At 41.3% G+C, this 102,174-nt stretch overlaps 9 protein-coding genes across 17 annotated transcripts; 5 read left to right on the top strand and 4 right to left on the bottom strand.

Moving 5' to 3' along the window:
• The first annotated feature begins 7,491 nt into the window (after positions 1 to 7,491).
• Positions 7,492 to 16,250, top strand: fbxo10 (F-box protein 10). Its single transcript, XM_006787279.2, has 11 exons — positions 7,492 to 7,736; positions 8,067 to 8,696; positions 8,826 to 9,650; positions 9,830 to 9,979; positions 10,272 to 10,408; positions 10,634 to 10,704; positions 10,818 to 10,970; positions 11,078 to 11,428; positions 11,520 to 11,830; positions 11,947 to 12,134; positions 13,217 to 16,250. The coding sequence occupies exons 2-11, from the start codon at positions 8,112 to 8,114 to the stop codon at positions 13,395 to 13,397; spliced, it is 2,952 nt and encodes a 983-aa protein (XP_006787342.1). The 5' UTR covers positions 7,492 to 7,736; positions 8,067 to 8,111; the 3' UTR covers positions 13,398 to 16,250.
• On the bottom strand, positions 14,559 to 19,139 carry polr1e (RNA polymerase I subunit E). Its single transcript, XM_006787275.3, has 12 exons — positions 18,476 to 19,139; positions 18,141 to 18,244; positions 17,976 to 18,052; positions 17,819 to 17,904; positions 17,647 to 17,702; positions 17,400 to 17,544; positions 17,194 to 17,304; positions 16,924 to 17,020; positions 16,706 to 16,836; positions 16,533 to 16,614; positions 15,033 to 15,164; positions 14,559 to 14,843 (listed from the first exon to the last, which is right to left on the bottom strand). Exons 1-12 carry the CDS (start codon positions 18,549 to 18,551, stop codon positions 14,678 to 14,680), a joined length of 1,263 nt encoding a protein of 420 aa, XP_006787338.2. The 5' UTR covers positions 18,552 to 19,139; the 3' UTR covers positions 14,559 to 14,677.
• On the top strand, positions 18,796 to 24,672 carry zbtb5 (zinc finger and BTB domain containing 5). 5 transcript variants are annotated; one of them, XM_087841785.1, is made up of 5 exons: positions 18,820 to 18,894; positions 20,218 to 20,328; positions 20,962 to 21,175; positions 21,262 to 22,122; positions 23,417 to 24,672. In XM_087841785.1, the coding sequence occupies exons 3-5, from the start codon at positions 20,966 to 20,968 to the stop codon at positions 24,581 to 24,583; spliced, it is 2,238 nt and encodes a 745-aa protein (XP_087697911.1). In that variant the 5' UTR covers positions 18,820 to 18,894; positions 20,218 to 20,328; positions 20,962 to 20,965; the 3' UTR covers positions 24,584 to 24,672. The 5 variants fall into 5 exon arrangements, with proteins under 5 accessions (XP_006787339.2, XP_087697908.1, XP_087697911.1 ...); XM_087841784.1 differs by lacking the exon at positions 18,820 to 18,894 and adding an exon at positions 18,906 to 19,367; XM_006787276.3 differs by lacking the exon at positions 20,218 to 20,328 and having other exon boundaries at positions 18,796 to 18,894; positions 21,262 to 22,110.
• A 4,730-nt stretch (positions 24,673 to 29,402) lies between these two features.
• Positions 29,403 to 32,312, bottom strand: grhprb (glyoxylate reductase/hydroxypyruvate reductase b). The gene is made up of 9 exons (XM_006787274.3): positions 32,061 to 32,312; positions 31,505 to 31,638; positions 31,351 to 31,423; positions 31,073 to 31,189; positions 30,872 to 30,960; positions 30,667 to 30,771; positions 30,236 to 30,371; positions 29,722 to 29,852; positions 29,403 to 29,632 (listed from the first exon to the last, which is right to left on the bottom strand). The coding sequence occupies exons 1-9, from the start codon at positions 32,231 to 32,233 to the stop codon at positions 29,511 to 29,513; spliced, it is 1,080 nt and encodes a 359-aa protein (XP_006787337.1). The 5' UTR covers positions 32,234 to 32,312; the 3' UTR covers positions 29,403 to 29,510.
• Positions 32,313 to 33,455: 1,143 nt separating this feature from the next.
• Positions 33,456 to 45,515, top strand: uba6 (ubiquitin like modifier activating enzyme 6). 2 transcript variants are annotated; one of them, XM_087841781.1, is made up of 32 exons: positions 33,456 to 33,490; positions 34,923 to 35,014; positions 35,152 to 35,246; positions 35,338 to 35,366; positions 35,484 to 35,575; positions 36,280 to 36,391; positions 36,911 to 36,991; positions 37,094 to 37,216; positions 37,392 to 37,515; positions 37,741 to 37,844; positions 37,966 to 38,028; positions 38,417 to 38,493; positions 38,615 to 38,681; positions 38,813 to 38,956; positions 39,073 to 39,219; positions 39,299 to 39,379; positions 39,468 to 39,545; positions 39,625 to 39,806; positions 40,022 to 40,127; positions 40,223 to 40,312; positions 40,428 to 40,508; positions 40,608 to 40,736; positions 40,836 to 40,887; positions 41,010 to 41,073; positions 41,152 to 41,221; positions 41,306 to 41,377; positions 41,503 to 41,626; positions 41,779 to 41,972; positions 42,142 to 42,269; positions 42,926 to 43,013; positions 43,136 to 43,230; positions 43,560 to 45,515. In XM_087841781.1, exons 1-32 carry the CDS (start codon positions 33,461 to 33,463, stop codon positions 43,699 to 43,701), a joined length of 3,156 nt encoding a protein of 1,051 aa, XP_087697907.1. In that variant the 5' UTR covers positions 33,456 to 33,460; the 3' UTR covers positions 43,702 to 45,515. The 2 variants fall into 2 exon arrangements, with proteins under 2 accessions (XP_087697907.1, XP_006787336.2); XM_006787273.3 differs by lacking the exon at positions 33,456 to 33,490 and adding an exon at positions 34,412 to 34,451.
• On the bottom strand, positions 45,202 to 62,453 carry polq (polymerase (DNA directed), theta). 3 transcript variants are annotated; one of them, XM_006787272.2, is made up of 35 exons: positions 62,158 to 62,453; positions 61,924 to 62,023; positions 61,373 to 61,845; positions 61,051 to 61,280; positions 60,239 to 60,415; positions 59,595 to 59,725; positions 59,336 to 59,492; positions 58,897 to 59,008; positions 58,591 to 58,792; positions 58,373 to 58,514; positions 58,060 to 58,206; positions 57,591 to 57,803; positions 57,344 to 57,486; positions 56,950 to 57,139; positions 56,533 to 56,675; positions 56,140 to 56,333; positions 55,665 to 55,789; positions 54,919 to 55,162; positions 52,674 to 54,219; positions 50,988 to 52,590; positions 50,683 to 50,823; positions 50,391 to 50,593; positions 49,649 to 49,856; positions 49,378 to 49,571; positions 49,138 to 49,266; positions 48,828 to 49,002; positions 48,591 to 48,714; positions 47,770 to 47,870; positions 47,561 to 47,643; positions 47,382 to 47,483; positions 47,186 to 47,297; positions 46,422 to 46,546; positions 46,178 to 46,313; positions 45,953 to 46,059; positions 45,203 to 45,876 (listed from the first exon to the last, which is right to left on the bottom strand). In XM_006787272.2, exons 1-35 carry the CDS (start codon positions 62,223 to 62,225, stop codon positions 45,763 to 45,765), a joined length of 8,394 nt encoding a protein of 2,797 aa, XP_006787335.2. In that variant the 5' UTR covers positions 62,226 to 62,453; the 3' UTR covers positions 45,203 to 45,762. The 3 variants fall into 3 exon arrangements, 2 of the variants coding, with proteins under 2 accessions (XP_087697905.1, XP_006787335.2); XM_087841779.1 differs by having other exon boundaries at positions 45,202 to 46,059; XR_004843520.2 differs by lacking the exons at positions 45,203 to 45,876; positions 45,953 to 46,059; positions 47,186 to 47,297 and having other exon boundaries at positions 46,180 to 46,313.
• A 1,573-nt stretch (positions 62,454 to 64,026) lies between these two features.
• Positions 64,027 to 77,395, top strand: ptpn9b (protein tyrosine phosphatase non-receptor type 9b). The gene is made up of 13 exons (XM_006787271.3): positions 64,027 to 64,130; positions 66,313 to 66,456; positions 67,258 to 67,347; positions 67,613 to 67,737; positions 68,176 to 68,281; positions 68,685 to 68,795; positions 68,890 to 69,752; positions 69,866 to 69,962; positions 70,387 to 70,456; positions 72,503 to 72,581; positions 72,697 to 72,847; positions 73,101 to 73,308; positions 74,644 to 77,395. The coding sequence occupies exons 1-13, from the start codon at positions 64,098 to 64,100 to the stop codon at positions 74,865 to 74,867; spliced, it is 2,301 nt and encodes a 766-aa protein (XP_006787334.1). The 5' UTR covers positions 64,027 to 64,097; the 3' UTR covers positions 74,868 to 77,395.
• A 1,486-nt stretch (positions 77,396 to 78,881) lies between these two features.
• On the bottom strand, positions 78,882 to 86,112 carry adamtsl7 (ADAMTS-like 7). Its single transcript, XM_087842535.1, has 12 exons — positions 85,944 to 86,112; positions 85,133 to 85,262; positions 84,853 to 85,028; positions 84,494 to 84,599; positions 83,342 to 83,518; positions 82,819 to 82,948; positions 81,701 to 81,923; positions 80,767 to 80,940; positions 80,467 to 80,640; positions 80,182 to 80,361; positions 79,364 to 79,508; positions 78,882 to 79,036 (listed from the first exon to the last, which is right to left on the bottom strand). The coding sequence occupies exons 1-12, from the start codon at positions 86,076 to 86,078 to the stop codon at positions 78,882 to 78,884; spliced, it is 1,905 nt and encodes a 634-aa protein (XP_087698661.1). The 5' UTR covers positions 86,079 to 86,112.
• Positions 86,113 to 90,690: 4,578 nt separating this feature from the next.
• melk (maternal embryonic leucine zipper kinase) lies at positions 90,691 to 100,505 on the top strand. Of its 2 annotated transcripts, none has more exons than XM_035906202.2 (18): positions 90,691 to 90,786; positions 91,003 to 91,114; positions 91,219 to 91,304; positions 93,033 to 93,149; positions 93,488 to 93,631; positions 93,724 to 93,792; positions 94,335 to 94,427; positions 94,681 to 94,779; positions 94,934 to 95,002; positions 95,319 to 95,417; positions 96,063 to 96,149; positions 96,272 to 96,403; positions 96,536 to 96,697; positions 97,230 to 97,515; positions 99,245 to 99,332; positions 99,520 to 99,676; positions 99,800 to 99,903; positions 99,992 to 100,505. In XM_035906202.2, exons 2-18 carry the CDS (start codon positions 91,036 to 91,038, stop codon positions 100,167 to 100,169), a joined length of 2,049 nt encoding a protein of 682 aa, XP_035762095.1. In that variant the 5' UTR covers positions 90,691 to 90,786; positions 91,003 to 91,035; the 3' UTR covers positions 100,170 to 100,505. The 2 variants fall into 2 exon arrangements, with proteins under 2 accessions (XP_035762095.1, XP_006787333.1); XM_006787270.3 differs by having other exon boundaries at positions 99,239 to 99,332.
• The last annotated feature ends 1,669 nt before the right edge of the window (positions 100,506 to 102,174 follow it).

Genomic DNA, 102,174 nt, shown 5'->3' with positions numbered 1-102,174 from the left:
CTTCACAACTTGTGTTCAAATGCGAGACAGTTGTGAGGTGATGACTGCAAGGAAGCTATGTCAGTGATGAGGCACTCAACTGACATGAAACTTGTCAAAGAGAAAATGAAGGTGACATTTCAACATAGGTAAAAAGTGATTCAAGATCCAGCCACAGCTTCTTGGACCTTTTCCCAAGATTTCTGGATACTTGGTAAGGCATAAAATGGTTTACTGACAGCTTTGTGGTTCATTTGTTTGTTTGCCCTGGGAACAGTGAGTGCCAAACTGTCTCAAGACATCAGTGCAGCAAAGCAAGTACACGGCAGAAGAATCCATGGCCACTTCCTAGACAGTCGCATGTAGCAGGGCATCAAGGCCATCAGCAACTACAAGAAGAAGACACCTGGCGTTGATGGTGACGCCTTGCTACCAGATGCACTGAACAACTTCTATGCACGGTTTGATGCTCAGAATGACGTATTGGTGAGGAAGCCCAGAGGAGCAAATTTTTGCAGAATGCTCAGTCTTTTGCACAACCCACTGGCATTGTCACACTTTCTGTGTCTGCACTGTCATGTGTCTGTATCATTTTGTTTTTCTGGTGTTACACTGTCTTTGTCTTGTTTTGTTTTTTGTTTTTTTCAATTTTTGCACACTTGCCCTCTATGTAGCCCCGTGTTGATTGTCTGTTACATGTTATATGTAGCACCACAGTCTTGGAGGAATGTTGTACATACTGCGTATTGTACTTCTGCACATAGTTGAAATGACAATAAAGCCACTTGACTTGACTTGACTTCCAGTTTGGATGCAGTAGACAAACACTAGCTCTACTTTTAAGATTAGGCTTAAAACTGGGGGATTCCCGTGATGCATTAATTTCTTCTTCAGTCATCTTTCTCAATCACTATGTGTTAATAGAGATCTCTACATTAAATCATACTTGTTATTAATCTCTGTCTCTCTTCCACAGCATGTCTTTTATCCTGTCTTCCTTCTCTCACCCCAACCGGTCACAGCAGATGGCTGACCCTTCCTGAGCCTGGTTCTGCTGGAGGTTTCTTCCTGTTAAAAGAGAGTTTTCCCTTCCCACTGTCGCCAAAGTGCTTGCTCATAGGGAGTCATATGCTTGTTGGGTTTTTCTCTATATAATAATAATGGATTACATTTATATAGCGCTTTTCAAGACCCTCAAAGCGCTTTACAATTCCACTATTCATTCACTCTCACATTCACACACTGGTGGAGGCAAGCTACAGTTGTAGCCACACCTGGGGCAGACTGGCAGCAGCAAGGCTGCCATATTGCGCCATCGGCCCCTCTGGCCAACACCAGTAGGCGGTAAGTGAAGTGTCTTGCCCAAGGACACAACAACCAAGACAGACAGAGGAGGGGATCAAACCGGTGTTGTGCCAAAAAGTGATTGTCTGCCAAAAAGTGATTTCCGGTATTTGCCAAAAACTGATTGCTCGTATTTAAACTGCTATAAGTAACTTGTTGGGCTATAATATGTGAAACATATGTTAAATGCATCCCTCATGGATGACATAAAGTCATATTGAGCCACAAACAATATTCGTGTAACAAGGTAGAAGCCGCAATCAGTTTTTGGCAGTGACTTTTATATAACCTTTATTTATGCAGTTAAAAAAAATCTCATTAACATTAAAAATGTCTTTTGTAAGAGTAAGTTGGCCAAGAGAACAGCAGAAATGGCAGCAAATATGACAATAGTTCTGTAAAAATATTTTAAACGAGGATAAAGGACCGGATTGGTTATAATGTAAGTACAATAACACAGAGCTGTAAAGATACTTGAAAAAACAAATAATTTTTTAATTCTATATATAACCCCTTTGTAAACGCTGTTCATCGAAGTCTATTTACCAACATACATAAAGATATTACACATAAAAAAAATACACGGAAACATTGGAAATCGGTTTTTGGCAGGCAATCACTTTTTGGCACAACACCGGCAACCTTCCAGTTACAAGATGACCTTCCCAATCCCCTGAACCACGGTCGCAATACTACAATAATATGTGTATTATTGTAGGGTCTACGTTACAATATAAAGCGCCTTGAGGGAACTGTTGTTGTGATTTGGCGCTGTATAAATAAAACTGTGAAAAATTCATATTTTGTAGTAGGAAAGTTGCTGCCACTCAGGCTGAAACTATTTTTTAATAAGACTTGTACTTTTCACTTGATAATCTTTTCTTTGAAACCTTCACGTCTGCCTTCCTAACACTCCTCTCAGTGGCTTTAGTCGTCATAGCAACCGGTCCCCGCAGGTGCACGGTGAAGTCATGTTTTCTCTTTCAGGTTTTATGTTATGATACCGCAGTTTTGTCCGTTTCCATATGTATGTAGAGCCTATGGAGACGGGTATTCAGCTTACACAAGCGTGCTCCCGTGCCATTCTTTTGAAATCCAACAACGCATAGTTTGGCATAGGCTGAACGCTGATTGGTTGATAAGTGGGCCAAAGCAGACCCGAGAAACACGATCCGTTCTGCCATGTGCTCATGTCCTTATCTTTCACAATAAAAGCCCCAGAGTCCCGAATGCTTTACAGCAGGGGTGTCAAACTCAAATACACAGTGGGCCAAAATTCAAAACTGGAACAAAGTCGCGGGCTAACGTTAATAGGGGAGAGCGGGGTAAGTTGTCACACTTTTCACACTGACTAACTTTTACTGAGCACCATACATCACAACGTAATAAATGTTTCACCAAATGAAAGAAGGAAGTCTCGGGCAGATATGATGTATTCATTACATTTTCATATCTTATCTCATTACGGAGTTGTAGACTGTTGAATGGAGAATGTGCACTTGTGACAATTTGCCCCATCGGCAGGTAAGTTGTCACACTAGATTATCTTAAAATAAGAACACAAATACTTAATTGTGATTATTGATTTTAATTGTTAAATTCAAACCAAAACTGGAAGTTTGAACAATTATGCCAAGAGAATTTGGAAAAAAACAATTATTTCAATCCAATACACATTTTAATCAAAACATTAAGTAGAAAGAAAACTTTAGTTTGAACTTTAAACTCAAATGTTCTCTGGCTTGCACATAAATCCATCATAACTGAATGGAATGCTGCAAATAACTTGCTTTACTTAACATGTTTATCCTCTGAACAAAACAGATGCCCTATTTCTGATTAATCAGACTCAACTTCAGAGTCACAATTCTGGCACACATAAATTGCCTGGCCTGAGGTGCAAGCATCATGGGCCCATTTGTTGCATTTTACGCATTTTACCCAGGTCTCTTTTGGACGACTGTTTGAAAATGGCTCCACACAGACAAGGCAGAAGCACTCTTCATCATCTGATGATGACTCTTGAATTATTTTTCTTCTTTTAGCTGCGTTGTACTTCATAGGTCCAGATGTTTTCCCCCCTCGCGTCCCTCTCTTTTGAAACAGCTTTTTGCTAGATTCAGCCTTATTCTTTTCTTTTTCTAGTTGCTGCTTCACTGGCTTCACTGGCCCCAGCACTGGTAGTGCTGGGGCCTGGCAGTGCAGAGTTGGTGCTGGGGCCTGGCAGTGCAGAGTTGGTGCTGGGGCCTGGCAGGGCAGGGTCCGGAATAGGGCGATCTGTGACGTAGGATGGTGCAAACTCGGCTTCCAGAAATACATTTCTGTTGTAAGGTTGAATCCCAGCCACCCTAAAACCAGCCTGAATGTTCAATGGGGTTGCAGCCAGAGGATATGCAATTGCCACAATCCCAGGAATGTCATAAATAGACATTGTCTTCCCAGGGTTGTTCCTCATCCAGGCATCACACGTGCTGTTGATGTGCCTCTTTAGTGGCCTGTAGACAGACCTGTCTAATGGTTGGAGCCGATGTGAGCAGTGGGGTGGGAATGACAGCATGATTATGCCATTTTCTTTGGCATAATTGAGTCCATCAATGGACAGATGAGACTCGTGGTTGTCCAAAAGGAGTAAACAGGGCTTCTCCTTTGAACACTTTGTATGTTCATTGAAATGTTGCAGGAAGTCAACAAAGTGTGTGTCTTTCATCCATCCAGAGGAATTTGCCCCTCCTTTGCTGCCGGGTGGCCCGTTGATCAGGAAATGGTCACGGAAGTGGACACGCAGGAAAATAAAGTATGGAGGTAAACTATTCCCTATGGCTGAGACAGCACAGGCCAGTGTGACAAGGGTTCCCCTTTCAGCAGAGGTCAATGACCCTACTTGTTTGAATCCACGTCTGGCCAACACTTTGTCTGGTTTATGTACAGTGGTGACCCCAGTTTCATCAACATTCTAAATGTCTCCTGGTCCAAACTCATATTTGCATAACACTTTCTCTAAGTTGTCAAAGAAAGCATTGACATTCTCTCTGTTGAAGCTACTTGCCCTGGCAAGGCTAGTTGCTTCTGGCTTTCTCAGTGACAATGTTGTATGCCGCTTTAAAAAGCCTGTAAACCACTCTTTGCTGGCCTTTTCTTTTTCTGCCCACAAAGGCACAAACTTCAGTTCGTGTGCCACAGCAAACTGGTAGGCAAGCTTTCTGACCTCACTTGGTGACAGACCAAAATAAATGTCAGCTGACCTAGTAATATACTCAACAAGCTGCTTTTCCAAATCAGGGGAAAAAATCTTCCTTGGCGTTGTATAACCAACCATTGTTGTTGGCATGGCTGTCTGACTTTCAATTTCTTCTCTGCTAATCTTTTGACAATACCGAGTTAGAGTACGGTAATTTATGTCAAAATCCTTTGCTGTACTTCTGATTGATTTGTTCTGCATCTTTATCTGCCTGACTGCCTTTAACATAATGTCAGGTGGTGTTCTGCCACGCTCTGTCTTTCGTTGATAATTTCGAACCATCTTACTTTCTTCCTTCCTTCCTTAATTCCTGCCTCTCCTTCCTTTCTTCAAAAACCTTATTACAAATACAAATGAATTACAATATCACAATTTTTTGGAGCATTTATTTGTACTGGGGCAAGTTGTCACATGTGACGACTTGCCCCAAAGTTAATGAGACAACTTGCCCCAAACTGACATTTATGCTAATTTTGGCTAAATGTCAGGGTTAGCTCAACATAGCACATCAGCTGAAGTATCAAAAGACACGTTAATGTCTCCTCTATTTTGTGTAAAATAATAATTTGTAACATCTATACCTAACAAAGTTGTACTGAAGAAAATTTAAAGTGATTTATTTTTCCTTTTAGGTCAAAAAAATAAAAAAGATGTGCTCACCTCAGATTAGAGCAGTCTTGACCACATGTGAACAGGAGGTTGACTATAGAAGAAGAAGTCACACAAAGTGGCTATTTCATTTTTAAGATAGAGCCTCTAGTGTTGGAGTTATGAACAGTGTGACAACTTACCCGTGTGACAACTTACCCCGCTCTCCCCTATTTATTGAAATATATTTATTCCTCCAGATATAAGAATGAATCTTTTCTTATGGACTCAAACACGTTTTGCTGAAAAACTGAATATGGAACAAGCAAAGCTTAATGCTAAACAATATATATATTAGCTGTATAATACCAGCAGGCCAGCTCTGATAGTAATTTGGTATGGCTTCACGGGCCAAATGTAATTAGGCTGCGGGCCAAATTTGGCCCACGGGCCAGAGTTTGACACCTATGCTTTACAGTTTGACTAGAGCCATCACCTTGATAAGAAGCTGAATTTAATAGCTTAAAAAGGTGAAGAGATTTGCAAGAGATTCTGGGGTATACATAAGAACCACATTATTGATTTAGAGTTATGAAATTAAAGACAGTAAATGATGTAACAGATTGGTGGCAGATGGAAGGGCATTAAAAGTGGTCATCTTTCCAAAGACAAGAGCAATATTAAATGTCAACAGGGTAACTGACTGAAATTAATATTTACCACATATCAGAATAATTTATTAAATAAAATGTATATTTGTGGTTGAGGTTCTGATCAAAATGTTTCAACAGTGACATCTGCAGGCTAGATGAGGTAGGGCAAGCCATGTGATTGTGCAGACAAGACTGGACTCTCACCTCTTCGGGATGTAATCTCTTACATGAATATAATGGACTTCCGTTTTTTCCATGATAATACTTATTCTATAAGCTGTGAAGGACTGTTAAATTAGGAGAGAATGGATTTTGAAGGGTGCATTCACCAGCAACAAAGCACTGCTGTGGGAAGGAAAGTGCTGCTTTTGTGGCAGAGCTGCAGGCCTCTCTGCCATAGCATTGGCACTGGATTTTGATATTGACAATGGACTGTTTCACTGTTATTTTGGCTGTGTATTGTGATGTAAACACCAGTCCAAACTGTAACTTATCAAATAAAAAAGCATCTAACACATGAGAGAGAAAGAGACTGGTGGATGAGCTACAATGGCTTACAATCAAGAGAGAGCACTTTACTTTCATTAACCTATATTAATAGAAACTGCCTATACATTCAGAAAGAAAAAAAATGAAAGGTTTTTCTACTTTTGAGTGGAAATAAATAATGTACTTACTGTATTAAGTCCTTTCATCCTCATGCTAACCCTTTACTCACATTCTGTACAGCCAGAAGCTACCAGAAAAACATCCATTAATTAGAGAGGACCTATTTGTTAACAGTTCATGGCCTGCATTTGTATAGCGCTTTTCTAGTCCTTAAGGACCCCAAAGCGCTTTACACTACATTCAGTCATTCACCCATTCACACTCACATTCACACACTGGCGATGGCAAGCTACATTGTAGCCACAGCTGCCCTGGGGCGCACTGACAGAGGCGAGGCTGCCGGACACAGGCGCCACCGGGCCCTCTGACCACCACCAGTAGGCCAACATGGGGTTAGTATCTTGCCCAAGGATATTTGGCATCGAACCACCGACCTTCTGATTAGTGGCTGACCTGCTCTGCCACCTGAGCTACAGCCACCCCCAGTTCAGGTTCTGTCCGCTCAGTGTGCAAATATCTCATAAACAGAGAAGCCATGCAAGTTCAGAGTGACCAAAACTCCAGACTCCAGACTCAAACAAAGTAAAACATCATGCCCGTGTCACATAAAATGCCATTCACACCAGTATACAATGCAAAAAAAAAAAAAAGAAAGAAAGAAAAAAGAAAATTTCTTCATCCTCTTCTCAATAACTGCTGATTTTATATATATTAGCCAGTATGTAACTGGTTAGGTAACAAATGATAACTTAATAAATGCTGTCTTTTACTGTTTTAGAAAAGAAAAACGCATTTAGTCTCACATTTGCTTCACTATTTATTTTGATAACTGATAATAAAACCTAAAGCAATATTTCTCACAGACAGCCAGAATAGGCCTATTGTCAAAGAGAAAGTCATGATAATAGTTTTGGTAAATGTAGAATGCACATAGGATTTTTTTAATTGATAATATATAGTTAATATTGGGGTGCTGAGGTGGGATTTAAGGCACCATAAAACCTTGGCCCGGCTCTGAATTTGGGGTCTAACTAGTTAACAACGTTCTTCCCTATACTTCAGCTTCCCCTTGGATGCACCGAGGGGAAACTGAAGTAAACGCCCACTTTTGGGAAGCGGAAGATGGGGATCTTGGGTTTCTTGCTGTAAACTGTAAGCAATCGTCTGAACTCCATTTATTTCGATGGTACATCTGTAGTAATTATGATAGCTGTGAACTCCGGAGGATGCGAGGACAAAGTCAGTGTCGCAGGCATGCAACGCCGGATGGATGGCTCGTCTAAACGTCGAGCCGACATGTGTTGACTATGGCAAACTGGTAAAAGGTAAGGACGTTTAGGCTAGCGTTAGTTACGCCGCTAGCTAACCGCGTTTAACTGTAGCAAACTTTCAGGGCAATATTGCAGGCCCTTAGTGGAGATATCGTTTACCGCTACGCAAAATGAACAGTGAGGTTACATAATTCATATCTAATTTTCGCTGTATTTTGTTTTACGGCTAAAATTAACGCTGGTCCTGGCGCCATTTGGTGTTGATGTGCGAATATTAAAAACGAAACGCAGCTGAATATCCTGTTGTGTAATATTGTTGTGTAACGGTTTGCGCTTCCTGTTGCCTTGAAATGCGCGTGCGTGTGCATGTGTGTCTGTCTCCAGGTATCCCTCCCATCGCGGTGCTAACCAGCCGGCGTCTCTGCTGCCATGGAGGTGGGCAGCCTCCCCGTGGAGCTGTGGAGGGTTATCTTAGCCTATCTCCCTCTCCCTGACCTGGGCCGCTGCTGCCAGGTGTGCCGTGCCTGGCGGGAGCTCATCCTCTCTCTGGATAACACCCGCTGGAGACAGCTCTGCCTGGGCTGCCCTGAGTGCCGACATCCCAACTGGCCTAGTCAACCTCATCTGGAGCCCCCTTCGTGGAGAGAGGCCCTGAAACAGCATGCCCTTGCCACCCGCACCTGGACTCAAAATGGTCCAGAGCTCCAGTCCTCCGCCTGCCTTCTCTTCTTCCGTCGTCGGAAAGATCGCAGGGTTTGGCACGTGGGGCCGGGATGTGAGTTTGAGACCCTGCGCGGAGCCCTTGGGGTGGTGGGGCCTTACGACCGAGTGGTGCTCCATCCAGGGGTGTATGAGGAGCAGGCTGAGGTAGCGCTGAAAGTACCGGTGGAGCTGGTTGGGTTAGGCCGACTGGGCGAGGTGGCCCTCCTAGTATGTATGGAACAGCAGTGCCCTACTGCCAGGCTGTGTAATCTGGTGTTCATGCCACCCTGGTTCTCCACGGTTGTCTACAAGGTGCAGCTTGTTTCCTAAGAGTCTCAGAGTGAGATTGGCCTAGTCTATACACTCCTATAAACACAAATTTCTTGAGAAAATAGAATCTAATTATATTTCTTTGTTTCTTTCTGTCTTGCACTCCTCTAGACATCCTGGGGACATGTCCAACTAGATAACTGCAACTTTGAGGGGGCTCAGCTGCAAATCCGCGGGCCAGGAACCTGTCAGGCTCGGTTTTGCTCCTTCTCCCAGGGCAGCTCTGCACACTTGCTGGGAGTTGTCCTGAGTTTATTTGACAGCTGTGACTTCTCAGGAAGTGACACAGCTTCAGTGACTGTGGAAGGTCCCCCAGTCTCAGAAAGGAACTGGGCTTGTAAACATTTGGCAGCTCTGGCTAGGACGTTCCCATCATGTGGCCTATCTGAGCATAATAGTTCTCCCAAAGGACATCCGGCTGCCTCCACTGGTGGACATCAACCTCCAGGTGGTAATGTTAAAAAGGAGAGCATAACCATAGGTGACTGGAAGAGGAGAACAGGGGTAGATGCGGTATGTCAGAGGACAGTGATTGAAGATGGTTGGAGTGATGGTGAGCGCAGTGAGGGAGAGGAGAACAGAGACGAGTGGGGGGCCAACAACACCAAAAAGCATTTTACACTGGAGTACAAAATCCCATGTGACCATCATGGCCTATCACATTTGCTCAACCCCCGGCCAGATGGCTCTCTTCCACTTTCCTCTTCCCCAGATCCCCCTTCTATGATCCCTGACCCTCTCACCCTACAGCAGGAGTTAAACAGAGACCCGGAGGCTCACATGTTGGCAGCATCGACACTTGGCTCCATCCTCAGACGATGCCTCTTCAGGGACGGGAAGGGCGGTGTGCATTTGTCCAATTATGGACAAGCTCGACTGGAGGAGAATGTTTTTCGTAGCCTGAACTACGCCGTGCGCTGCATCCAAAACTCCACAGTTAATAATGTTCCTAGTAACTTTGCTTCATACAAATGGCATGCATCTGTGATTGTGTATTGTGTGTATTTGGGAAACATATCAAGTTAAAGTAGCTCATATCATTAGTAATTTAGCATCAGTGTCCTATTCAAGCTGCTACTTGATCACCTTCCTTTTCTATCTCTCTCCTGCTTCAGATCGTAATGCTGAGAAACGAGGTCTGCGAATGTCGTGCGTCAGGCGTGTTTCTGCGCCTCTCTGCTCAGGGCCTCATAGCAGAAAACAACATTCACTCGAACGGGGAGGCAGGGCTGGATATCCGAAAGGGGGCTAACCCAACCATTGTGGTAAATGCCACACAATTGCTGATTGGATTCCAACTTTTTAAAGATGCAAGCAAACAAAACATTTCCTGTGATAGTATGTCCCAGACCCTTTCAGCAGCATGCCCAGATATCATGGATAAGGAGATTTGTGTTCATTACTTTTCTAACTTACTCAACACAAGAGCTTAAGATGCATAAAACAGACAGACCCAGAGTATGAATATTTATGATTTCCAGAAATGATCTATTCAGGCTTTCCAGATGAATCTAATTTCCTCAGTCTCTTTATCCATTATCAACTATTAATCCACAGTGCAACAAAATACACAGTGGTTTGCGCTCTGGGGTTGTTGTCCTTGGCAATGGAAAAGGTTCAATTCGAAGCAATCAGATTTACAACAACAAAGAAGCTGGGGTATATATTCTCTTCAGTGGAAATCCCGTGGTAAGGTAGGTTGGAGTCTGCAAGCAATTAATTTGGATATTATTCACTGTGTTCATGTTTATCTTGATACTGGATTTGTTTAAAAAGATAGAAATCTGGATTTCTGTAGAAAGCCTACAGCAGAGCTAGCTTCTTTTTTTTTCTTTTGACACCACTTTTCTGTTCTCCTATTTATTATTTGCTCCATGGGAACTTTTATCCCCCCCCCCTTTTTTTTCTTTCTTTCTCAGTGGGAATCACATCTTCCAGGGCCAGGCTGCAGGGATTGCTATAAATGAGAACGGCAGAGGAATGATAACAGGTGTGTCAGTGGATCTGCTCCATTGTCTTATCCAGATGAACACACAAAATGACAAATGGCTTCTTTGTGTTTCCCCACTAATGTACACAGATAATAACTAATTTTAATTCCAGAGAATGTTATTCGAGAGAACCAATGGGGCGGTGTGGATATCCGCAGAGGAGGCGACCCTATCTTACGGAACAACTACATTTGTTACGGCTACTCAGATGGTGTTGTGGTGGGAGAGAGAGGACGTGGACTTATTGAGGGAAACCAGGTTTTTTGTATGTATTATTTATCTCTTAGAGACTTCATTGTGCTTAATAGCTCATTTTCAACACCCCTGACTCAGTTTAAACAGTTTGTTTCCCTCTTTCTCTGACTCCTTCAGGTAACAAAGGCTGCGGTGTGTGGGTTATGTCGTCCAGCCTCCCACAGCTCCTAAGCAACTACATCATCCATAACTGTATGTATGGGCTGGCAGTATTCTGCAGGAAGGACCCAGAGAACATTGAGGTCAGGGAGGGAAACTGGCCTGGGCAGGAAGGAATCGCTGGAGAAGGAGGCGGTGCAGACAGGAGGGGTGTAGAAGGAGAGGGACGTGAAGGGCAGGAGAACTTTAATGAAGAAGGTGAACTGTTTGCCTGGGACAGTGACCTGGACAGTGAAGATGAGCGCCACTCTGCTCGCCGCTCTATTAGCGTGGCCCTTGTGGAGAGCAACTGCATGAGCTACAATGGAGGTACTAAATTGATCTGTTTAATCAAATGCCGATAGAGCAAAGGAATGAAAGACTGTTTGTCATTTCTCCATCTGTTTGTCCCTTTCTATAGCAGTTGGTCTGTATGTGAAGAGCACTGAGGCCCTGAATGTTTTTGCTAACCTGATAAACTGTAACCGTGGCCTTGGCATTGCCGTGCTGCAAAGCAGTCAGCTGACCCGACTTGCTACAAACTGCATTCTGGAAAATGGTCGAGGTGGTGTTGCGGTGGAGAAAGACTGCAGAGTGGAGCTTCGTGGTAATGGCATCTACGAAAACAGTGGCTATGGTGTCAGTTTCAGTGGTAATGGGCAGATTGTGGAGAATGATGTTGTTGGGAACCGTGGATGTGGAATCCAGGTCTGTGGAACTGCCGATATCAAGGTGGGATGACTGAAGATCTCCAAACCTACTATTAGACCTGCATATTGTAGCTGTTTACTTTTATATTAACCATAACTTCATTACATTTGAGTTTTTAATAATTTTTTTGTCTTTAGGTAATGCGCAATCGTGTCCAACCCTCACAAGGCTGTGGGATCGCTGTGCTAGGGCCAGTTAAAGGTGTTGTCCATGACAACATCTTGTTCCAGGGTCACCGTGACAACAGAAAAGCGTTGCTACATATGGATCCTGGCAATGAGAGCTGTGTGCTGCGGAACAATAGCATTCTAAGGCATGATGACAGGTAATCAGTAGGCCCATTAAAAACTGGCAGACATTCAGTAGACCAGGGGTCTCTAACTCCAGGCCTCGAGGGCCAGTGTCCTGCAGGTTTTAGATCTCACCCTGGGTCAACACACCTGAATCAAATGATTAGTTCATTACCAGCCTCTGGAGAACTTCAACAAAGTTGAGGAGGTAATTTAGCCATTTGAATCAGCTGTGTTGGATCAAGGACACATCTAAAACCTGCAGGACACCAGCCCTCGAGGCCTGGAGTTGGAGACCCCTGCAGTGGACCATCAGTGGAATTAGTGTCGTCACTTTCTGTCGCTTCTGCTGTCTGCGCAGTGTCTAATAAATTACTAATAAATAGTAAGTGATCTGAGTAAAAAATTACTCAGATCTGCAGGTTAACTTAAATAACTTTTTGAGGTCATTGCTTTTAGTAGGAAAGCAGTGGCTCCGTGGTGTAGTGATCACATTTTCCTTACATGTGAAATGATCCCCCAGTTCAAGACCTAGGGCCCAACCTCAGAGGTTAGAAGATGGTGTACTTGGAGAAGTACTAAGGAAGGCCATCTAAATATCAGGATACCGCTTGAATCAGTTGCTGCTGCCTCATCTTATTAACTTGAGTTCTTTGTTTGTGGTTTGGCTCCTTAGAGGCTTTAGTCCTTGGTTCTTTACCGTGTTGGTAGTGCGTCCCACCACACTGCAGTTCTTTTACTGGTTTTATTACTTCAGTGGAGAGCAGTGGTTGTTTTTCTTAATCACATTCCCTCTCTATTTATTAGCTTTGCTGGGCTGGACCCATACGTGTACTGCTACAGTTTACTCTAATAGCAACGTTTTTGAATGAAGCAGGTTTTTATAAGAAGAAAAAGCTCTAAAAATTCACTGTGTGCCCTTTGCTCAGAATCGTATAACAGTCCGTGACAGCTAGATAGTGACATAAAAAAATGGTGTGCAGCTTAAAAGTTATTTCCCTCAGGAACTGGTGAAGATGAAAATGGTTAAAAAAACAAATAGGGGTGGGGTGAAAAATAATCTTAAAGGGCACCTCCCAATTGCTGTTTACCCTTTTTTTCTCTCTTCATTTCATAGCTGTACATCTGTTCCCCCCTGGGTTATGGAAAACCCTCCTCCTCGCCCACTGGCCAGCTCCCCTGCTGGTCTCTCTTCATCCCAGTATCCCTCTGGACTTGGAATTTCCGTGACCACCAGGATCGGCGCAACTGTGGAAAGTGGTTGCCACAGCGGCAGCATGTTTTGCAGCATCCTGTGAATACTGGCAAGAACTTACCGGCCAATATGATAGCCAGGGTCAGGAGGTCAGCATCGGGTTGCTCCTTAACTGCTGTAAACCATACACGTGGGGCACTGACTGTCAAAGTAAGGGTTCGGTTAATTGTCCAAGTAGCTGGAGACGGCAACTGAAACATTAAAGGAGGCATCCACCCTCATTTCTATTAAGGTGGAAGAAGATTTTGAAAATCTGAAATTAGACTTTTGTACTTCTACGATTAAAATGCTACTGTACTCATAAAACGTGGGCTATTGAAAACCGAAGCTGGAGTACAAGACATTCATACTTCTTTGGAATCTGTTTGAGACTAGAGCTTTGTCTAGTTTATCATTAGCTCATTTACTGCAGACTTGTTTGGTAGTCTTATTTTTGCTTATAGGGACTCGCTGGTTAGGAAGTGCACATTTCTAAATCCTAGCAGGAGTCAAAGGCTTCAGAAATGCTGGCTTTGACAGTGGGTCAAAGTAAAGCTGTGCCTTGGTTGACTATTTAAGGGATGCTGTAGCGAGGGGAGGTGTGTTCATAGCGTGAGGGATTTTATGCAACTAAGCCAAAATTAAGATTCTGTCTCTTTCTGTCCTGTTTGTTGGCGGGTCTCTTCTTGCGTAATGTCCTCTATGGTTTTTAAAACTTAATGCACTTCAGCTTTTGAGACATCTCATTATTTCAGATCCTGTCAACATGCTGCACAGAAAACTAAACAGATGTCTGCATATGATTATGCAAAAAAAACTGTTGGTAGTCTAAGCTTTATAGTTCCATTTGTAGTCCACCTGCACTTAAGTTCGACCAACCAATCACATTTCAGTAGGTTTCGGTTTCAGAAGAGGGTTTGCATTAGCTGAAATATAATCTCACAACCATCCACTATTGTCTGATGACAGTTTAGCTTTTGTAACAGCTTATTTAATTTGTCTGCATTTGTAAAAAAATAAATCAAAAGCAAAAAAAAAGACCAGCAGACAGAAGAGAAAGGTAGTTATCCAGATATCCTGTCCACACACTCAGAGAAGGGGAAGATATGTAGTGTGCAACATGTTATGTCTACAAACGTGCCTATACGTTCCTGCTAGATGTTCTGTCATCTAGAATTTGTTTACAGTCTTTTTTTTTTCTATCTTTAAATGTAAGCGTGTCACATACGACTTGAAGTTCACTTTATTTGTCTACAAAAGCATTAACAAACAAGCCTTGTTTAATGCAGCCATTTGTTTGATATTAATTTCTTTCTGTCCAGTTCTCGGTTCTCCTTCGCGTCCTCAGTGCATCTTTTTTCGTTTCCGTCTCTCAGTGAAGTGATCGTATTTGATCAGAGGCAGAACAAGGGCGGCCAGTCTGCTGTCATCTTGCAGTTCAATGTTATCACCCTTGCCTCGGGCTGGTTTCACCAAGGTCAGTCTCATTGACTTTGCGACTTCAGTCATCCTATAGGAGAGCACAAGAATCACAATAGTTTACAGTTTAAACAAAAACTACAGAGTAAAGAAGGAGGACAGTAGTATCTGTGGTTAAGTCCACATTATTGACTTCATTAATGATTTTACTCTTTATTTAAACAATGTATGAAATGTAAGAAACGATTTTTAAAGGCTTCCTTTTTATTCCCCTGCTTACCTTGCCTCAGTGATTCCCAGGTCACGATGCAGTAATGTGAGGTCAGCTGTCATGTTACCCATATGCAGCAGCAGAGCTAAGCAGTATGCTGCTAGTTTGACCCGCATTGACGACGACACCATGTTCTGGATTCTAAACAGAAAAGTAAAGAAAGTGTGTCTTTTGAAAAGAATCAGTGCAGCAACAACTATACTTTTGTGGTCAGATGTTTACATAAACTCATCATGGCGATGAATGTCTGCCATAAATAATTTGGCGATTTTTAAAAATAAATTATTTATTTGAACTGCTTTCCAGAGTGAAATGATAGTAAAGCACGCACCTTTAATAACTTATAGTTAAACAAAAATTAGGTGCACAAGTTCAAATATATACACACACATCCCCACTAATATTTGGCTAATGTCCCTTAGCAAGTTGTACTAATGAGATTTTTTTGGCAGCCCTCAAGAAGCTTCTGGCATAATTCTGGCTGAATATTTGACCACTCTTTTTGGTAGAATTGGTAAAGTTTCCTTAAATTTGTTAGTTTCCTGGCATAGACCCGGCTTTAAAGCACACTGAATAAATTTAAACAGGATTGAGTTGGGTTTTTGTTTTTTTGTTTTTTGAAAGGCAATTTCAGAGGCTTAATGTTAGCCTGCTTTATTCATTATAAAACCAGTTTTAATGTGTGTTTGGGGCTTCTTTGTTGGTTGCCACCCTCTCAGTTCATGGCAATGAAAAAGGTGCTTCACTGTGGACAGTAATGCTGGTGTTCCAGCAGTTTCCAGTTCATGGCAGGCTTCAGCCATGGTGGTTTCTGGGTTGTTCCTGACTGTCCTAGCTCACCTTCTCTCATATGAGGGTGACATTTTTGGCAAAGTGATGACATATCAGCTGTTTAAACTGATGATGTTGGAATCTGTAGTTCTTTCGAGGGTCTCCAAGAAACTACAGATCTCCTTAGATCTTCAATTAGTTTTTTGGACTTTTGCATTATTCTGAGTATTATTCAATCCAGTTGGTGCTATCGAACAATCCCTTCTTATGCTGCAAAGAGAAACTAAAAGATGTAGTCAATCACGATCACTATCGAGAAGCTAATAGGCCTTAACTTTGTTAAAATACATTGTAGAACCTTTAACACTTACTAAATTATTTAAGTGAGTGTATCTATATATTTGACCCCGTGTGGATTAGAGAAAATCCTAAATAAATTGAAACTTGTGCACCTAATTCTTGGTTTTTAAAATCATTAAAGGTGTATGCTGTACAATCATTCCACGCTGAGAAAAGAACAGGTCAAAGAAGTCATTAAAAACCCAAAATTACCATGACATTCATGCTCATGATTCGTGTATGTAAACTTCTTACAACTGTATATATTATTTAGCTTCCCTGTCTCGGTTTAGCATTTGGTAAATTTTTGAATTACTAATGAAATTATTAATTTAGTGAAACAAAATCAAATTCCGGATACATTTTTCTTCATTAGCTACATGTGTTTAACCACCATACCTGCCATTGTTGAAGGTCTCCACGGTGAACGTTTTAAACAGTTTGCCCTGGATGATGCGAGGGCAGCCTTCCTCTTGCCCAACTGTACATGCAAACATGAATTACTACAACCCTCTAATGGTGAAAGTTTGTATACCACTTTCCACATCATAACACTAACAAAATTCACTCACACTTGCGGGTGACATTCCTCTCCCGAGCCAGTTTGAGGAGCAGAGAGAGGTAGAAAGCACAGCGTGCTGTTTTGTCTCGGCTTTCACTTTCAGTTGGCAGATTCTCTAGATGCTTCACAATACTCAGGCACCTTTAGGTTAAAAATAAAAACCACAAGATCAACCTCAAGTGCAAGAACACATTAATAAAATGTCTCTGAAGGTTTGGTTGCCTCTACCTTCCATCATCTTTCATCTTTTTCAGCTCTTCGGGGGTGAGTGCTGCTATTTTGGCACCACCCTGCTCCAAAGCACCAAACTCCACTGGGCTCAAGACTGCACATATTCGGTTAAGGGTCACCTGAACAAAGTCTGGTACGGCTCTAGATAAAAACCTGCAAACACATGCATACGCTAGTACCCCATCTTGTAATCTGGGATTCAAATGGATTCCTTGCCTTCCTATTTCCATAAACACATTCCTCCTCCAGCACAGGAATAAAAGATACGCTCATCAAATGGATAGACGTCCTCTCGTTTGTCTGCGTTTGCATTGCAGGGGGGAAGGTGCAGAGCCAGGTCTCCTTGCGACTCTGCGTCAGCCACTTCTTGCTGCAAAGCTGTGCAGAGAGGGAAGGTTAAGAAAAAAAACCTGGGGAGAGAAACATTCAACTTCCAGATTTCTCCAAGAAGAGGCATCCACTGTGCAGCTCACCTTCCAGACCCTTCTCGCCAATCACAGTGTTGGCAGCCTTTGCCACTGCTTGCTGAAGGGTTTCACTGCCCACCTGATTCAGCCTGCGAGAGCTCAGAGCTCTCTTCTGCTTGTTGGTACCAAAGGCCTCAATCAGTAAATCAACCTGAAAAGGAAACATTAAAGGTAATAACAAGAAATTCACATCACATTAAACATAATTAAGCACAGATGTCTTGTAATGGACAGACAGTAGCAGCAAATGCACCTTTTCTCTGTAGGTCTGAGTAGTGTCCTGGGGTTTTGCACTGTCTGTTGTCTCTCCTGGTGACAAAAGTCAGAAAAAGTGACTCTCAGAAGGCACACAAAGCACTCCTTCCACAGCTTCTGGTCTTTATGGGCAGTTAATAATAGCAACAGATACGTTATAGGTCTCTTACCTGGTATAACTGGTTGCATGTTGAAGAGCTGAGCTTCATGCACCTCCATCGTCATGGTCTGCTTGTTCAACACGCCCACATAATACCTAAAAAGATGCCAAACATCAATCTCCTCCTCGGTGACCATAACATGCCAAAATGTGCAGCAAAGACCTACTTGCAAAGATTATTGCACTTCATGGACCCCACTCCAAAGTTCTGCCCCACATAGGACAGTCTGTCTGACTCTGCAACCTAAATAAAAGAAACCAGGAAGAACACTGAGAGTATAGCAACACAGCCCGGAGAGTGCAGACACACGATAGATCCTCATCTTCCTCACCAGTATCCGCCTGGTCTTTTTCCTGGGGTTACTTTCCTCCGTGTTTTTAAACATGCTGAAATCCAGCTTGTCTGCATTTTGAACGCTGCCGTTGGAAAAGCGGACTGTGGGATTGAGACAGAAACACCGGGAATTATACGTGATCAAACCTCAATGACCGATGTGACTGTAGAGTGACACACGTGAGAGCCTCGGACACAACAACACAGTAGTGCCCACGTGTGCACCTAAATGCTTTAGAAATATAAACTCTACAAAGCCCAACCCAGAGTCATGTGTCATCATCATCATCCTCGTGAAAAATTCTACATAATAAACAAATGAGGACGACTCACCGACGACAGCTTTATCGGCTTCTTTCTCCTCTCCGCAGCACACAAACGAGCAGGAGGCGGCCATGACTTTTGTCATGATAAGTTTTCATGCAGGGCAAGAGTTACTCCTCTGTACTTCCGTGTTCGCTTCGCCAAGCCGCTGCTCTAATTTCCCCAGTTTTCATGTGGATTCTTTACCTGGTGCCTTTCTTTATTTTTGCCCGAACTGTTCCTTCTGCTATGTCTTTGTTCATTGGATTATAGGATTATCATTTATACGGGCTTTAAAAAAATAAAAATGCCAAAGCATTTACCATCTCGATGCTGTTTATAATCTTTGGCTAACTGGCTGTGTGTGGGGGTGCAGCAGCGACGCCTTGTGGTGAAATCGTAAAGCTGCAGCTTTTCACCTCGGGTGAGGTCATGGACGCGAAAAAGAGGTACAGCGCCGCCCCGTGAGTCTGGTTGGAAAAACCGTCTGTCGGCGGGGGAAATATTAGAAAACACAACACAGCATGACGCTACCACTCACCAATTGATAGGAGGCATTAATATTATTCTAACGGTTATTCTGGCGCCGTGGCTGTGTGCTCAGCCTGGCAGCCGCTGGAGATCAACGGACACCGCGGCACCGTGCATCGCGGCCAGCTTTACGTTCCCACGGCCAAAACCAAACAAGCCGCTTCGGGGTCAAACCGTCAGGAAGTCGACCGCAGGGGGACGCGGGAGGTAGCAGCGGAAATGTTAGCTATCCACAGCTCGGCTTGAGGGGACATTTTGTCCAGTCTCGGTGAACGCATGCCGCTGCTTTTACTCTAGCTAACGGGCTATTTGCTGGGCTGAAGCCAGCTAACTTTAGCTAATTGGGGCCCTGTTTTTCCTCTCGATACCTGCATTTCCCGGATCTTTCAAGGTAACCTAAAGTACTGCTGGCTCTCTGCTCTGACTTACAGCACCAGCAGAGTGCTTCTTTTGTGCCATTTTACCCAGTCGCATCCCATGCTATTGTGTTCCATTGCAGTTGTGACGTTAACTGTGTGTAAAGACCTGTTCGTCAATATATGACTTTATAGCAAGAAGGCAAAGGCAGTGAAAAACGCAACATTTGATGCACAGTAATCAGTAACCAAAATCAAATGACAGCACCACGGCATCCTGGCTGTTAGCTAGTAAATACAAAAACTGATCCAACTTCACCCCCATCATCATTCATCATCATTGAGTACCTGCATCCACAGGTACTCAAAAATGCACAATTTCATCACTCAAGTAGAAGTACACATACTTGTTTCAAAAAATACCGAAGTGCTGGATTCAGACTCTGAAATGCAGTGAAAATGAGCTATTTTGAGGACATTTCTATCAGCTGTTTTGTGCAAAGCTAACTTAACTTCATTAATAATATAAGAATAAAATAATATTATGGGAGTACAAACATTATGTCAGCCCAAATTCAGATGCAAACTCGCTCTATGTGCTGATGTAGCTACACCTAAGCAGAAAAATGAGCATAATCGTGGGTTTAAGTTTGATTTGAGTAGGTGTGAGAGCTCTAGTTTTGTACTGCAGCATCACTTGGAAGTAATTTTTATTGTAAGCACAATGAAATTTTCTTTGTTTTCCGGCTGTGATCAGCTGACCTGAGTTTCTGCTCTTGTTGGCTGTCAGGGCAGATTTGTGACACCCCTACACATTATAAAGGTGGAATTCAGTGAATTAATCTCCTTTCCATAACTTTAAATTTACGTGTTTCCTTGTTACAGTGACCATAAACGCCACATCTGTTCTGCACTGTAAACATCCCCACAGTACCGCAGATTAACCGGTTTACCCTGCCATACACTGCCTTTTCATGCAACCTTGGAATAGCAAAAGTTAGTATACACTTCACATAAGCAACACATCAGGTATAGATCTGGTATCAGTTCAAAAGTGTCTAAAATGAATGAGGATGTTGTGTTTCAGCTTTAACTTCCCAGTCTGTTAAATGTCACGGAGCAGTCCTTACCTTTTAAAATCTAACCTCTCTCCATCCTTTCCTGTCTTACTTTGATAAATAAGCATTTTTTTAACATTTTGAAGTGTGATGAGTGTTGTAGTAACACATGTTGTGATTTATCACTTTGTCCACAATTGTTTTATCCATTAAGATAACTTGATCTTATTTAATTTTTGTTTTGTTTTTTTCTCATGCATAATGGATTGTCAAAAAAGCAAGCTGCAATCAGTGTGCTACTCAATAATGTCAAGTTGGCAACTACATACAGTCTGTTTCTTGTAATACAGCAATTAACTTAGAACTATTGGTTTGGGCATTATGATGATAAGGGTAAGAGTACGTAGGGGCCGTAAACTGAATTTCCCAATTTGTTGAAGAACACTGAAGCTTGAAAACCTCCAGGTCGCTGCTGATTGGTCAGATGCAGTGACATCAGTAGATCACCTGAGCTTTGCTAACTGACTGTGGTTCTGCATAACTAACCTACCCTCTGCTCCTCTGTCTGCAGGGCCATGGATTTCCCAGGCCATTTTGAGCAGATCTTTCAGCAGCTGAACTATCAGCGTGTCCATGGTCAGCTTTGCGACTGTGTCATCGTGGTAGGAAGCCGACACTTTAAAGCTCACCGCTCTGTGCTGGCGGCCTGCAGCACCCACTTCAGAGCGCTGTTCACTGTCGCAGAGGGAGATGCTAGCATGAACATGATCCAGCTGGACAGCGAGGTTAGAAAGAAAATGCTGTCAAAAAAGCGAAAAAAGTGTTTTTAGTCGTTCTAATGGTGATTGAAACCACTGTGTGCGTTCTGCAGGTGGTGACGGCCGAGGCCTTTGCTGCTCTCGTGGACATGATGTACACGTCAACACTGATGCTCGGCGAGAGCAATGTCATGGATGTTCTCCTCGCAGCTTCGCATCTGCACCTCAACAATGTGGTCAAGGCTTGCAAACACTACCTGACGACGCGTACGCTGCCCATGTCCCCCTCATCCGACAGAGCTGCCCATCACCACCCACAGCAGGAGCAGCAGAGGCACAGACAGCAGCAGCATCAGCAAGTAGCTGATTTAGCAGTGAACCCGATGTTAGCAGCTAATGCTAACCTTGCAGCAAATGCTGCCACTTCAAAGCTGCAGCGCTCCTTCTTACTGCAGCAGCTGGGGCTCAGCTTGGTGAGCTCTGCTTTGGGTGGGATGGAAGACGACCGGGTGGGAAATGTTGTTGGCAGTAGGGTGGTTGACCAGAGGGCCTCCTTCCCAATCCGACGCTTCCACAAACGGAAGCCCTCTCTGGCGCTGGGGCTTTCAGAGGAGAGACCCAGACAGAGACAGCGTCCTTTGGCGCCTAACCTCGGGTTGTTAGGAGAAGAAGGGGTGAACGCAGAGCGGGAGGAGGGAGCACTTCTCTCCCCGGATTCCCACAAGATGGGGGACGAATCTAAACTTGACCCTGCGATCACTGGGTTAGCAGCTGCGTCCCAAGATGACCCTCAGATGCCGAGTCAGTCAGATAGTGGACGCTGCGAGGAGGACAACTTGGGGAGAATTCAAGGAGTAAACAAAGTAGAGGACATGGATGAGCAGGATCAGCAGGACAGCAGAGCAGGGGTGAAAATAAAATCAGGAACAGAGGAGGAGGAGAACGAAGAAGAGGAGCAGAAGGTAAAGCTACAGGTTTGTCTCTTCAGTGGGCAGGAATATTTTCATAGTTAAAACTCTCCAGACCTCTCAGGCTTGTCTGTATGAAGTAAACAAACTTAACAGAAATCGTTGGTTTGATTGTCATTAATGCAAACAGGGGTTAAGGAATTGGACAGAAGAGGGAAGTCATAAGATCGGGTGTAGCAGTGCAGCAGGGGAAAATGACTCACTTAGAAATAAGTCACATAATTTCTGTTCTGAGGATTTGATTTCCTTGCGGACGGACTGTGACAGCTGACCTGTGCTGACTGAGGTTCACTGCTCTTTGTGGGTTTTGCTTGCTGCAATTTACGAGATATTAGCAGATGTTACATGAGCTGTCGTGGCCACTCTCCAACCTTTGGGCGGTGTAATGTCTAAAGGTGGAGATTGGCAGGTGAAGGGTAGTAAAGAATGTCATCAACTTACATTCCAACCAAAAACTGTTACCCTGAAGCCTTGATTACATTTTCCTCATCGACTTGGATCCAAGAGACATAAATTTGACCAGTGTTATTGTGGCCTCGTTAACTAATGTGCAGATAATTGACATTACAGTTCATGAACTACACACACACACACCAGGCAGAAGAGTTCAAGCAGACTTCAAAGGGGTATAACAGGAGGGACAACTCGGCCATCGAGTTTCAGCTGTCATAACCAGTCCTAACAGTGGTCGTGAACACCCATCCTGCACTTCATTACTGTAAACTGTACCACAGTACTGCAGAGTACCTACTTTAGCCTGAAAAGACTGTCCAGTATAGTATAGACCCCCCCACTCTGCAGCAGCAGCAGTAATGGCGAGGAAGCCATTTCTTGCAAAAGTTAACATGTTAATTTTCCACTAAATGTTTCTTTAGAGGGTTTATTTGTTTTACAACTTATATAGAGGAATTTATCACCATGGCTTAATCCACCCTGAACCTGCAAATTACTGTTACAGCTGCTAAGACGACACAGGTCAACAAAGTAGCAACGCACCGTGACAGAAGAATGGGGAAATGGTTGGATGTTAACTCTTTATTTTGAAATGACATGCTAGAAAAAATAAAACGTCTTAGTAAGGCAAAGCAGGCTTGTTCAAGAGATTATTTTAGAGCATCTGGTGTTACCCATTCGGGAGCTGGCTCTGAGGTTTCTGTGAGAAGTCTCTCCACAATAAAATTCTGTCCAACTGTGAGACCTTTAGGCAGTGTTGTGAATATTAATTCTTACATTAAAATTTGAGGTCTTATCTCCCTTGGCCTTAGATGAAACATTTCTTTCCTTTTCTTGCTCTTCTTAGGTGGTTGTTAAACGTGAGCCGCTAAGTTCCCCCGAGCCAGCTGATGAAATTAGCGACGTCACATCGCAGGCTGAAGGCAGTGATCCCCCCGAGCCTGGGTGCCAGGAGGACGAAGAGAAGGTGGAGCTGAGCCCAGAAAGCAGCGACCGCAGCTTCACTTCTGAACCCCAGCCCAGCTCCGACTCTCTTCTCCAGCCCAGCTCCCAGCTCATCCTCAAGAGCAGTATAGGAGGAGGTGCGAACGGAGGAGGTTTTGGGTGTAATAATGGACTGAGTGGCAAACCTGGTTTCAGCATTTCCAGCTTCCTCAGCCAAAAGGATTTTGCGACTGGCAGCTCGGGGATGGTTGCCAGAGAGGACGACCTTCCGAACACAACAACTGGGGATGCAGTAGCACATCGCTTTCTGCTGAGGCAGGAAGCTGCTGGCACTTCGAGCTCTGCTTCTTCCTCTCTTTTGCAATCAGGCCCACTCAGTGGTGAGAGTAGAAGCAGTTTTGGAGATAATCTGCAAGCCGATTCTCTGTTCCTCCGCCCCCTGCATGATGGTTTAGGAAACCCCAGAGGAAATGGGGGAAATTCAAGAGGAGGACGTGGAGGAGTGGATCCTTTTGATTTGGAATTCCAGCGCTCAAGTTTGGGGCTTCATTCACTGGGACGGCCCTCAAGAGAGACAGGAGGAGCCAGCGGCACAGGTCTGAGTTATCCAGGCTACAGACGCATTGCTCCAAAAATGACCACTGGCATGGGAGGAGAAGAGGCAGTAGGGGGGATTCTTCAGGATGCTGCCTCTTCTTCCTCAAGTCTAGCGGGTCCCCTGCTCCTCAATGAGAACGGGGGGTATGAGATGAGTGGCAACAGGCCCACCTCCCTCCCCCCTCAGCTCACCCGGGCCTCAGCAGACGTTCTGTCCAAGTGCAAAAAGGCTCTCTCAGAGCACAATGTCCTAGTGGTTGAAGGGGCACGAAAATACGCCTGCAAAATCTGCTGCAAAACCTTCCTCACCCTGACTGACTGCAAGAAACACATCCGTGTCCACACGGGAGAGAAACCCTACGCATGTCTGAAGTGTGGAAAACGCTTCAGCCAGTCGTCACACCTATACAAGCATTCCAAGACCACCTGTCTGCGCTGGCAGAACAGTAACATGTCCAATGGCCTGCTGTAGGAGCAGAGTGTGGAGATTAAAACACTAGGAATCAGTGTAGCTGCCTTTAAAGTCACAAAGCTGTTATAAAAATGTTTCTGAAGCTCTGACTGAACGGCCAGTTTTGTTATCCGCTCTGTCTAAACTAACTGATCCTGATCACAGACCAAAGATGGGGATGAAAATGTAACTTAATATAAATATGTAACATGATCTTCTCCAGGACCAGTTGATAAAGTTTCCGTTAAAAAATTAACCCCATAGAAAGATTATAGGGATGTAGGACATGCAAAATTAGCATATTTATTTATGTTAATTAATTGCAAAATGTCAAAGTGCACCCTTTAAACTTTACTGTATTAGAGCCTGACTGATTTGTCTGCAGGCTGATATATCAGCCAATTCTGGCTATTTACCATTTGGCATTGATAATGGCCAATAAATGAAAATTTAAAAAGGAAAAAACATCTTTTAACAATTTTGTGAGCATAACACAGCATAAAAGATGGACGTAGCTGCTGTGACATCACCCTTTGGTTTGTGAACTCCCATTATGAAACTTCAAGATGAGCATGAGGTGATCCTTTAGTGCCGATTCATTGTTAGTGGTACACTTGGAATTAAATTCGATTCAGTCATTGCAACACTCAGAGGCAGCTGTGCAACATCAGCACTAGAGACTGACATCATGTAAAATATTGTATTTAAATTCATATTCAGTGCATAATTGTAAAAACATGTAGCAGCTGACATTATTGACTGTGCCTTGTTCTGTTCACAGGCAGTCACATCCATTCACATTCATCCACGTTGGCTGCCATTATGCGTGTAAGTGCTAAAATCTAATGGTTTATTAGATGCAAGCAAAAAAAGGTAGAGATAATCCAGTGTGTGGGAGAGACCTGGGTAATGCTGAAATCTGTAGCATTTTAACAGTTTAACCAGCTGAGAAGGCGACAGAGTATGTAGTGTTGTAACAGTGTTTTTATTCTGTCATGCGGTGAAATGTCATCAGTAGGGATGGGTACCGGTATCCGGTGCCATGATGGCACCGGTTCAGACATAAACGGTAGTAACCAGACCGAAAAGCTGCGCACATTTCGGTGCTTTATTTCGGTGCTTTTTTTTCCTGAGATGTCGTACACTTTGAATTCTAGCCAATCATTTTACGTTTCCGAGGATAGTAGGCGGGTCCAGGTACGTACGTTCTTTTAGAGCAGAGCTACAGATTAAAAATGCCCAAGGCGAAGCGGTCAAAAGTCTGGCTGTACTTCACAGCAAAATATGCAAACTCAGCAGCCTTCAACAAGTGCTTTAAGGTGATACTGTCAAAGGAGGTAACACCTCAAATCCGATGAAACACCTGGCGACGCATAGCGTTTTTTTTAAAAGCCGAAAAATGCGCCGTATTTGATAGCTTGCTGCCAGACCTCACACCGAGCGCATCTACTGCGGGTGGGTTGCCTGTTATCGGACCCGGAGTTAGCAACATCCCCCAAAAACCCGAAGAGGACAGTCCTGGCCCCTAGCCCTGCCAGTGTAGCAGAAATGATGACGGATGATGATGGCAGCAGCAGCCGTTCTTCTCTGCGTGAGTAGCTTAATGTTGTTCGTGTGTAATTTACGTTGAGTAGGCTAACCACGTTATTACATTAATGCAGTAAGGTGAACTAGCAAACATTGTCATAGTTACATGCGGCTGTCTTCTTGTTTGGTGGCAGATACTCCCTTCACCCTGGCCAAAAAGGCTAAAATGACCAAAGAAAAAGTGGAAAACAGCTAAACATGAGAGGTTTTTGGACAAAATTTGTGTTTTTTCCATTGTTTAAGCACTGCTTCCAGCCCAGAGTGATACCATATATGCCCCATAGCTGCAGAAAAGGCTAACATTGTTATCTTTTTACAAAAAAAAAAACAGCTGAACATGAGAGGTTTTTGGACCAATTTTGTGTTCTCCATTCTTTAAGCACCGGTTTGAGCACCGGCACCGTTTCAAAAGTACCGGTTTGGCACCGGTATCGGATAAAACCTAAAGGATACCCATCCCTAGTCATCAGTACTTTGTTAATTAATAGTCATCATGAGGAATCGAGCAGTGGACTAATTCAAGTCAAATTAACGTGACATGATCGTCTGTGGTTGATTTTCAGTCTGTCGCTGAAGTTGTTGCTGAGCTCATTTTAATGTTGAAAATATTTTTGGTTAAAGGCCAAATAATTCAAAATGTACTCATGGAGGCCTTCATGTGGCATATGTCTGCAAGAGTAACAGCCTCACTTTAAAACATTTATACTTGTAGGGGGAAAATTATGAATTACCCTGATTACCTTTCCACCACAGCTGTTTACCTTAGAGTGAAGTTTCATTGTTTACTGACGTAAAACTATTACGGCAATCAGGAGAAATGTTTTAAAAAGAAAAACAAATGCATTTTTTCTGTCTAAATTCATAAAACAGTTTATTGTGATTGTAAAAGATATGGCACTACGTGACTTTAAGCCGTAGCTCCTCTGTGTTGTGCGTTTATTGAAAGGACGGCGAAGTTTCAGTGACAAGTTCAGCATGTGTTGGAGGGAAAAAAAATATTTAGACCTGTAAATACTGTATTGCACATTTCTGGTAAGTCTTTTGGAGAGGAGACAAAACAACTCCTAAAGATGTAAACACTGCGTGTATGTTTGCTACTGTACTTGATATGAGTGCTTTATACGTGTCTCTTTACATATAATGTTGCGCCTGATACAAAAACACTGAGACAAATCAGTCTTTTTTTTTTTTTTTTACAGCTAATAATGTTTACTGGAATGTTGAACTATGTGACGACATCTTCATTGTAATCCAACCATCCGGCTCACCCAGCTCTTACGATCTTCCTTTGTTATTCTGTTGTGCTGGAAATGAAAACAAAGTTCCACTAGACTAGAAAAATGTAACATCACTAAAGGAATATTTCACATGGAGAAAATAATTTAAAAAAAAAAGATTTTAATGTTTTCATTTTTTGTTAATTACAAGAAATTTTGTGTTTTATGTAGCTGTATTTTAATGTAACTTGATAAATGTTGGGGAATGCTGTAAGTTACAAGACAACTATGTTACAACTGAGGATGTGTACGCTTAAAAAAAAAAAAGTATAGACAGGATTTACAAAAATAATATCACATGAAGGTTTTCTGTAAAAACAGCCTCTCTGGATGGCAGTATGTTTTTTGAAACAGTGCTGTGTTGTAGAGTTCTGTTTTAGTGAACTGGAATGGAAAAAAATAACACATTAATTAACATGTTTGCTTTTTGTATACTTTAATGATTGGTGTATTGTGACACTTGCTGTCAGTGAGACAGGATCATTGCTTTCAATCCTAGTTGGCACCTTATTGTACTGTAGAGTCATCACACTGTTTTAGCCCTTTACAAAATGACACTTTTTAAAAAGGAAAAAAAAAAGTTATTTAAAGTTATTTTCCCTGTAAATTTAATTCAGAACTCTATTAAAGTCATTTAAAATGACCAGTGACGGTTTAGTCTTTAATCTGACTAAAATTTAGTCTGTTGCTCTGACTCTCACTCACATTCAGCTGCTTCTCTCGTCATGAAGCGAGGTAGCTGTAGCAGGCTTTTGAAAAATACAAAGGTAGATATGGGATCAGGCAAAGGTTTGACTGTTTACATGTCACACAAGCAGGTTAGGTGCTGTCTTCTACAGCTGTTGTATTAATTATTAAATTATTATTAAAACTGCACTGACTGAACTACCCTCTGTATGAAGATGTTTGATTTCTTAGAAAGAAATGTGTATAAAAGTCTGAATTGATTATTAAAGTCACTGCCTTATGCCCTCTAGCTTGTAAAGCCGGGCTTTTATTGATATGCCAAAATTGAAAGGTTTGGGGGGGTGTTAGTTTGTTTTTTGTTTGTTTTTTTCTGTATACCGTCCGTAGTGTAACAATGAGGTGGCTAAATGTTTGTCTCTTTACTGTTGAGGACTTTGAAGATTGTATAGTATGTTCAGGTGTTGTATAGGCTGAATAAAAATGCTATGAAATTCAGTTTGCATGCAACTTTCTTATCATATACAGTGCTGTGAAAAAGCCTTGGCCCCCTTCCTGATTTCGTATTTTTAAATATTTATCACATGTGTGTTAGATCATCAAACTAATTCTAACATAAGACAAAATAACCTGAGTAAATACAAAATTGTTTTTTGTTTGTTAAATTAAGAGATAACTGTGATTAACCACACTTTTGGGGAAAGCTGAGTTCAATTTCCGTATCCACACTCAGGCCTGATTACTGCGAGACCGTTGATTCAAGAAATTGCTAACATAGAAGCTGTCTGACAAAGCTAACTAAGCTAAAAGTTCTCAAAAAGCAACGCAACATGCAATGAGCAGCTGAGAAGCAATGTCACTGACACCTATCAGAGTGGAAAGAGTTACAGAGCCATTTCTCATGCTTGATCCCGAATCCTGAAGGAGAATGTCCGGCCATCAGCTTTTCCCCACGCTTGAGTTGTGCAGCAGTACAATGATCTGAACCAGGTTGTTCATGCACCAACCGTCCATTGTGGCTGAAATAAAACAATTCTGCAAAGAGGAATGAGCCGAAATTCCTCCACAGAGATGCGTAAAAATCTTTTTGCAGTTCTTGCTGCCAAGGGTGGGAAACCAGTTCCTAGGTTTATCGGAGCAATCACTTTTTCCACCCAGGGCCTGCTAGGTTTGAATCACTTATTTTTTTCCATATAATTTCAAAATCAGAAAGGGGGCAAAAACTTTTTCACAGCACTCTAGAATCCCAACCTAAAAAATGTGAAACTGAAGACTAAAGAAAAAGGAGACAGTTGCAACACTGCATGGATTTACTTCAGTCAGCAAAATATATTTTGAACAGTAAGTAGAACTAATCATCCACTATTTGATAATTTTTTCAGAGTGGAAGCTGTTTCTTCTTAAAGCTTGAGCTCTTTGATCATCGGCTGCCCTCGCAGGCCCAGGAGGAGGTTGTTTGCCGCCAGGGAAGACATAGCATCACGGGTAGTATAGGAGGCACTCGCAATATGGGGTAGAATCACTGCAGGAAGAGAAAATATTAAAACCTAATGATAGGCAGAGAGGACCAAGTGTGATTTAAAAACCTGTTCAAAGTAGCAGAATGCTCACCACAGTTTTTGAGCGTAAACAGTGGGTGGTTGGTTGGCAGTGGCTCAGGAACAGTGACATCTAATCCAGCTCCTGCGATTTGCCCTGTGGACAGAGCTTCATACAGGTCTTCCTGGTTCACCACTCCGCCTCTGTACAACAGCAAAGTCACAGTTATAGACTCAAAGGGCAGAATCCTCGCTGCTGATTGCCTACAGTACATATCCATTTCTCCAGATGCAAGTCACCGAGAAGTTAAATGATTAGTCATTCTAATTTTCTGTGAGTGAACTAGTCAACTGTGGAGGTCATCTTGTGAAACTGCGAGCAATTCTAATATCTCAAATATGAATATTTGGATTTGAGGAAACACAATGGTCATTTCTTAAAACCGTTACCTTGCATTTTGTGTATTAAATGGTGATCAGTGAAGGAAAATAACCTGTTAAACATCAGGTTAATCAGTAATTAATGAGCACAACACTCACAGACCACTCTTGGGGTCTTTGGTCATGCATGTATCAGGTAGGGGTACCTGCTCGTGTTGATGAAGATGGAAGTCTTTTTCATCTTGGAGAAGAGGTTCTTATTGCAGATCTCCTTTGTCTCTGGTGTTAGAGCACAGCACACAGCCAGGAAATCTGACTGCTTTGCCAGCTCATCAAAAGAGACTAGAACAAGATACAGTGCAAGGTTATTAAAAATAAACTGACAACTAAAATAAAACAAACCTTTTTAGCTGGTAGGAATCAGATGAAAACTAAACTAGATGCACTAATATCACTTTTATCATATTAGGTTTGTGGATGGTTCTTAGGACTTCAAGAAAGATTTATGAAAAGTCAAAAGGTTTTAAGTAGCCTTATCTTTTGACTAGCCCCTTAAACCTGCCTCTCATCTGCCCTGTTGACAGGGGATCTTTTGTCCACATATCATAGAGTAACGTCCTTGCTGGGTCTTCCTTACCATATTCTGCATTGATGGCACTTGCCAACTCAGGCCTGGGGGCCACATCTGTGTAGATAAACTTCTTTACTTTGAAAGGTGCCAGACGCTCAGCAATGGCCACACCTTTGAGTACAATCACACACTGTAAAGAGCTCATAACTGACAGAAATGGCAGTTTGACGATACGCTGATGTAAAGGTTGTCTTAGTGACGTGCTGCTTACCGATCCTGCCTAGTCCGAGAATACCGACAGTGCTGTTGGCCAGCTCATAACCACACAGCCACAGCGTTCTCCACGTGCCCCAGCCGCCACTGGCATCAGTGAGAGAAAGAGAGAATTTATTTTTGCACAGTTTGCATTTGTGCATGTATGTTTTAGTAAATTTTCCACATATGTGTGATCTTATTTTGTATATGACAGTACGTCTTGGCCTCATGTGTGGCCTCTATGAGCCTCCTGGAGGTCGCAAGCAGCAGAGCTACTGTCAACTCAGCAACAGCATCTGTCAGGACTTCAGGGGTATAACCTATACGGATTCCTCTGTAGGGGAACAGAAACATTGCATACAACGTTACATGAATATTTCACTGCCTGTTTGCATGTTAAGAACCTTTTTTCTTAAAGGGAAGATCACTCTCAGTAGAGCCATGAACGGCATTCACATGTGTTACAATAAAATAAAACAGAAAGAGGGAACTCACCGTTTCTTCAGCTCATCCAAAGACAGATGATCGAATCCCACTGACATTGTACTGAGGACCTTCAGGTTTGGACCTGCAGGAATACATCACACATATAAAGACATGCAAGGCTGTTTGTTGCATTGAGGTTATTTGTCAAAGGCAAAGGGCAGACCTGCAGCGTCCAACAGTTCCGCATCAATTGTTTCTGTCAGCGTGCAAAGCAGACCATCTACACCTTTGACCTTCTGAAGGAGCTCCTTCCTGGGCACCGGTATGTCATCTGAGTCCCACAGCTCAAACTGCACCCTAGGGAAACAGAAATCACATGACTGAAGATTTAAATCAAATCCAGTTCTGAAAAAAACAAAAAAATCCCAAATACATGAGCACAGGTTTCACATTTATATACAGACAATGGTTCTTCTTAGAGATACATAATCTCAAAGTGCTTTTCATAGAAATCCTGGAATTTTAAGGTGCAGTGAAACATTTGTGCAGTTCTCTTTCTCCGGGAATACCCTTTAGACTATGTGCTTTATTTGACGAGACCTTAAGGCAAACATTAGCAGTCATGTTTGTTCAAAGTAAATGATGAACCTCTCAGACCAGACATTCAAACTGCTTAAAGTGATCACTGTCAAATCTCCTGCGGCACACGCGTAGTTACATAAAAACACTAAAATATGTTATTTTAAGTGACATAACAGGTTACTAAAAAAAATACTCACTGTCCGGATTTGCGGAGGATCTTCAGGCCCTCAGGTGGGATCTGTCGTGTGACGTAGACACGTGGCAGGGTTGACATCTCCCTCTGGATGTTGCTTGTTAGACCCCCGGTAATGTTCAAAGGAGTAACGGCGATCTTCTGGAGCCGACGGAGTGCCATGCGACTGCACCACATTGCAGCGTAAGTGCGTGGGCAGAGTGTCCACAGTGTAGGATGAGTAGACTCTGGAGACTGTTGTGGGATTTGTGTGTGATTCTGGCTGCAGGTCAAGGGGGAGGCTCCTTTGTGAACTAACCAATATGATAAAAGGGTGGAAGTCTGAAGGTTTGAAAGGGGAAAAGTCTGAAGGTCTGAAAGTTAGAGATACTTATCCCTAGTTTCACACACCCCCCCCCCCCCACACCCCCAAAAAAAGAAGCAAAAATCGGTCCAATTTTGTCTCTGATTATGGAACTAGAGGCTCTTTATATTCAAAACAAAGAGACACAAGCATAACTGCCTGCTGTGACAAAGACAGTACCAGAATTGTGTTTTCCATCGAGTTGTGGTGTAAATGTTTCACTTAGCTGGTGAACTTTGTTTCATTAAATGGGGGGGGGGGGGACCTGAACATTGTCTTTTATCTTCTGCTTTCACTGGTTGCAACCAGTTTTGATGTCTGGCTTTTTCCAACACGAGTCTGCCTGCATTGTCATGAAAATAGAAAAGTTGTTGCTTGGTTGATTGCTTATTTTTTCTCAAACTGAAAAATAAAATACCCTTAACCCGTAATGGCTGGAGGAGGTATTGTCACACCTCAAATCCAAAGCGATAAAGCAGACTCATCATCGACAAGGTTGATTTAAGATAAGGCAATCTTTTCTGACATGTTTCTGCTGTTTCTGTCCTGCTTTCAGTTGGATGGACCTTAAAATCATTATTGTGTTACAGGTATTACTTTTGTGCTATTTTTTTCTTTTATGAATAGAATGCATTGTTGTCACCATATTCACATATACAATATACATCTATACGGTAAAAAAGTCTTAAGACACGCTTAATCACTTTATATTTTTGTAGGAAAACGTGAAATAGACTCAGCAACTTATTGAAACATGTGCAAACACACATAGAAATACAGTATATAAGGGGAAAAATAGAGTTTGTACAATTCTAATGAGCTCGGAAGTCAGTCCTTAGTATTATTGGTAGAACAGTGTGTTATTTATTATTTAACACAGCCTGGACACTCTTAACCTTTCTTTCTTTAATTGTGTAGTCTTCAGGAATAGTTCTCCAGGCTTCTTGTAGGACATTTAAAGCTCTTCTTTGAATGTTGACTTCCTTTTCTTCCCTTCTCTGTCAACATGATCCCACACTGCTTCGGTAATGTTGTGGTCCGGACTTTGAGGAGGCCAGTCCATGACTGATAGTGTGTGTTTTTCTAACCAGGTATGCTTTTACTGCATTAGCCATTGCCAATCATGAGCTTTTCTGATGGTAGTTGTTCAAAATGTGTGTTGATAATTCAATTTGTTTTGACAAAATCCCCAACACAACTGTCTGATATGCAGATTGAAACCATGACAGAGCCTCCACTGTGTTTTACAGACCATCACTTATAATTTGTAAACACTGACTTAGACACTAACTGTTCTACCTCTCTTCCGACCTCCTCTGCACATACTTATGAGCTTTCTCCCTGCTTCCCCTTCTTACGACTGGCTTCTTAACAACCACTGAAACAGTGAACAGTAGATGGATTAAATCAAGAGTCAGAAGCATCTCTCAGGACCTGTGTCAGATATTTGTTGGATGCTTTACCTGTTTTATTTGAATTTTTTTTTGTTAATTTAATTTACTTATTTTGTTTTTCCCCACTTCTCGGTTTCTTCAATATTATTAAAGACACACTGCACAACATGTTCAGATATGCCAAGTTTTCAGCAAATAAATCCTGTGTTTTTGTGGGGGAGAAGGGGGAGTTCTGCTTGTAACAAAGTGTCTAAAGATTCTATCTAAAACTGGTATTTTTCTAAGTTGTCTGTTACGTTTAGATTCTTGAATTTGGTGCCTTTTTAACTATTGAATGAGTCATAGATCAGTGTTAGGTTTTTTTAAAAAGCAAGCAAAAAGAAATGGGTGGTAACTCAAGATTACACCTTTGAAAACAAAATGGTGAAATTTTATTCTTTAGAAAAATGTCACCCGAAATCTAGTAAATCATCATAAATGTGTGTTATTTTATTAACAACACAAAATAAGTAACGTTTATTCACAAATATAGTCCTAGAAGTTTCCGTGAAATGATTGGTTGACGTTGGCCACGTGAGTGCGTTAACCCGGAAACACTCCAAGTTTTTTAACCAGTCACAGCCATTCATTCGCTGCAGCTCGCTGGGCTTACTGACAGGTACCTGCGTGTGATATTCTGACTAATTTTAAGTACATTTATAGCAGTGTTTACATATTGCTTGATAGAAACAACTGTTCCTTAAACATTTGTCTACTCCCTGGAGTTATTTGTAGCCTCGTGTTTCTGTCACCACTTTTAATGAGTTTATGAGAAGTGTCTCCGCAACCGGCACCGGGCAGCAGCATTAGCTAGATGTAGCCGCTAGCGTTGAGCTTCAGCAACTTCATAAGTCATCTAGCTTTACTAAGGCACATGTATTAACCCCTTTAATGTCGGGCTTTTTTTAAGCCGCTTGGTTATTTCAGTTCAGTTCAGGTCAGCTCAGCTCGGTGGGGTCAACCACGTTGCTGACAGCTAACTGGCATCAACAGTTAGTTAGCTGTGCGGCTCATTAACAGCAGGGCGTTGGTTTTAAATCTATATCGCTCAATCAGACAAGGTTAATTACTTTATTTATATTTTTAACAGGAAGCATCTCTATCTGTGAGGCACTTGCTCTCCCCCCCTTCCCCTCCCGCCATGGCTACAGACTCGATGGAGATTGACGACTCTCTTTACAGGCAAGACTCACCATCCTTATAATTTGCCTTTTTAATGGTTTATATTACAGCCAGCGCAGTTATTGTTCATGGTGTTTCCATTCGTCCTTCTAGCACATTCCTTCACAGTGACTCTTCATCTCTCTCTCACTCTTTAGCCGCCAGCGATATGTGCTTGGAGACAGTGCCATGCACCAGATGGCCCAGTCCTCAGTCTTTCTCAGTGGAATGGGAGGACTGGGAGTAGAGATAGGTAGGCAGGCAATATTTAATGGTTTGGTGTTTGTATGAGCCACGCAAGGAACTCTAACATGACTCTAAATCTTTTGGGTTTGGTTTCGCAGCAAAAAATATTGTCCTGGCTGGTGTAAAGGTAGGCGCGCTCTCTTAATATTGCAGCAATGTGTCATTCTCAGCATCTTGCAAGTCCAAAGGTCTTGTAGTCATAATTGTTCGAACCTATTGTCCTGTTTGTCCTTTGTGTGTACAGGCAGTCACGCTTCATGACACAAAACAGTGTGAGACCTGGGATCTTGGCTCCAACTTCTTTATCCGCAAAGAGGATGTTTTGAGCCGGAGGAGGTAATGAACCCCACGACTCTCCTTACGCTCTTAAATAGGCATGCACCAGTGTAGCTTATTCATTCCTCATGAAGATGCCTTAAAGGAGCGGGCTGATAATATTGCTGAATAAATACATTGCAAACCATTCTCTTTTTATGTGAAACAGTTATTATTAAAATGACAAAATAACAAGATCAAAACCTAATTAATTTGAACTTGTTTCCTTTCATCTTGGTCTGTGCTTAAATTGAATTGATACATTTAAGCTATTGCTGCTCCCCTTTGTTACTGTGTATGTCTGTTTAACCATACCCTCCTTGCTTGCACAAGATAATTAAGGACTGCACTAATCAAGTTGTGCAGTTGTAAAGTTTACACAACAATACAGAAATAGTGCCACTGACAGGGACAGCACCATTGTCTGCTGTTGTCATCAGCTCAGCTGACCACTGTTTGGTTTCTGTTAAATCACAATTAGGTCACAAACAGTGAAAGCCACCAAAGTGACAATCCTTTCTTGTTAGTTTCATGTTGTGCTAATGTGCCAAATAAAGAATAACATTTTAGTTCAGTTTAACTGAATATAATTGTGATTGACCAGTGCGTACCTGATACAGCTCTGAGTAGGTATCAGAGTGATATGTGGTATAAACATTAAGACTGGTGCATCCTTACTCAGATACTTTCTCATGTTTACCCACTCCCTTGTGTTTCTCCCACAGGGTGGAGGCAGTGTGCCCTCACGTTGCAGAGTTGAACCCTTATGTCCACGTTGACATGTCTTCCTCTGCTCTTGACGACAACACTGATCTCAGTTTTCTCAGAAGGTACCAGGTAAGTCATTACCTTTCAGACTCCGGGTTGTAAGCTAACCCATGGTTAGTAGGACAGACATTTTTTTTAATAGGTTGCTCCCACGCCCTCAGAAACCCCCTAGTGATTAAAAATATGAGGTGTAGGGAAGTATGAAGACACCCGCCCCTTCCCTGAAGACCAATGTGGCTTAACAAGAGTTTCCAATAGAAAGATTTCATCATAGAGAAACATTTCTGAATGTCAATAAAAACTCATGAAGCTACCCCAGCAGTGTGATTCACTTCACAGCTGCCTCTTACAGATGTTCTAGTTATGTTTCTCCCCTGGTCTGAAGGAATGTTGAACCTAAAGGTCGGCATTTCATAACAGCACAGCAAGTCGTGAAGGGTTGATCTCGTTTTTATATCGATCATGTATTTGGCCACCAACTGGCATTCAATTTAAAATAAAATTGTACGTAACTGCTTTTCTTCTCTACCGCATAGTCTGCTATGGACTCCAGGTAATGTTTAGTGTCTGCTCTGCTTCCTCCTCTAGTGTGTGATTTTGACTGAGGCCAGATTGAGCCTACAGAAGAGAGTAAATGAGTTCTGCCACTCACAACAACCCCCTATCAGAGTAAGTCTGCTCTCCTTGTTGTGCTTAGGCATTACAGTTGCACTGCGAGAGCTCACAGATGGGTAAATATTAACCAAACCTGTTGCGTGTGTATTGCTTCAGTTCATCAGCTGTGACGTGTACGGTATCTGTGCACGAGTGTTTTGTGATTTTGGAGAAGAGTTTGAGGTGTTCGACCCCACAGGAGAGGAGCCCAAGGAGGTTTTCATTCAAAGTATCACTCAGGTGACCCCGACCACACCCCACAAAAAATAAAAAATTACAAATAAATAAATTGTTCCAGCTTTTCTTCAAAAAATTCAACACATACAATTTGCAGTAAAGTTTGCCTGTTAATCTTCTGTCTGCTTAATCAGTAAATGAGCGAACTTTGGGTGAACTTTTCTGCAAACTGTTTTAGGATAATCCTGGGGTGGTAACCTGCATGGACAACCAACCCCACGGCCTACAGACAGGGCAGAGTGTTGTTTTCAGAGAGGTCGGCGGCATGGTGGAGCTCAACGGCACGTCTCGGCAGGTTTCAGGTACTATGGTTACAATTTTATTACTGTAATGCGTAACAGCGGCGTCTCCAAGATTATTGTTATTATTTGTACAAACTCAAACTGGTGTTTTTATTTATTTTGCTGGACGCAAATGCAAAAATGTATCTGGCAATGTCATGTTTGGTGACTTGTTTTCTATATGTATGTTCATATAAATTTATATAATGTGTGTGTGTCTGTGTGTGTGTTTGTGTGTGGTTATAGTCCTTTCTTCTCACAGCTTTGCAGTAGGAGACACATCTCAGCTACAACTATACACACATGGAGGTTTCTTTGTCATGGTGAAAACCCCTAAAATGTACAGATTCGTAAGTAGACTAGTTTTCATATTTAACAGTGTCGTCCAGTTATGATTTAAAAACATGCAGATATGTTTAAATGACCATCACTTGTGTGTATGCTAACAATAACTCACAATATTTATTTCAGGAAACATTAGAGCGACAGCTGTGTGAACCTCGGGTCCTGACTCCGGACTTCAGTAAACCAGAGGTAAGAGGAAACTAGGTAGAAGCTTATATTCTACAGAGAGGGGAATAGTGTGACATTTAAACATCGTTTTATTGCAGCTTCGTGACTTACATGGCTAAGAACAGTGTGAGTTAGAAACTGATCAAAACTTTCCCATGGCTCTCTTGCTACACAGTTGGTTCTCCTGACAGTATCCCACATGCTTAAACATACTGCCTTCACGTTTAAACAATAGAAACATGTACAGAGCAGAGATACCCTTTCTGTCACATTGATGTTTAACTAGATTTACAAAACAGGTTAAACTAATGTAGACCCAGTGTTTCTTAGCCAAGTTCACAAATGCCTGTTTTTCTTTGAGTTTAAGAAGCCGATTTCTTCACAGTCCTGTTTTAAATCTGCTTCTCAGGCCCCACTTCAAATCCATGCTGGCATGTTGGCACTGGACACCTTCCAGGAGCAGCACAGTAGACTTCCTAACACTGGGTAAGTAAAATTTCCATATCAGATCAGTACTTTTTACTCTCCAGTCTAATGTTCTGCTCTGCTTTCTCTGTGCGATATGATTGCTAAGCACTAAAGAGCGCCTTTTCTTTGATGTCATCAGGTGTTTACAGGATGCTGAGGTTTTACTAAAGCTGACTGAGGAAGTGAATGCAGCTCTCAAGAGCAAAGTGAGCTTTACTGTTTTCCTCATTTCATCACTGCAAAGGCAGGTACTCATTGTCTGACAGATGACTGCATGCACACTGGTGTGATAACATTATACTGTCTTTTCCTCTCCTCTGTGACTCCTTCCTCCCAGGCTTCTGTGAATACTGAGCTAGTACGCTGCCTTTCAAGGACAGCAAGGGGTACTCTCCCTCCATTAGCAGCAGCTGTTGGAGGTTTAGCCAGTCAGGAAGTTCTTAAGGCCATCACAGGGAAGTTTGCACCCCTGCAGCAATGGGTAGGTCACTAAATTTGAAGCTGTGGTTTTATAGCTCACTGTAAGCCGTTTTCCAACCCTGAAAGAAAATGTTTTATTATCCAGTTTTGTTTTCTTTTGTTTTATCACATTTTTAGTTTTATCTTGACGCTATTGAGGTAGTCAAGCCACTTCAGCCTCTTTCTGCTGAGGAGTTTTCCCCTAGGGGTGATCGATATGATGGATTACGAGCTTGCATTGGTGACTCACTGTGTTTACAACTACACAAGCTAAGGGTCTTTATGGTAAGATTTCGAAGTTCTCAATGTGTTTAAGGTTTTTATTGAATTATTCTAGTTTACCCCAAAGTAAATTATTTTATAGGTTGGCTGTGGAGCAATAGGCTGTGAGATGCTGAAAAACTTTGCCCTGCTTGGAATTGGATTGGCCAAGAGCTCAGGGGAGGTGGGTATTTATTCTTTATGCATTTATCTAAGTTTTACCTTACTGTGAAAAGTTTACTGGAATTTCATTTGCATATTTAACTTCTCAGGTGTGCATCACAGACCCAGACCTCATAGAAAAGTCTAACCTCAACAGGCAGTTTCTCTTCAGGCCACATCATATACAGGTGAATAGACGTGCATTTCTGCACTGGTCAGGCTCGGCGCATTGCTGCATTTAAGCCATCTGTTTCCTCTCTGCTTTAGAAACCCAAAAGTACCACAGCAGCAGAGGCTACTCGTGATATAAACCCAGACCTACAGGTGGAAGCTCACCTCAACAAGGTGTGTCCGGCTACTGAGAACATCTACAATGACTCATTCTACTCTTCATTAAACATAGTGGTCACTGCGCTGGACAACGTAGAGGCACGGAGATATGTGGACAGGTTGGTGAAGACATTGTAACGATCACAGCTTCACTTCATTCACTTCAGCATTCGATGTTCAATGAACCAAAGTGAAGCAGAATCCATGTGAGATTATTGTGACCCCTGACCTCATGATTACCATTGTTATGACATGAATCTAGAAGTTGCAGTTTAATAAAGTATTTGTTGTCATTTAAAAAGAGTTTTTCTTTTTGTAATTTATATATTTTCAGCCGCTGTGTATCCAATCAGAGGCCTCTCCTAGACTCTGGCACCATGGGAACTAAAGGGCACACCGAAATCATTGTGCCAAACTTGACAGAGTCTTACAATAGCCATGTGAGTCTGTGGAAGAGGCTCAAGTTATTGGTTTTCTGTGCTGGACATGTGCAGTCCCATCACCAACCTAAAATCGCTTTTCTTTTGCCTCCCAGAGGGACCCCCCAGAAGAGGAGATCCCATTCTGCACTCTCAAGTCTTTCCCTTCTGTTATAGAGCACACCATCCAGTGGGCCAGAGATAAGGTCAGGCAGCTGAAAGACCCAACAGTATTCTTTTTCCACACTGCAAATTATTGTTTTGAAAGTCTGAGTGTACTTCCAAATTTTTATTTTATTTTTAAAATGTTTGTCTTTCTAGTTTGAGAGTGCCTTTGTCCACAAGCCCTCCATGTACAACTCGTTCTGGCAGACCCATTCCTCGGCTGAGGTGGTGCTGCAGGTAAGGCACAAGTGCAGTTTTCACTGACGAAAATTACCCCAGCAGTGCAGCTGTTTAATCAATAAAAACAACTTTGATTGTGTGTGTTTGTCTGTGTAGAGGATGCAGGCAGGGGAAAGTCTGGAAGGGTCATTCCAGGTCATAAAGCTGCTGAGCAGACAGCCCACTCAGTGGGAACAATGCGTCGCTGTTGCTCGTCTGAAATTTGAGAAATATTTCAAGAGAAAGGTAATGAAAATACACATTCCTATCAAAGGGGCTGTGTGGTTTACGATTATGTTTTGTTTTTGTTTTCAGTTTTTTCACTTTACTGCTGTTTTCATGTAGGCCCTACAGCTGCTGCACTCCTTCCCCCTGGACACAAGGTTAAAAGATGGAAGTAAGTGTTAAATAATCAGATGGAAACCAGAATCAAGTTATCAAGCAAATTAACGGGTATAGCTAATTTATAAATGGCATGTAAAATTAAAGTATTTAGTGAAAAATCTCCCAATTCCTCAGGTTTGTTTTGGCAGTCTCCAAAAAGACCACCAACACCTCTTGAATTTGACTTGAAAGACTCTTTGTGAGTATGCACTTCTGCTAACCGATAAGCCAAATATACTCAGATATTGGCTTTTAAACTCTCCTCTGTTCCCATCAGGCACTTTGCTTTCATTGTGAGCACTGCCCGGCTCTTCGCAGGGATTTATAACATCCCTTATTCTGAAAGGGTAGGTGGCAAGCATTTAAATCTAATCTCTCTAAAAAACCACACACAGGTAATGACTTACTGACTGTGTGATTGTGTTTTTCAGGATCTTTCTGAAGAGGCTATTACCAGGACTCTTGCAGATGTCAAGATTCCAGAGTACAGGCCCTCAGAAAAAGTAAGCCGTTCTGTTGATCTGAACTTTACACTTTCAAACAAGTGCCCCCCCCCCCAAAAAAAACCCAAAACAAAACCAAAAAACAAACCACCCTAATCTTTTTGATGTGACTCTGTCCCTGCCAGTGCATAGAAACAGATGAGACGGCAAAGAAGCCTGATCAGATAAAGATGCCTCTAAGCAGTGAAGAGGAAAGGGACGCCATCGCTCATTTGGAGCAGGCTATTGCTACTGACAGGGTCACACCAGGTATGCAAATACTCAACATATCCTTTTTCTTTTCTTTTTTTTTTTTTTAACATCTGAAAGAGACACAAGCTGACTGACAAATTGAATACGTGAAAGCTGGAGTGCTACATTTGTGATTAACGATTGGAGTGTGTGTCCTGTAAATTGTGCAGAACGGTTACGGATGAGTCCACTTCAGTTTGAAAAGGATGATGACAGCAACGGTCACATGGACTTTGTCGCATCAGCATCCTCTCTTAGAGCCATCATGTACTCCATTGAGCCAGCTGACAGACTTAAGACCAAACGCATTGCTGGGAAGATAATCCCCGCCATTGCCACGGCAACAGCTGCAGTGGCTGGTTTGGTGAGCACAGACCTTGAGATATTCATGTGGTTTTTAAGGATTGCATCCAGCAGATAGTGCTCATCATCCATTAGGTTATATTTTGATTGAAGAATAAGGTGTACAGATATGTTTTTAAAATGTTGATTTAATGGTATGGTAACCTTGTGTATTAATGTGATGCACTCAGGTGGCGCTGGAGTTGATCAAGGTGGTTGGAGGCTTCGGGTTTGAATCACACAAAAACTGCTTCTTTAACTTGGCCATTCCTGTAGTCGTTCTTACTGAGCCTGCTGCAGTCAAACAGACACTCATAAGGTATACTCATCATATTCACGCTTTATCACACCTCCACAGAATAATGGGACTTTCTACAAATTACAATTTCATCCAGGCATTGTGATGCAGCACAAGAGGTCGCCACAGTGCGTTGCTCTACACGTTTCATGTCACTTTTTTTTTTTTTTTTTTTTTTTAAATTTTAATATGCCGGATGCGCTTCCCGAAACTCCTCCTAAGGGATTTGTGTCTCCTGAGTCGATGATGAGCTCAGTTGTGGCTCCATGGTTTAGTTGTTAACATGTTCGCCTCACACGTGAAAGATCCCAGTGGGAAACGCAAATCCAGCCTCACGGAGTCATGAGACAGTGCGGTGCTAATGCCTGGAAGAAGGGTTCGGAGAGTTGCATCCAGAGTAAATGTCTGTGCCAAATATGCAGATCCATCCACAGCAGTGACCTCTTGTGAAATAAGGGGATCTCAGATTTTTAACTGATGCTATGAAGCTCCGACTTCCAGTGGACTGTTCTGTAAGAAGATGTTGCTGTTTTTGGATTCTGTGTACTGAAACTTTCAAGTCCCGCACTCTTAGTGACCACTTACTGTTGCACTATCACAGCATCCATGGGGAAATTACATTTACCATGTTATTATTATAATGTCATGTAGTAACAGCTCCATTGCATCTCTTCCAGGAACAACATCTACTACACCATCTGGGACTGCTGGACTGTCTTTGGCCACGAGGACTTCACTCTCTCTGACTTCATGAATGCTGTCAGGGTATGAAGCATTTACTCCCATTATCCAGTGATTTGCAGCTGTTAGATTATTGTATTCTTCCTCAGATTCTTGTTATTGCAGAGAATATTTTCTTTGTTAATGAGCTGTTTTGTTATTTACAGGAAAAGTATGGAATTGAACCCACTATGGTCGTCCACGGTGTAAAAATGCTCTATGTGCCTGTGATGCCTGGACACTCCAAGAGGCTCAAATTGACGTATGTGTTTTCCTCCAAACTTTTCCTTATTTTTTTCTTTCTTTTTATAATAATAGTGTTTTTGAAGGGAGTAGTCAATGAATGTGTTGCTTAAGGGCACATCAGAATTGGGAGGGTGGATACTCTTAAACAAGAGATTAAAGCAGAGACACTCACACTTCCCTCACACTGCCTACATAGTGTTTTCCTGGTCTAAACTTAAGCATAACTTCCAAGTGTGTGCCTGTACATGTGCTCATTACAAAGTTGTTTTTTTGTTTTGTTTTTTCAATTTGCTGAAATGTTCACAATGCATTTATTCGTCTATCTTTGCCTCTGATTTTTCACAGGATGCATAAACTAATCAAGCCATCAGTGGACCGCCGCTACGTAGACCTTACTGTGTCATTTGCTCCAGAGGCAGATGGAGATGAGGACCTCCCTGGTCCTCCGGTCAGGTACTACTTCAGCCCCGATGGCGAGACTCCCTGACACCTCCCTCAATGTCATCCTCAAGCCTCTTGTGTCCTTATTTCCCTTCTTTTATGTAAATTGTTACACCCCAATTGCTTAGGCATGGGCCAAGAGTTTTCCCTCAGGATGTTACCTGACAAAGTCAAAACTCCTTGCCTTAGCACAAACCCCTCTTGTACTTCATGGAGCAAGAAAAGCCAGTCGTGGTCCCAGTTCTGTTTTTTTTTTTTTTGTTGTTTTTTCCCCCGTTGCCTAAGATCTAGCCAGTGGAACACAAGGAGTAGCACTTATAATTATACCTGTGTACATATACTTTCTTTTTTCTTTTTCTTTTTTTTTACTCTGGTGAAATGCACAGCTCTGGTTGTGTCGATGCCTTAATTGATTATTAACCTTTTTTTCTGTTTGTGGCAGCGAGTCTGACTAAAATCTGTGTTTACAGGAATCTTTAAACTCCCAACACACAGACCCATTTAGTTGTTGTGTTCAACTTTTTTTTTTTTGTGAGTTAAACATTTGGCACAATAAAAACAAGTAGTTGGTAGGCCTCACAACATCTTCATCCTCTGAGTTCTTTGAGAATATTGCCAACCACACATTTGCCAATTATTTTCTGTCTCCCTCTATAGAAATAAAATTTAAAAAATCAAGATTTGTTGTATAATTTTAAGGTGCGACAAGTTAAGTGGACAATGGCAAAACCACCAAAGATAGCGATTATCATTTTGTCTGCAGATTGTTTTTTTTTTTTTTTTTCCCCCCCCCCCCATCACTTTGACTGCCTCATTATAAAACATGTTTCAAACACGGGGCATGGATATCACCCAGCATTTGAGAGCAACACACAAGCTGTGTTTTACTTAAAGGTTAAGCTGAAGTTGTTCTGCAGTCAGTCGGGTGTAAAATGACACAGTCAGTGTGCGGTGCACTTAAAAACAAAAAATGGGTTAAAAAAAAAAAGTTAATTGTAGCTGTTAGTCTTACCTACCTTAATAAATACTTGGGTAATGACTGCACTGACATTAGTTTGAGCAAACAAGATGTTCTTCATTAACAATACAAAAACTGACGTGAGTTTACTGTTTCACACATAGAAAAGCCTTATTTTGACAGACATCAAACATCTGGGGTCACACTCCTGTGTTATAACACATTTGTTTTAAAAGAAAATCTTTGCTGTTCATGATTTGTTGTATTTGTTCATGAATGTCTGTGACATGTATTTATTTACTTGTTATGCTTTTTTTTTTTGTTTTTGTTTTTTGGGTCAGACTGAGCCTGTATTGATGAGCTCTGAGTAATGGTGCACTGGTTAAATAATCAATAATGAATAGTAGTCATCCAGAAAGTCTTTCTCCAGGTTTATAATTCTCCCTTTCATTAAGTTCCAGGTTAAAAAGAAGGCTTTCGATGAGTCTGTAGTGCCTACAGTGGCAATAACGTCAGTGTAGTTTTGAATGGAATCAGTTAAATTGAACTTTGTCTTGAAGATTAAGTTGCATCTTATCTGTCTTGGACCTTCTGGCTGAACACCACAACGAGATGCTTCCTCAGTGTTCCTTTGTTTCTCTGCTCAAAACCAGAGGTGGTGAAATTTCCTTTCTACAGCAGATGTCTACCCATATTGACAACACTTCTTGTGCAGTGAATTCATCATTTTAAAACAAAGCAGTGTTAATTACAGATACTGATGTATGTTCTTGTGACAGACGAGCTCAACCAGTGGTCCAATAAAATGTGAGATTTCAGGATGTCTTCAAAATTGAAGCTGCTGACTCGTTCTTCGAAGTCAAACTTTACAACAAATACAGACACTATGATTTGAATTTATTACGTCAGATATTTATAGAGAGAAAATATTACATGTAACTGAGGTTTGTGGGGTTTTTTTTTTTAAACTAAAAATATAATTGATACAGTACCTTGGGAAATTAAATTATAAATACATTCAGATCTCATAGTGGGACTGCTACATTTCATCATTGCCACTGTAGTGATTAAAAACATAACACAGTATCTACATATTAATAACTGAGGAAAAGTGCATTGTGTCTGGGGTAAATATCAAACGGTAACATTTCATATATCGAGATCCTGCAGGTTCCCCCAGCTGGGTCCCACTTTGACTTTGGCCTTCAACTTCACATAGAGTTTCACTGCTGACTCCATCTCTCTCTTGACTATCTGTGCAACCTGACAGAAGCAGAGGTTCGTGTGAGAGACACTTCATACAGCTGTGTGCAACCCAAACGGTAATTCCTTTATGTACCTGTATGAGGTCTTCTTCTGTGGCTTCGTAGATGAGTTCATCATGCAGCTGCAGGATGAAGTAAGCTCCTCTGAGTTGAGATCTTCCAGCTCTGCGATGATTACGGACTGATGAGATTACAGATGTGATTAATTTACAGACTTAAACATGATGCAGGGGTTATCGCTCCCTGCATGTTGCATTAATGCAAAAAAAACCCAAAAAGATAATTTGTGTTCAGGTCACCTGAATTTGTGTGCTGGTGAGACGGAGGAGCTGCAGGATATGTATTTCGTAGCCGTTTCTGGATGTTGACAGTGGCAAGTTTAACAATATCAGCTGCAGAGCCCTGCACGGTTGTGTTCACTGCCTGCCGCTCTGCCTAAAAAAAGTTGTGTTTTAAGGAAAAGGTGAAAAAGTGGAAGAAGCACTGCATGAGTTTTAAATGACATGCTTCACATCTAAATTCTGTCAAAGAACTCGTGCTCACATGAGCTTTGATGTGTCCATTGTTGCTGGTTATTCCAGGTAGATATCTTCTGCGACCCATCAGCGTCTGGACATAGCCGTCCTTTATACAGTTCCTCACAGTCTGTTTAAGAAAAGCATTGATCCCTGAAATGTCAGAAAGAAAATGTTTTAAAATGAGAATGTAGAAGTAAGTTTAACCAGTTTAAAGCAAACCTGTCGGTGGTTCAAGCCCCCTCTACAATTGACCACGGTCTGCTATACTGGATTATCAATCCAACTCTTGGTCTTGTTATGCTCCTCAGCTTGTTTTAGTACTGATAATAACTGAACGACATTAAGAAGTTTACACTTACATAAGTCTAATCTTCAAAAAAACCAACCAAACAAACACTCAAGATCTTGCTGTGTCTCTTTTTTCAAGTACAGGCACATAATTTCCATTTAATGTTTTTAATTTTTTTTCCTGTTATCTCATTGTAGCTATAAACCCATCAATATTCCAACCTATATACTGCAGCACATCCCGTGAACTGGATTGTCCCATATGCAGAATTTGTGTTTTTTAGTATTGTGTGATGCATAACAGTGCAGAGAATATGCATGCGTCTTTCAGATGGATTCAAATTGGATGAAGAAAAAGTCACATGGGAACTGCTACATTATGCGTGTGTGCAGCAGTCTGCGTGGGTGTAAGAGACACTGTGGCAACAACCGGAAATACACGGCTAATATTAGTGATATTACTAATATTGAGACGTGTAGTGGGGAAGCCCCGGTGTATACCTTTGTATCTGGCTTTGAAACTCTCAATGTAGCATGCTGCATCATTCTCATCCACTCCCATTTGCTCCCCCAAAGACTTTGCTCCCATTCCGTAGATGATGCCATAGCAAATCTGCAAACACAGAAGCATGTACTCCCCTGGTGACCTTGCATGTGTGCATGTCCTTGCCGTCTACCCTTTCCAGCCTAGTTGTACCTGTTTTGCCTGTTGTCTGAGGCTGTCATTCACTGACTCTGGCTCGACACTCTTCCACTCAGCTGCAATGCAGCGAAACACATCTGCTCCACCATTCAGCACCTGGTGAACATGCAAAGTTCACAATTTGAGTTTACATATTGTTTTCTTTCCATTAACCAGATTTAAATTTCACTGACCTGCAGGAGACGCTGATCCTTTGAGAGATGAGCTAGCACTCTCAACTCCAGCTGGGAGTAATCAGCTGCTAATATCATTCCACCTACACAACAGTACAAAGCTTATAGAAGCGCCTGAGGCAAAGCTACAGGAAGGACAGGTAACCACTCATCTATATGAACTATATGTGGATGTACCAGTATTATTATTAGAGAATTATTATATTAACCTGAAAAAGGAATGAAAGCATGTCTCATGCTAACAGAGAAGGCAGGGCCTTGTTCTGAAGTTCCAGCTGCGACTGAAGATACCACAGAGCGTCTCTTCTTTCTGTAACAACAGTGTAAAAAAAATCCTTATAGCAATTCCACCCTGCTACATCACTCCTAGCTATTTAACTTTTAAAGCAGTTAGTTTTGGAAAAACCCCTCACCCACATTAATCCAATGTAAATATGGAAGTCTTGCATTATTTTAGGGATGTAATACTATTACTCTGTTTTTGGCCTATTTCTACTTCTACTTCATAGACAGACCTATGAATATGAACAGAACATTCGGCATAATAAAAGAGATGAGCACAGCGCAAATTAACTTTTCATTTAATTTATTAACTTTTTCCACTGAAAAATACTTTACAGGTTATTATTAAGCAATATGCCACATTTAATGGGAGGCATATAAAACAAACTACATATTTTAACACATATTTTAAACACAGTTACATGTACTGTAAAATAAATTAAAAACTGCAGTCAGGCCTATAGTAACAGCTGCCAACTTCATTTCTAAAGAAAATCTGAAACTGAATTTATTTAGTGAGAAACGTGTTTCCTCATTTACATATACAGTTGTCTTTTTTTTTTTTATTTTATTTTCTTTTTATTGACTGTCTTTGCATCTCATGACCTCTTGTTCGTTTCTTTCGCTTTCCTGTTTGTTTCTTTGTAACATAGAAAATGCTAAATTTAAAAAAAAACATATTTACATAATTAAAACTTGATGAATTCCCCTTTTAAAAACAAAACACTTTGATCAAGTTTAACCTTACCCTGCTTTGGTCATCCTGTAACAGCCATCTTGTGAAGGTGGGCTCTCACCCACCATGGTGGGCATGTGAATCTGAAAGTCTTTGGGGACGTTCTGTATGTTTGGCTCGGTGAAACTCACTCTACCTGAGGACAGAATGAGCCGAGTCACTACAGGCTTCATATTTAACCTAAAGGGAAAATGTATTTGACAGCAGTGAAATCTCAGAAGTCTTCGTGTGCTGGTGTTTGTGTTTTACCTGTGGCTGTGTGTGTTTGAGCGATGGGGTATATCCTGTCCATCTCCAGTGTGGGGTGGTATTGTTTTTCCCTCTGCAGAGGGTAGACCACTTTAGTCAAGGCGTTAGTGATACGTCTCCACTCCAGAATTACACCTGGCAACGTGTGCAGCGGGCGAAGTTTCTCCAGAACATCCTGCTTCGAGAAATAAATGTTAGAGTTACGAAGCCAAAATAATGATTTACAGTTTTATAATATAATAAATATGTTTCTTGACAGCAATTAGGTGCAGGAGCAACATTAATTTGGTGAAATGTGAAATTGCTTCACCTTTGTGGTGCTGAACTGCTTCCCAAGTCGCACTCTGCCACCTGCTCTCCTCGTGTATCCCAGAGTTTTCTTACTTTTTGATCCACCTACGTCACCATTTGGAGGTAGGTGGAGTTCTAAGAACAACACCTGCGTCATACATGTGAGCACACACAAGTTCAGAAGTCTTACTACGCTTTGCGCAAACTAATTGGTAATTTTACTCAAAATCGTAGCTGGGATGGAGAAGAAGTGTCTGACCTGTGCAATGTCATCGACGCAGGTGAGGGAGAAGCTGTGTCCAGCCAGAGCGTAAGCTTCAGATTCCAGCACAGACAGTTTGGCTTGCATGACGTGTTTTTGTCGTTCACACTCTTCAACACTGAAGCCGACTCCGTTCAGTTCCAGCAGGGCCAAACAAACCTGGGAAGGCATCTCTATGCTCCTGAAGAAATCTGACATATATGTACAATATTGTTAAACAAATGTCTAAACGCATATTTCTGAACACATGGAGTGTGAGTTTCTATACCCAGTGTGCCCTCTTTCTCTAGCATGCCGGTCAGATGGTTCATGACAGCGTGTATGAGCACGCTTGTGGTTGCCGCCCTAACACGGGGACAGTGTGAATGTGCATTTCCAAGTCCGTCCAGCAGTTGTAACTCTTCTGGACAGTAGACAGTGACCATGTTGGGTAAAGTCCTCTCCTCACTGCCAGGGTCCAGCAGCCAACACGCAACCTGTGATAGATATTCACAACTTCAGCATGACATTTATTTTCTTTATCAATTTTTTCCCTCCAAGCATGGCAGCTGTATTTATTGACATAAACCCGTAATGTTATTAGTGTATCTGAGACAAAATGGACATTTATTCTTATATATTGCTGAGAAAATATGTTGATAATTATAAGCAGATCATCTCTTATTGCTCGTGGGAAAGATTGTATCTCTCGGCTGACTTGGAAAAGACTTGATATCCCCCTGGATGAGCTGGAAGATGTGTCCGAAATGAGAGAGAAGTCTGGGCTTTTCTGCTCAGACTGCTGCCCCCACGAGCCGACCCCGGATAAGCAGTAAGAGGTGGATGGATGGATGATCTCTTATCGTTTATAATAAATACAAAAAGTCTCTAAGTGTCAGCCTTACATATTACTAAGGTGCAATCACAAAACCTCACAGGTTGAGATAAAAATGATAGCTTAATATGAACTGCACTTGAATGGAGAAGTTTCAGGTTGCACACGTGACTTCAGTGTTTTTCTGTTTTCTCACCTTTGGGTCTTCACAATTTCCTTCCAAACTGACTCCACAGCTCAGTACAAGTGTCTTGTACACCTGTATGATGTCATATACAACTACCGCACGCACTTCATGACCAGCTGATTGGCTGCTCAGACAAGCTTTCACCTGCTCCAGCCTCTCATTTACTGGCAAGTCATTATCCAGTGGAGGAGGGGCCAGACTGGAGCTCAGGCCTAAGGGAAACACAAACAAGGTCAACTGAGAAAACACTGTTAAAGAGCGAGCTGGTAACGTCAACCTGTATGTATTTTTCGGTCGCTACCTTTGCTCTGCTCTTCCTGCAGAGATACATAGTATGCGTCTCTTCCTCCCCAGCATACAGACAATCCAATCAGAACAAGCCCTTCGCTGTTCCTTAATGGAAATCCAACAGGCGTGTTGAGCCTGTGCTGAGCTGCTGACTCTGCACAGAAAATAAATGGATGAAGTCACTAATCTCATCACAGGCTAATTTAGTGGTCCTTATGCTGACGAGAAAAAAATACAGGTGCTAAAGAAATTTTGTCAAATGATGCAAATATATTGAGTGCCTTGGAACTGCTTCACCCTAAATGACTTTTCAGTTACCTCTCTTGTGTTTCCCTCCTATTTCCCCCTCAGGCTGCTCTGTCCTTTCACAGGCCAAAGCCAGAGAGTAGCGCTGTTTTGTTTTCCACTCTTTAATGAACATTTCAAAGAGGCGCCTGTCGCTTGCCACGTCTATGATGGAGAAAGTCCCGGAGTTGCTGGAACAGACAGACGCATCCTGGGACAGCTGAAGCGTGAAGCTTTCGTGAAACACAGGTGACTCTGTATCAGAGAGAGGCTGTGGCTGTGGGGAGGATGGAGGAACAAAGTGTCGGGGAGGGCTGAGGGTCTCGCTGGTGGATGTGGTTTTCAAATTTGACTGCAGAACAGTTGTTAGTTCAGGATTAGGTAGCGTCTGTGGTTCCTGTCCACGTTTTTGGTGGTGATCAGTTGTTGATTCTAGACTCTTATTGTCAGAAGCAGAAACTACTGATCGAAGATTATGGTTTCCTGTGGGAGTTTTAGGACATTTTGCAATTGCCAATTTTTCTTGAAAGCGGCTTGACGGAATCGACTGGTTCAGTGGCGACTGGATGGATGAGGTGGTCAGCTTTACTCTCGGTGTAACAGGTGGTGTTTCCTGAGTTGGGGGAATGAGGTCACCAGCAGAGCCTGGTCTTTCTAGTAAATTTTTACTGTCACTTCTTAAAGGTCGTCCTTTTTTAGAGTTACTTGTAGCAGCAGAATACTGTAACTTCTCCCTCTTTTTGCCTGCTTGCTTCGAGGACTCTGGTATCAGTGGAGCACCAGCTGTGTTTGCAGCAGCAGCAGCATGCGTTTGAATGACTGTGAGGCCTTCTGTTGTGTTTTGCAAAGGCTGGTCAGACATGCTAGGCCAGCGGTCAAAGATCTCTTGTAAACCAGGGCTACAATCAAATGCACTTTCTGGAGCATTTTGCAGAAAGGGTTGTTTAAAAACTGTATTATGTGACAATATGGCATCCATTTTCTTTTTATTTTCCTTCTCTTCTCCTTCAGTCTCTACATGTTTTGCATTTTCAACATCTTCAATACCCATTTCCTGTCTCCCTCCTGGTTTAACACTTTCTTGTGTGCTACGCTGTTTAATGTTTTTTAGACGACCTTGATTTTTCTCATCATGTTCATTTTGAGGTGTAGTAGTGAGTTGTGGCTGCATCTGTCCTTCACACAGAACATTCTGTTCTGGGTTCACTTGCTCATGCTCTTGTTCAGTACAGTCTGCTTGTCTGAACAAACTCTGCCTTTCCAGATAGTGTTCACCGATCAGCAGCGAGTCACCCCACTCTGACAGGTTAAAGAAAGACTCGCCCCATTGGATTGCCTCCTGTTTCTCTGCTTCCTGGTTGGCAAGAAGCTCACTGCGTCGTCTCTCCTGGGTCGATGAAGCACACTTTTCTTTCACCTCCTGGTTTATAGATTCCTCCTCATCTAATTGGTCAGGGATCTGGTGTGGGCTCAGATCCGCCAGCAGAGGGCTTTGATATAAGCTGTCAAAAAGGAAGCTACTGCTTCTGTTAAGACTCACAGAAGAGGTCTGATTAGGATCTGGGGCCTCATCATTAAATGCACCTTCATTTTCATCTTTATCCATGTTATCACAATCTCCTGGCTCAGGTGAAATCTTTGAGAAAGGAACAAACAAGTATTTATAAAGATGATCATATTCACACAATTCTAGCATAATATATGTTTCCAGTCTCTTACCTGATGGCTGGTATTGAGGATGAGCTCCATCTGGCTATCTGTGAGAGAAATATTGAAGCTGGGGTGTGCTTTGTCTGGCCGTTTAAGTCCATTTGTTCTTTCGTGTCCATTTTCCTCCAGACCTGCAGCTACTTCCAACAATTGATCTTCTCTTCTCTTTTTTGTTTCAACTGCCTGATCCGTACACCTGACGACCTCATCTGTCTGTTGAACAATGATTCTCTCTGTCTGAGTGTCCAGTTCAAAGCTGTCACCAAAACTCTCTTCTCCCATTTTAACATCCCCCTCAATTTCATCATCTGTCTTATCGCCTCCGTAGAGCTCAGGAGATGAAAACTTCTCTCTACCATCCATCCGTCTTCGCTTGGCCTCAGGAACAGTGGCAGAGGAGTCCGAGAGGGGAGAGTTTAATGTGTCTGGATTTGTAGGTGCAGAAGTACGAGGAGGAGTTTCGTGCATACGGTGAGGGGCAGGAATAGTTACTAGCAGCTGACCCAAATGAGCTGAATTTTTGACTGAAGAAACTATTGCAGGTTTCGAGTGTGACATTTCTGCGGTCTCAATGTTATCTTGCAGATTTTTGTCAGTCTGTATGGAGTGCAGGACTTTTCTTAAGGCTCTCTTCAGTATACCAGGCTGCACAGGTGAAACAGTAATTCCTGTGGTGCAGTCTCCTTTCACTGTCCTTGTGGAAACAGTTTGCTGTTGTTCTGCTCGTGATATTGGCGCTCTAAAACGTGGAAGCAGTATTGGAGAAGGTGAGGCCTGAGGCTGTGGTCCCGGTGCAGGCACAGTTAGGGGGCTAGATATAATCTCAGCCAACTCCTGTGTTAGGCTCTGTTCAGGAACAGGCTGATTTACTTGATAATTCTTTGGCCTGATTGAGACGGTGACTCCATCTGTGTCTCTTTCTTTTCGCTTTGCTTTGTGGCACCCCTTCTCTTCCTGCTCTGACCCTATGTTCTCTGCGTTTACACCTTGATTTTCTGCAGCATTTGTTATTGATTTCTTTGTCACTACTTTTGATGTTTCATTTTTTCTTTCCATTTTAACTTCTCTGTTTGCTTCCCCGATTTCTGGGTCAGATCTGCCTTCCTTTCTGGGATCTTCCAATATTTTCTTTGATTCCATCACTCCTAACTTCCCCTGCTCTTTTCCTGCTTCCCCTTTTTGCCTGCTGTTCCTTCTCTCCATTTTCACTTCAGACATCTTTTCATCACTTTTACAGCCTTCCCTAATCTCTTCTCCATGATCATTGTTTGTCTCTGGTTCTTGTACACTGAGACACGAGGAGGACAAGGTGTCCGAATCCCCAGAGTGATGGTCATCAGGGCTGTTTACAGCAGGAGCCCCAGGAGGAAGACTTGTAGGATCCCAGTGAATTCCTAACTGGGCCAGGTCTTCTTGAAGAAGGACCCTTGCCTCAGACACTATCTCAACAGCTGCCTCCTGTTCTGTGAGAGCTCGTCCACCGGTCACCCAGACACATCGGAGGCTTCGTCTCTCAGCTGCCTCCACTTCACTCTCATCCACTGCACGCTTGGAGCTGATGAAGGCAGACAGTACAAGACTGGTTATAGGTTATAAAGTTCTCAGGAGATTATAACTTGAGTGCATACCTTTTGGAATTGAGTTTGAGTTTAGATGGTTTACCACACCAGCTGCATTACGGGGGTAACTAAAAATTTTGATCTGTGAGAGATTGACTTGGAACTAAAGGTTGGTAGTTTAAATTGTTTTTTAGTTTGATTCACAGTGCAGTTGTTCAATTGTTATTCCTTTTTTTTTTTTTTACTGATGTGCATATAATTATGTTCCTCCTGTAAGCACATCAGGATTATTCAGTTGCATTAACTTTAAAAGTTATTAATAAAAAAATTAATCAAGTTCAGATTACACTGATTAATTTCTTGGCAATATTATTTTTCTCTGTTTTTCCAGCAGCGTTCTGCAACATTTACCAGGTCACAGTTCTTGAGAAATGGAGCACAGGCAAAGGAAAAACCCAATAAATATTTCTTATCTTATGTGCCTTATGCACCACTAAGATGCTCCGCCCACCCATTTTTTCCCTATTTAATCCTTAAATCCCTTTTATGCAGTACGTAGCACATTTGAAAAAATGTATCAGATTCGCTGATTAAAAATTTAAAAAGCACTGCCATTATTTGCCTAGACAGCAGAACCAAATAAGTGCCATTCTTCTATCAGGGACTTCATATCTTTAACACAAATACACACCTACCTCTTAAATGGGATGGCATTCCGCAGGGCTTTCTCAACATCAGCTACGGTGGCCCTGGCCAGCACTGCGACAGTGCAGAGGTCTTGGGTGTAGAGCGCTCTGGCTCGAGTTGCATTCAGAAGCGAAACTCTGACCAGGTCGACCAGCTCCCTCTGGACTCCAAAGCTCAACCTGGTCTGGTACTGGGATAAAAGCAGTTCCATGTTGTGCCAGCCAAGACGCTTGCAGAACACAGTTACCATACCTGAGGGAACACATTTACATGCTTAGTTACCAACATGTTGCTTTTTGTTCTGTTTTTCTTTCGTTTCTTGTTGTGATTACACTGATCACTGATTCAACAGCATTTAGATCCATTCTGATCCAGCGAAACGTCTGAGGCACACTTGAACGAAATATGTTAACATGAATTACCTTAGAAAATCTCATACTAACCTGACTGAAAAACATGGACATCTATGAATGATGGATACATGTCTGTAAGTTAAGTATATAGGTGCAGAAACACATTTAAGTTGTAGTGGAGATAAGTCTCTCCTGCATATCTACCACTCTGAAGTGTTCCTGCCTCTTGCATTGAGTTAATGTTCTTGTTAATGTTCTGTTTAAAGGTAAAGTTTTGTCACAAATTCAAAGGGTGCGTATTCTAAAGTGTAACGTGTTCTCTGCTGCAAGCCTCAGAAAAGCTTTACGCTCAAGCCTCCAGAGGCGCTGGAACAACTTGTCTTAATCTCTTAAGTATCTACCTGCATACGTGGAAGCAGACTGCTGCAGAGATTGTAACTGCCCACGACTGCAGTTGTATTTGTTTGCAACAGTTCCCAAAGGCACCTCATTCACCAGATCCTGCAGTACAAGAGTTGTGAAAAACCTGAGAGCAAGTGAAAGAAAAGAAGATGGGAATTACAAAGGATTCAGTCAAACAAAAGAATATACTTTTTCCAGTAATGAAATATATCCCTTATTTGTTTTGGGGTTGGGTTTTTTCCCTGTGCTTCTCATATGAGTCAGCTTTTAAACAAGGGCCGCAATGTTAGGAATCACTATGCACACAATGAACAATATAATGTAATCCAGTACTAAACCCTGATTCATCAATAACATTTCAAGGTTTGCAGCAGTTTGAGGTTCTGAAAACGTGAACTGAAAACTAAATGTAAAGGATATTCAGTAAGTATATGTTATACACATGACTTTCAAATTATAATAAATGTGTTTTACCGTTTATGAATAGCCATTTGTCTGTGCTGCTTTTCTGTCTTGGCAACAAGTTTCCCGCCGACAGATCGTGCCAAAAAGCCTTCCTGGACGCCAACCAGTTCTGCTACTCTCTTCATCGATGATGACAGCTGCTCCCACAGACAGAAGAACTGATACCAATCTATGGTGGTCCACTCTGCGTACAGTGGAGTGATCTGAGGAGAATTTGGACACAGTATTTCAAATATTTAGATTTGGAGCAGCAGTGTGGAATTTTAAGAGATGTGTCCTCTCAAAATATTTTTGTTACCTATAAGAAAGTTAGGATTTAAGCACCATTAGGCATGTATCAACAACCTTAAGAGGTATTATATAGCCAACAGAAAATGTTCCAGCAAGTTTTAATATATGTACCAGGTACAAAATGTGCAAATCATTTTCCAGGACAAAGCCCTTCATGGCCCGCTGCAGGTCTGCAAATATTCCTAGAGCCTCAGGAGGAGATAGGGAGGAAGAAAGGGTGGCAGCGCCAAGTTGAGTTGGACAGTACCGCTCGTCTGGGTATGCAAAGACATGGACAGAGAGCATATAATTAACTGAAAATCTGATAAAAAAATGATACTAGGATCAAAGAAAGTAAAGGAATCACAGTGAAATTAGTCTTTTATCAATTAACTGTGAAAACATTTTTTTTTAATGTTGAAAATAACTATTTGAAATATACATTTCTACCAGAACATAATATTATTGAAGGCCTATTCATCATGTACCAGTTTAGCAGTGATATGAAAGGATGAATACTGCAAGATATTATCAAAACTGTGGGATTACCTTGTCCATCTTTTTGAATGTTAATAAATTCATTCTCCATCAACCACTCAACACAGGTCTCAATAGAGCCTTTACTGGTCTCTTCTTTGGAGACTTTTTTGCCATGACATTTCATGCTGGCAGCCAGAAGTGAGCACGAAGCATACAATCTCACATCTTGCGGAGTGCTGGCTACACCTCCAACGATTATCTGTGTGTCAGAATGAGGGGAATAAGGAAGACAAAACAATTACAGACATCTTGACGCAGCTGCTTGTTTAGTCACTGTGAGGTTAGGTAAAGTACCTTGACCGTACATCAGTTAAACTAGTGCAATAGCTGTTATAAAAGAAGGAAATAATCTACTTTAAGCATAACTTGTTACTATTCCTACTAGTTTGAATAATAATCATACCTCCAGGATGGCTCGTAGCATGCTAGTGGTAACACCTTCACCCTCTCTTCTCACCAGGCAGCTGCTGATTGGCTGAAGAGCACCTTTAAGCAGAGTGATACCTTTCTGACGCTCTGCCTCCTTACACACCAGCACACTTTCACCTTGAAGGAAAGGACAAAATGATAAAACACAAAATAAAACTCTAATTTTAATTCAATTTTGCAAACAAAATAAACTTCATTCATTCATGAAAGACTTCACACACCTGTAGTGTCAATTCCTTTTCTCCCTGCTCGTCCTGCCATCTGTTTGTATGTGAGCGGATCCAGCAAGTGACCGTTGAATGTGGGAGTTCGAATGATGACCCTGCGTGCTGGGAGATTAACCCCTGATGACAGGGTCGAGGTGGCAGCCAGGACTCTGATCAGGCCCTGGCGAAAAGCTCCCTCCAACACGTCACGTTCATCGAATGTTAATCCTGCAGAGTCAAACGTTAACTCATATAAACATACTCAAAAAAATATTGCATTTAGTCTAGAACAATGGTTCTCAAACTGCGTGGCAGGCCCCAACCAGGTGACCAATAAGAAATTAAACTAAGTTGATTTAATATAACAATATAGTTATATTATTCAACAACTATTGACAATAGTTGTTGAATGTGGGGGCATCAAATTAGGCTTAATATCCAGTAGTCTAGACTCTGGTTAAAAGGATTGCATAAATGTGTTCACCAGCATGGTGGAAGGCCACGCCCCATGGCACAGTGCGCTGCAGGATGGGGTCCAAACCAGCTGGAGTTCGTCTTAATTGAGCTATTACATCCACTAGTCCCTCCTGATCCAGACGCACTGGCTGAGGCTCAGCTTCGCTGTGACGCTCTGAGAAAAAACATACCAAACATACCACACCATAAGATTTGAGATAAAATTCTGTGACTCAAATAGAATAAATTCATGAAAAAACTGAATGTGCATATCATAACATGCTGCAAAAACAGGCTATTGTTCTACCTCATTCTGAAATAAGTATTTAAACTTCACAAACCAGCATGTCTGAGGTTGTAAAACTCTCTCGCGATAGTATCTGCCAGTTTCTCACACCAGTTCTTTGAAGGGCAGAATAGCAGCACGCAGTGGCCCTCTCTCGCTGTCTCATAGCACAAGCTCACTACGTGGTCATCATCACCCTATGACGTAAAGAATCTGTTAATATACTACTATTCATGACAAACTATGTCTCATCTCTGGACTTTACTCAGTTACCTTAACGTGGAGTGCAGGGGTAAAATGTCGGACCACAGAGAGACTCTGGTCATAGATGTTGCAGCCCACCTTGAGGTGCTCCTGCAGGGGTACAGGTCTATAGTCTGTCTGGTACAGCTCTGCACCTAACCAGCTAGCCAGGAGCGAGAGGTTTGGCAAAGTGGCACTCATACCAATTATTTGAATGCCCTCAGAAAGAGACCTGCGGAAAGACTAATTAACGCTTTTGGCAGAGGAGCATGATTTTTAAAGACTGCAAATTCAGAAAAGGTCAGGCCAAAAAAAATTTTAATAAATGGCACAGACCCCATGCTGTTCTGCTTCTGTGCAATGTAGCGGATTTTAGTTAAGAGCAATTCCAGCAGGTATCCTCTTCCAGAATCTCCAACCATATGCAGCTCATCTACTACTACCATACCTTGAAGCACAAAAATAACAAACTCATTCTCTATAAATTATATCAATGAATGCAAACAATTAGGACTGCAAAGCAATAATATATTTTAGAATTTAGTATTTCTGTATTTAGTAATTTACTGTAGTGTACTGACTTACTTCTTTTATTTCAGTTTATTAAATACCTGCAAATAACCCAAATGCGTTCAGTTTACACTGATAAAAGTGAGAAAAGAAGGAACTTCTTAAACTTGAAAAGCTGCAGTTAAGCAAAAGTTTGACATGACCGTCAACTGACGACTCAATTGTTCAACTGTTTCAGTACTAGCAACTATAACAAATATATTACCTAGAAGAGTCATACTATTCTCTTCAATGAGTCTGTTAATAAGAGAGTTGGCTTTTTCTATGGTGCAAACAGCTACATCCAGAGCTGTGAACCCTCCAGCAGCAGAGGTGCTGCCCATGTACCCCTCCACCCGAACTCCTGCCTCTTCAAATATGCTCTACAAGATAAGATACACAAGTGTGTTAGACTGAGACATATACACAGAAAACACTTTGTCCATAACCATATGCATGAATTTCTCTGTTCACTGCTCACGCACCTGAAGGTAATGCATCTTCTCTTTTGCAACAGAGACAAATGGCAGGATGAAGAGAGCTTTTCTTTTTGTCTCCAACACACGCTTTAACATCAAGAGCTCTGACACCAGAGTTTTTCCAGCACTAGTAGGGGCTGAAATAAAAAAAACGAAAAACAAAACAATAATAATAATAACAACAGCAATACTATAATAATAATAATAATAATAATAATGGATTGGATTTATATAGCGCTTTTCAAGGCATTCAAAGCGCTTTACAATGCCACTATTCATTCACTCTCGCATTCACACACTGGTGGAGGCAAGCTACAGTTGTAGCCACAGCTGCCCTGGGGCAGACTGACAGAAGCGAGGCTGCCATATTGCGCCATCGGCCCCTCTGGCCAACACCAGTAGGCGGTAGGGTAAAGTGTCTTACCCAAGGACACAACGACCAGGACAGAGAGCCCGGGGATCGAACCGGCGACCTTCCGGTTACAGATACGCTCCCCAACCCCTGAACCACGGTCGCCTAATACTAATAATAATTGTAAAGATTTTCCCAACTGATATGCCTGTTGCTCCTCTCTCCCCAAGACCCACTTTAGAAACCTTGAGATCATAGAGGAGAGAATAAAGAAAACATAAAACGTTGAGATTCTTACCAGAATACACCAGGTTACCTCCCCGCAGCACCTGTCCAACAGCAAGGCACTGAGCCTGCCACTCAAACATCCAAGTCACTCCATGTTTCTGGTATCGGTCCAGCACAGGTTTTGGTAAGCCCCAGTTGGAAAGCAACAGCTTTTCAGCTTGGTCAGGAGGACCACACAAGGCAGGACCTACAGTAGGACACAGGTTATTACACGTAGTATTGAATCAAAATCTTCAAAGCTTTGTTTAAAACAGATATGTGATCATGTCACACACATGTCAAATATAAATGCAGTTTATTGAAACAGTCCAAATCTGGGCACACATGAACAAGAAAGCCATTCATACAAGCTGCAAAAGTGGTTTACTAAAAGGATAAAATAGCCACCTGCTGCAGGGCCTCAAAACTGTGTTCAGTGGTCGCACCACTGCCTTTGATTATATTCAATATGAGGCAACTTTATTTTATTTGGGCCTTTTTTCTTCTCGTCTTCATGCCTTTCCTTGTCTTATGTAAAACAGTTTTAACTGCTTTGTTGGCGATTGGTGCTAAACAAACAAAATCCCCTACCTCATTTCTCATCTAAGGGGAAGCAGCGTGGAAATGTTGCTATTGATATGTATGCTATGAACGTTGATATTGAAACCATGTTCTGAAGAGGGTTTACTTATCATATCAAATTTTACAACCTTGGTTATTTCTGTGCACATTCCTGAGCTGTATGCAGTAACACACACAATAGTTCATCTGTGTTTCGTCCAGCAGCCAGCTGAATGGTTAATCTAGCTCGACGGTTTTATGTCAGTGCCTGGTGTACTTTACCTGGATGAAGCAACGTGTCACTGAGAGTGCTGAGCTCTAAGCCACTGGGGACTGTGAGCACAGAAGCAGACTGACTCTGTAACGATCGCTGGAGTTTGGCCCTCTTCATAGCTGCTGCGAGACGGGTGGGGCTGAACAAGATGTAGTCCCTGGATAGATGGCCATTCTTACTTGACCCATTTTTGTCTTCGCTAAAAGGAGAACTCTTTCTTTTAGACACAAGCTTCTGGCTGTGGAACAGAGCAAGAGAGAATATGTTGACAGAAGCAGTTCAGGAGGACATTAAAGAAATAATACAAAAGCTAGACAAGTTAAAACACACATGCTGGAAGTGCCTGCTTGCTGACTGTTTTGTGTGTTCTGGCAAGCTACAATGTTGACAACGGCAGAAGCAAGCTTTGAAGTAGTGCTCTGTGGATGTTTCACTTCCTCCGAGTCCTCACTGAAGAGAAGCTTTTGAGCAAGCTCTTTGCAGTCAGCTCTCCATCTCGCTCGCATGCTATCCCCTCTAGGCTCACAGACTCCATCAATAGGGCAAGGGTGTCTGCGGGATCTTTTGTCTGAGGGGTGAAAAGATGCTCCATCTCTGATCTGTGCCAAATCTCTCTCCTTTTCATTTTGTGCAACTAGTGCAAGGGGGTGTAAAGGGGCAAAGGGAGTTGATGCTGATGATGGTCTTTCCAGGGCATGTCTGTTTACTGCGGGCTTCACAGGGTCCACAACGTCTAGCGCCTGCAGGACCTCTTCACTGAGAGCTAAAGTGGACTCCCCCAGCAGAAACACAGCTCCTCCGTTCTAAGACAAAAAAACAATGCTTATGATTTATTTGAATTAAAGAAGTAAAGAGAGAGTAAAATAAGCTGTTCCACTCACCTTGCAGTTGTCTTTGTTGCTGTTCTGTGATCCGTTTGTTTTGTCTGACAGGCTTGTTTTCTGTCTGTCTCCGTTTGGTGGCTCATCATGAGCTTGGAAGCTGTGCGCAGAAATAAGTGCATTCATTACTTCAACACGTACGACTGGCGATTATATTAATATTGGTGTCTCCAAGCAACAGCTGACTGTTCATAAATGTCATTACAGATAAATGAAGTGAAACAGGTTACTCACCTTGTTTTCTTTTTGACCTGGTGCTGTCCCATGTAGCTCCTTTTTTTCTGAGGACCCGAGGTGTTCATGCTGAACAAACTGCAGAGGTTTTAGTGAACGCCCGAGTAAGTGGATGTGAATTAACATGACATAAATTTACCCTCGACACCGGCTTATAAACTCAATTTGATGTTTACAAAACAAAAGAAAGCAATAGTCAACTCTTAAGTAATTATTTTAGTAGCGAAAAAACAACAACAACAAAAACTTTTAGTTTGATAAACAAATCTCAAATCAAAAAGACCGCCGGACCGCCACCCCGGTGTTTCGCTAAAACAGTCCGACGGAATACAAGCTGTTCCTAAGCAAAGTTCCATTTAGCATCACTATTGCTACTACTATCTATTCTACATTGACTATTAATAATGATTGATGTGGATAATGATTGTGTAGTGAATAATGATTGTGTATTTACAGTGGTACTTTTACGTTCTACTTTACCACTTACGTAAACGTAAAAGTAATACATTCTAAAGCTTACTGAACCTTACAATATAAAAGTAAAACTATCCATTACACACAAAATGGGTTCCATAGCTGTTCTTATGTGTTATAGTCTATTATCAAATTATTATAAATGAACAAGCAAGTATTTCATATTTGTAGATGCCCAGGGCAGAGGTGATTGAAGTAATTGTATATACTGTTGCGTGGTTTCATTTACTGTACAGCAGTTTATTTTTCTTTTTTCCCTTTTTTCACAATTTAGCTATTCTTCCTTGACCGTATACATGCTGATGACGCAAAGAACACACATTAGTATAATATACCATGTATGTGTAGTGTAAATAAAATTAATACTGATAATTGACAAATTAAATAAAATGTTGTTTAATACATGTTTTATGATGTTTTATGTTTTGGCAAAAATAATTATGCTCCAGGGTATTTACTGAAAAACACATAATGCCTTAAATTCAGAAAAATTACTACATTGTAAAATTTTCAAAATTAACCCAGAAGGTATTGCGTCTCTTATGAAGTGCTACTTCTTTCCATTTCTTTTCTGGAAATAATGTGTAGAACAATATCATCCTCTTCTTTTACTATAAGTTGGATATTTTATATCTATTTAGTCTGGTCCTGTTACAGTGAAAGTAAGTCTGCCTATTCGGTGGGGAGGAATAAAATATAGACCAAAATATGACAGTAAGCATTTATAATGTTTATAGCTGAATATTCAATTCCGAACTTAAGATGAGTATGATCTACTTTGTTTGCCACGAAAGTGAAATCTGTCAGTCAGAGCATAGGCCTTTACTCAAGTCTTCTTTCTTTCCCGTAAGTGCATATGAAATTCTGGGAGGAGCTATTTCCGTGGTTCAGAGAAATACTTAGGAAGTAGTGCCGAGATCCTCTGAACTGTTTACAACTCATATATAGAGTCACGGTTATGTTTGTCATGGTTATGAAGAAAAAGACGTATTTTCTTCTGTGCAAAAATTGCTCAATGTGAATATTTGCTTTGTGAAAAATTGCAGGAGATATTATATGATTTAGGGACCATTTGTGGCTGATCGGCGATCCTGTGTATGACTGTATCATAGAAACAATAATTACCCATACTTGCTAAAATTACTTGCACTTGGATTTTGTTTTACATCTCTGTTCATATTTTCTCCCTCTAGGCTCATAAAAAGTTCCCTGTATGTTAACTATTCCGCTTTAATATAGTCTATAGTTATTTTTACTGACTGTGTTTGGAACACTGTGCTCTAGAGTTACTGGACAGCAAAAGGAAGATGCAGCATGGGAAAAACACTACCATGTTATTCAGTTAATGAAACGCCAGCGGTTTGAGCTGGGGAGATGTGGGCGGGGCTTAGAAGTCTATCTCTGGCTGCATGGCGTGAGCGAGGGGCTAGTGGGCGCGCCCGCTGCGACGTTGCGGAGGCTTCAACATGGCGGAAGCCCTGACAACTCAGGAGCAGCTGGTAAGAGTCTCTTCGTGATTTTTTTTCCTTTTTCGTTTTCTTGTAGTAGTCATTGTGTACAGTCGCCACCCTCAGTTTCTTCTCTAAAGGAAGGTTTTAAAAAAATCAGATTCTGTCGTGCGGTTATTTCTGGGAACGGGGCGGTGTAGTAAACAGCCCCGGCCCGTTCACAAGCCTCCTGTCGACCGACTCCGGTGTGACTGACAGTAGTTAGCATGTGTCTTAGCGCGATGGCGTTTGCTAGTAGTGGAAGGTATCATTTTACCGGCAGTCTGCCTTGAATGCTCACTTCCTGATAACTAGGCATTATGCGGACCACATCGATATGTTCATGAGTCTAAAGTCAATTAACCAGCGACCCACAATTCTTTACAGTTGGCCCTACTCATAGAGCTTATAGTCACTTAACGGCTATCGTTAGCCGTCCAGCTACCACATGCAACCTAGCCGCTAGCTAATGGCAGTGGCTATTGTTGACTTGCAGGGAATTTCCTAGACTGCAGTCTTACCAGTCTTTATAAGTGATTTTGGGCTGAGCATTAAGGTTAAAAAAGATAAATCGATTGTTGTCTTTATTATTTATTGTCATTTTATTCCATGACACGGTTAAAAATGACCAAAACCGCGACTTTGGACGAGTGTTTTGCTACGAGCCAACGAACTAGCAATATCCCGTCTAACGGATTTACTGTGGACAATTCATAGAAATGATCCTCCGGTTCTTAGCATTGTTGTTGCAATCACTTTCTAGTAAAAGGGGTGGGCCTGAGATAAATGACAAACATGAAATGTCATTCTGCGTTTCTGATTACAGCATTATATTACAGCTTCTGGCCTGATCTTCATCTACTTATGACAAGGTTAACGGATCATTGAGCAAAGTTAAAGGGCATACTTTGGATGCTCCCCAGATTTGCAGATCTTATCTGTTGATAGCTATAATCACTCTCGCGCACACAGTAACGTCTGTCAACTAACTGCCCGCACCACTAACGTTTGTAGATTTTGGCTGCTCGTGTTTGTCGTCTTGGATTACATCTCAACCAAGGGAAAGCGATCATCCTGGTGTTGATGTACCGTTATTGGGTACTAGGTTAATCATGTGGTCATGTAATTTAAATATGCCCCCTAAATCATATGGGTTTTTCAATAGTTTTTGTCCCACTTAAACATTTAGGCCCATAGTGATAGTTCTCTTGATGTGTTAATACTTTGTATATATGTATATTTTTTTTGCCAATCAAGACCTTGCATCTTTTTGGCATATAATTAAGACTGTGCCAGGAAACTGCACACATTTTTCCAAATATTAGTCCTGGATTAGAAAAAAAATAAAGTCTGCATTCTGGTTAATTTCCAGTATGCATCAATTATATAGTTATTTGTTATAGTTCATCTATTTTCTGCATAGGAAAAAGATATATACAGAGGCAGTAAAAACACCAGCTAAACCAGTTTTGTTACTTATGGTTTCATAAAAAAAGTATAATAAAGACATTTTTTATCAAATTATTTTCTTTGTAAAAAGGGAAAATGCATACATTTCTATTAAATAATGTAACAGACTCATGTGTTTAGTCACTCTCCAAAATCCCACGAGCCATTTAAACAAAACAAAGAAAACCCTGCACTGACATTTTCACATGGATAGTGCCACATATTGGATGAGCATCTCTTTTGTTTAGGGCTACAATTAATAACAAATTTCATTATGAGACAAGGTGCTTAAGCATTTGGATGGGTTACGTTTACCAAAAAACCCGGTGGAGAAACACAGTATTTTGAATCATGTTTACAATGGATGTACATTTCTTTGTCCTTATTTGTGCGCATATATAAAGCTTCTTTGTGTATAGCTGAAAAGTTAATTGTTGTCCCCATTTTTATACTTTTCTCCTGGTGCATTCAAATTTGGAGGATGGATGCAGAGTACTCGGAGCAAACAAGCTGACTGTTGTCTCTTGGCACATGAGTGCTATTGTTGATAGTATCTTCCAGTGGCGCACACTTCACAATATTTAATCTTTGACAGAATTGTGTACTGTTCTTGTCATGTCAGCAATCATTCCCATATTATCTTTTGTTTTTTATGGATATCTTTCAAAGCCATAAAAAAGTTTTACACATAATTTCTCTTTTTTATTTTCTTAACGTGTGCCCATCTTTTCCCGTGTCTTTTCAGGCTGTAGAGGAGTTCCTGAGTGAGGTGCGGAGCAGGGAGCAGCCTCACAGCGCTGGGCTCGTCTCTCAACCTACAGCTGTTAAGTTTCTTATGGCCCGCAAGTTTGACGTCTCCAGAGCCATCGATCTTTTCCAAGCATACAAGGTATGGCATTGTTTCAACTAGTGACAGCAACATCTGTTTACCTTCTGTCGTCACGCGAACCCCATTGGGCGTAATTTGTGCAAAATAGTTCCAATTTTTCAGATAAATATCACACATTGAATTTGTAATGATTTCTTAAGTGGTGTTTAGATTTAAAATATAATAATCCTTAAAAATAATCATAGGCTTGTTTGTAAATGCAGGAAATCTTTAAAATGCATAGTGTTAATGCCCTATAAGTATATCTAATGACAGGGTTTCTGTTGGGGGGGAAAAAACACAAGTTAGTTCACAGGTTATTACATCTCTCAATGTTAAACATTAAAATATAATTATAGTTATAACATGTAATTATTGACGCTTAAATAGTTATCTATTATCTGTTAAAGTTAAAAAAATGAACTGGAGTGGTACTTGTATCGCACTCAAGCAGAGCACTAAGAGCTTTCACACCACAACCAGCATTCACTAATTAACACATTCATACTGCACTTTTTTGTATGTCTTTAAATGCTTTTTACTTCTTACACACCTATGAATCACAATGCCCTGAACATACTTGTATAATACAGTGTATATAAAAATGTATGTTAATATAATACATGCTAGCACTTTAGTGGAATAATTGAGTTTTGTTTAAAAACCAAAAACAACCCTTGAGTTGCAAGTTAATAAACTGGCTTTTGTAATACACAGACTAACAACTGAATACTGTTAAGTGTTTGTTAACATACTAAGTCATCTATAAGCTTATGACTTTCCCCTGTCTCTCCTGTGTCTATCTTCATGTATGAAAATTAGAACACAAGAATCAAAGAGGGCATAATCAATATCAACCCTGACGAGGAGCCCCTACGCTCTGAGCTGCTGAGTGGCAAATTTACAGTCCTGGTGAGTGATAAAGCAATAATAAATCACTTAACATAAAAGGAACTGCAGCTTATCATTTTGAATTAACACCCAAGAATACACAGAAATTATGCAAGGTGGTGCTGGTCGTTAAAAAAAGAGTTTTGTGTGTTTCTGTATGTGCATGTCACGGGGCTCATGTAAGCTTATTTTTGTATTTCTATGAATAGAAATGAAGTAAAGTTTTCATTTTCGATAAATTGATTTGCAGTGGTGTAACATGGTGATCTGTTAATATTTTTCCCAGCCTGGCCGAGACGCAAAAGGTGCTGCTGTAGCACTCTTCACCGCTCGACTTCATCGACCAGACCTCACCACCCATAAAGCTGTTCTCCAGGCCATCATCTACCAGCTAGACAAAGCCATAGAGAGGTAAAGCGTGAACCATACATAAACTGTTTCCTATGACACATTATCGTGTTATTTTGATGTGGTACAACAGTTCGTCCCCTGTGCTCTGATGTCAATTCATAAAGATAGAAATATCGATAAATGGGTTAGTCATTAGCGTAACATGAAAAGTCCCTGGTTGAAGACCAGGAGGAGGCATAAACACAGTCTCATGCGGTCACAAGCTAGTCTATTTCATATGCCGATCTTAAGCCCACATAAATGGGAGGGTTGTGTCAGGAAGAGCATCCAACATAAAAATCTCTTGCTTTAGGGATTGATTTGAATCAAGGATCAGTTGAAAGTACCTTTAGAAATATAAAATAACTAAGTGAAACACAGGAATTGTAATAGATAAAAGTGTATTTTTAAGCACATTTATTTTGCTCTTTAACTTTAAAGATCTTCATTTCTTTATAGTGTTCAAACTCAAAGGGATGGGCTCATATTTATTTACGACATGACCAACTCCAGTTATGGAAATTTTGACTATGAGCTCTGTGTCAAGATTCTCAATTTGCTCAAGGTAAATATAAGGAGCTTTTTTTTTTCACGTTGTGTTTGATGATTTTGGAATTCAAAAATGCTTTTCACCCTGGTTTTTTTGTTGTTGTTGTTGTTTTTTTTAAATGTTTCATTAAATTTATATAATGAAAAATAATTATATATTATATAATATATAACTTGTGGGGATAGGTAATTGGATAATCCAAATTGTCACTACGTGTGAATGTGTGAATGAATGTGAGTGCGAATGGTTGTCTGTCCCTGTGTGTTAGCCCTGCGACAGACTGGCGACCTGTCCAGGGTGTACCCTGCCTCTCGCCCTATGACAGCTGGGATAGGCTCCAGCACCCCCCGCGACCCTGAAAAGGATAAGCGGAAGTGAATGGATGGATGGATGGAATAAAAATATTTTCATTTTGCAGGGGGCCTTTCCAGCTCGTCTAAAATGTGTCTTCATTGTGTCCTCACCTCTTTGGTTTCGAGCACCTTTCGCAGTTCTTCGCCTCTTTGTACGCGAGAAGCTGAGAGAAAGGGTGTGTCTCTTCTCACTTCATCAAGAATTTGCATCATGTATAAGATGTTTGTTGTTCATTGTTTAATACTTACTTTCATTTTTCTCCTCACCAGGTCTGCACAGTGAAAGCTCATGAGTTGGCAAGTCATATCCCAGTTTCCTCCCTCCCTGAACACCTGGGTGGGACATCCCAGTATAACCACGTGGCTTGGATTCAATCCTGTGTTAATGTAAACACAAACATTGTTCAGGGTGACACAAAAGAACATGACTGCGTGGGAAGCCTGTTGCGCTCTTATAGCTTAGAGAATAGCAACACAAGTGTAGATGCAACACTGTCCCACGCCCATATAAATACACAAATAGGTCCTGAGATAGCTGTGGCTAACTCTAACTGCTATGATGACAGCAACGCAAACCCACACAACCACTGTGTTGTGGAGAGCAGGACTCGAGGCCAAGGCCAGCACCAACATAGTCCAAATTCTGCTCTGGACAAATCGCAAGTGAACCACCAACACTGGAATGGCTCAGCAGTGAGCGGAGCCAACATGGCTGTCATTGGCTCCAGCGCCAATGCTAACATTAATGGTAGTGGCTGCCAAGCTCCTCCCCAATCAGACACTCCCCCTGATACACCCCTCTCAAAGAAAACTGATGGGGCTGTGGTGAGTGGCAGTGAGGGTATAGAGGAGGAGTATGAGGAGGGTGAGGAGGAAGGAGTGCCTCCGTTGCCTCAGAAATCTCAGCCTCGTCCACCCAACCAGCCTTCCTCAAAATCCCCACCGCTGTCCTCATCTTGGGGTCCTGATGATGAGAACCACTGCATGGAGGTGTCTGTTCACATGCCAGAGCAGGGAGCCATGACGGTGCATGACCTGGTGGAGTATGTGAAGAGGAAGAAGAAGAGGGGGATCTATCAAGAGTATGAGGAGATCCGCAAGGAGCCTCCTGCAGGCACCTTTGACTACTCTAAGTAAGACTTGTCAAGCTCTTATAATTTGTGTGTCTGTCAGTCTGAATTAAATGTATAATATCAGCCAGAACTTCAGTTTGTTATGTAGCCTCACATTAGATTCATCTTTGCAGGAAATTGTCCAATCAGGTCAAGAACAGGTACAGTGATGTTCTCTGCCTCGACCAGTCACGAGTGCGACTGTGCCCACTCTCTAATGATGAGGATGAGGTAATAATTTATCTGTAGATACATTTCAATCAATAAATTCTAAGTAGTTACAGTGTGTGTTGTTAATACAATATTATTGTTTATCTCTGGGAATTAGTGAAGATTGCATTAGCATTTAGCTGAGATGAAATACATGTTTATCATCGGCAACTGAAAGTATCTTATTAATTTAAGACATTGAATGTTGGCCCAGTCTGTGTATTCAAAATGTTTTGAATACAGGTGTATCTGTGTTTTGGGTTTTTATTTCAGTTTTTGTTGTTGTTGTTGTTTGTTTTGTTCTTTTTTTAGACAGTGGTCTAAGTGTAGAATTATTTACTACAATTAAGGTTATGCAGACTTTTTTTTTTTAACTGTAATGTGTAGCATCTTCTTATCCAAGGCAAAATAACTGAACGGTGAATCGCTCTGCTGTGTTTTGCAGACATCAGATTACATTAATGCTAGTTTCATGGATGGGTACAAGAGGAGCAACGCCTACATCGCTACTCAGGGTGAGAAGCTGTTCACATAAGTTCCTGCTTTACTCTTTATTGCTTGTAGTTTTGCATATTTTTATGATGTAATGAGATGATTCCTTGAACAGCTCTTATCTTTCAATGAATGTAATTCTAAGTGCTTTAACTGGAAAACTGCATGACTCCTTCAGATATTTGTTTATTATGCTCTGGTTGTGATGTACGTCAGATGCCTCTAATGGGATTGTGAGATTGAATGGAGTGTGAAGATCCAAAGTGCCTCAACCCCTTTGAGCAATACTGTAGTTCTCCATACTGTGTGAAGAACTACAGAATGGATAATACTATAAATAGTACATGAGCTATTAGCGCTGTTGCTCTCTTTATTCTTTTATTGTTTTGTCTGATCTCTACTGACTGCAACTGATCAGTCTTTCACTTTACTGACTTTCGTTATTTTGGAATCTCAGCTGGCCACATTGTCAGATTTATCTTTTATATATGCCAGCTTTGCTCCCACTCCTCACCTCTTTTAGTCTAGAGCCGTACTCTGTTTCATCACCAGCAATAATGTGACTTGCCAAGCTGTTTGTATGGTTTGTGCTTGCTTGGACTTCCCGGTCCTTCATACTTAATCCATCAACAGCAGTTCTTTAGTACATAGCCGCTTAGCTCCTACAGCTGTGGTTTTATCTTTCCGACTCTCTGTCGCTATTACATTTCTACCTGGAAGTATCTCTGTCTGTCAGAGATGTATTCATCCTAGATTCCAGTGGAAATTTCACGTTGACTGCTGGGAGATTTTAGTTTGGATATTATCTATATGTATATTAAAATACAGCAGTCTCTATCAGTAGTCAGTGTAAAATTTCCATATGGATAATATCATACAATATCAATGAGGATAAGCAGAAGAGGATGGATAATGTTCTCATGCTGGACTTTACATTTTACTAAGATAGCTTTTGACTGATTATCTTTTAATGGCTATTTAACTCTATCCAACACAAATGTACAACATGTCACTTCATTTTAAGGGCATTAAATAGTCTTTCGGGTGTCATTGACAGCCTTCCCACCATAAACTCTTAACCTACCCCCGATGGTCTTTTAGGACTTTTAGATGCTCTTGCTTTAAAAACATCGGTTGTTTTTCTCCCCGTCATGGTTTACTTCTGAATTATGCAAAGTGGTAGCAAAAAAACTATCTCTTGGAACACCACTACAAAAGAGTTGGATTTTGTTGTTCACAAAGAAATGTACAATAACCACGTTCTTCATTAGAAGGGTGCGCTCTATCTACAGAAAAATCTACTTGGTACACAGATCTAATCAGCTCAAGACAAGGGAGCAAAGTACCCTCTTCTGAATGGGCAGGAACATACTAACCTAGCTCTGCTGCCTCATCCTTACCCACCCTCTTACTGTAATTTTTAAAATATCAAAATAGACTAGATTTACCAGCAGCTGATCACTAACACTTCCTGTAATTTTCCTCCTCCCGTTTCCCTCACTTTTGTTCCCTTTTTAGTTTGAATCTTCCCTCTGCTCACAACCAGTATTATTCCTTGGTTATGTTCCTCATTGATTACTGTAACGTCTTTCTTTTTTGTCTTCTATCAAGTCCATCCACAAACGTCAGCTGGTCCCAATCGCTACTGCTCGTATCATAACCAGAACTCCCTCCATAAGTCATTTAGTCCAACTTCATTGACAAAATCACATTTAAATTTGTCTTTGTCTTTGTCTGCTCCTCACCTTTTAAGCTATTCCATAAACTTGCTTTGCAGTACCTCTCTTCTACTCTCAGATCCTGCCCCGTGCCTCTGGAACTCCCTCTCAGACATCTGTAATCCACCTAAAATTTCCCCTCAAAACTCTCTTCTTTAAACTGGCATATTCACCTTTAACTGTCACATGAACCCTCTGTTCTTAATTAGCTTATATATTATAAAATAGTTTTATTGTCATTGATACTTCCTTGGTTACCATTTTTTAAACTCTTCTGTGTAAGTTGAGCTTTAGTGTTTTGAAAGACGCCTAAAATAAAATGTGTCGTTATTATCATCTTGTGTCCCTCAGGTCCTTTGCCAAAAACTTTTGCTGACTTCTGGAGGATGGTTTGGGAACAGATGGTACTTATCATTGTAATGACCACCAGGTGAGACTCCAGTTTGGATTGCTGATGTAAACTTTAATGTAAGGATTTTTACAAATGATGGCACATTATTGATGTGTTGTGAATGAGATGAAAATGGATTTACTGTCTCTCTCAGGGTGGTGGAGCGTGGACGTGTCAAATGTGGACAATACTGGCCTCTTGAGGAGGGCAGGACTGAACAGCATGGATACTTCTTGGTCAGGAATACACATATCCAAGTGTTTCAGGACTTCAAACTTTCCCATCTTGAACTGTACAACACACAGGTAGAGCACACGTGTAGTTTACATTTCTTTAAGTCTTTAAGTCTTTTGAGATGAAAAACTGAGATAGGAGTTTCATTTGTTAAATAAGAGTTTCTAAAGAGTTTCTTTAAATTGTGAGAATGCTTTGTCATTAGAAACTGTAGAAATCACCATTTCTTATTTTCCAACACGGCCAACACATGCCAACTCACAAGAAAGAAGTGACTATCTTCTCTCTTTATCTGCTCTCCTGTGAAACCGTCTGACCTTTTAGTCTGGAGAGAGGCGGGAAGTGTGCCACTACCTCTATGTCAGCTGGCCGGACTTCGGAGTGCCCAAGAGTGCTTCTGCTATGTTGGACTTCCGTGAACATGTTCTGCAAAGGAGGGAAGCTGCAGTCCAGACCTTGGGATCCACCTGGAGAGGGCCTCCAGGAGGCCCCCCTGTGGTTGTGCATTGCAGTGCTGGCATTGGTCGTACAGGTAAAGACTATGGATGCTCTTGGCAGCTAATTTCTTAATCGACTAATTAAGGGGGGAAAATTGACTAATCTAAAACTAAGAAACACTCAGATATCAAGTTAAATCTGAGAACCCTTCAATGGATAATCATTAAAACATTGACATCATTAATCCCGTTCTTCAATAATGTATCTTGCTTAACTGTGCAGCACCTAACATTATCAACATTGAACATTGTATTCCAAATAGACAAGGAAGAGGGAAAAAGACTGAAAATAAACCTTTCAAGTTAGAGTTGCGGCTCTAATTTGAGCCCCTCCTGAATGACTGAACTCATCACCCTATCGCTAAGGGACAGCCCATCCACCCTTAAAGATCATTTTTGGTGCTTTTATCTACAATCTCATTCTTTTGCTTTTAAAAGAATAAGAGTGTTAACAAAAGATCAGACCTAGAGCAACATATTTATGGTCTTTCTCAATATTGATGCTCCATCTGGTGGCAGATGGCTGCATAACATTTAGTACATAGCAATTTACCAGCACTGGGCATCAATTCAAATGTTTACAATTAGATTACACTACTAGCACGTCTGGTACCGACTAGTAACACTAGGGATGATTAGTTGTGTAGTTGAATAGTTGCACACATCCTAGTAAAGACGTCGTTATCTGATTTAAATACTTTAAATATAGATTTATAGGGCTCTTATGCATCTTAAAGTAATCTCCTCTGAGAGTTTTACTTTACTGTTTGAACCTGGAGCCGGTGCCACTTTAAATAAATGGTAGCTAACCTTTAAATAGCCCAAGAAATTGGTTATTAAGTTTAAAGCACAGAAGACAGTAAAACAATCTGCATCTGTTCCATAACACTTAAGTGTTTTTTTTACAGTGCCTGTTTAGCTCAGAGGGCTGATACTGTGTAAAAGGCTTCTCTTTAAGTTAAAGAAAATCTCTGCAGCCAGCTGAAGTGGGAGGACATGTTGGTCAATCTTCAGCCTGTTATTTTAAAAGTACCTCACCAGGGTGTGAGCCACCTTTGTGTCTTTATATATCAGTGCCACTGCCTTGCCTTCCTAATTGTAATTCATGCAGTTGATATACAAAATTAAAATCCCACCAAATGTGAATCTGGTAAACAAATGTAAGGTTATTGTGTATGCAGGTCGTATTGCCTTGTATTATTTAGACAATGACTTTTACTTGAATGACCTCTTTCCTTCTGCTGAGCTGTAGTCTTAACTTTTGCATTCATTTTTAGGTTTTAATCTGTTGTCTTGTGTCCAACCAAAACTTTTTTAATTGAGTTCTTTTAAGTGTAACTTCTCGATATTCATCCCTCATGGCTGTTTAGGCACATTCTGCACACTGGACATCTGCCTGTCCCAGCTGGAGGATGTTGGCACAGTAGATGTCTGTCAGACGGTGCGGCGGATGCGTACACAGAGGGCTTTCAGCATCCAGACCTGGGATCAGTACTATTTCTGCTACACAGCAATCATTGAGTATGCCCAGCGGAATGGGAAGCTGAGCCCAGTGCAGTGGTCTGACTCAGAGCTAGAGACTGACAGCGAGTGAGAGACATACGGAGGGTAATTAGATGAACAGAACAGTCAATCTAAGCAGAAGTCATAGGAATGAGAGTGAGGAGTGGCGATTCTGAGTACATAAAGGAGATGACTCTTCAGCCATAACAGAGAAGAGGCACAAGATGGCAGACTCCCACAGTTGCTCTTCCTTCTTCCCATGAGTTGATAAACTGAGAAGGCAAAGAGCTGGAGAAGAAAATTCAGTGCAGTGGAAACTCTGCATTGACGAGCAAGCTGGCCTGCCAATTTCCAAGCCCCTTTTTAAAAAATTTAGCAAACTACAGGGGGTTTGGCCTGCCCCGAACCTGTGTTGTTGACAAAAGCAGTGTACGAGTAGCATTTTTATATTGACTTGCACATGAGGAATGACAAACTTGAACCTTACCCCTAAAAGCCCTCCAAACCCGAATCTTTGGTCCTTTTTGTATTTCTTGTTTCTTCTCAACTCTGAACAAATCTGTGACTGCAGATAAAATGTGTGGGGTATGAAAAGGTGAAACTTGAAAACATTTCTTTTTGTTTTTTCTTGGTTCTCTTTGAGAGAGTGTTGGTGACAGATCAGTGTGTGAGCCATTTAGTCCATTTCCATGGTTTTTTTGTGTTTTTTTTTTTGGGGGGGGGGGTTCCCATGTTAATTTTTTCTATGGTGCATTTTCTATGTGAGTTTCATATTTGTGCATATGTAGACTAACTTTTAAAAGCCAAAGTCCGCAATCTGAATGCTTGGATGTACTCCTTACTGAGATATTATAGACTGAAGCCCATGTATATTCTTGTAACATACATTTATACATTATTGTGCATAATAACAATTTCTGAAATAACAGCAAAAAAAGCCTTGTTTAATATAATTGACTTAACCTTGAGGAAAGAATTCCTGTGTAGCGAGCCAGGCTATGACAAAATATAGAAGAGTTCTGGTTTTAAACTAATGTTGTATTTCAAATCTCTGATTTGTCAGGTCTAACATCGTCTTTACTGTTGGAGCGTTCTGATTGGACGATCTTAAGTAATTTGGCCTTAACTTGATTCACTGCCTCGTCCTTCTAAGACCCTGAACCATACCTTTAAACTGTACACTTTTATTTCCTCCCTTGGTTCTCCTCTTTTTCAATCTGACTCTTGACACCACAACTGTTGTTTGATTCCTGAGGTATGCTCTCCCTCAGATAATTGTGCCTTCACGTTTTCCTTAGCTTAATGTCTCGCTAGTAAGTAAAACCCAAACTAGTGCACTTGCATAAAACATGTTAACTTTGTGCCACACAGGACCCCCACATTTTGCCTATAAGTCCTGTACATAGCACACTATGTATAAATGACAAAGTAGTGAGTTATCTGGGAGTTAGCTTTGAGACGTGGTTATTATTTTATCATTTGACCTCAGGGGGTGTTTTTGCCTAGTGTCAAAGATCCATTTCTGGGTTTGCCTCTGGTAAATTATCATTTAAGGAAAAAAATCTATATCAACTTTATTTTGTATTTTTTACTGTATTGTATCCTACTGTATTTATGTCTTTGTACAACTTCTACATTATTGAAAATCCGTGAATGTTGGTACGATGCAACAAAGAATAACAGACCAGTTATTGCATTTGATAAGCTGAACAAATCGAACGAGGAGTGAACTATATATATTTTTCTTTGTTGTTCACAATGACATTGAGGTGGAAACTGTCACTTGCCATAGTATTTTCAGAACTGACTTGTATAAATGGTGATTGTTCAAGTTTAGGACAATAAGGGGTTGGGATGGGGGTGAGGTAGGGTAGGGATCAGGTAAGCTAACTTGTGTTTGTAGAGAGTTTATCATAGAAACGGTAACGTTACCATCCAACTGTATGGTCCCCTTATGCCAAGGACAAAGCAAAAACAAACACCTATTAAGAGCAGAAAATGGCAAAAAAAAAAAAAAAAAAGGACATGTGGCTGCATTTCTGTTCATATAAATATATATCTATATATTATTATGGGATAAAGTTTATCAGCATGGAAAGAGCCTTGAATGTTTTTGGGGTACTGGTGTCCGAGCAATTTAGTAAAGACTTTTTTTTTTTTTTTGGTGAATGTGGACCTTGCATCCTTCAATGCCAAAGGCCTAGGCTCAATCTGAAAGTGTTTTCCTGTCACACATCCTCAACAGCCTGCAAGCATGGACTTACTGGTGCAGTCTTGCATCCACGGACACCGAAAGACCCTGGAGCACCTTGGGAACATTGCTAATAAATATGTATAGCTACAAAATGGGAGAGTGGGTATGCAAGAGTTTTGATCCCTGTGCTACATTTAATTTGTTTTGTAAGAAACTGAGAATGCAATGTGCATTTGTCACTGGTGTTCATTTAATGTCTCTTTTTGTGCTTGAAGTTCATGCGATTGAATTACAGCCTTTTACATGCTGTCAGCCCAGCTGTCCCGTTAAAGAAATGGTCTTACTATCTTAAATGGATACAAAGCTAATGTGATCTCTTGGCTGAAAAAGAGTATTGCAAAGATTAAATGTGTAGTAAGAACATGTCCACCGTTTTTCTCTTTCATTGAAATTGGAGTTATAAAATTGCTTTCACATACAGAAATGGGTTGATGGGATCTTTGAAGTATTAAGCATTCAGCTAACAGTCTGTAGACTGTGGTCTGCTCTTTGCACTAGTGCAGAAATGTAACAGTTTAAGTATTAGTTACTCTAGTGCAAATGTAATGTACTCGAGTTCCCTCGTAGTTCTACTTCACACCTCCATTACTTTTCACTCCACATTATTTATCGGTTATGGTGTGGCACAGATATTTTAATTAAGGTATGTAACTGAGACTGAGATTCTAAAATATGAGGCATAACTTTATATTAAAAGTCCACCTCAACCTACTTATCTTCCACATTAATGCATCGTGGTAAAAACCTTAGGCATTACTCCATCTAAAAAAACAGTTTCCAGTTAAACTGAGGTCTTGCAAAGTTATCTGAGATCCTGTGTTACAGTTTAAATATTTTCACAGTGTTAGGCTTTGGAATCACAATTAGGTTTTAAGAATTCTGTTTAGATCCCTTCACACTGCCAGTTCAAAACAGTATGACATAAATAAAGAATAGGTGATGATGTGACAACTAAGATAAGGTAAATTAGATACCTAAGCATGTGGATAAAACGGGGGGGAACTATATAAGAACTACAACATGCTGCAAAAATAAAGTACAACTACCAAAACCTTTTGCACAGAGAGCGTCACCATTAAGAACCCCATCTTTATGAAAATGAAAACAGTTACCACCACTAATTTAGCATGTGTTTCGATGTAGCCATTATTATGTAGTATTACTAACAGACGTTAAGGACATTTTAGTTGAAAGAAAATCATGTTGAGCAAAATCTGCCAGTTGTAGATTAATTTCTTGCTATCGACCCTTCAATGGCTAAACTCGTCAGTGGTTCCAGAATTGGGCACAGACATTTTGCTGTGCTGCTGCATTAGATCAGTAAAAAAAAAAAAAAAGGTAACGATGGCCTGCCCGGTCCTTTCATGCTGGCGCTTCATTTCACACCTGATCATGTCACAGCTGGCTTCTTATTTATCGAGACAACTTAACTCTAATGATATCAACCAGTCCCAGCTATTACAAAGTGAATACATTTGATAGAAAGCAGGTATATTTGATCAGGTTTTTTTTAATAATGTTTCTTTAAATTTTTATATATTCTTTAATATATTCTTTAATTTTGTAATATTTATTTAATAAAAAGTGAAACAAAGCAGTAGAATACCAGAAGTTACAGAAACTTTATTAAGAATAAATATACAAGTAAACATTGAATGTGTCCACTTTAATGTTACACTTGGACTGCGGATTTAAAAATTGTGAACGTCCTATGAAAGAGCATGTGTGTTTGTCTGTGTGTTGTTGTGAGGACAAAAAAGTTTCAGGCATCCCAATATTAAAGCTTCATTGTCTTCAACAGTAAGTTGATGTCATCACAGAGCTGTTTGTTCCTTGAGTTTCACTGCAGCATCACCTGTGTATGTGATTGTTTTGAAAAGAGTTGGGGTGTGTTTCCTGGGCACGAGAGCAGGACGCACAGCAGACACTTCTGTAATATGAGTAAACACACAGTCTGGCTTGAACCACCACCATGCAGTTATGATACTTATCACTGCATAATGGATCTGTGAAGGAAAAAAGGGGAAAGATATTTTAGATAATTGTATTTTCTGTCTGTTGTTTAGTGCAGTCATCTGCTTGGAGCAACTACTAAACTGGCTAACCTTGATAGAAGAGGTGGGACTAATTTAATCATCCTACAAGACACCAAGACAAAAGAATCAAATTTACTGTATATGGACCACATTAAGCTCTGAGTTCTTTTTGTTTAAGGCAGTTGGATCTGGATCAGCATCTTCATCGTCTGAGCTCTCTGTGATGTAAGGGGTCTAACACTGACCGTGCAGTATGCAGCTGAACTGCTGTCGTACAACACTGCTTGCCATGCTTACCTATTTCAGCTACACAAGGCTGTTCGTTGCATTCTTCTCGACTCTCCGGGATTAAGCTGGGATCACAGCGATCGCTTGGGACGATGTTGTCAGCAAGACAACGGACCTCGCGCACGCGGAAGCCAGCATTACAGGTCCGTGAACACTGAGGTCATAGGACGAAGACAGATTACACACAAACTAACCAGTTTGTCACAAATTGGTTCAGTTTTTAAAAACAACAAAAACAACAACATGTTTTTAGATACTGAAAAATGCATTTTAATGGTCTCCTGTTGCGCTAAAAAAAGAGAAATCTTGTCCTTGGGATAACTGCAGATCTTTAATGAGGAAAAGTCTCAGTAAAAATGTAGAGTGGTCTATGACTTAAAGACATTAAAGGGGACACAGTGAAGCTGCAAGGAGTAGAGTTAGTGAACGTAAATGAGATTAACTGCTTTGGGCCAAACATCCAATGCAAAGGAAAGAGTATAAGAGAGGTGAAGAAAAGAGGGCAGGCAGGGTGGAGTGGGTAAAGATGAATGTCAGGGATGATTTGTGACAAGGATAGCTGCAATGACAGGAAGACAGAAGGCCGAGGTTTAGGTAATATAACTGAGGATGGTGAGATTTTAATTGGGAGTGACCAGAATTGATAGAATTAGAAAGTATTATATAATAAGGGCAGGTCATGTTGACCAGTTTGGAGACAAAGTCAGAGAGACAAGGCTGAGATGGTTTGGATGTGTGCAGAGGAGGAATAGTGGATATATTGGATAAAAGATGCTGAATCTGCATCATCTGCTGCCAGAACTGATTTAGACGTTGGGTACACTTACCGCACTCCACTCCGTAACATACCACTGGACACCACATGGCTTCAGTCTGCAGGGCTGAGATGTGATTGGCTTCGAAAGACTGGAACATTTTAACTGGTCCACAACTTCCATTTGACCATCGCTGTTGAAAATGCAAGCCACACTTCGGGTCTGCGTGCCATTCCCACACTCTGCAGAACACTTAAATTACCCACACACATAAGTGAGTCTTCAAATGGATGTTGTTTGCACAGTTTGCAGATATGGTTATGTGTGTGTGTGCGTGTGTGTGTGTGTGTGAATTACCTGACTCCAAGGTCCTGTGTACCATTCCAGACGATTTTGGCATGGCCCTGAATCACATGATGTCACTTCTGGCGGGCGTTCCCCTTCACAGCTATCCAAAGGCAGATTTGTCACAAGATCCATCAGGCATACTACAGACCTGGTTCGACTGCCTCTACCACACTCTGCAGAGCACTAAGGAGCATCACGCACACATTTCATTTTATTTGGTCCCATTTTGAAATGTAACATTATTTCATTTGCAAGTCCTGTCACAGTCTCCTCAAACACAACATCTAACACACACAGTTTCAATATTACCCGCTGGCTCCAGATAGAGGTGAACCAGCTGCGTGCACAAAGTCCCATGTCACAGTTCTGTATAGTGTCTGGCTTCAGGTTCATGTTACACTCCTGATCATCATCCACATCGCCCTGGTTGCTCACGCACACCACCTCCCTGGTGCGCTGGCCAACTCCACATGGTACTGAACACTGGAGGAGAAGATGAGAGATCTAGATTTGTTTCTCATGAAAATCACTGAGTTCCTTTTATTCAGTGACATGTAAATTCCTTTGCTGCAGCTATAGAATGTGTGTTATGCATGTTTGTCTTCCTAAATGCCCATTCATGGCTGTATTGCTGAAATGAATGGCACAAGATACACATTACACACAACGTTGTCAGCTAGTTATACTTTGCTGGTTAGTGGTAGTGCTTTTATTTTTACTCCTTTGGGTCTTCCACTCTTTACAACTTGTATGATTTAATTGTTTCACATGCTCTACTTCTCCTGATTGGTCCCTGCACCTGCTCTTCAGCCTGCCTACCACCACTGCTGATTGATTCAAAGCTTCAGTCCTGTGCTCTAGTCAGGCTCTGTTATATGTTGGCTGGTATGTGTGTTAAAATTAAACGTATCTTAAGAAGTCCTGTTTTTTGTTTTTTTGTTTGTTTGGGTTTTTTTTTTTTTTTGGGGGGGGGGTGTCTGTAAGTTGTTATATTACCATTTTGGATGGTTTTCCTACTCTAGAGACTGGGCTAGCTATAGCCTAGAGTAAAACGGACATCTCATGTACCACACTTGGTTGGTTCTGTCTTTTTTTCTGTTCCTTTCCATTTTTTATGGTGTTTTGTCCAGCGGAGACTTGTCTGGATTACTTAAATACCTAAAGACTTCCCCCACGACTGATAAAATTAAACTCCTCATACTACAGCTGTTCATAAGTATTCATGAAATGTGTGTTTTCTCACAGGGCTCCACTCTGATCGTATATCCCACTGACTGCAGATTTTCAGCTGGCACGTAGACTGGGTCACTGGCATGTCAGATGAACCGCACAGCTCTGACGTCACAGTAACTGAAGTTTCTGTCCCACTGGCGTGAACGTCGGTGACTTGGCGGCAGATGACCTGGCGATGCTGGGTCCCAGGTCCACACCTTCTACTGCACTCTGACCACTCGCCTACGTCCCAGCTGTTAGCCAAGAGAATAGAGAAGTGATGTGCTTTAATGTTGATGCATAAGTTTACTAAAGACCTTCACCAAATTGTCTTTGTCCTAGCTCTGTCTTCTTGGTGACCACAACTACTAAGTTCCTCTTTTCCACAGCGTATCTTCCTCCCCTTTACCCCCAACCAGCCACTCCATGAGCCTGGTTCTGCTGGAGGTTTCTTCCTGTTAAAAGGGAGTTTTTCCTTACCACTGTTGCCAAGTGCTTGCTCATAGGGAGTTGATTGCTGGGGTTTTCTCTCATATCACTATAAAGTTTTTACCTTACAATATATAAAGTGCCTTGAGGGGACTGTTATTGCAATTCAGCGCTGTATAAATTAAAATTTTGTGTGACCACTTCCCCACCATCTTAAAGGTTACTCGTTAGTTTTTTGTTTTTAGAGAAAAACAGATCATACAAAAGGCTATCACTGGAGCCCAAAAAGTGCTGCACAAATTCAGAAGTCTTTACTTTTCTTACTACTCATGTCTTGGTTTTATAGCCCTCTGTTTCTGCCACATTCCAAGTAAAAACATAAACATATATTTCACGATGACAGCAATCATGGATCACTGACACTGTGGGCAAAATATCTGACAGACCCACAACCAAACATAAAGTTAATGTCCTAACATCTTGGCAGCAGTAATGCAGAGTGGTATTTACCGCACGACATGAAAAATGAAGCCACACCAAAGAGATTTAGTGGCTGACTTACGGCTAGGACGTGTGCAAGTGATCAGGGTTCACCCCGAGAGTCACAGCACCATGTGGAAGTAATACTGTGTGCGTCATGTGTAGTTTATATGTAGCTCAGTCTGTGCATTAGCCACATCTAACAGAATAGGACATCAGGTGTCTGTGGGTGTCGCTCACTATGCAGGACAGGGCTGTATGTTGCAGTCTTCTTCCCACTTTGTTGTTTCAATGGCAGGGTGACAAAAGTCAGCGGGAACAGCCGTCTGGGAATCCTTCTCAACACACTCCAGGACCACCTGACGCTTGCCTGGCAAAAACACAGACAAACACCCAGGGGAAAAAATTAAATAGGAGAGTGAAATATATGTGTGCTTATGCACAGTAATGTAGAAGCCCATTGTCCTAGAGACTGTTTCCGCTAGTGACTTGATTTCTTTATTTTAGTGGCTCTATGGTGTAGTAGTTTACACATTTACCAAACAAGTGAGAGACCCCTGGTTTCATCCCGGAGAACATAATATCTGAGATAATATCTGCCAAATCAGACATGCAGAGCTGCCCACTGTGCCCATCTTTGATTGTGTAAGCTATTATTATATGCTTTTCTTGTCTTTACAACTTGCCAATCCCGATGGCCCCAGGCGTAGATACTGTTAGCACTATCAGATTAAGATTTGGGAACTATGAACTAACTTCTTACCAGTGCCGCAGGTTGTGCTGCACTCTGTGTGCCCGTTTTTCATCCAGGTGTAGGTGACGTGAGACTCAGAGTTCACAGTATGGTAAGAGGGAAGCTGGTTAGGATGCCATGCCTCCCTGATGATACTTTGTTTGGTCTTGCCATCATCATCTGGATAGGAGAAATCTACTGTCTCAGCTACAAGAAAGTTAGAGTTTAGAGGTTCCATGTGCCAGAGAAGAAGTGGGCTAGCTTAAAATATAATATAACTTAAAATGTAACAAGTACAACCATAAGGCTGCCACACTGGTGGTTTTATTTAATATGGCTACTAAGATCTGTTTTAAGGACTGTGTGAATTTGTATGTAGGCTATTACAGTGGACAAACACTAGACTAAAACTAAAGCTAGGTGTGAACGAAACACTTTAGTTCACTGAAATAAAAATAAAAACTGGACGCTAGAAAAAGATGTAAAAAGACTGTAGTTGCAAAACTAACTAAAACCAAATTTTGAAAAATATACAGAAAATTACCTTATTCTTAGTTTTAATCTGGTTACGACTGTCAAACCAAGAAGTGCAAGGGGGCTTTACTACATACAGTTAGGTCCATAAATATTTATAAAATGAAACAATGCTCATAATTTTGCCCCTGTACATCACCACAGTGGGTTTTAAACCAAACAAGATATTAATAAAGTGCAGGCTTTCAGCTTTGGTTCACGGGGTTTAAGAAAATATTGCATCAACTGTTCAGGAATTACAGACATTTTGATACCCTGTCACATTCTCAGGGGATCCAAAAAATATTACACATTTGACTGAGAAGTGGTTTCATGGCCAGGTGAGGCCTGAGGCCAAATCTGGCATAAGTGACAGCTTATCTTGTCTCAGTGTGTGGCAAAGGGCTCTTTGCCAAGAGAAATTTTGACCTGTATCAAAAATGTCAATTAAACCCTAATCAAATGATCAAATGAACAGTTTTGCTGAAAACGATACGAAACGGTGTCACCCTGCAGTGCGATCTTAACCAAACACAAAGAGAAGCCAAAAAAGGGCACATGCTGTCTGAGGGTAAACCGTAGTCCTGATAATGAGATACTGACACTGTGGCCATACTGAGTAACTCAAATACAGCTTGTGTGCTTATGCATGTTAGTGAGTTTACTCACCCAGGGGAAGAACAGCAGAAGGTGTACCTGGCTCAGGAGCTAGGTATTGGTTTAAAGGCATGCTGTATTCATATTGCACAGTAGGAAATGGTTGTTGGTAAATCAGCTGTGAAAAAGAAAGAAAAAAAGATGAATGGCATCCGATAAGTAGTATTTTTTATACTATTTGTCTTTGCAAATCTTAATAGGACTCCTTGGAAGGTATATTTATTCGCTACTTTTAATTCTGATAATTTGTCAGACATATAAAGAAACTAAATTTGCACTTTTATAACCTCGTATCTCATAATGAAGCTCAAATAGTTTTTAATTTTCATGGGCAACTTTGTCAGATCAGTGTTTTTCATTTTCCATCTCACATAGACATGCAGGTCCTCAGTCAGCGGCCCCGGTGCAGTGATGGACTCTCCATTACGAGACCGGATCTCATTGGGTCGTCGATATGTCAGATATGTTCCCAGAGCAGCGTAGATCCCGGGTCTATTGATTAGCCAGTTTCCGTTGATGATGGAGACACCACGTTGGCTGAGCAGAGCTGGAAAATCCCCATGATTGTTTACTGCATCGGTGCTTGTCATTCTGGAAATACTTGTGCTATTAGATATGGTTATGTGTGTGTGTGTGTGTGTGTCTGTGTACCCAGATAATTTTGGCTCTTTTTGGTCTCCTGGATGCTGATGTTGCATGCTCCTGCAGGAATCTCTGCAATCTTATGGTAGCCAACGTGAAGGAAAGTCCGAGAAAAATTCCCCTTCACCACCTCAAACTGCTGCCAACACATACACTGGCACATGTTTTATGCAAACAAAGCCACAACACTGCACTTTTGTACATGTTCAGACACTTTCTGCTTACTCTCTTTACCATAGTTTCAGCATCACCCGTATTATTTTCAACAGTATAATCACAGATTCCGCTGGATCACATTGCTGTTCTTTTTCTCTCATTTTCACTCGTGAATCTTGCTCTCCCTCCTCTTGCTGTAAATCCCATAGCTCACTCGGTCCAACAGTTGGTTTGAATTGGGGAACCTTTCTGGTCTTCCTCTCCAATCCTCCACAATGCAGATCTCTATTTTGCAAATGAGTTTGGCTCATCTGCTCCGTTCCTGTCATCTCTCTTTTAACGTTTTCTCTGGTTCTTCGCATTTGAAATTTTATTTACAGTCTGATATTACTCAGTCTGTTAGTGATTACTCTCAGCCTGAGTGGCACAAACAGAGATGATCTAAAACACACAGGACACCCGCCACCCCACCCCCACCCCCCCTCCCCGAGGGCAAACTCAGTCCCACTCCTGCCTCCCCAATCTTAAAAGATTGTTACTTGCATTCTGCATCAGAACAAACACGATCTATATTACAAAGTAAGGATATAACTTAGCATGCCATGCCTTCCCCTTGAAGCTCATACTCTATAGCCCCCCCCCAATAAAAGTGTGGGCGTCTTACCTCCAGAGGGGACGAGCCACCTGTGTTATCCCAAGGAAGAGCACCTGTGGCTGGGGAAAGAAGACAGATCAAGTGCAGCAGAGCCAGAACTCGACCCTGCCCCAGATAGCAGGGCTGCTGCCACAATCCAGCCATGAAGAGACTGAGAGAGGAGGACAATCTCACACACTCACATAGACACACATCTGTAATGAGGGGAGTGTGTGTTTGAGAGTTGGGGTTGGCTTAAGGGGTGGGAGGGAAAAAGGACAGTTTGGGAAGGATGTAAGGAGAAGTTCTGAGAGAACATTATAAATGTAGGTGTCCTTTTAAGTTAATTTCACCTCCTTTACTCCTTGGTATGAATTCTGTGACAGCTCACGGAGAGCGTGCGTTTGTGAGAAAGATAAATGGACAGACTCCTGTAGCGTATCCTAATGCTTGTCCAAAGACAATATTGCTCCCTTTGAATCATCATGCAAGATTGTGGGGCTTTGGAGAGGCATTCTTCTTGCTTCTCCACCCACTTTTTGGTTTTTGCTGTATAAGGCTTGTTATGTTTTGAGTTATTGTTTTTATTATATTTTAGTGATGATGGGAAACACCTTTAGAAATTCTTTGGGGGAAAAAAAACAAAAGCCCACTGCAAACTGCTAGAGGATGGACTGAAAATCAAACACACACACGCACTGAGTGGCATTGTTCCCTGGTGATTTAAATTCCCCGAATAAATGATTCACATGCATTATTTTTCCATCTTATCATGACTCAGTTTACTACCATGTTGCTCTGTCCTTTACTGATCAGATCGCTTTTAACATTACTGTAAATTCACTGGCCTGCATTCAAAACCCCACTGTCACACACTCCCAAGGTCTTCAGTTTGAGAGTTTTGGCTAATATTTTGGATGGACATGAATGATTTGAAGGAGTGCAAACACATATGGGTGTAATATATTACCTTGGCTGAATGTTTTAGTTCTGGGAAGAGGACTGTTTTTGCCCTGTAAACACACAATGTAGTGAGGCTTGCCTAGTTCCATCGTTTCATGTTGCGTAGAGAGGAGCAATGAGAGTCAGATCTATCAAAACTTATGACACAGAGCCACTTCGGAAGGTAGGGGGCAGATAAAAACATGTCTTACCTGTGTTGCTGAATGGAGTGACAACATTTCAGACCTGAAAAACCTTTTTTTTCCCCCCACAGACTGTCCTTCAATTGACCCTGCAGCTGTTCACAACATGGGTGTGAAATTGCCAGGATCAAAACTTTCCCAACTTCTCTGAGAGCCCCCTTCTTTGTGATTGTGTATGCGCTCATGTTTATGTGTGGACTCTAAAAAGATATATGAGACACATATGTGTGGATAAAGTGCAGTGATGCAATGTCTGTTGTACACGGCCAATCTGGCCACTGTTTAAAGAGGTTGAGTGAGAACGAAAATCTGACTGTTATTCTGCAAAGCTTTACATCTCTCCTTTTGAGTGTTTAGCATGAGCCCTCTGACTGGAGACAGTTAGGCAAAGTGCAGCACAACCTTTATGATAGCATGCACCTACATACACATGTTGTACATCTAAACACGGACATACATGCCCCTCTTTTTCTTTACTTCAACCCTCTCTGGCAACCATCCAGGTCTAAGACGCCAGTCCCCTGCAGTGAACACCCAGCAGACATGGACTAATGACACAGGCATTCTGGGAACCTCCAAGAATCTGTCAGAGGATACTAGATGTACAAGACAAAAACTGTTAGGACCACAATGTCTGTTTTTGGTTGTGACACCTTTATAGCTGCTACAGGATGTCTCATTATACACTCACTGGAGGTGGTACAGCAGTATGGAGCTAAATATGTATGAAGGTAAATATCTTGCAAAATGTGAGAGCTTGTAGAATCTCACATTTTACAAGCTCTTACATTTTGCAACATGTTTACCTTCACACAGCAGCTCCTTAACGCAGAGATCTGCTTGAATGACACTACACAACAGCATATATCCCAAAACAAATGCAGGACATGGATGCACAACCTGCATATTACACACATCTGCTAACATGATGTTTGTTATTGTTTTTAAAAGTTTCCGTGCGATTACACCAGGATTTTGTTCATGACATTTAGTTGCCTGACTGTTATGATTATGTACTGATGCTTATATGTGAAACTTTGCTGGCTGGACATGGCCTTGGCAGTCCAGGGCTGTCTGTTAAAACCATTTGCAGTAACAAAATTTGCTCTCAACAGCATTATAACAATTTTTTTTTAATTCTTTGAGTTGTAGCTTATAAAAGGACCCAGAGGGGGGAACACCCTATGCCTTGCAGTATGTTACAATACATTCAAAATATGTTTAAATCTGCAGTAAAACTATGAGCTCATGCAGATTTTAGACTAGCTGAGATCTGTTAAAAAAAAAAACACGGCTATTGCTTTCCAGACAATCAACCGTATGTAACTATTTAAAATATGTTTTCGTCGGTGTGTAAGTGATTGTGTATGTGTGTGTGTCTATGCTGACCACAATGACCACAAAGTACAAATGATACAAAGACAAAATGGTGAAAGACGTTTGCGATTTCGTTCTTTTAAAACCTCATACTGGTCTCCATTTTCCTCTGTTTTCCACTTTCCACCGCTGCTCTCTCCACTCTCTTTTCTTCTTTTCACTCTCCCGTCTCCTCACACTCACTTTCTCCTCTGTTTGCTTCCAGCTGTGGTTGTTTGATGTGCCTCTGTCCCATCCCGTCCAGCTGCCGCACAGACCAAATGAGTGGTTCTGTCATCCTGCTGACACCTGGACATCCTCTAACCACAGATTACTTCCCTAACAACCGACTCATTTCCTAACAACCACGAGACATACAGGATGGTCACTGATTAATCACTGAATTGCTCTGTAGCTTTGTGGTTGTCCCTTTACAATTAAACTAATCAGGGAAAATAATCAGGGGCAAAATACCATTTATACATCATCTGCAGTGAAAGAGCTTGCATTACAAGTGGTAGACAGAAGATGGGGTTCTGCTAAAATGCATTTATAGTTCACCTCTCACCTGTTCCTAATTACAGACTTCAGACAGGCACAGCTGAAGACACCTCTTCTGACACCTTAAATACACCTCTTCGGTCAGCCACTGCAATCACATACCTATAGGGTCAAAACAGAACACTTTCCACATTACAAAAAACACATAAGGCTTTCCTACCTGCAGGTCGTAATATACCTGTATATGAAAGCATGATTACCAGTATCATCATTCGTCCACAGTATATTGGTTTGAGTGTAAATACTTATACATAAAATATAAATATTTACTATTGGAGGTAATGGGAAACTCAGAAGGTTTTTTTTCTATTTCTTTTTCCATATGGGAATAATAGATGAACAAATCTGGCAGCATAGTGATGCAGTAGTTAAAACGTTGGCCTTGCAGCAATTAGTCTTTGGGTCTGAATCTGTTCGTTGGCTGGGGCTGGGAAATGGTGGACCCTGTGTCTTACCCAGTGTAGGCTTGTATACGGTTGACCACTGGGAATAATTTGCTTGGTGTGATAGTTTATATTATACTACATTATGTGGACAACCAGGTGTAACTTTTACCAGAATCCACTGGCAAATGAAGGCAAACTGGCAGAAGTACAGTGCCATACGCTGGACAGTGTTCTGGTCCTGGCATTTATGTGGACTCTACTTAAACATTGTGGTAGACCCTTCCATTGTTGCAGAAGCCTTCCACACTATTGTCTACCTCTCTGGAAAAAAAAAAAAAAAACTACTTTAGGAATGGTTTGAGCAACCTAACAAATTCAAGTTGTTGACTTGTCCTCAATTCCCTAAAATCCAGTCTGAGTACCATCCGTGGAGACACTATCTTGCAGTTTTTTAACTAACATCTTGTTCCTGACAACACAGGATGCTTTCAGAGGACTTGCGGAGTGCATGCCTCAATAGGTCAGGCCTGTTTTGGCAGCAAAAGCGGGACCTACACAGTAGTAGGAAAAAGAGATTTCAGTGTTAAAGGGATGAGTGTATGCATACCAAAGCAAATAAATGATTTCTGACTGGCTGGGAGGTGTGTATTAACTTGTGGCTTGTTGGACTACTGAACCGTGTAAAGCCCAACAGAAATGCATTAACCCACATTGTACATATCTGACCAGACTAGTGCCATTAGTCCTTCCTATATGTACTCCAATATTTAACCATATTTAACCAGTATTTGTAGTTTTTGTATGCATTTAGAATATATTACTTTAACTGTGCTACTTTAGCTGTATTTAGCTATATGCCAAACTACTAATCTGGGTTTTAGGGGCAAATATGTTTGTTTTGTACCTTCTTATATCCTATTTGGAAGTTAAAATAGAAATGCATACGCATTTAGCAAATAGATCATACACACACATAAATAATAAAGCACAGGTTTCTGAGCAGAACATGTATTGTAACAAGATGATCAATGATATTCATTTAACCCGTCAGTGGTTTTAATGTTGTGTCTGACTGTTAAAGTGAACCAAATATAACACATACACATATAAATACCATGTTCGATTTTTTTTATTTATTTTTTTTACCCCTGGCTCGTTTGTATAAAAAACAACTTGATAATTAACGTAATTCTGATTGTGAACCAGCCTGCAAAATGAAAACAAAGTTGCACCAACTGTGCTTTTTGTTTTGCAGCTGCAGTACTCTTTTTCACCGCAGGGGGGAAGCACGAAGCGCAAACCGGAAGCAGGAAATGTAGTCACGTCAACGTGCGAAATTCAAACTTCTGTAACAAAACATCGGTCTGCCGGAGAGTTTTACCGTGTGGTTAACTGACGCTGCCGTCTTCCTCTGTTTTCGTTCAGGTAAATGCAGAATATCGAGTACTGTTTTGGTTCAGTTAGAGTTTATTGTAGTTACTTTTACCAAGTGCAAGCGGTATTAATGATTTATGTTGGCTACAGTTATGCAGTACTTGACGTTAAGCTAGCTAAACGGTCACAAACTGATAACCAGTGAGTGCCAAACTTAGAATAGTTTTTTTCGTGTCTGTTGCCAATATTAAGCATTTTTCTCTCCAGGAAAGTTTACCATCGTTCGCCGGAGCAGGGAAGATGCCAATAGAAAGGACGGAGCATCGCGGAGCGGACGACCTCCAAAGATATTATGAGGTTTATGAGACTATCGGCTCAGGTAATGCAAGGGTTAATTAATGCATTTAAGAAAACAATTACTATCTGTATCGTATCCTCTCTGAACCCTGTGTGTGTTTTTTCTTTCTTTCTGTTTTTCCCCAGGAGGTTTCGCTAAAGTCAAGCTGGGTCGACACATCTTGACAGGAGAGAAGGTTGCCATTAAAATCATGAATAAAAAGGATCTTGGGGTAAGAAATGAAACCGGCAATAGAAAAATAGGGCAGTCAAACACAAAAATATAGCTCAGAGTATAAAATGTTAGAAACAATTATCACAAGTTGTTGCATTCAAAAGTGAGGCAGCCTAGTTGTATGTTGGTGCCATTAGTCTATACTTGTAAGAGTTTAGTTCAGTCTTTATTTAGATCTGATAGTGAAACAGAGTGACAAGCAGTGAAATAAAAGATTAAATATTTACAAATATGTACCAGTTAAACTGCTATTAAAACTGCTATGAACTACAAAGGGAATCATTCCTGCCTGTAAAACTCCTCCATCTAATGCACAGTACACACTGCCATAGTTACACCCTTTTCCACATCCTCTACAAAAATAGTTTTAGAGTAAAATGTCAATCATATGTAATTTCTGTAATGTTCTGGAGATTGAGCTATTTGTATATATTGGAGCTCTTGGCTTTATTTTGTAACTTTGATAATATAGCAGATATTTAATTTAGTTCAGTATGTTACTCTTCTTGTTGTCTTGGAGCAACACTAACCACATAATGTCCTTAGCATTAATAAAGTATTCTGATTATCTTAAATTCAGAGTTTACACTAATGCAATTTCAGCCACTAGAACACAGATCAGAAAGTTATTGGCTGCATTTGTTGTCCATTTATCAGCAATAACAGCTGTTCAGCCAATAAAATTTGTTTCATGTTTGTCTGACAACAAACTGGTGATTTCCAAACGCACCAAGCAGTAAAATAAATTTGTGTTCCTAACAGAATTCAATTTGTTATTAAATTTTGTTCCTAAATGTCTGTAACTGTTAACTCAGTTTCACTGGTCTTTTGGTTTAGGTGCATGCAGGTCAATTAATCATGACATCCATCCATCCATTCGCTTCCGCTTATCCTTTTCAGGGTCGCGGGGGGCGCTGGAGCCTATCCCAGCTGTCATAGAGCGAGAGGCAGGGTACATCCTGGACAGGTCGCCAGTCTGTCGCAGGGCTAACACACAGGGACAGATAACCATTCACACTCACATTCATTCGCACATTCACACCTAGTGACAATTTGGATTATCCAATTAACCTATCCCCACAAGCTGCATGTCTTTGGACGGTGGGAGGAAGCCGGAGTACCTGGAGGGAACCCACGCAAACACGGGAAGAACATGCAAACTCCACACAGAAAGACCCCAGCCTGATGTTGGAATTGAACTCAGGACCTTCTTGCTGCCTAATCATGACATATCATTTATAAAAATCAACAACTGACATTTGGCACCTTTCAATACCTATATGCTGGAACTGCAATTGAAATCTTTTTGGCCGACTAATGATGGCGGCCTTCAACTGTTATGTTTGCTCAAGCGTTCATTTGTTTACAATAAGAGTAAGATGACCTCGCCCTGAGTTGAGCCTTTAATCTGGGGGAGGAAAAGTCACGCCCTGGCATTTGTCCTGTTACCTTCCAAGTAATGCTGAAGCTTTTCTAACACCCCATTTTCCTCTGCAAACTGGACCTTGTCTAGAACAAGAGGTTTCAGAAAACATTAGTATGGGAGTGGTTCTTCTGAAATAACTCAGTCTTTTGCTTCAGCACAATTCGCGGCTCTTGCTCGTCTTCAAATAGGCAGAACAAACAAAGGATAATGTTTTTTAAAAAAGAAAGAAAGTGTACAGTGCAGTAAACACAGTATTTGTATGTATAAATAATTTACAAGAAATCCCCGTGTCTCACCTAGGATGACCTACCCCGTGTGAAGGTGGAGATCGAAGCCATGAAGAACCTGAGTCACCAACATATCTGTCGACTGTATCAGGTCATAGAGACCTCCACCCAGATATTTATGGTGTTGGAGGTAAGGGCATAAGCAATGCGTTATGTGAGAGTGAATATAAGCTTAAGATTAATTTCTGGGGTTCTCCTCTCCCCCAGGATTTAATTTTAATAATAATAATGATAAATAAAACTATGTTATCATTATCAACTTATTTTAAGTGATATTGACTTGTATGCTTATCAAATGGCCTAAAATAACATGAAAAGCCACAAATTTTTTTTCGGTAAGGCAACACAGTTTTTTTGATGCAACTATATGTGGGCTAGTTGAGATAATTATCCCCAAAACCTGTTTTGAACCAGAAAAATCCTGAATTCTTTTTTCTTCTTTCCCTCAATCTTTCATTTTACTTTCAGTACTGCCCTGGTGGGGAGCTCTTTGACTACATCATAGCTAAGGACCGCCTGTCTGAGGAGGAAACCCGGGTCTTTTTTAGGCAAATTGTGTCTGCAATGGCGTATGTCCACAGCCAAGGATACGCACACAGAGACCTAAAACCGGTAAAAAACCAAACAAAAACAGCCACCAAAGAGTGTCATAGATCAGTTGTGGCTGTAATATGAATCTAAAAGTTTTTCTCTTTGAACTCTAGGAAAACTTATTGATTGATGGAGACCACAACTTGAAGCTTATAGACTTTGGCTTGTGTGCCAAACCTAAGGTATATTACCAAATTCCTTTTCCCTCTTTGTGTGTATTATAAATATTTAGCATCAGGGCGAGGGAAAAACTTTCTTAAGGCATTTGCATTAGTTCTGCTGTTTTACCAAGGTACTCCTCAGTCTATTGTACAAACTAGTTCCATGCATAACACACTACACTGGTGCACGACATGAGACAAAGCAGCACTTATGTAAAATTTGATTACCAGGCATATCTTTTTTTTCCATCATATTGAACACAGAAAAACCACCCAGGGTCCTAAATATCTTTCTGAAAGGTTGTTTCTGAGTTTGGATTTTTTTTAGCTACTTTGGAAAGTGTAGTAGTTAGATATGGGTAAGGCTTTAGTGTATCCTGATAGATATGGATGTTGCAATGAGGAAAAAAATCTCAGACAAACATCCATTTTATTTTTCAGAAGCATGGGGAGTAAAATAACCATAAAAGCACATCATAACTAAAACTTAGACATGTGTATGCATGCTGTACTCGATGCTGTGTATAATCATGACCTAAATATCATGTGGTGGCCTCTTGTAGGGAGGGTTGGGCTATGAGCTGATGACCTGCTGTGGGAGCCCTGCTTACGCTGCTCCTGAACTTATCCAGGGAAAAGCGTATATTGGATCAGAGGTATGACATGTTCTTTGGTAAATACAACTTTTAGAAACGCTGGGGTTTTAATTCAAAAATTTCTGAAGTCGCAGAATTTGCATTTGGCTTTTACCAAGATTTATGAATACCTGCCTGTTCCACGGTTCAGGTTTTTCATGGTGTCGTGATCACATTCGCTGGCGTGCAATTCAGTGCAACTGAGCTGTGAAATGTTATCTGTAACGCATGAAGCTGAAATGCCGCTGTGTGGTGTGTAACCCCCTCCTCCCAGGCTGATGTATGGAGTATGGGAGTGCTGCTGTTCGCTCTACTCTGTGGACACCTGCCCTTTGATGATGACAACTGCATGATCCTCTACAGGAAGATTACAGTAAGAGCACTCTTATTTTTAAAACCTTTCCCTTAAGTTCCGGGTGCTGCTCCTCAATTTTTGTGGGCATTCAAGGAAACTCACAGCAAGCTGTTGTCTTATCATTATTATTATTATTTTTTAATCGGTTTCTTGATGTCTTCTTTATTATCAGAGGGGTACATATGATAACCCAAAGTGGCTCTCTCCAGGTAGTATCCTCCTCCTCAACCAAATGTTACAGGTCAGTCAGTTTACTTGCACTTGTCTTTGTATACCTGTCACCCTCTCAACCTGTGATATGTATCATTTGTTTACTGTTCTCTAGAAAACTTGATTCTTTTTAATTAAAACTGAGGAGCAAATCTTCTTTTTTGGTTGAATTACAGTAAGATGCAGTTATGCATTTGCCACATAAATTTATTATAACAGAACACCTCTTACTCTCAGTAAACCTAAAAGCATTCTCCAAGATTTGAAAGCAAATCTGTTTCTGCTACAGATTGTGGATTATGTAGTTTTGTGCAGGTTGAGTTGTAGTTTCTGCATGTGTCCTGCAGGTGGACCCAAAGCGGCGTCTGACTGTCAGACAGCTGCTGGACCATCCCTGGGTGATGAAAGACTACAACAGCCCTGTGGAGTGGTACAGCAGGCAGCCGGTATGGACAGACACACGAAAAAAACTACATAAGAAAACTCATAATTGCAAATGGTAGCGTTTGCTGTGACATCGCTTTTACAGCCTTTTTCAGGCTTTTCCCCTTCTTTTAGATTGTCCAGTCAGCATACAAGTCATTGTTCTGTGACATTACCATAGTCCTTAACATCATTTTCTTTTTTCATCGGGATTAGTGTATTAAACAAGAACAGTCTGCAAATGCACATCTCCACCAAGGCTGAAAATTCCACACTGTACATGATGTGGAACCAGATTAGTGTGTGATACATTCTTGAGATTTTGTCTTCCAAGTTTTGTTATTTTTATGTGATATGCATGTGTGAAGATAGGACTGTGATATGGATGTGTGAGGAAATGACCAGTTTTGCCCTCTGCTGCAATCCTGAAGAATCCTTCAAAACAAAAGTCTCGGATCCAGATAAACTCCAAAAGTTAATTGGTACTAAATTAGGCCAAGCCTGAACCTCTGTGAACACATTTTTGATGCAAAACCTTCTTCAGCTGTTTTGAATAATCCTTCAAACAAACAAACCGAATCAATGAAAAACCTCCTTGGTGATGACAATAAAATTTGTCTGTTTGGGGCTTCGTGTGTTCAGTTTTATCTTTGTTTTGGCTTTTGTAGCTTGGCTACATAGATGAAGACTGTATCACTGAGATGGCAGTAAACATGAAGCGATCAAGACAGAGCACCACAGCGCTGGTGAAGGAGGTGTGTGTCTGTGTATATGCATATTTCAGCATCATTATGTTGTATTTATCATATTATACTAGAACTTGTACTTAATTTCTGTTAGACATCTACTTAAGTACATCTTAAATTATCTCCCGCAGTGGCGATATGACCACATCACAGCCACCTACCTGCTGCTGCTGTCTAAGAAGCAGAGGGGAAAGCCTGTCCGCCTGCGCCCTGAGCCAGCTGTCTGTGAGGACTCCTGCTCGCCTCTGCATCAGGGACTACAGGTCAGATTTAGGACCAGACCTTCCATGATGCTCTGCTCTTTTAAAGCTGCTTACAGCTGGATTTACTAGCACTGATACATTGTGCAGTTATGGATTTTATTTTATTTTATTTTTTTATTCTATCTCTGTTAGACCAGAAAAGCTCTGCACTTCAGTGAGGATGAAGACGCTTTGATTGTGGATTCCTTGGACATTTGCTCAGACTACATCGATGATTGCCCCTGGGTTTCAGTTCCACAGCACACACCCCAGAGGGTCAGAGGTCAGCCAGATGGAATCACAAAAAAAGACACGGTATGTGGAAGTTGCTATAAGTATAGATATCTCTTTTCTTTCATGTGTCCAAATGAGTAGACTGAAGAAAAAGGTAAACTCGGATTGAAAGCCTTCTCTTTAGACACGCTGTCCAACCACGTCAGAAGCTGGATGCGTTTAGTCGTTCCAAATGGCCACGCTTTAAGGCAGAGTGACAAACCAGCCATTGTGGGGAAGGGGAGGCAGATGTTTAAATGTTTAGAAATTGAAAGGACACCCACTTTTCTCGCCAGGGTGGTAAACATAGAAAAGTATTCCAAATAACCACCTAATAAATCCAAAGCAGAGAGCGACCAATCCCTGATTTCTCTCTTACTGCCATATGTCTGAAAGTACAGTCTGAACGGGAAGTTACAGATACTGAATGAATAAGAAATTCTCCAGCTGATACCTAAAAGAAGCAGGAGGGTGAGGTTTTGGGTGCTTTCTGGCTATCTGAAATGCAGTTCAGATAAATCCCAAATGCAGCTTTTTTCTGAGACACCACATTTGTCTTTTGGTATTTTTAAAGAGGTTGGTATCGCCATCGGTGGAAAAAGGACATCCTTCAAGCCCGACCCCAGAGAGGGCGCGAAAAGCGACACCTCGCTGCCATAGAGAGAGGAACCGAGAACAGGCCAGCGAGAACAAGGAGAATAATGATGTCCAAGACAGAGACGTTGACATTTTTGCCTTGCCTCCACCTCGAACGCCTGTATCCAGTAAGAAGAATGCACGCTTCAATAAGAATGTGTTGACCACACCCAATCAAAATGCTAATATCAACAGCCCCAAACCCAGTGTGGCCACACCTAAAGGTAAGAATCATTTCTTAATAGATTCTTGGTCACTCAACCAAAGACAGAAAATTGAGTACAGACAGTACAGAGCTCTGGGCATCTTACAGTTTATTTGTACTGTAATTGTTGTTCTCAACAAGGGTTTGAAGTGCAGTGCCTATTAGATCAGATTCGCATTAACCAGCTGCCCCTCTCCTCCACTCACCCCCTGCCCCCCCTTCATTTATCCGTCCCTCGCTTGGTCTTATACAGCTCTCATAATCACAAGTGCCACAACCACATGCCAAACATTTGCAAGTAAATTGTATTCTGGTAATAAACTCATTTATTGGGTCTGTTTTTATCCCAAAGCCACTCATATTTCTGTGATTTAGCTGTCATTTTGCCACTGAAAATGGACACACACACACACACACTTATCACTGTCAACTCAAAGGTGAGGTTATTATCAAGAAGCAGCTAATTCTATTCACTTATCTGTGAATGAAGGACACTAATATGAACGGAGAATCATTAAAGTCTTAATTATTTGTCATAGCGACTTGTCTGCTCACATGTCCAGCCTCATTAGATGCCTCTATAAATTCAGCCACCAGCTCGCTGCAGCTGACCTAGTTGATGTTGAATCCTCGGAATACGGCTCAGACCCGTTCTCTTTACAGCCTCCTGCTCTGCAAACTACAGCAAAGTGCCAACGTGCTACTTGTGACTTACTTGTCCTCATATCTCTCTCTCAGACTCACACACACACAGAGTGGTCTATGCGTGTCTGTCCCTAGGCGTGTGCTGTGACAGGTGTAGCTGTCTCTTTCCTTTGCTCACTGTCCCACGTGGGCTGTAGTGACATGTGTTCTCTTACCACTAAAGCCTAGCTCTCTTGTGTGTGCGTGTGTGTCAAAATCGTTATTCCTTTGTGTTCACAACTCCAGTGTCAAAGCCAGCCAGTTCGATGCATAAGAGCACAGGGCTGTTACCTAAGCGTTTTCAAATTTATTCTCATTCCAAACACTTCTCCCTGTTGAGTGACCTTGGGGTTGGTAAAAAACAAACCTTTATCCATGTTGTGTTAGTGGTATGCTTTATTTTTTGTGTTGTCTTTGATCAGCTCTTGATTTAAACTAGAGTTCCTGAGTGACAGTGAGTGAAACATTCATACCCCATACTGACTATACTTCTCAGGAGCTTCACGGTTATATCCCTAACAACCAAAACAGTCATAGCCAAAAATGTATTATAAGAGGGGTTTATTTGACACTGAATTTCACATGAGTTATCAATTTTCATTGGATTTGATTTTTCCTTATTGGTTAATGAAATACTCACATATTTATAGTTAAATTATTTTGCTATAAAATTCTGCTGCTTGTTAAATTGGATTAAACCTGGATTCCTTCTCAGGGCCATCACAGGGTGATGACTGGTTATAAAACAACGTCTGTGTAAAATCTATGGTGAAACAATCCTAGTGCTCACTTGATGTATGACTTCAGCAGGCACTGAAGACAGTCCTGATGAGTTTATGGCCTAAATCGATAATCGATAAGGCATACTGAATAAAACATGAACTGTGGTCTTTATTGTGCTTAGTGACACAAATAAAAGCAAGTATTCTTTAGGCTAGCCAACCAAATGAGCATTCAGTGTTTGTTGCTTTCTCAGTCAGATCCACCAATATGTATAGAAGTTCTGTGTTTGCAAGGTAGTACGTTTTCAACTTTCTTAATGCACTTTTTTCTGGTAGGTGGAGATGGCTCATCCAAAGAGCACAAGAAGAGAGCAGCAGGGAACAAGGATCCTGCAAATGTAGAAATCATAGCCTTCAGCCCAGAGCGGAGGTGAGTAAAGGTTCCCTAAATGGTGCTTTTCCTTCAACAGAATTTATTCTTTACTTTTAGTCATAAGAATGGGTCATAAATGTGTTCTTGAGTCCTTGAAACCAGTAACATGTAAGCCGATGGGAAGGGCAGTTCAGGATTCCTCAGCTAAAGTGAGGCTTTTTTTTTTCTCCTCTGTGCTCTTAAGGTCCAGGTCACTGGACTTGGCTGTCACAGGAGACAGTGGGAAGAAGAAACGAGGGGGAAAGATGTTTGGTTCCCTGGAGAGAGGTTTGGATAAGGTGATAACCATGCTCACGCCAAACAAGCGACGAGCTCTGCGGGATGGTCCACGTAAGATTAAGGTAATAGAAAGCCGAAAACCCCCAAAGCAGATCCATCATCAGTAAAATAAAAATTCAAAGACAATTAATTTACAGCAAAATGATAGAAATTCTGATCAGTGGCTTGGTTGTGTTTTCCACCAGGCACAGTACAACGTGACTCTGACCAGTCAGACCAATCCAGACCAGGTGCTTAACCAGATCCTCTCCATCCTGCCGGAGAAAAACATCGACTTCACACAGAAAGGGTAAGAATTCACATTACCTCCCTGTCTTCTGACTGGTTTGCTCACTCTTGGACCAAATTTGAATGTTTCCACATTGCCTTTCCTCCAGGTATACTCTGAAATGTCAAACCTGGGGTGACTTCGGGAAGGTGACAATGGCGTTTGAACTGGAGGTGTGCTTGCTGCAAAGGCCCGAAGTTGTCGGGGTCCGCCGCCAGAGGCTGAAGGGAGACGCTTGGGTATACAAGCATCTGGTGGAGGACATTCTCTCCACATCCAGTATTTGAAGGGGAAAAAAGCACTTTCTTACCAGTATCTACTAGTCCTAAGTCAATTCGCACTGGCTTTCTTTGCTGGAGAAATACCACTGACTAACCAATGAGTGATGCAGATACATGGACAATGATCAGTCCTTCATTGTTGTTTGGAATATTGTCCGTAGGCTAGTCCGGAATTCCCAAAATACATGCTACATTAAATTTATGAGCATTACGTTTCAGGATCCTGTCTGTACAGTGTGTTTTGTTTTATGTATGTTTTATGAGTAAGCTTTATGTAATTGATGTAAAGTGAGTTGAGGTGTGTGTGTGTGTCTGAAATGAAACAGGACTTCTTACACTATACCTTCCAGCTTCTTATTAACATATTTATGTTTTCTTCTTGTTGTTCTCCCCTGTAGATGCAAAATTTTTATGAATAGGATGAAGTGTAAAGAATGACTAATTCTCTGTACACATGTTTACAGCTTTCATCATGTTTTTATGTGGTTATATTAAATGTCCCTTTTTCTGTCTTGGTTTCTGTGTCACATGGTGTCTGTATGTTTTTTCTGAAAATGCAAAAGCAGCAAAAATAAATGATTTTCGCATTCATGAAGACAGATGATTGAGATGAATTCAGCTACTTTCTTAACTTCAAATGTTGTTTATTCATTCAGCAGTTGATGGAGCAGTGGTGTGTTTTACACTCTTGTCATCAGCCTTCTGTTCGTCCTCTAGGCTTCACTTCACTTTGGTAGAAAGATTGATGGTGATAGTTTATCTTAGCGAGTTTTTCTAAACATCTACCGTAAATGAAATGAGCAGTGAAAGGTGTCATATGTCTGTAACGTTTCTCACCTCAGATACTTTTGAGTTTAAGACTACTAGCGAACAGACTTGTGGTTTTAACCGACATTTACTACGAGCTGCAAAAACAAAAAAATAGTTTCCAGTATTTTGTAAGCATTAGTAATCATTGTACAGTACACAGATAAAACATGGTGTATAAACATACTCCCCACCCCTCACTGGGTCAACATAATAAAAAAAACTTGAACTGGTGTATCATGATTTTTTATCATTTTTATGGCAGGAATGCCTGTGAGAGCATGATTGTTAGTACTAAGTGAAAGGCTGAAGTCATGATGAACATTACCTGCAATTTTGAACAGACTAAATAAACAAACCCTGGTGAAAGACATTAAATGGTAACATTAAGACTATTAGTGTGCTTCGGCCCTTTGAGTAAACCTCCCTCTCCCCCTTCTCTGACAAAATGCCACTTAATCATGTCAACATTACAGCTGATCAGCGTTTATTTGTAGCAGGTTCTCCTTGGTGTCTCAGTGGGGAGGAGAAGGGTAATGGTGGGGTGAGCTGATAATAACAGGAGGGGTTTAACCTTAATGGAGTGCGAGGGTAGGGGGTGGGACGATCATTTAAAGACAGGGGTGAAGGTTGGAGTTGGAGAGCGTCACATCATACTATGACATTCCAGTGACGGTAAATACCTCCTGCTGGCCTGAAGTCATTTTTTTTTAGTGTTTTGGCACAAAAGCATGAATTTGATGTTTCATATAATTCAGTTGAGTTTTATAGTTGCCTCAGTGTGTTTTATTTTGGAAGGTAACGACTGTAACAATACAGAGAAAACCCCAGCAATCAGATGACCCCTTGTGTGCAGTTACTTGGTGACAGTGGGAAGGAAAAACTCCCTTTTAACAGGAAGAAACCACAACCAGGCTCAGGGAGGGGCAGCGATCTGCCGTGACTGGTTGAAGGTGAGGGGTGGGAAACAGGACAAAAGATGCACAGAACAGTGTGAGTCTTCTAGGTCAGCGGTCCCCAACCTTTTTTGCACCGCGGACCGGTTTATGCCCGACAATATTTTCATGGACCGGCCTTTAAGGTGTCGCGGATAAATACAACAAAATAAAACTAGTACCGGTACCGAAAAAAAGAAAATTTATTCATAACACACGTGAAAAGACCCAGGAAAACCGAGTAAACGATAAAAATGATAACAAAATAA

The sequence above is a fragment of the Neolamprologus brichardi genome, chromosome 6, assembly GCF_056152115.1.
Source record: "Neolamprologus brichardi isolate AB-2024 chromosome 6, ASM5615211v1, whole genome shotgun sequence".
Classification (NCBI taxonomy): Eukaryota; Metazoa; Chordata; class Actinopteri; order Cichliformes; family Cichlidae; genus Neolamprologus; species Neolamprologus brichardi.
This window is presented reverse-complemented; position numbering and strand designations above follow the sequence as displayed.

Coding starts and splice junctions, on each gene's coding strand:
- fbxo10 (XM_006787279.2), top strand. CDS start 8,112: ATGGAGGTGGGCAGCCTCCCCGTGGAGCTGTGGAGGGTTATCTTAGCC. Junction 9,651..9,829: donor GCTGCATCCAAAACTCCACA/GTTAATAATGTT, acceptor CTCCTGCTTCAG/ATCGTAATGCTGAGAAACGA. Junction 11,429..11,519: donor CTGCATGAGCTACAATGGAG/GTACTAAATTGA, acceptor CCCTTTCTATAG/CAGTTGGTCTGTATGTGAAG.
- polr1e (XM_006787275.3), bottom strand. CDS start 18,551: ATGACAAAAGTCATGGCCGCCTCCTGCTCGTTTGTGTGCTGCGGAGAG. Junction 17,905..17,975: donor AAGTGCAATAATCTTTGCAA/GTAGGTCTTTGC, acceptor GCATCTTTTTAG/GTATTATGTGGGCGTGTTGA. Junction 16,615..16,705: donor GAGGAATGTCACCCGCAAGT/GTGAGTGAATTT, acceptor TTGCATGTACAG/TTGGGCAAGAGGAAGGCTGC.
- zbtb5 (XM_087841782.1), top strand. Junction 21,176..21,261: donor TGATCCAGCTGGACAGCGAG/GTTAGAAAGAAA, acceptor TGCGTTCTGCAG/GTGGTGACGGCCGAGGCCTT. Junction 22,123..23,416: donor AGCAGAAGGTAAAGCTACAG/GTTTGTCTCTTC, acceptor TGCTCTTCTTAG/GTGGTTGTTAAACGTGAGCC.
- grhprb (XM_006787274.3), bottom strand. CDS start 32,233: ATGTGGTGCAGTCGCATGGCACTCCGTCGGCTCCAGAAGATCGCCGTT. Junction 30,961..31,072: donor GCCACACATGAGGCCAAGAC/GTACTGTCATAT, acceptor CACTGATGCCAG/TGGCGGCTGGGGCACGTGGA. Junction 30,772..30,871: donor TCTCGGACTAGGCAGGATCG/GTAAGCAGCACG, acceptor TTGTACTCAAAG/GTGTGGCCATTGCTGAGCGT.
- uba6 (XM_087841781.1), top strand. CDS start 33,461: ATGACTGATAGTGTGTGTTTTTCTAACCAG. Junction 33,491..34,922: donor GTGTGTGTTTTTCTAACCAG/GTATGCTTTTAC, acceptor TATTTTTAACAG/GAAGCATCTCTATCTGTGAG. Junction 39,220..39,298: donor ACAAGCTAAGGGTCTTTATG/GTAAGATTTCGA, acceptor ATTATTTTATAG/GTTGGCTGTGGAGCAATAGG.
- polq (XM_087841779.1), bottom strand. CDS start 62,225: ATGAACACCTCGGGTCCTCAGAAAAAAAGGAGCTACATGGGACAGCAC. Junction 58,515..58,590: donor CCCCTGCACTCCACGTTAAG/GTAACTGAGTAA, acceptor TTTACGTCATAG/GGTGATGATGACCACGTAGT. Junction 47,644..47,769: donor TGCTTTCATTCCTTTTTCAG/GTTAATATAATA, acceptor ACTGTTGTGTAG/GTGGAATGATATTAGCAGCT.
- ptpn9b (XM_006787271.3), top strand. CDS start 64,098: ATGGCGGAAGCCCTGACAACTCAGGAGCAGCTG. Junction 68,796..68,889: donor GCGAGAAGCTGAGAGAAAGG/GTGTGTCTCTTC, acceptor TCTCCTCACCAG/GTCTGCACAGTGAAAGCTCA. Junction 73,309..74,643: donor TGCTGGCATTGGTCGTACAG/GTAAAGACTATG, acceptor ATGGCTGTTTAG/GCACATTCTGCACACTGGAC.
- adamtsl7 (XM_087842535.1), bottom strand. CDS start 86,078: ATGGCTGGATTGTGGCAGCAGCCCTGCTATCTGGGGCAGGGTCGAGTT. Junction 80,941..81,700: donor TACGATCAGAGTGGAGCCCT/GTGAGAAAACAC, acceptor CTTCTCCTCCAG/TGTTCAGTACCATGTGGAGT. Junction 79,509..80,181: donor ATGTTACGGAGTGGAGTGCG/GTAAGTGTACCC, acceptor CTATGACCTCAG/TGTTCACGGACCTGTAATGC.
- melk (XM_006787270.3), top strand. CDS start 91,036: ATGCCAATAGAAAGGACGGAGCATCGCGGAGCGGACGACCTCCAAAGA. Junction 91,115..91,218: donor TTATGAGACTATCGGCTCAG/GTAATGCAAGGG, acceptor GTTTTTCCCCAG/GAGGTTTCGCTAAAGTCAAG. Junction 99,904..99,991: donor ATCGACTTCACACAGAAAGG/GTAAGAATTCAC, acceptor CCTTTCCTCCAG/GTATACTCTGAAATGTCAAA.